This window comes from Pseudomyrmex gracilis, unplaced genomic scaffold, assembly GCF_002006095.1.
Source record: "Pseudomyrmex gracilis isolate BER0280 unplaced genomic scaffold, ASM200609v1 scaffold_43, whole genome shotgun sequence".
Classification (NCBI taxonomy): Eukaryota; Metazoa; Arthropoda; class Insecta; order Hymenoptera; family Formicidae; genus Pseudomyrmex; species Pseudomyrmex gracilis.
In genome coordinates, this window is record NW_018020627.1 from 839,063 (window position 1) to 961,689 (window position 122,627).

The 122,627-nt window shown below is 44.4% G+C and overlaps 10 protein-coding genes across 16 annotated transcripts in view; 5 read left to right on the forward strand and 5 right to left on the reverse strand.

Moving 5' to 3' along the window:
* Positions 1–35,550, reverse strand: part of LOC109853099 (zinc finger protein rotund-like) — a 138,811-nt gene extending 103,261 nt beyond the window's left edge. For both annotated transcript variants that reach the window (XM_020424856.1, XM_020424853.1), the window contains exon 1: positions 35,168–35,550. In XM_020424856.1, coding sequence (XP_020280445.1) covers positions 35,168–35,344 — 177 coding nt within the window. In that variant the 5' untranslated portion in view covers positions 35,345–35,550. The remainder of the gene's footprint in view (positions 1–35,167) is intronic.
* Positions 35,551–52,436: 16,886 nt separating this feature from the next.
* On the reverse strand, positions 52,437–98,630 carry LOC109853081 (ubiquitin carboxyl-terminal hydrolase 48-like). Of its 4 annotated transcripts, none has more exons than XM_020424824.1 (18): positions 98,551–98,630; positions 96,122–96,257; positions 95,823–96,026; positions 95,418–95,744; positions 94,754–94,990; positions 94,414–94,664; positions 93,791–94,305; positions 93,603–93,704; positions 93,112–93,515; positions 92,691–93,036; positions 92,410–92,594; positions 82,674–82,781; positions 80,854–80,960; positions 74,481–74,608; positions 73,856–73,975; positions 71,241–71,366; positions 57,671–57,755; positions 52,437–53,683 (listed from the first exon to the last, which is right to left on the reverse strand). In XM_020424824.1, exons 2-18 carry the CDS (start codon positions 96,253–96,255, stop codon positions 53,661–53,663), a joined length of 3,402 nt encoding a protein of 1,133 aa, XP_020280413.1. In that variant the 5' UTR covers positions 96,256–96,257; positions 98,551–98,630; the 3' UTR covers positions 52,437–53,660. The 4 variants fall into 4 exon arrangements, with proteins under 4 accessions (XP_020280413.1, XP_020280412.1, XP_020280414.1 ...); XM_020424823.1 differs by lacking the exon at positions 98,551–98,630 and adding an exon at positions 96,807–97,039; XM_020424825.1 differs by lacking the exon at positions 98,551–98,630 and adding an exon at positions 96,580–96,596.
* LOC109853083 (gamma-glutamylcyclotransferase-like) lies at positions 97,156–98,911 on the forward strand. Its single transcript, XM_020424827.1, has 4 exons — positions 97,156–97,713; positions 97,921–98,219; positions 98,299–98,403; positions 98,639–98,911. The coding sequence occupies exons 1-4, from the start codon at positions 97,609–97,611 to the stop codon at positions 98,658–98,660; spliced, it is 531 nt and encodes a 176-aa protein (XP_020280416.1). The 5' UTR covers positions 97,156–97,608; the 3' UTR covers positions 98,661–98,911.
* Positions 98,410–102,008, reverse strand: LOC109853082 (probable leucine--tRNA ligase, mitochondrial). The gene is made up of 8 exons (XM_020424826.1): positions 101,811–102,008; positions 101,453–101,657; positions 100,951–101,344; positions 99,998–100,875; positions 99,564–99,917; positions 99,243–99,483; positions 98,930–99,170; positions 98,410–98,796 (listed from the first exon to the last, which is right to left on the reverse strand). The coding sequence occupies exons 1-8, from the start codon at positions 101,922–101,924 to the stop codon at positions 98,551–98,553; spliced, it is 2,673 nt and encodes an 890-aa protein (XP_020280415.1). The 5' UTR covers positions 101,925–102,008; the 3' UTR covers positions 98,410–98,550.
* A 326-nt stretch (positions 102,009–102,334) lies between these two features.
* Positions 102,335–103,852, forward strand: LOC109853094 (60S ribosomal protein L13). Of its 2 annotated transcripts, none has more exons than XM_020424844.1 (4): positions 102,335–102,426; positions 102,891–103,049; positions 103,169–103,418; positions 103,520–103,852. In XM_020424844.1, the coding sequence occupies exons 2-4, from the start codon at positions 102,907–102,909 to the stop codon at positions 103,784–103,786; spliced, it is 660 nt and encodes a 219-aa protein (XP_020280433.1). In that variant the 5' UTR covers positions 102,335–102,426; positions 102,891–102,906; the 3' UTR covers positions 103,787–103,852. The 2 variants fall into 2 exon arrangements, with proteins under 2 accessions (XP_020280433.1, XP_020280434.1); XM_020424845.1 differs by having other exon boundaries at positions 102,396–102,472.
* A 98-nt stretch (positions 103,853–103,950) lies between these two features.
* On the forward strand, positions 103,951–106,815 carry LOC109853091 (ras association domain-containing protein 8). Of its 2 annotated transcripts, none has more exons than XM_020424841.1 (10): positions 103,951–104,343; positions 104,485–104,595; positions 104,683–104,988; positions 105,074–105,194; positions 105,287–105,525; positions 105,603–105,764; positions 105,848–105,964; positions 106,033–106,172; positions 106,237–106,544; positions 106,624–106,815. In XM_020424841.1, the coding sequence occupies exons 1-10, from the start codon at positions 104,272–104,274 to the stop codon at positions 106,722–106,724; spliced, it is 1,677 nt and encodes a 558-aa protein (XP_020280430.1). In that variant the 5' UTR covers positions 103,951–104,271; the 3' UTR covers positions 106,725–106,815. The 2 variants fall into 2 exon arrangements, with proteins under 2 accessions (XP_020280430.1, XP_020280431.1); XM_020424842.1 differs by having other exon boundaries at positions 105,290–105,525.
* Positions 106,816–107,586: 771 nt separating this feature from the next.
* LOC109853093 (replication factor C subunit 3) lies at positions 107,587–109,571 on the forward strand. Its single transcript, XM_020424843.1, has 5 exons — positions 107,587–107,939; positions 108,147–108,284; positions 108,422–108,584; positions 108,689–109,007; positions 109,128–109,571. The coding sequence occupies exons 1-5, from the start codon at positions 107,853–107,855 to the stop codon at positions 109,483–109,485; spliced, it is 1,065 nt and encodes a 354-aa protein (XP_020280432.1). The 5' UTR covers positions 107,587–107,852; the 3' UTR covers positions 109,486–109,571.
* Positions 109,572–109,662: 91 nt separating this feature from the next.
* Positions 109,663–110,789, reverse strand: LOC109853095 (succinate dehydrogenase cytochrome b560 subunit, mitochondrial-like). The gene is made up of 5 exons (XM_020424847.1): positions 110,691–110,789; positions 110,549–110,605; positions 110,228–110,424; positions 109,998–110,140; positions 109,663–109,916 (listed from the first exon to the last, which is right to left on the reverse strand). The coding sequence occupies exons 1-5, from the start codon at positions 110,708–110,710 to the stop codon at positions 109,812–109,814; spliced, it is 522 nt and encodes a 173-aa protein (XP_020280436.1). The 5' UTR covers positions 110,711–110,789; the 3' UTR covers positions 109,663–109,811.
* A 62-nt stretch (positions 110,790–110,851) lies between these two features.
* Positions 110,852–115,613, forward strand: LOC109853101. Its single transcript, XM_020424858.1, has 8 exons — positions 110,852–110,958; positions 111,774–111,890; positions 111,978–112,181; positions 112,279–113,752; positions 113,835–113,915; positions 113,984–114,228; positions 114,345–114,730; positions 114,802–115,613. Exons 4-8 carry the CDS (start codon positions 112,340–112,342, stop codon positions 115,170–115,172), a joined length of 2,496 nt encoding a protein of 831 aa, XP_020280447.1. The 5' UTR covers positions 110,852–110,958; positions 111,774–111,890; positions 111,978–112,181; positions 112,279–112,339; the 3' UTR covers positions 115,173–115,613.
* Positions 115,614–115,653: 40 nt separating this feature from the next.
* On the reverse strand, positions 115,654–119,756 carry LOC109853103 (zinc finger protein 227-like). Its single transcript, XM_020424861.1, has 2 exons — positions 118,517–119,756; positions 115,654–118,407 (listed from the first exon to the last, which is right to left on the reverse strand). Exons 1-2 carry the CDS (start codon positions 119,732–119,734, stop codon positions 118,348–118,350), a joined length of 1,278 nt encoding a protein of 425 aa, XP_020280450.1. The 5' UTR covers positions 119,735–119,756; the 3' UTR covers positions 115,654–118,347.
* Positions 119,757–122,627: the final 2,871 nt, after the last annotated feature.

Sequence of the window (122,627 nt, forward strand, 5' to 3'; positions counted from 1 at the left end):
TGTCCTCAAGCTAAGGCAAAAGGTTGTCTGGGGCGGCGTCTAGCCGTGTCTATCGATTATCTTCCGTCCTTGTCTGTCCCCACCGATCTTACCCCCGGACTCTCCCTTTTCCGCCGCCCCCACCTCGTGTCGCCCGTCGTCTATAGCTGTACATCGTCCTCTCCGCCGTGTCTCCCTCTCGCACACTCCCCTTCCTCTCCCCCCGCCGCCGATTCCCTGCCCCATAGCCACCCACGTCGTGCTCCTGACCTGTCGCAAACTACCTATCCTACGCGCGCGGTACTTGGACCTTTTCTCGCAGCAACACTCGAATTTCCAGCTGTGAGGAACTGACGTGAAACTATCCGAGACTATCTGAGCACTTATTATTGTTAATTTATTTTTCGGACTTAAGACCGGTTTTTCGTTGCGAAAAGTTGCACTTACGATAAGCTCGCGACTCGTTAGTTGAACGGCGTGAAATTAAGACCGTCGTAATTTAAAGAACGCGACGAACAAAGTCACTACTGTTTACTTTTTATATCCTCAAGCGAGCAAGCGAACTTTTTTAAGTATCAGATAGGACCTACGCATATCGCACTCGAAGGTTCGGATATCGCCTATATCTGGCGAGAAATTCTGACAGATTGTCAATATGAGGAATATCGATGAGGCCGTTAAATGGCCGTGCTGTATTATAATATTGGTGAGTTCTACCGGAAAAAGCGTGTGTAAATAATCACAATCGATTCTATCGATTTTGATTGTTGCCGCTTTTATTTTGACGCTGATTGGACGTTTCTAGGATGTGTTTCTCGATTTATGTAGTACGAATCAAAAGAGAGAGAGAGAGAGAGAGAGAGAGAGAGAGAGAGAGAGAGAGGTACTCGCGTCGTTTGAGCGCGACTTCGTTGCGCGTATCTTTAAAAACGTAATTAAAATAAAGTCACGTGACAGTGAGAGAAAGAACACGTGACTAAAGTCATATGACTGTACTTTTAGTCACGTGTTTTTAAAAACGTGACTAAAATAAAGTCACGTGACAAGGAAAAGAAGAAAAATACCACATGACTATAGTCACGTGACTTTAATTATACGTGTTGTTTTTCCACTCCTCTCTCTCTCACTATTTTTTGATTTCGATTTTCGTGCATTATTTCTGACATTTCTCTAATGTGTATTATATGGTTTGTAAAACGAATATACTAGCTGTCATCGCGATGACAGGTTGTGTTTACTGACAGAACACATTAAAATAAATAATACCTAGCGTGCGCATGTGTTGTGCTAGTCAAGTTAAATGTCGATTTCGGTGAGCGATATCAAATTTTTCTGAAAGTGTTCGACGAAAGGAGCGAGCGAGCAAACAAAGTCCACGCCGCGATGAAAATAAAACGCGATATCGCGCGAAATCTTGTAGTAAAAAAAAAAAGAAAGAAACAATCATACATCCCGCAATGGTGATATAACGTTTGTATACGTTGGTATCAGCCATCTCGGAATCGAGCGGTCTAGGGACGAGTCAGCGAGCAACGCCGACCGCTCGGGATTTTATTCGGCGCATAATGTGTCACGAGTCGTTTGCAATGTATCGCAAAAAGCGTCGTGAAACGCGAAAGGCAACGTAAGGAATGAGACGGCACGCAAGACATAAAGCTGGCGTATTTCATGTCTCTCGCTATCAAAGAAATGCAAAGGAAGAGAGAAAGAAAAGACGGCGCGGATGGTGTGTTCTTAATAAAAGTTGAGACGCGCGCGAGACGGAATATCGTAAATCGACAGACTCTTCTCTCGCTGCCCCTCGTCGTCGTCGTTTTTCCGTCGCATTGTCCGACGTATCGTCTCTTAATCTATATCTTTTTAAAAATCCCGCATCCCGAGGCGGCAAATAACGCGATCTCTCGAGTTTGTTTCCTTTAAACGCTAAGTCTCTCTGGCGCCACCCCCGAGCTTTTATTATTATATCGTATATCCTGGGCGAGCTTTTGTTATACAGCATTCGAGTTTTTCCACGGAGAGATAAAGAAGAGACGCAGTTAGATTTTTTTTTCCCCGATAGAAAATACAACGCGCGAATATTCAATACACACACACGCGCGCGTTTTACTCAGCTCGTGACATTTTAGTATGTCACGTAAAACATTAATTATTTGCGGATCCTCTGCGCAAATACGCACTTGTTACTATTCATCAAACATTTTGAATGTAAAAAGCCTACGCGAACGTAAGGAATCACAAGGATCACACGATAATCACGAGGGAGAAAGGCGCGCGTGTTGTCAGGGTTGTCAGCGGGGGTGGTGTTCCAAGTGGCGATTTGTGCGATACACGCGCGCGCGTGTGACAGACAGGTCGTGACCTAGGCCGTCTTGAAGGGCAGACATTTTTTAATCGATAACCAGCCCCCTCCCTCTTCTGCCCTCCCCCGCGACCGACCGACCGACGACCGACACCCCCGAAGGCGGCGGAGGGTGATGAGGTCGCTGACTAAAGGGGAGGCCAAAGGGGGTGAAAGCGGGGAGAAAGAGAGAAAGAGAGACAGAGAGAGAGAAGGGTGAGCGAGACCGCGACGATCGTGGAGGCGTACAGACGCCTGTACTTCGGTGGCTCTCATACCACCAGCCTAAATAAAGGCCCATCCCTTAAAGCGGATCGGCTCGAAAACATTGTTAAAGGGGATGGAGCGCCGAAAGCTTGATCTTGGTCGGGCGGGCGGACGCGGGACGCAAGATTGGCAAGGCTCGCCAGTCGCGTCGATTAGTCACGATAATGGGACGCTGTTAATAATAGCGCCGAGACGGCGAAAGTTTCTCGGCGACGTAAAAAGACGGAGTTTCAGCGAAGCTCGACACCCGCGAAAAGCAAAAGTGAGATCGTGAGAATTTGGGACGCGCGATTATAATTTTGCAAATCCCACCTGTTTGTTTTCTTTCTCCGTCTGAAATAGCAAATTCGATCGCGCCACACCGTACTACAGTGCGTGATAAAGATACTGTTGTACGTCAAAGTATTTAACGATAAATACATGATTGTTTTAACGAATAAAAAATTGAGTTTTATAAGAAATGTTTCTTCGAATTTTTTTACGTTTAACAAAATTTTCAATTGATTCTACAATTTTTATTTCAATTTCGACACCTCGACGTTTGACGCGCGTCGAGTTGCGTCAAGTTACATCAGACTGCGTAATAATAATAAAAAAAAAAAAAAAAAAAAAAANAAAAAAAAGAAGAGGAAAAAGGCAATAAAGGCGAGAGCGGAGAAACTCGGGGCGAAACGGCAAAATATTGTTTTTCCATTCTTCTCGCGGAGGACGATGGCGAGACGAGGTGCAAGCGCTGTTTTCAGAAAAAATACACCGCCCCCGCCCGCGGCGTGTCGATCTGTATTTTTTTCCACCCCTGCTCTTTCCCTCCACCGCCGTCGTTATATCTTGCCTCCTGTGTGGCGCAGAGCTTGCAAATTTCGAAACGAAAACACCGGCCGAAAGTAAAACCAAACTTGTTTTGTGCCTTTTTGCAGTCGCAAAACAGTGCAGGTGTAAAACTACAATAAAAACTGCAGTATATGGAAAATAGCGTTTTTCGCGAATTGTATCACTATTTTTTTGTTTGTTATGTTGCGCTCTGAAAATTGATCACTCCTGAAATTGGAGAACGTCGCTAATTATTATTTTTCGCCGCGATAAATATTCCGCACTATTTTTCAGAAAATTTCACATTTTTTATTACAAATAACTTTATAAAATCATATACATATATCGTACAAATAACAAAACTTTTTGAATGTTTATCTATGCGATCGAGAAAAATATTTAACGAAAAATTCGGAATATTTTAACTGCAAATCTACAACAGTTGAATTTCAATTTTTCGTCGTATTCAGTTTCTTTCAACGAAACGTTTTGGAGAAAAAAAAACAATTCGAGCACCGCGACAGTTAGAGGCTGTAATTTCATTGTTTAATGTTTGATTCAGACGACACGACCGTTACACAACACTGTCAATTTACGACCTCGATTTCTATCGTCTCCGTAAGCAATTAATATCCTCGTTAATGATTCCACATATTGCGAAGGGAGCGAAACGGCGGGCGGACGTGCACGTCCAAAGCTTCGCGCTTCTCGCATTTTACGATCTCGCCGGGATAATTCCTGAAACGTTACACACGGACTATTCTGTATACGCGTCGGCGCGCTCGAAAGACAATTGACAGCCGGGGAGGAGCGGGATATCGAAGCCGCTTGAAAAGCGCGTCGCTATTAATTAAACGAGGACGGCGATGAAAACGGCGGAAAGCGTCAACGTGTCTCGTTAGCGCAGATTTTGTTAATAGCGGCGTGTGCATGGCGGCGCGAGGTTCACCTGTTGCGTAAACATGGTCAACTCTAGATGTTCTGGAATTCTAAAGAGCTACCCTCAAGGGCGCGCGCGCATTAAACTGCGTCACCAAACGCAATATAATTTTCTCCTCTCGTTTTCACATTGTCGCGCGATAGCAAGTTCCCGAATTAAATCGGGAAATAAACAAACGAAAGAAACGTTGCAATTTTCGTTCGATCTCCTGTAAATTATATATTTTTTCACGTTGAGACAAAACAAAGAGAGAAAGAGAGGGAGAGAGAACGGCTGCCGTTTTATAAGATATTTCAATGCTGGACCTGTATCGCATCGATTTGAAATAAATCGCGCGCCCTGTACCTGCCCCGACCGGTCAAACTCGCGCGCGCGAAGGGAGATGCGCGCGTCCGCGAAAACTAATCCAGATGTAACGTAAACAGCCGTTTTTGGCAACGATGGCAGCAGAAACACGAAGTATTTAAAACACGGTCATATATCACAGCCCGGGTGTGTGTTATTTTTATTTTTCGGACGGAAAAAAAATTATCTCTCTGTCATCCTTTGCAACCTGTTGCAGCGCAAACGCTACAAGGGGGAAAACAAGCGTTCGGATTGTCAAATAAAAGTAATTGAGAGAGTGCGTCGAAACGGTTCGCGGATCGCACGGCCAGTCGTTGTTTTTCTGGATAAAAAAAAGAGCGAGCGGGAGAGAGAGAGAGAGAGAAAGAGAGAGAGAGAGAGAGAAAATATTAAACGGTTACCTGTTGCGATCTGTTGACTGTTGTACGAGCGAGCGATCGGAGTTTAATAATGAAACGGTAAACAATACTTTGTGTCTCGTGTTACAGAGCCGTCGAGTGACAGAGCAAAGTCGCTCGGAGCGACAAAAATAAAAGCGTCTTCGCGCTCGCAAGAAAATTTCGCGGAAAGCGCGCGAAAAACGATGTAAAACCGGTCGGTACGCGTGACTTTTCCGTTAGAAATGTATCTCCGCGTGCGGAATTGACAAAAAATTCAACGTTTTCAAAATATTGCTCTTACACACATCTCTTTTTATCGTATTTTTTCGTCCGGGGGTGAGTATTTTTCGCAAAATACAAAGTTCACGTTATATCAATTAAATCGGTTTATTTACCGCGCTCGTGTTTGATTGCCGCTCGATGTGTTTTTCATATATATTGACGTGAGTCAATATTTTTTTCTAAACTGCGCGGAGATAAAAACGTCGGAAAAGCACATATCTCCGTATTACGCGCGACTGTCGGAGGATGCGCAAGATTTCGGCAAGTTCTCTCAATAGTAAAACAGATCCCTCCTTGTGTATCGTCTCGCGCGAAACTCTCTTCATGATAATCGACCAGCCTAACCGACGCACGAAATTCCGTTCCCTCGGACGGTTCGGACGATACTCCAGTTTGGGGTTGCGCATCCCTCGCGTTTAGGGGTTGGTAATTTCGCGGCCGGGTGTCCTCTCCTTTCGCTCGCGCCAGGACCACCCGAAGTTTCCTGTTTTATCCACCGCGGATAAGGGTTGCTTGGCCGCCCAAAATCTCTCGGGGGTAAATTGGAAACTTCCACATCGCGCGGTGGTAAAATTCGGATCGACGAGAGGGAAGGAGCTCGTTATTGTACATGTTGTTGTCGTTTTGCTGCGCGGATAAGCGTTCAATTTTTTTTGCTTCCAAAATTCTCGCTGTTTCATTTTTACCCCTTTGTTGTGCGCGCATTGTTTTAAATAATAATTTGTGATTTATTCAAGTACGTTCACGTGCACAAATTTCGAAAATCTCGCCGATCTCGCTCATTTTTCTCATAATGCGTTTCGCAAAAAGACGAGAGTAATATTATGCGACGTTTTATTGCAACACGTACAGTAGGTTTTTTCAATAAGAAAAAACCTAAATATATTGTAATTCAAAAATTGTATATTTATATAATTCGCGTTATGACGCACACGGTCGTGAAATTAATTAATCGCGATATTAATTTATTAATCTCGCAATATTTTAACATTGTAATAAATTGTCGGAACGCCGCCTCGGTTTTTCCGCAGAAATTCACGCTTGCGCTGCGCAATCTTTTTTACGTCTTTTTTCTGAAAAATGCAACAGACATGTTTTAAAAGGATATTTTATTTAAAGCACGGCGCTTTCAAAAGGTGAAGGTAACCGCAAAAAATCCTGAGTGAGCAGTGATTTAAATAATGTTAATATTAATAACGCTATTTACACGTGCCACGTTTATGCGTCGGCATAAGTAATACACGAATGACACGTATGGTCGCCTAATATCTTAATGCGTTGCGTCAATTAAAAAAAATTTAAAAATTTAAAAAAATAACAGGACGGAATCTTCCTGAGCAAGAAAAAACGAGGAAAGTCGAAAAAACTTGTTCGCTGAAAAAAAGAGTACCGAATAATTTTAAGACAAAATCGGAGAAGCAATCGCGCATCGCGCGAAATCTAGAATTTTTTACGACTTATGCTAAAATCCCGGAATATCAGTCGTGTAGAATTTAATTACCGCTTACCGTGTAAGAGAGAACGTGCTTATTAGAGCGATCAATTTTTTCACATAAGCGCCACACCGAGCGAAAAATCGGCAAAGCCTAAAACGTCTCCAAACAATGTTTCCGCGAGCGCGACGCGCGCGCCTGAATGTTACACCGGCGATATCTTCGGTACATGCGCTCGACCCCGATATCGCGTACACTTAAAAAAAAAAAGACCGAGATGAGCCGCTTTAGCGCATCCTTCTCGATGTTCTTGTTGTGCGGGCGTGTTTGCACAAGCCCGGCGGCTTTGTAAAATCTCAAAATTACAAAGCACTTCCAAGTTTAAACACGTAAGTTGATGTGTTTTATATTTGCCGAAGGTGCGCCTGTGCGCGATATTACGCAGATGTTCTTTTTTCCATCGCATTTGAATATACACGGACATTTATGGAGAGCGGCGACATAATTGCCTACTTTATTCCATCTTTCGCATTCGCGCGATTGAATCGCGCAGAAAGTTACGTGACGTTTTAATTACCGTTTGCAGAGCAATTGTACGCGATTAGTAGCAATGTTTTTTTTTGTTTGTTTTTTTTTTTATTGCAATCGATAGTTAATTTCCGTCGGCAAAAATACACAGAGAAAATAAAGCCGGAAAAAAAGTTTCTTTAATTAAACATCGCACTGATACGTGTTGATTATCATCGTCCGGGTCAGAAGTTCATAGTTGTGCGGAAATTGAATTAACATTTAATAAAACAAAAAGTAAATAAATTACAAACGCCCGTATTTATATCTCTCGCGCTTATCTGTGTCTTGCTTTTTTCTTTCGGTCGAAAGAACGCGCCGCGCGCGATGCAAGCAAATCAAAAATACACTCACAAATAATCGCAAAAGCGCGATTGTGAAAAAAACTCGCGGTTTTCACAGATCGCGGCAAATATAACTACTAATTATCCCGTTTAAAACGAAAAAAAAACTTATAATTAAATGCGTATAAAACGTTGTTTGAGATTCATTGCTATTTCAACCTTCGCGATGACGTTAATGGCATTTATTTTAACGACATTATAAACAGGAAATTGATATTAATTGGAGCGAGTAAAAATATTGCGAGATTTATCACGAATAATTCCAGATGCGGGATTATTAATAGAAAAACGCGCGTTATCGTCGCGATCAATCGCGTCCAATCTCGGATCTGCTTTGCCGCGCGAGATTCCTCCGCGCACGATTTCGAACGGGCACGCGTCTTTAAGTCGCGCCGCGCATCCGGCTTCCGGAAAGAAGTGTCTTCTCTGTTCGCTTCCCCCGCGTGTCCCACCGCTGTCTCTTTCGTTTCTATCCGGGAATCTAGCCGGATGGAGGAGACGCGCTCTCGCGTGTCCCCCGGAGCACGACGATGGGAGATTTAGGGGAGAATCGCACGATTAATGGCCATCCCCCGCGGCATAAACGACTGCGAAGCGCAGCCTCCTTTCCTTCCTCCTTCCTCCCCCCGCTAAATTCGAACAGATCGAACGACTGATAGGATCCTCTCTATCGTGTGTCGTTGCCACTTTGAGCCCTCGGGAGAACCGATTTCTTTTCCCTCGGACGATCGTGCGCGTCGTCAGTGATCGCGACGTCCCGATAAAACATCGCGACACTAATAGCGTGACATTTGCCGATTGCTCATTAACAATACACTCGCCGCGGAGACATTGTCTCCGTGAGAGAGAGAGAGAGAGAGAGAGAGAAAAAAAACATCGGACAAATGTTAAAGTGTGAAGGTTCGCTTGTTTAAAACACTTTCGGTTCGTAAAAAGTCGCCTCTTTTCTTGAGCGGAAACTTCAAGATTTAAATCGCGCGGAGAATGGCGCAATGTGTGTGCGCAGACTATAAGAAATTTAAAAATAAAACGCGCGACTGTGCCTTGAAACTCGTCGTCGCATCTTGCGTGTCGCGAGAACCGACGAGAGTTCCAGGCTCACGGAGGATCGGCTCGTTCGAAGCTGAAACTCGCGGCAGACGCGTAAGTAGCTCCCTCTCTTCCTTCTCAACATATGGAGAGAAAATATTTTTGGTTTTTACAAAGATCGGTCGGACTCTCTCTCTTTCTCTCTCTCTCTCTCTCTCTCTCTCTCTCTCTCTTTCTTCCTTTCCGCCGGCGAATCTTGGATTCCCTTGCGCGCGAATCCCCGTTAAAAGGAGGCTGAAGGAGCCGACGCTCAAAATTCCGCGGCGGTACCTTTTGTCCCCGCGATGTACGCTTCACCTTCTCTCTTTTTGCCAGCGCCGGTAGCCCTTTCTTCTTCGCTCGTTCTCGTCCTACCGTTCTCGCGCGCCATTCCCTCGTCCTCCTGAATTGTCGACGAGTGGACGGAGAGAGGAAAACGCATAATTCCAACTTTTTTTCTCTCTTTCTCTCTCTCTCTGTTCCCCTTCGGTCTTTCGCGCTCATCGCGTCCCGGTCGTGGCTACCGATCTCTCCCCGGTTCTTCTTCCTCTCGTCTCACCGCGAGATAACGGATCGTCGCTCTTCGTCGTCGGTAGCGCGCGCTGATTCGTCTCACAAGAGCGAGCCGCCGCGGGCATCAATCTCTCGTCAAAGCTTCTCGGTTCTAGTCGTAGAAATACCGACGCGAGGGGGACCCGCCGATGACGCGTCAGAGAAGTCCTTTGCGTCGCGTCATTTTTCTTATTTCGCGATTGTACGAAAACCGGGAGAGAGATCGGTGGCTTCTTCTCTTTTCCAAGGACCAAGGAGTATTGTCACGCGCGCAAAAGAAAACTCGCACGAGTTAATAACGCGTGCCCTTCTCCAAATCTTTCTTGCGGAATTGCATTTAAAGCTGCACAGAAATCGAGTTACAACGGAATTAATAAAAAAAAAACAACATCGGTTCAAATGCGTGCGTGTGCGCGCACTACGATAATTCAACAATTTATATCTCTCGTGTGATGCAACGAGAACTCGATTGGCTCCAAAGTACAAAAGCGAGTACTCGTTCTCGAGAGACACGTCTTATTCTCGGCTGAAATGCAGAGTTTGATTCTCTGCACTTTGATACGCGACCTCGGATAAAATACGCGATCGCATGTATTCCAGGTACGACGACGATACATCTCTCTAACACACAAAAACGGAGGAATGTATTTCGTCGCGAGATTACCACGGGGTTACGAAAAATTGAGCGGATTATCACCGTCGTCGTCCGCGCCGAAACGTCGATTATTGCTCGGAATTGCAATTGTTGGAGTAATTATAGTCGCGTTAATTTTTGGCCGCTACAAAGTTCAATAAACACGCGGCGCATTTGCGTCTTTCAAGCAGACAATGTTCGAATTATCGCGCGCGCCGCGTTATATATCGGACCGCAAACTCAATTACCTCGTTAATTGCAATCCCTCTCTCTCTCGATTATTCAAAGAGAATTCCGAATAAAGCCGAGCGTGTTGGCCTAATAGATCGGCGTTCGAAATCGCTGATCACGATTCTGCGACGAGGGCCCTCGTCGTGAGAGAGCGTGTGCGTGCGCGCGGCGCGGCGCTTCGTGTGTGCGTAAAGTCCGCCGTGTAACTCGGCGGGCTAATGATGATGACACTCTTATTTCTCCGAGGAGGACGCGGGTCATTTTTCAAAGGGCAGCGAGGGGGACGAGCGAGCTCGTGAGGAGAGCTCGCTCCTGAACGAGGAGGGAGACGAAACGAGAAGGCCGGCGAGCGAAGGATAAAGAGAAAGAGAAAGACGAAGAAGAAGAAGAAGAAGATGACGACGACGACGACGACGACGATGACGACGAGGCTCCCTCCGCGCGCTAGCGCAGAAGCTAATGTCCGGAACGACTCCTAAACCATTAGACGAGGAGAAAGGAGAGAATGAGAGAGAAAAGGATGTTGCCGGCCGGTGCGCGGATGAGATGTCTGTCTCTCTTCTTCGTCCGATCCGCTCTCTTTCTCTGCTCTTTCATCCGGCCGAGCTACTTTTCTTCAGCAAGCTTTCGCTCTCGGAGGAAAACGAGGAGGAGAGAAAGAGAGAGAGAGCGCGAACAAAGAGACGGCTTAATCGCGGAGAAGATAACGATATCGTTACGCCTCTCGCGTGTCAAAGCGTCGATGAATTATTGGGGAAACGAAATTTCGGAGGTCAACCGACGTCGGCGCGCGGTTAAATTTTTCCTCTTCGATATTTCCGAGACTCGTCTGAAGAGAAATTCCGATTGGAATATTCTTGTTGCTTCGATCGGAGTTCACGCGTGTTTTTTTTTGTGCGAACAAAATGAATGATTTTATATGCAATGTTTTATATAAAATACAAATTTTATTCTTCATCTCTGATTCAATATACAAATTACATTCACGTTTGATATCGTGTTTGAACGGAGAATGGAGCGGAAGGGCGCGGGAGATACAACGTGTGGTTGTTGGAAGAGACTTGTAATTCAACGATCGCGCGCGATAGCATCGTTGATAATGGGAAGGGTCCTCTCTTTTCGCCGGCGAGAGAGAGTTTAAGTAAGCGTCCACCGATTAATTATTCACCATACGTACGCGTTTAATTGGATTCCCCTTTACGAGAAGGACCACGGATCACGGGTCCGTTCGTAAACATTGTCAATTATTTAAATAACCGCCGCGCGCCTGTGTCTTTTCGCCTAATTCGTCACGTTTCTGCGCGCCTTACATTAGCAACGGGAGAGATCGTCGAAACGAGAGCTACGAAGTTATCGGAACGAAATTAAGGCAATGGACGGCGATGGTTTGAAATAAATTCTTTAATAAGTGATCGGATGTGCATCAATGGTCGGATGGATTCTTTATCAAAGAAACAATAAATATGTAAATATTAAACAATTCTCAATGTTTTTTATAAGATTTTCAAAAATATTAAATAAATATTTTGTTTTAATTATTTCTGTAATAAATACGTCCGGTCAAAGTGATCCGGTCATTAAGGAACGCTCGCCTTTCATTGATTCATCATAAAAATTAACGACAACGCGGCTATAAGTTGCGAAGCACACGCGGTAAACGAACTTTTGCCTATCGACAAACGGCATCTTCGTCGACAAGAGCGGAAAAAAAAAAAAAAAGAAGAGTATCGAAATGTGTCGCGATAAGTATCATCGTGGCACCTGTCCCATTGTTGGCAATTCCACGCGGGACAATGTGCTATGCGAACGCTGCTGCTTCTATGCGGCGCGAAAGTATCGCGTCGCGCCGCAGCTGCAGCATCGACCTGCTCGCATCGCGCGCGCTTCTCCTCTATCTCTCTCTTTCTCTCTTATATATAGGTATAATAAATCTCCATTAGCCGCCGAAATTCGGCGGCGTACGCGCGTTTTGCCCAATTACTATGCTCCTGCCTGTTCTTTTTCTGTAAACCGAACACGGTTTTATCGGCGGCCTAATTGAATCGTTCGGCGCGCGCAGGAGGGGAGCGACGCGGTCCCGAGAGTTAATTCATTCAGCACACATCACAACGCTGTGTCCCAGTTTCTCGACAATTAACTGAAAAATTGCACCGGAGACACGGCGTACACCGAGATTTGCATTACACGGAACGCGCGCTCTTATCGCTCGATCCGTTCCCTTCTGAATTAATATCGCCCTTATCTCTCTTTAATTAACACGCGATTGATTGTTGATTTATTCGCCGCAAAAGGATGGGAGAGAAGATTTCATTTAATCGTCGAATTTAAAAAACGAGTCGAGCGAGAGGAAGTTGCAAATATTTTTTCGCGAAAGCAAAGAAAACAAAAAAAAACCAGAGAGAGTTAAGAAATTTACCATTTTTCTCGGAAATACGCCGAAAGGAATGTCTTTGCGTTCCGTTAAGTGATGTCGCGTTCGCGACTTTTTCAGCAGAAAATGAGAGGAGCGTGTACAACAACCGCCGATCTGTGTGTAAAACGCGACTCGACTTCAATGTTTCCATCTTTTTCCGGCAAAGACGATAGTGCCCCAGAAGACGCTCTCTCTCTCTCCCTTCCTCCCCGCTCTAAGACGGAAGCGCGCGATTGAAACGCAGAGACAAGATAGATGTGCGTCACTTCCGGCCGCGACGGAGGGTGGCGTCTGCACGACGGTCGCCCCTGACAGTCAACCTCCTCCCTTTGCGGCCACCACCGAGGGGTCTCGCGTCGCTTTGCAGAATATAATTACTGCCTACGGTGTATATATCTTTTGTGCGCGTGCACGAACACGGACTCGCCGCGCGAAATTTACTGCGTGCGTCGAACTAATCCGTGAGATCAAAGAAAACTACGGAAACGATTCCCTCGCGCAACGTTTGGATCGTCGCAATCGCATCTCAGTTGTTTTCAACAGTTTGTGCCAAATCACATCACATCGTGATGCTAATAATAGAAAAACCACTTTGTTTTTTTTTTTAAATGCACATGTAAATATGCATGTGTGTGTTCTTGATGTATAAGTTTGATTTCATCTCTCGCGGATTATTAATGCGTTTCTCCAATTTGCCACGAGAGCGCGATACCATACGTGCCCTCAGAACCGGCCGCGAGTTGCGAGGTTTTTTTTCTCTCTTTTGTCGCGTTGAACACGCATAAAAATGCACGTGTGATAACGCGAGCCCTTCTATTAGATATTTGCATACGACCCTTCTCGGCTCTTGTGAAGTCGCGCGTTCGCTCTCTCTCTCTCTCTCTCTCTTTCTCTGTGCCTGCTCGAGACGTTGATACATTAAATCGAGGTAACTGACTGACGATCTAACCGGCGGGGGTGTGGTTCTCGTAATTGCGCTCCGTATTCCTCTAATTAAACCGCAAAAAACAAAGAACGCTGGGCGTGGTGCACGTGGGCGTAGCCCGCGGCATTATTCGAGGGGTAAGGTCTGTCGTGCCGGTGGCGCGTGAGGCAATGGCCACCAAGAAACACCCTTGATCCGAGATCGCGATCGCGATATCCGGCGGGAAGGGAGGGGGAGGGGAGAGATCCGCGCGTTTTACCTAACGAGGGAAGTCACTCACCTGCCAGCGGCATGACTAAAAAACGCTTTTGTATATCGATGATTCGCGCACCGAAGGTGTTGTTCCGAAAAAGATAATAATACGGTGCTTCCCCGAATAATTAATTAAAGAGAAATTAAAGTAATTCGGGCGCGCGCAAGCAAAAACTTATCGCGATATTAATTTATTTGAGGAGCAAAACGAATCTTCTCTTTTCGAATTTTTTTTTTTTACACATCTAAAACTCATCTTCTTGTGTGTGATGAGGTGTTCTTCTTTTTTTTTTTTTTTTCTTTGTTTGGTTGAATTGATCTTTTTAATCTCTTCGCTTCTGGCGAGCAAAACGCGCGCGAGCCAACGTTGCTTGCAATGTTACCAGCGCGATTCGATTATCCCCGGGATTTTCTCGGTAACCGGCAGCGTGGAGTCCTCATGGCGACCGCCTCGGGGGATTCGAAACCCGCCCAGAGCGTGCACGCGAGATCCAACTACCGGTCGTTTTCAGCAACGCTTGTTGTCCGGACCGCCACGGTGATCCTCCAACGGTGAAAGTATTAAGTATCCTTTGTGCGGGATGACATCCCTCGTCACGGATGTGGCGAATTAGACGCGCGGCGACAATTTGTACACATTTTGCGTGCGCAATTTTCTCTTGTTTACATACTTGGATAATTACACGGAAAATTTGTTTGAAAATTATTTAAGACGTTTTTGTTCTTGTTTTTTTCATAAATTCCATTAGGTACACACTTCGTGCATTTTAACGTGTCGCGTAATTAATAAATGTCGCGCGCGCGTGCGCGCACACACAGGATGAAGAAGAGATTATCATAATCGTCAAACGAATTCGCTAGATATGATTATGAGAGAAAAAATGGCTGGTTTTATCCTTCGGAGATGCATTATCACCTGTTGCACAAGCCGCGCGCACACACGTCTCGCGTCGTCTTTCGAGAAGCGCGTTCCATAGATAAACTACGCGCGTTTTAACATAAATTAATTATGCATCGCGTCCACTGCCTAATTACGTCTTGGCCGCGACGCATAAATATACATATATCGACCACGAAATCGAGAACATTAGGTATCAGGAAAAATACACCGGCAAGCACGCGGCGTTATTGTGCAATAATAATAATAATGATGATGATGACACACAACACGCACACATATATGATGATCTTTAAATAATACGGGCGGCCGATCTCGATCTCGTTAAGTCGGATGAAACATATACAGGTACGCTCGGCAAATCAACTTAATTGTCGCGCCTCCTATCCGTGCAAACATCGCGGAGCGTGACTCGGCCGAAGGTGGCAAAATCGTGATTCCTCTAATTTGCATAATTACACAGTACACAGGCGCTTACATGCATATGATATTACACGAGAGACAATTTTTCTCAAACGTCGCGCGATATAACCGCGATTTCATTACGAGAGAGAGAGAGAGATGATGATTGAACAATAAATCTAGAACGCGACGTCGTCCGCGATATATTTTCTCGATCTCAAAATATTCTTTTCTATTTTCTTTTCTGTAAAATTTCAAGTTTCTTTTTTGTCCGACTACACACTTCTCCCGCAATACACGTATATCGTGTTTATCGCGATAATAATTTTTAATTGCTGTGCGTAAATGTTTGTGTCGCAACACCGAGCGCATCGCCGTCGTAAACTTAACGTCAATCACAGCGGCGAAGAAATATAAAGTCTCTGAGAGCGGAAGATTAGCCTTCGTGTCGAATTGAAATGGCAAAATATCCGCGGCACTCGAAATTAATCGCGTTTCCGGTGCCCGCAGCCAGGAAATTAGGGAAAGGCAATAAAGACTCTGACACGCTAGTGACATTAAAACCGACTATCGCGATTACCTTCGAGAATTAACGTCCGCTTCTATAATTTTTTGTTTTTACTTCTTTTTTTCCAGTCTCGCAACACGCACAGGCGAAATGCAAGATAATTCGATCAGGAATTTCCTTAATCTGTGCTCGCACACAGACGCTCTTGGCACAATGCGATCGGCGTGCTGTCAATATCGAAAATGTTGTTCCTTCACGATTTCGTTTCCGCACCGGAAGTGAGCGATGAACGTTAATTGATTATCGAGCGCGAGCGGGAGATCGAATGCAAATTTTCCGAACGATTAATGACCCACGGAGCGCTCGCTTCGCGATTACAATTTCCAGTTTTAACGGCGCATTACTTTTCGGCGAACGGAGGTGTTTCCTCTCTCTCCCCTCTTGGCTTTCTTTTTTTTTTTTTTTTTTGTGTGTGCGTTGCATGAAATGCGTTTTACTGCTTTACCGTTGCGCAAAAAGGAGAGAGCCCGGAAGGGAAAGAGGAGAGAGAGGTCGGGTAAATGACGGGAGAGATGATGAAGAAGCGAACGAAGAAGACGTCCCGGCGTGTCTTGTCCGGAGAGTAAGACATAAATGATCTTCGTTACTCGTTTGCTTTTAAACGTCTGTTGCACCCCAGAAATTAGAGCGTCCGTGCGTATAAAAAAACGTGCAAAATCGAAGAGGTGTAACGTATGTTTACGCAACGTACTGACAATATTTATTTCCATTGTGAAAATTTCGAAATCTCGTTCTCGAGAAATGGGAGTTTAAATTGGGAAACGTCACTGATACACCGCGGGAGAGAAAATAAATTGCCACGATAATTTTCTTCAAGGGCTGAGGTTAAAGCCCAAAGGTTACTCGCGATATCATTGATCGCGATAACGTTCGCTCTCTCTCTCTCTCTCTCTCTCTCTCTCTCTGGACGAAAACAGGTTATTCTAAGAATATCACGTAACTCGCTCGCTGAACTTCAATCGAATATTAGATTCTCTCTTCTAGCGTGCGAATAAAAATGCGACATAGCGCTAATAAAAGTCCTGCTTGTGCAAACGCGCGCTTTCTCTCTATCTATCTATCTATCTATCTATCTATCTATCTATCTATCTATCTATCTATCTATCTTAATGAAAATCTAAATTTTCTAAAAACATTTTTTTTTTCTAGCTTCCAATCTTAGACTGATGAAAAACTCCCCATAAAAACTGTGTCCGATAATAAGCAGGTTGATGAAATGTAAATGTATGCAAGAGTTTATTTTTTCTTGTCGAGTCGCATTTGTTTATTGTTTTTACGACTGACGGTTACGCAAGCTATTATGAACCGCAACGACCTCTCCATCGCGCTTATCGCGACAGATAGCCATGTATGTAACTGTGGCCTTCTTCAACAAACGCGCGTGCCAAAGACCAGTTTTTTCTCTCCTTCCAACCCCCCCTTGCGGGAGCAAAGGTCACGAGCTACATAATTTCTTGCAATAAAAATGGTTTCCGTTACTATCGCGCCGCGATTGGCGCTTTTTCTTTTTTGTCGTAGTCTGTCTGAAAAACATCACATTTTTTTCACGTGACTGTATGCGATATTTTTGTTGAACACCGACGCGCTTTGTTTATCTTTTTCTCTTTTTTTTTATCACCGCCGTTCATTTTTCATCTTACTTCGGTATCGAGTTTTTTGCCGACTCTAAAATTAGCGTGGAACGAGAAAACAAAAAGAAACGCCGGAGTTCTTGAATGTCACGCGGAAGTCGGCGAGTAAAAAGTGCGAAAACGCGGCGACAATGTTGACAAAGTCATCGCGCGAATCCGCACGATGAGAGAGAGAGAGAGAGAAAGAGAAAGAGTGAGACCAGAAGAAAGAAAGTCAGAGAGAAATGACCGGGGCGCGGAAAGGTGCACGAGGAGAGGAGGAATAAGAGGGACGCAGAGAGATCGTTGCACGCGCCTGTGGCGAACGTGATGATTGGCTCCCGAAAACAGAACAGGTAGACATTAGGCCGCGGCCTCCAGGTGTGCGGAACGCGCCGAGATAAAGCTCGGGGCTCGATTAACCTTTCGCGCGGGAAGAAAAATGCGGCTGCCGAAATTGCACCTACTGCGCGCCCGCCGCCGAGGATGCAAAAAAGAAACCACGCCGATACCGGAGATTATTGCCGCCGTGCCGTGACAATATTATGGGAGAAGGGATCATTAAACTGTCACGAGTACATTTGCCGGGGCTGGTGTTCCTTCGCGAAAAATTCACGCTGGATCTCTGCGCTTTTAAAATCAACGAGATTAATGACGCTTGAACGTTAGAACAACCAAATCCGTGGACGGATTTGGTTAAAATTACAGAAATGATCGAGATGCTTTCGTCCGAATGTACGTAAAACAAGTGTGAAATATTAGAATTTGCAGGTGGAAGCTTTTTTGCCAATTAATTATTTATAAATATCAAAGAAATTAACAATAACAAATAAAACATTTTTTTTTTTTTTTAATATCCGTCAAACAAATGTGAATGTAGATTTGAGTCTGGTTGTTCTGGTGCTAATCGCGTTATTGTTCTTCTCGTTGCGAGAATCAAAACTCGCGAATAAAAAGTATCTCGCGGAAAAGTATATCCGATACTTCGATATTTTTTACCGCAGGTTTTTTTCGACGCGGTTCAAAATCATCCTTCGCCAAGACGTTGATTAATTACACGCACACTTGACATAGTCGCGCGTATGTTCGATCATGAGACATTGCTTTCGAGCAGCAAGCCTATTAGCCGCCTGTGTGAGGCGTGTCTCGTGAAAAGAATCTTTAGAAAAGGGAGCAGGTGATCGAGATACAAGAATAAAAAGGGGTAGAGAAAAGAGTGCATCGAGAGAGAGGGAGAGAGAGAGAGAAAGAGAGAGAAGAAACGTCGGGCGAGCAACGAGAATTTCAAGCAGCGCGGAGCGCGAACCTTTCTCGTGGGGAGAAACCGGGGGAGAGGATCCATTCACCGTAGGTAATGAGGTCCTCGCCACCAGGAGGCATGAATGAACAACTCTGGGAAGAGGCGACCGCGAAGAAGAGCCCGGCGAAGCGACACGGATAGACGGATAGAGAGAGGGAAAGAATGGAAAACGGGGTGAGAGAAGCGCAATGAGAGGGGAAGAGAACGGGGGGGAGAGAGAGAGAGAGAGAGACGAATCTCACTCCCCTGCAGGATATTGGAAATACTTGAGTGCTGTTGAACACGGGGCCATTTAAGGGCCACGGGGGCCATTATAACCGCCTCCTGACCGGGAGCGTTTCAAATAAGAGCATCAACCGAGAAGGTTGGCTTAGGTAGCCCCCGAGATGCGCTTCCCGAGGACGTCAGGTCGTTGCTGTTGTTTGCTGTTCGACGCGCTGCATCTTCGCGACCGGTAGCGGCGTTGATGGCTGCGTTGTAATTAAAACTCCTCTCTCTCTTTCTTTTTATATGCGCGGAAATTTATTTTCGACAAACAGTGCCCGCGTAATGTTATCGCGACGTTTCTCACGAATGAAATTACCGATGACGCGTGCGACATACATTTTTCAGTAATTGCATTTATACTTCGGAAGAGGTTTTCGCCGATTAACAGTTGCTAGACAACGCGCGCGACAAAAGAGACGTATAACTCCCTCGGTGCCGGATAGTCTGGCTGTTATTTTTTTGCGTCATTTCTCGACGTCATCGGCAGATCCGCCCTAGCCAGACCGTATAGCCGGAATTCGTCTCTCTTTCTCTCTCTCTCTCTCGCAGCTACTGCCAGCTCGCGCGCGCGTTTCCTCTCTCTACGCTCTCCGTCCATTCTTCTTCCACGAACCTCCGCCGTCCACCCCTCGTGGCATCCACCTTCCGCGAGTCGCGAAGAAGAATCACGCTCTGACAGTCCCTGATTAATACAATCCTTAATGCCATCGTCTTGTCAGAGAAAAGGAGCGGAAGGAGAGAAGATCTCGAAGGAACGCGCAAAGAGGTTGCGGCGAAGTTTACTCAAATACGAACAACCCACCGAATCACAATATCTTACCGCGAATATCATTTTCATTTCTTTGTGTATTTCAATCGCGTATATATATATGTTTAATGTGTGCGCAATTTTTGATGCGCATTGTAATTTTTTTTGTAAATTTTATTTTACTGCAAGAACGTCACCGCGCCAGAGGAACAAATCCTCGAATTTTTTCTGATCTTTCTGCGGTTGCAATCAGCGACTGCATCGACAATTTTAAAACTAAATCTCGCGTTATCGCTTAACCTTCTTGTTGATAAATTTGACGCGAGGGATTCACAAACGTGCTTCGCGCGCGCATTCTGTGCGTTTTATTGCTCCATAGACTTCGGATGTTTCTCTTACTCTTGTTTTTTTAACGATGGGATCTTTCTCGGAAAAGATCTTGGAAACAATCAAGTATCGCATCCGCCGGGAGAGATCCGCAGCCTCATTAACGGAACGTAATTAAAATGGAGGGAGGACGTATGTATAATTTACGGCTCTGATATTAAAACGTAATGAGCGCAATAAATCGAGAATGTATAAATAAAATTAAATAAAAGACGGAAGAGAGCTAATACAGATATTTATCGAGATCGCGTATATTCTTATTATACACAACATTTGAAGAAACAATGGCAAATAATTTTGTTGTAATTATTCTTCCTCATCCCTCGGTATCGGAAATAAAAATCTTTTCACGAGAAAACAAACGTCAAGATAAAATTTGTACGTCGCGAGCTCTGAGAGAGAGGAAAAATATCAGAGCGAGAAAAAAACGCAACCTTTCAACTTGAGATAATTCGGCTTAAGTGATTTCGTTCATCGCGATATGCCGCAAGAGCAAACGCAACGTCAAACGATCGAGGAGGCTCTTTCTCGAAGGAGTCTCGCCGTCGGCGTCGCTCGCTGGCCGAGCGATGGGAGGAAGCCCTATCGCATTATGAGGACAGGAGAGAAAGAAAGGGGTGGTTAGTCGAGGGGGTCCATGGCATTAGTATAGCACGCCGGAATAATTGGGTACAGTCTGGCCGGCTACCGTACGTAACGTCGGCTCCTTTCAAGCGAGAGAGCGCCTCCGCCTCATCCTCTCTCATCCTCGTCCGCACTCCTTCCCTCCCTCTCCGTTCTCTCCATTCTCGAGCAGCCCCGGACTTGCCTTCGCGCCGGCAAAAAGACCAGCTCGACACACGGAAAAAGAGACCAGAAGAAGATGACTACCGGACGAAGTGTGCGAGAGAACGCGAGGAAAGGAAGAGACAGAGAGAGGGAAGGTCAAGACGGGGGAAGAGAGCGGGGAAGAGACGGAGATAGGTGAATCGAGAGAAGAGCGAAAAGGAAGGAGGAGCACGCGCACACGGTGAAAACAGGGCCAAGAGACCAGGGAGCGATGTCAGTATCAAGTCCGGTGACTTGGGAAGGAAGAAGGAAGAAGCCGCGGGGGAAAAGACGCGGACGAAGACGATGGGTGTAGAAGAAGAACGCAGAGAAACGATCTCGCCCCGCGTGAGAGGAGAAGAGGAGACGAGCGAACAAGAACAACGCGACGGGCAACACGACGGGAACAAAAGCAACGAGAGGGCCGCGCAAAACAACCGGTGGGTCCGAAGAGAAGGGCGAGGAGTCATAACTGTCTCGGTGCCCAGTGGCGCGGATGTCCTGTAAATAGGAGGCGAACTATACTTCCCCCTCGCCTCCCTACGCTCTTTCTGTCTCTCTCTCTCTCTCTCTTTCTGTCCTTTCTTTTCTCCCTTCCGCGCTCTTTACCCTCCAACGGGCTACTCATCGAATAAGGGTATTTTTAGTGATGGCTCTGCACAACCCTCTCATCAATCTAACGTGTTATCCCTCCCCTCTCCTCCTCGCTTGTTGTCATTTTTCCGTGACTCGAGAGATCTGACATTTTTATAATATCTTACGAGACATACACACACACAACAACGCACTCAGTGAATCCTGCGCGAACATCGAGAGACTTGTTACGGTTTTTCGTGCGTCAGAGTGGCTTTCATCCGTTGCTGGATCAAAGCTATCTTGAAAGATTCTTTTCCCGTGGCGTGGGTTGAAAGGTCGTTTCGTCACGAAATGACAGCCGACGCGCGATATTATTTTCCGCCGCCGTAAACCGCCGAGTAAACATTAAGGAACGAGCAGTTAACTGAATAATCGAGAAAGAGAGAAAGAAAGAGAGAGGTCGGAGAGAAAGGTCTGCGAAAGGTCGCGCCGAGTGCTAATCGTTTAAACCAACTGGGCATCGAGTCGCAATTCCGGCCGCTTTTAACACAGACACATTGTCGATAACTTTCAATCATTGGACCGACATCGAGTGAAAGTATCGGTTCTGGATAATAAGAGGTTTCGAATTTTTATTTCGAATATTTTTTCCTTTCTGTATTTAATATTTTTATCTTATCTAGACAAATGGTGAAACACAAAGACCGTATTTTCCAATTATATCTCAATAAAATTAGTTCCTCGACGAATTTAAAAAAAAAACGATTGAACCGCAAACGGATTTGTTATCCGAACGATTACACCTAATGCAAATAAAAAATCGTGCGTGTAGGCCCCGACGAGAGCCTGATTCGCGGTTGCTACGCCTGTGCATTTTAAACAGCTTGTTTTATGCGGACCGAAATGAACTTAGAAAAAATCGGGCGGGCTTACTTAATGGAGTCGTATAACTTCTGAGATGCTCTCCGGCTACGCGCTAGAAGACGCGAGAGAAGCATTACCGCAAAACGTAACCGCGCGATGCTGCGCGCGAGCCGCGATGCAAGAACGTCTCTCACTCTCTCTTTCTTTCTCTCTCTCTCTTTCTCTCAGTGACGTGCGTCCCGAAGAAAGAGCCTCACTCTTCGGAGCCTCGGTCGGAACAATGCCGCTCACTGTCTCGTATGCGGGAGAGCGACCGGTCCCGCGTCCTCTTCATCTCGCCAGAAGACGCGATCCGCCAAAAATTCGTTTACACAGCCGCGCGCGACCTCTTTTCCGCCGCTTCGCGCGTCGTTCGACTTCGCAATTGAAACGCATTACGAAAAAATATTTGACACTCTTTCTAATTAGAGATAATTGTCCCAATGGCCGGACATTTGTTAAAGAAATAATTGTCAGATGTGCAAATATCAAACAGCAAATCTCAATGTTCTGAATAATTTTTAAGATGTTTTGTATATATTTTGTAAATATTAGTCCCAACTTTGCATGTAGAAATACTTCAATTGAAGAGAAAAAGCAAATTCTTGGGAAAATATAGACAAAGAAAATGTTTTCGATTTAATTTTCACAGATTGGCTGACGACGACCAAAAAAAATGAATGATCGAAATGTCCCAACGTTAAAATTGATGTTTATCACTCACCACTATCGGTGGTTTGTTTTTTAATGAGTGTCAGTGCTTGACCGATCATTATCAGACGGTTACTTTATTAGAGTTTGAGAAAATTTATCTTCGGATGAGGAGATCGTCGATAAAAAAAATCAGAAAGATTTATACTGTTATAAAAAGAGTGATATGACGATTTGTTAGAATGCTAAGGATAGTTAGCAATCACCCAAAAATAGAGATTACTGCATCCACCGAAACACTCGAGATGCAAGAATCCTTGTTTCGAAACGGAAAATATTTCTAAACTGGTTTTTTCGAAACTCGATCTTTTTAATCACCTGACTAAACGAAATCCGAATATAATAGAAATTGTTAACCACCGAATTTTTTCTGCCGTTTAGCCGTCGCTGATGATACTTCGAACGCAGCAATTTATTTATTTGCATCGCGAAACGATATCGACGATCAAGTTCAAGTCACATAAAAAACAAACCAGTTGTAAAATTCGAAAAAATCAACATTTATAATTTAACGTGCGATGCGTATCGCGTCTCGATACACATGTTTCTTACGACTCGAATAAAAAAAAAACCCACAAAATTTTAGATCCGTCTTGCCTTTATACAAGGCGGTTAACCATCGACAATCGCGCACAAAAAGATTTATCTCCGCCGAGTGTTCAACTTCCGAGATAAAGAGATTGAATAATCTCGCCGTGCACGTCGAAATGCCCGGCCGCTGTCGGCGGAGTTCCCGGCTTTAATAAAAAAAAAAAAAAAAAAAAAAAAAAAAGAAAAAAAAAGGAAAAAAAAGAAAAAAAATGAAGAAGAAGAAGGAAGAATACATGTGTTGCATGTGTTGTATGTATGTACGTTGTAACGATGCGCGCCACCGCCTCGCTTATATGCGCGCTCTAAAATTAACATCGCGGCGGCGTGACGACGGTGATATCGGCGATCGATTTTCCGCATAGTTGCATCGACACGGTGAGAAAAAAAGAGAATTTAAAATAAGGGCTGGATAGTTACAAAACAAAAGGCGGGGCACAAAGTGTGCCAAGAAGAAGTGTCGGTGCGACGCGTGCAACGACACTAATCCGACCTTTGGCGCGAGGAAGGACGCGAGCGGTCGCTGTGTTAAAAAAAAATGCAACCGAGGCGACCTATTCCAGCGTGAAACTAATGCAACCTCGACGAGCAGAGAAACTGCCTCTCGCGCGCGCTCCGGCTGGAAAAAGTCAGCGTGACGAGCATCGTCGTCGTCATCGTCGTCATCGCCGCTGCGGTGTATCAATTTTCAGATTACAATGAAACAACCTTCCGCTCGTTCTCTCTTTCTCTTTTTCCCTCTCTCTCTCTCTTGTGTGCTTTTTTCTTTCCCCTCTTTCTTTCCGGAAAAAAACCCGCGCATATCGATCGCGATGCTTTTTAATGCGTTTTTTCAAATGCATTTACACGTTATTTCTCCTGGGTCTCGTTTTGCGCTTTTTCCGCATCCCACGCCTGTGTATGTCGTTCTCTTGTATTTTGTAATTCGTTAGTCGAAGTAAATAAGCGAACAGTTGCCCTTCCTTTGAGTCCATACGTAAAGCGAACGCTCTGCGTCGTTTCCGCTGTAAATTATCGATATCCGCAACGAGAAACAAATTTCCTTTGGGGTGTAGTCAATACTCCAAAGATATCAATGTTGAGTACTTGAAAGAAAATCGAAAAAAAAAAAAAAAAAAAAGAGAAGCGCGAGAAATTGTCTCACACCGACAGGCTTCTTCTACTTGAGTGGAAGCGACTTCGCGTGTGTATGTGCGAGAGCGCACGTGTTTTCTGCCTCGAACACGCAGCGCTACGGACACGCGTTTATATCGGCGCGCTTACTACGACTAGCGCCACGCTGCGACGAAACCGAGAACCGTTTTGACGTTTTCTCGAAGCGCAGAAGCTTGGATGGTACAAACGAATCTCCCGCTGATCGCGAACAACATCCGTTCCTCTGCGCCTTCTGACGCGCTTGTAAAATTGCGCTATCGTTGAAAAATCGCATTACAATGCGCACGAGATTCGATTCACGTGAGCGCAAACACAGTGAAAAATAATTTTTTGAATTTTCAGTAAATTGCTAGCCGACTGTTTGCGCTTTTTCCGCTAATTGTCGAAAAAAAATCAAAACGACGCGCAAACCAACCGAATTGTTTGCGAAATTTTCCACCTGAATGTAATTTACTTCCCTTCATCGACTTTGTTTCCGCGTGTACGTGGCAATTGACCGTCGACTTTAATCAGTCGCGTAAATGTCGCGAACTTTTCGACGCGAGTTGTGACGAGCCACGATCGAAATGCAGTCACGGAAGAATCACGTTCTTCTTTTTCCCCAACGAGATTCCTTCGCAACCTTGAAAGCGAGCCGCTGTGGTCACGACGTGGAAAACTCTGAGGCATCCGAGACGAAGGAGAAGCGCGCGAGCAATCTCCGAAAACATTCGCGGTATTCGCGGGGAACACACACAGAGAAGAAAGAAAAATTACAAATAAGCGGAATCTCAAACAAGTATCGCATTTGCACGCCGCGCACACAATCTCTCTCTCATCTTCCGTTCCGCGTGTGTTTGTCGGAAAGAAACAAAAATTCAAGTGTTCTCCTAGTTCAGAGAAAAGAGACCACACGTCGTGTCGCGAGCGAAATAAACGCGCGTCCGCGTTTAACAAGCGGTATGCATGCTCGCTTATCAGGACGATATCGGTAGGAGCGGAGGGGTATATCTGCTGGATCTCGCACGCTTATCTGCAATCTCGACAACTCGCTCGCGGCTCGAGCCGCCCCGGTCTCAGCCGCCGGTCGGTTTACCTGAACCGTCGAGAGAGCCTCGGAGAGGCCTCGTTACGCGTATGCACGTATGTAGATAAGGCAGATGCGAAGCGATTACGCCCGGGCGGACATTGCTGACACGTAACAGGGTCCAATTAAAGGCCATTACACGATTAATTGTCTAATTAATTTATATCTGGCCGCGCGCGGAAATTATATCCTCGCCGAATCGATCGGAACTGGTTCCGTTGCGCGCACAAAAAAACGAAATGTAAGATCTTCACGTACACACACACACACACACACACACACACACACCGCGAAGATATTTGTAACAAAAATTACGATTTTTACAAATCTGATGTCAGAAAAATAAAATCCTAAAAAAACTGTCACTGCAAGTTCTGACGTTTGTCGGATATAAAAAGATCGGCATTTAATTCTGACGTTATCTCTAATGTGCGCTCGAGACTTTATTTTCCTTATGTGCAACGTTCAAAACAAAACAAAAAAAAAATTTATATACATATCAGTCGCGCCGCGTGAAAAATCCTACGTCGCTCGATAGCAATTCGCGACAGGTCGTAATCGCATTTCACGACGGATTTTCGCGTTGAGTGACGGCGCGATTGCCGTACAAACGTTCTGATCTTTATTCATGGGGACTCCCGCGGTCGCTGTTTCGCCATTGTTCGCGCGTTCGCGGATCGCACGATATGTCGGCCGTGTAACGCGTACCTACCTATACCGCTCATGTGTGTGTGTGTGTATGTGTGTGTGTCTTTTCGTTTCTCGCAAAAGAAACGGCCGTGAGAGACCGGGGGATCACGGAACTCGCTATTACACACGTCGTAGCGTTGCGGATAGAAGCCGCAATTATCAAACCATCCGTAGTAGACAGACGCGCGATGAGTTCTGATAATTTGAAAATTACACCTTCCGGGGAGGGTTCGGATTCAAGAAACGCTGCCGCCGCCGTGCGCGATCTTCGCACGGGCGTTTTATGCAGTTGCCCGGACTTTTTTTTATTCGCGCGTGAATTAAAATAAAAACACCGCGTTTTGTTTACCAAGCATCTATTTCGTCCGGATTATTTATGGTTAAAATTTTTCCACAGCTTTTTCTCGTCAATCGTATCATTATAACGATTATATTAATCATCGGTTATTTGCTCGGAGACGTCTGTTTTTTTATTATTTTGTTGCTATATCGAGAATAACAGATTAGCATGTGTAATGATCAATGTTGAATACTTGCGTTTTAACTATTTGCATAGAGCACGTGCGAATGTCTTCGCGTATTTGTTTGACGTGCACTTTATATATCGCGTTTTATCTTGACGCGCGCTGCTTTCCTCCTCGTGTTGGTAAAACATTCGCATTCGATTCGCTCGATTCATTTATTTCCTGTGAATCTAAATTATACTCAGCTGTCAAAAATTCCGTCCTAATGGATGATATTCGTGAAGATTTATGTGGAGATTACGGACCGAAAGTACGAGCAATCGGGAATTAACCCTGCGCGAGAAAACGAAAAAAAAAAAAAAAACACACAGAGTTAATTTAACGGAGCGAATAAAAATTTCAAAGATCGCTAATTTCCGCCACGATTCCGAGTTGAAATTATTAATATCACTCGAATGTCACATTACGCATGGAATATTTCACATATTCGCGTTACATAAAATGTTTACTCTGGTTTTTCTTTTTCCCACTTCGTTTGCATATTCGTGTTATTCTAAATTTAACTTTCTATTAGTGTACATATTTACATGTCGACGTGGAAAATAATTTATCTGACGCAGTATACATAAGTGTCAAAACATATCAAACGCGCATACATTAATCACGTCGATTGGATTAAATGTGTACTATTTTTATGTCGAACACGTTAAGAAACGTTTTTCCGCTGTTTTTTGTTTTAATTTCTTCCGCAACGATACAACTCAATTGCGAAGGAGATCAACGAATAATTGTTTTGTCACATTGGTTTCTTTTTTTGTTTATGAAAAAGAGAAACCAATTATTTTTCAAAAAATTTTGTAAAAATAGAAATTATTGAAATAGAAATTCCGTGTGAGACGAGTTGCTCCGTTAAATCATAATATCTCGAGAGAAGAGCGCCAAACTTTTATTGGACTTTAATCCTCCCTCCCCCATCGGCTGAGAAGTCACGGGGGTTGCGGGTGCATCCCCCTTCGCCACGGGTACCAGGTAGCATGGCGGCGTCTAGTTTCGCGGTGGTGGGTTTCGCGGTAAGTGCACGTATAGGTAACACGTATAGACGGCGAAGTGCGCGAGTGTGTTTGCGTGCAAAAGGCAGTAACCCTCAAGGTAAGGCGAAATGCCACCTGGCAGGTTTTTGCGACGTTGCGCGCGAGATGCGATATTGTTTTTGCCCTCGCACGGCCGAGCGGAGGAGCTCTGCCTTCAACCTCCTCCCCCCCTTCATTCCTACCCTCTTTCCTCCTCCGACGCCCCACTTCCGGTGTGGGTAGGGCCCGGTGGCCAATAGGAGGTGGGCACCACGCCTCCCCCACCCACGCGCACCTGCGTCCACGCCCGCCAATCGGAGGACGAACTACCTGGAGAACCGAGTCACCGCGACGCGAGTGAGAGAGAGAGAGAAAGACACACAGAAAAAGAGATGCAGAAAGAGCGAGAGAGAAAGAGCGAGAGAGGGAGAAGGAAGAGAGAAAGAGAGAGTGAGAGAGACGGACGGAATGGCGGATGTGCGAGTGAGAGGAAGAGAAAGATGTGGAAAGGAGAGAGAAAGAGAGAGAGAGGAAGATGCACGGTCCTCCTCGCGTCACTCGGACGCGCACGCTCCGATCGCACCTTCCTCTCTTCTTTTCTTCCTTCCCTCCCCTTTCCGCCCTACGACCCCGCTATTGCTCGGTGCATTCTCCTTCTTGTTGTTCTTCTTCTTCTTCTTCTTCTCCTCCCGCAGCCGCCCTCCGTCACTCCTCGTTTCCCTTCTTTCGCCTCTTTGTGCCGAGGACTTCTTCGATAGGCCACGTAGGTGTGCGCGCGCGTTTCGTTTCTTCCCTTTTGCCGTTAATTTTCTTTGCGCGCGCCCGCGTTTTTTGCCCGGTCGCTCCATTACAACTGAATTCTTCTTTCGGCGATATTTCGAGCTGTTTATCGGCCGTAATGGCCGCGACCTCGAGCGTCGCGCGCTTCTCTCTTTTGGCGCGATTGAACCTTTTCATTTTCTCTTCGTCACGTCACGCGCGCGCGAAGAAAGAGAGAGAGAGAGAGAGAACTTTTCCGCTCTTTATCTGAGCCCCCGATTCGGACTTTTGACCGTAACTAATCCCTGCCAAATACGTCCGACGATGTGCCACACGGCGAGGTAATTAAGTCGGCGAGTCGCGTCGATTAAAAAACAAATCGGATCCAGGGGAAGTCATTTGTTGAACATCGGACAGATGCGTGTTGTCTGTGCCGACGTTTTCTACCGTCAATTGTTCGTACGCAACACGAAATTAATAATCAAGGCTGCTTTATAGTTTCATCGGACGATAATTAGAAATATCGCTGCTCCTCTCGCTCAAGTGTCATTTGCCTTGAACTTAAACGAAGTAGGAGAGGAGTGCGAGTCACGCACCGTCCGAACCATTTTTGCAACGGATCGCGCTAAAGGGTCCTTGGACCCGCCAAGTTTGGAAAGCCGCCCGGACCCAGAAGCGACCTTTTACGGACGTCTAGCCCTGACGGCCAATGGCCGCCTTCAACTTGAAAATCTCACGCGCGCGCTATATAACACGACAAGTCGACGTTGTCTGCGACGTCGCGCGTACGTACAAAACTTGACGTTTTATTTTCATATCAGCAATCAATCATTTTTGAAATAAGTAAACGACGAGAAAGGACAACGAGCTGCGGAGTTGAAGTCTATTTTTACGAAATGTATCTCGTTCGAGGTAAAAAAAAAATGATTGAAGTATTTTTAGAAGAAACGGTTCGCGAGAAATTTTCAACAATTCGTCCCCGCGGAACAGAATTAACGATCGTCACAACAATCATACATGTTATAACAAACATTAAAAAGGGTATCAATGTAACGCGCGCACATGTTTGTCCTTAAATCCAGATAAAACAAATTTCGCCCAATTCTCGTGCGAGGGAGAATTTTCTTCCGCGCGTTTTCGACAATGTTTTTCTTAGGCGAACGAGCCTCCCCCTCGTAACGGCGCGTTCCCCAAGCGGAAAAATCAACACGGCCGGTTAATTTCATTCCGAATTATGGGAATCGGACCCGACGATCCTGATTACTTCCTTCTCCGCCCTTTCCCGATCCCGCTCTCGTATTCGGCGGCAACCTGAAATAATAATTATCAAAACGAAAGGTAATCGCGCGACAGTTTGTCGACGTTTAAGCGATTGTGCGCGATAATGTCGCCGGTTCCGCTCGGTCTTATACAAAGAACGGACCGCGGATACTTATGGTCGTTACGTGGAAAAGTGGTGAGACAGGACGAAGGGGAAATCGGTTGGCGCGTTACACTTTCAGGACGTTTTTGCCCAGACTCGAGAGAGGAGCCGATGAAGTTCTCTTTCGTTCGGTCTTTATGGAACCATCTCCGTTTTCCACGTTCGCGAGCCGCCGCCGACAAGAAGCACAAACCGCCGTTCGCTAACACCGAACACACTGTCGCGGAGCGACAGTTTTTCCGCGACACTTTATACCATTTTAGCGTTCATTCGAAATAAGACAATTCCGCCAAAGCGTCCAATCGAAGCGTGAACATTGCGAATCCGGGGAAAAAGCTTTGCGGCATTGACAGAAGCGAAGAAGTTGATTGTGGCGTTTTGTCTTCGATAAAAGAAGCTTCGAGAAAAGATGGGTTTGAAAAGGAGATAATTCAATTTTGCAACAGTCACTTTTCAACGAAGAGAAGGCGACAATCGTGATACAAAATACATTTAAGAAACATTTAATTAAAACCGTGATCTTCAAACGTAATGAAAATTATTTCCCTTCAAATCACCTCACTCACTCACTCACTCTTGTCTGTGTAACCGTCGTAGCTACTCAATATTTTTTGTAATTACTTTGTTTAACAGCACAGAAATTTCGCGATACGGTCTTTTTTGCCAATCTTATATACGTGCGGACAATGCGCGCAGCTAAAAATTTTAATACCGAGATGGTATATAGCGAGCGGAGAAGCTAGGCGCGAGAAGACAAGTGGGGAAGATAGATTAACGTTACTTGGCCGTGTACCGTGAGGGAACGGGGAAAGGGGGAGGGGGGGCAGAAGCACGGAACACGTAAATCTACGTCACCGGCATGCAAAGTGTAAGAATTGCCGGCTTTTCTTGCCTCGCGCGTTTCCCAATGGACGAAAAAACACGCTCGCCGCGAGTTCAAGTCGCGCAGTGAAGGGATCGCGAACGAAGCGGCGGCGTTTCCAGAGAACGAAAGAGACGGAGAGGAAATAATAGAGAGAGATAGGACGCGCAACGACGCGAACAGAAGGACGCTTAGATATCGATGGAGCGGGTTATTATCATAAATACGTGAGAAACCCGAATTCCCCTTCGCCGCGGGAGCGGCAATTAGTCACGGCCCCGTGGCTCTCTCTCTCTCTCTCTCTCTCTCTCTCTCTCTCTCTCTCTCTCTCTCTCTCTCTCTCTCTCTCTCTGGCGTACGTAATTATTTTTCTAATCAGCTGTCGTCGCGCTTTCCCGGTAATAATCTGTTCGCGCATCTCTCTCCGCGCATCCAGCCGCGACAAGTTATTTGCGGGGAAAATTTGTTAAAAAGGCCGCGAAAAGTCAACGAAGAGAGTCGCGAGCGGGACGTGTAATTAAAACAAACGCCTGTGTGTAATCGTCGCGGGTTGTGGCAATTACGCGCGGCAAGCAGAAAGAGAAATGTTAATTTTCGCGCCCGGTCTGATAATTTGCCCGATCGACGTATCGGCAGAAAAATCTATTGCGCACACGGGGCGCGCTGAAACGAAAGTCTGCTGACCCGCGGCAGCGAGCGGGTAATATAACATCGACCCGCGGCGAAAAAAAAACCACAGCTCGATGGTCCGATAATTGTTGGTAACAACGTTATAGGATGTGGTTCGTTAAATCGCGGAATGAAATCTCTCTCCTTCTGCGAGTTTCCTCCTGATTACGGCGGATAAATGCGCTATAAATTATCCGCACGCGCTTGCACGCTCCTCGAGATCTATCGAGAAATTCGACTCCCGCTTGTGTGTTACAGTTTAGCAACGTGTATATGATTCAATAATTCAAATTGCGCGCGCGCGCAGTTTCTTACATCTCGAGTTACAACAGGAAAAACTCATAAAAAAAAAAAAAAAATACTCTTGTAACACAAAAGAATGATGAAACATGACACGAGTAATGCGCGCAAGAAAAGTGCGCTAATGAGGCAAAGAGCAGCGTGAAAAATATAAATAATGTCCACATGTTACATCAACCGGGGACGCAAGTTACGATCTGACGAGTCGCTGTTATGATCGATTCTAGATTTTAATCACTCGTTAATGGACACCCGGCCGTCAACACTTCGTTTAATTGCCGTCGTTAACTATTAATGGCGTCCATAGGTGGTTATTAAACGATTATCATTGCGTGTAACGACAGGAAAACAAAAACCTCGGATACCGAACACAGAATGAAAATAGAATCGGAATCGTCGTGTCAAATGGTCGAATAACCTGTGCTCGGACATTTTTTTCTCCGCCGCCTGTGATTTGTGTGTAAACACAAGCGTCACTTATTACGCGAGAAAGTGACAATTGCGGACGTATAACCGGAGCGCTGTATTTTTACCGCGATTTTACGAGAGAGAGGTGTGCAATTCAGATGAAAGATAAAATCACGTAAACCACATATCGCGCGAAAGATAATCGGCGACCGTCACCTGCGAGAAATCACCAGGTTGGAGAGCCAGCGTGTTGTCAAACCTGCAGGGGCATTTTGATCGCGGCACGTTTCGTCCGTGTTTGAAAAGAATGCGCGACAGAAAAAAACAAATCGCTTGCAGATATTTGAGGCACCAATTTTTTTCACGTGTTTTGGTTGTTTTCCGGACGGCCGCGCCGCGCGACAGTTGAGCGTCGTATAATTTTTTGCGCGAGAAAATCCTCGGAAACGGACGAATTTTTTCGTCCAAATTTTTCTACCGTCAACGGTACTTTGTGTTGTACCATTTCCTAGACCGCACTCGGACAATACTCGCGTCCCGACGGCGTTTTTACGGGCAAATCATTTTCACAGGTTGTCACGCCGGATTACCTTCTTGTCGATTTAGTCGCGGCACGGGTTCGTCAGTCTTTCTTGCTCGCCATTCCGCGGACGCGTTCGCAAGAAAGTACACGAAGCAAATCGAAAGATTAGCGCGATAATTCATTACGGTCGTAACTCTGAATGAATATCGCGCGCGCGCGCGCGCGGAAAACAGGGCGCGTCGATAAGCAAATCGAAGAACAAACGAATTTTGAAATAATATACACGACGGTTGAAAAATTTCGATAAATTTGAAGATTCCACTTTGTACGAGAACCGATTTACCGCGCCGGTCAGATTTCGTCTGGTGTCACATTTTTGCACCGATACACGATCTTCCCAATCTCGGGTCGCGATTTTGCTCACTTGCCGTCGGTAAATACAAGACCGCAATCTTGCGAACGAAAATACGTGGAGTTCGAAGTCGCGTATTTTTTTCGCGCCACACAACAGCGACTTGAAAAGTCACAGTGATCGCATTATAATTAAACAATATTAACAGTAATTAAACAAAAAACCTAAAATACTCGGTGCAAAAAACGTTATTTAAAATAGCCTTCGCGCCCGAGGACATCAACGTTTCAAAGGACGATAATAATGTGCTCGTTCACGCGAGTCTCATAGAGTAAATAATATAGGTGGAAATGTATACAACTAACGCGACACACACACACACATAAGCACGATATATAATTTTCCCTCGCGATATCAAGTTCATTGCCACCGAGCGATTACCCAGGTATTAATCTTCATCCGCGAGCAATTGCGACGGTTGTTATTGCACCGATCGCGAGTGTAATCAATGACAAAAAACAAACAAACAAAAACAAACGAGCCAGACGTTACTTATTCGCGGTTTTTGCGGCCGAGGTGACAATATATGGTACAAAAGTGCGGGAAAAAAAAAAAAAAAAAACAAAAAAAAAACGGAGTTCGCTACATCGCGTAATTGACCGGTCGGTTAATATGTTTGTTTCGTATCGAAACGAAAGCGAGTATGTGAACGCCGCGCGCGCGGCTCATTAGAGAACAAATTACTCGTCGAATCGGCTACGTCAAACGCGACCGATCTGTCACACGCAATTATCATTGATCTCCTTAACTAGCGTTCACACAGGTGCATCTCCTTTTCTTGCGCCTGTTTGCCGGTTAATGTTGTTTTTCTGTGTATTGTCTTTTTTCTCAGTCCCGATGAGTCGATTTAATGGATCGAAATGAGATATTAGCATGTGAGCGATGATGCGCGCCGCTTCATCATCATGCAAACGTGAACGCGTGAGCCGCGCGAGATGAATAGCGACAGATATAATATCTAACAGGTCAAACGTGACATTTAGTGTGTAATAACTTTTTTTTTCCGGAATGTCTACTTTGACCTTTTTATTGTTCTTTTTAAACGTGTCTCTTGAAATTTCACGTGAATATTGCGTACCGCAAATCTACTTAGACGCCGAATCTCGTTTCCAAAAATTAGAATGTAAATAATTTTTAGAAGAATTCTGATAATCTTTTTGCGTATTCTTTGAGTAAATTATTGATCGTATTTAAGAACTGTGTTTTCGCTACAAATTTCTCTTGTACACCATGTAACACATGCGAGATGATATTTCGAAGTTTGCGTACAGAATTCCAGAAACTTACGATAATTACCGCGGAAACTTGTACGTGTGTATTGTAAGCAAGCGACCAGTTTATTAATAAGCTATCCGATAGAGAATCGAAAGGATTCCTCTCTCGTTTACATACCGTTCTCTCAAGACAGATAGTAATATTGTGCCCCGACGTCGTAATAAATATCCGAAAGAAGAGAATTATAGCGGCGATAACTTTGCGAGCCGAACAACAAACCGAGCGGAAAATACTGCGAGACGCAATAACGTCCGTAAATTATCTTTTTGCGACGCAACAATTATTTAACTTAAAAAGCAAATCAGGAAAGTCTGAAGAATTCATTCTAAACGCTCGGGAATTTCAAAAGTCACTTGAACATTTTTTCACGCATTCGACTTTTCCACCAAACGCCAAAGTTCAATTATTAAATTTCTAAGCTCTCGGAATTTGTTTAAATCTAAATTACAGTCCGGACTGATGTATCGATTTCATTCAAGAATTCAAACACAATGTCATCGTGACACACACAGAGAGAGAACCGGATTTAAATTACGGTTCCCCATAATAAAATTTGCAGCACTCACCTTACTCTGGACGTAGTCGAGGGCGAGCATGCAGTCGGAGTATCCACTTTCAGTCTTGATCGTGGTCCCACCCTGGCCAGGTCCGGTGCCGCAGAATCCGGAGCCCACAACACCAACTGGTCCACCAAGGCCAGCAGCCGCTGCGGCCGCTACACTGTCTCGGTACCAAGGATACATGGATGTAAACTTGCGGTAATCACTGCGACAGAAACTTCGCGAGATTCGCCGAAACTCGATGTCTAACCCGGAGTTTACTCGAAAGACACGCACTCAGCGAATCACGGTCGCGTTTTCTCTTCACGTCTGTCTCTTTCAAATTTTCTTTTCTATTTTTCTTAAGCTACGATTACAACACGACGACTTACGTCGACGCACCTCGCCGAGGCGATGATATCACTGCACCGCGTGCGGCGCGATATCGCGCGCCGCGCTCGCGCACTACGTTCCGCGTCAAGTCCCGGTAGAAGAATCCGGAGAGAATCGCAGGAATTCGTACGTACGACGATCATTCGTGGATTTTCACGCGGACGATAACACGAGCGTAGTCGCGAGTTGTGGACAATGCGCGCGGAAGTCGCGCGTGCCGCCGCGTTCCTTTTCCTTCTCGGTGCCGAGAGTGACGTCCGACCCGCGCGACACGGTCATCGAACGAGCGCTCTGCTCTGCTTTTGCTTAACTCTCGCGTTAACTCTGCTCGCCCGAGCGTGAAACACACCGCTGCGCGACCGACCAGCGTCTTCGCGCACCGAGAGCGTACCCCGACGATATTAAACACCGTAAACACGGCTCCGAAGTCCGCGCACGACCTTGCTCCGTTATCGAAAACTCGCGCGCCGTGTGTGTGCGCGCGCGCTTGTTGTCTCGTCTCACTTGTGTTGTTTCCTTCTAGCGCGCGCGGCTCTACTTCTCGGCCGAGTATGTGCGTGTTTACGTTTTTTTTCTTTCGACGATTCCGCGTAGAGCGCCCAGGTCGGGCTTGCGACGACGAAACTGGCAAAATACGCTTTTAGTAAAACTCCGTTGACTAGATTCCTTCTCTCGCTTCCTCCTCCTCCTCCCCCTTCTCCCACGATTTGGTATTCGCGCGAGTTTCACGACGAAGAACGCGCGTTGTTTTTTCGTACGAGATCGCCACGAGACCGCGCGCAGCGGGGCGCGTGTCGCGCACCCGCTCGCACTACTCCAACTACCGTTTCTCCGAACTGTCGAAAAAGTCGCACTCGACCTACCTTCGCGTATCCTCATGTACTCGCTCGCAAATCACTTCTCTCCTTGACTCGCGCACCGTCGTTCGTGACACCGGCCGGCTTCTGTCTCTCTCTCTCTCTCTCTTCTTCTCTCAGCGCCCTGAAATTATGCGCTGTCAATAGATGACGCGACTACGTAACTCGAATGTGTCATTCTCTTCGCTCTCGTTTCTTCGCGTCCTTCTCCGATCGACCGACGATTTATCGCGCGGGTAAACGGCGAGTCGCGTTGTTGCAGCTCATGATCATGAGTATCACCGAGATCGCGCGCACACGAGAGAGAGAAAGAGAAAAATACTCACTCGAGGGAAACACCCGTGTGTCTAGTGCCGACGTGCGCGACCGCGTTCCGAATACCGCGGCGCGATTCGAGCGCTCGCGGAACGCGCCATAATCGCGACAACGATGCAGCGAGGAGTCACTCGATTGCACAAGACGCAAACTTCTCGCGAAGCACGCGAAAAACGCGTTTCTTCTTCCCGTCACTCCGGTCTTTTCGTCGCTCTATTTCTCCCCTTCTTCCACTCCCTTTTTCGCGCTCTCACTCTCTCTCTCTCTCTCTCACTCTCTCTCTCTCTGTCTCTCTCTCTCTCTCTCTCTCTACCGCGTCGTTGACGAAAACGAAGACACTCTCTGTCGTGTGGTGAGACGTCGAGATCGCAGAGGCTTCTTCCCCGTTACGCCGACGACGATCCTGCCGAAAGCGCGCCAACCCTCGATGTTGGTTTGTTTTTTTTTTTTTTTGTTTTCGCGCACGGTCGCTCTTTCGCCGGCCGGGATGCACAAAAAATGCAACCGCGGTAAAGCCGAGATATCGTGAACCGTGAACCGCGGACGCGGTTTCAGCACTGACGCGGGAGCCGCGATTCGAACGACCGTTCGGCCGTGCTCGGCCGTTTTCGCCGGGCCTCGTGTCTGCCCCTCACGGGGCCGCCGCAACTTGCTCGTGCCGTGCAGTCGTTTCCCGAGCGGGGGAAGACGCGGCCCGGTTGCGGAAGGGTGCAACCGGGGGACGGGAAGGGGCAAGGTGCCTCAGTCCTTCTCTCTTTCTCGTTTGATTAATCTTCCTGTCCTTCTTCGGCTTATTGCGGGGCACCACCGAGGTGGGAGAGCAACAGCTTCTCCCGGTTGAACGCCACGCTCTAACGATACCCAGGCTCTCAACGCCATTCGGAGTAAAGCCGAGGAAAAATTCGCGATTTTCCACGGGAAAATATGCTGCTCTTGAAAACGATTGAATTTAGCGACAGAGCGATTGGTCTGACAACAAAAATCGGATGTCTTCGATCTTTTAATTTAAAGGTCGAATTTTACTCTTCTCAAGCAAGAGTTCACTTTCAAGAAGAAGAAAAAAAATTAACAATTAAACAGCAATAAAATAGAAAAGGAAAAAAAATAGAAGAAAATCTTTCCGTTAACCTTGTTGCTCTTGCTATAAAATTTGTAATTAAACAATATTTTGTAAGAAAATTATCAAAGGCATAAGTAACACGCACAGTGGATAATCTTGTGCATTACGCATCGTGCGTTAAGAAAATATGTTGTAACTCGCGCGTTGTAATGACACGTCGCGGTGTCGTAATTACGCGGATGGTTTTTCCACCGCGCGTGGAAAGGTTGTGCGCGATGCAACCGTCCAATTTTCTCCGAGAGACGAAAACGATCGGCGCGAATCGAAACTCCTCGAATTCGCGAGTACTACGCAAAAACCGTGGCTGAATCACCGCGCGTCGGCCTTGACGGCTAAAAATCGTCCCGGACGACGGACACGCGGAAGAACGTAAGCGCGCGGTTCTGACCTCCTGCGACCTAATTCCACGGCGACGTCCTCGGCGCGGAGAGAAGCTTGGGAAAGGTCGCGAACGCTGTGAAACATCATGCAAAAACCCGCCCCTGAAATGGTTCACGAAATTCCTGGGGAATTTCTTCGGCAGACGCGGAAGCGCGAAAAAACGGTCCTAGGATAAAAAGTCATCCGTTGCGAAGGGGTCGGTGAACTTCGCGCGCGAATACATTTTAACGGGCTAATGTCCTCTCGTCTTCATTCGCGCGGGTGAGGAGGTTTTGCACATAAATCGCGACTGTTCGGGACGAGCACCGGGAAGCGAACACGTTGACGTCAGAGACGTTTCTTGAATCTAACGCGAAGTCTGTGAGACTTGGAGATTGGTTTGTGTTGACGTGAAATGCAACATCCTGCAGATTTAATGGATATTGTGTAACTTGAGAGAAGATGAAAACAAGGCCTTTCGAAGCCTGTTACTCTATCTTATCGACCTTGAACGTACATTCGTTCCGCTAGCTTCTGATAAAAAGAAGAAAAAGAGAGAGAGAGAGGAGATGTATGAGAAGCGATGTCGCCAACCCCCGTGGCGCGTAGACCACAGTAAGGAGCTATAACCACAAATCTTATCGCCGGAGACGACGGAGAAAAGACTAGAATGGGGCTGATGGTCATGGTTAGGGGTCACGGAACTCTCGGTGCTCCACTTTCTTAAATGCTTCGATATTATATCTTCGTCAGGTCAGTGAAACGGGGCGCGATCTCTTTCCCGAAGACAATTCGCACGAATTTCGACATTGACGCATCGGTAGATAAAAAATTCCCGATTCGCGTTTTAATTTGTTTGTACAATTGACGAGCGTTTTTCATTCGGCAAATTTGTCTGTGTGTGTGATGAAAATTTGCAGATCCCCAAAGAAATAAATAAATAAATAATATTGATGCTACTGTAAATTTATATCGCGTCGCGCGTAATAAAATCGCTAGCACTTGTGTCGTGAAAACAAACAAAGTGACACGAGAAGACGCCGTCGATGTCGCAAAATGTGTCAAGTTTTAAGTGTGTCAACGCTAGAAAGAACCAACAAACTACACCCCGACAATGTAATTATGAGATCATTCACTGGGCCATTTAATAGGTGCTTTGGTCCTCCCCCTTTTCCTTGAGGAAAAGATCCACGAACGTTGTCGACCCCCGCGGAGAGCGCTCCAAAAACAAGCTATAACCACAAATCTTATCGCCGAAGGGGAAGGCAAAGAAGAAGACCTCAAGGGGGGTTGCCGGTTAGGTTAAAGGGGGAGGGGAGTTCGTTCCACCTTCCCGAGCTACCTAACAAGTAGCTTGTAAGAAGAGCCGTTTCGCCCGGTGATTCGTGCTCGTAGAGCTGCCGCCGCTGCCCCGAGGAAAAACTGCGACACGGTTTTTCGGCCAATGGGGTTCTCCCTCGAAGTTCAAGGCCATTCTCAAAGATAGCTATGGCGCAAGGGGCGAGGCAGGGGAGGAGGCTTTTTTGTTTTTCACCGCTCTGGCACTGCTATGAGGGCGACCGACAGACCGACAGACCGACCCCGCTGTTGCTGCCCGGCTTCAGCGTCTTCTCATCCGTTTCTCACTGGCGCCAGACCCGCTTTTTGATCATCCCCCCGATCCTCCTCGGTGACATCGATACACCGACGTTTTTGTTTTTGTTTTTTTTTTTTCGTAGAATGTTTGTCCGATTACAGAGTCAATTATTAAGACCCCACGAGAGATCGCGAGTCGTTCAAATGATTTACGGCGAGATTCATGAATGTATTCGGTTCTGATTGTCGGAAGGGCAGCCAGAAAAATAATAACAAAAAATTGTTAACGTTGAAGCTGAATAATGTGATGAATATTGTGCGTACGCAACATTGTTAACTAAAAAGTCTTGATCGAGTTAAAAACGGAAACCAATATTTTTCTCGCCAGTCAGCGTTTTTTCCTTCCAAATGTCGCGATTCAATAAAATTTGCGTAAAAATTATTTCTCACTGTTTTCATAATTATTTCATCTCTTTTTAAATAAAATTGTCTGCCGCGTTCGATGTTCTCTGCCAAAAAAGTGTCACGTGAACACACTGATTTCATTATTTTTGCGATATTTTTACGAACAGGGGACGTATCGAACGTTTTGATATTCAAGACGCAGAAGTGTATCGAGTCGCGAGTGACGGGAATTTTTAAATATCCGCTCGACTAAGCAACGAAAAAGCGCAAATCGCGAAAAATCTGTAAAAATTCTCCGACAACTCGCTCAATGGCGCCCGGTCGATCGGCCGGCCATGTTGTCTTAAACGAGCAAGGCGAAAAGGGACACGGGGGACGGTCCGAAGCAATGTAGCAAGAAATCATGAAACGAAGTAAAAGGATGGGGACAGAGATTAATGAGAAACGAATCTAGCAGAGGAAAAGGACGGCGGAGGAAGGTCGACCTGAGTCGAAGATCAGCGGCAAACGTGGATAAACTTATAGTCGTCGTCGTCGTCGTCGTCCGGTGGATGTGCAATATATGTAGCGTTCGAACAGAATATAAAGTGGTTTATTACGGATTATCTCCTATCAAATCTGAAAAAAATATCCAATTCTGTTTCGAGCGATGAAAAAAAAAAACGGCGTTAACGATCGCAACAATTTTCGTCGCAATTTTTCCGTTTTTCACCGCGCGAATATATATATTGATTATAAAAACGCAATGGCGCGCGCGCGCGCGCGCGAACGCCACCGACAATCGCCGACAGACGCCTGGACGATTCGACCATTTTCACATGGGTTAACGATAACCGCCGACCTGTGTTTCGGTTGTGCATCGAGCCTCATGCATAATTAATTAAATGGATATGCGCTTTCGATTGCAGCCCCGGGGGCTACTACAAACGTACACACGAAACCGGCCAAGCCTTCCACTCCTCCCAGGGGGTTGGCTCGCTTCATTTAGAAAATGAAATTGCGGAGTTCGCGAGGGGGCGTGCTCCCTCCGCGCGGAGCGAACATGCGCACCTCGCTCACCTCATCCCTCACCTAGTAGGTGAGCGCCGGAGAGGACCACAGCAAAAGGGCTCTCTTCGATCCTCTCGCGCGCGCTCGCGAGAAGGACTTCCTCGCGATTCCACGTATTACGGGGGAAAATGGTGGCGGTTTTTGCGCGCCGTATCGCGTCGACGCGATTCGCTCCGCGCTTTAAAGCGGACCTACTTTGTTTACCGCTGTTAATCGCGTTCATGCGGTCGGGTTTTTAACCCGGACCTCGACTCGCGAAAACGATAGAAGTCCGACGTCTTTTCTTGGAAATGCACTGGCTCGCGACGACATCTTTTTTCGCGTCCCATAAAAGATGCTATTCGCGGGATGATTGCGCAGATTCGATGCCGCCGCGGTTCAAAAGAATGTGTGCGAGGATTTTAATTTCAAATCGCGCGGCCTTCCATCCGAGGAGAATTTTAAAAACACGCACGTGCATTGTTCCCGTCCGCAACGAGGATTTATTCCGCGCGCGTGCAGGAATGGGAGAAATTTTGAAAAAGTCTCGACTTTTCTTGATTGAGATCGATACAAGGGGGAGCGAGAGGTGGTTGCAACACATCCTGCAAGAGTTTGCATTCTTCTCGCCGAGAGTAGGGGGTTGGTGCAACCCGACGGGGCACCACCGGAGGAGATGCGGAGGATGCGAACGAAAGGCAGCCATGCGCGTCCGACTGCCATCGCGGTATCCTGCCCCTTCCTAACTGCCACAGTGAGGAAGATAGGTCAGAGGTCGATCTCGGGCGAGAAAACACTGACCACACCTGTTTCTGAGATCCGCGCAAAAATTTACAAAACCCTTCAAGGTTTTTTATCTACAAACGAATGAAAGAAGAATCACTTTGACCGCGAGAATTTCGCGCGAATATTGCTAAAAAATGCGCGAAACTCGTAGACGCGCGCGCCAGGTTCGCTTTAAGACGATTTCGCGCTTTTTTTCGAACATTCGGTGAAAAAGAAACGTTGAGCGCGAAATTACGGAAACCGTGTCTCGGCCGAGGCGCGATTCCTCGCGAGGAGACAAGGACACGAGAGCAACCCCGGAGCTCGTGGACCAAATACGTAGATCGTCCGTGAGAAAGACACTCGGTCGCGCAGAGGAACGCGCGCGGGAAACGCGGAATGAGAAAGAGAAAGAGTATCATCCGTGTAGGCGACTGTGAACGAGAACGGAGAAAACGGCGAGAGGGAGACGGAGAATCGTCTGGAGAACTCGAGAGAGAAATTAATGAAAAATATCAAGATACGGAGGAGGAAAGAAGCGCGCCGGGAGCTGAAACGTGAACGCGAGGGCACGTGAAGCGGGAGGAGGATGCGGCTCGTGGCTGAACGGAGAGAGGGAGAACGCAGTGAGGAAAGAGCAAGCGAGGCGGTGAGGGACCGAGAGAAAGAGAGAGAGAGAGAGAGGGAAAGAGAGGGATAGCTCCGGATGAGTAGTCGATGAGGAAGGCCGCCACTGTCGGAACACTCTGGCAGAGGCGGTACCGCGACCGCGCTCCTCATTGGTCGGGCGCAGACCGGTCGGGTTGCCACCCATCGCAGGCGCAAGCAGAAAAAATCCGGTCCCCTCCAGAAGGAGGAAAGCGCGCGAGCGAAGGAACCCAAGAGGTGGCTGATAGAGACGGGTTCATAGACACGATACAAGAGAAAAAGAGAGAGAGATAGAGTGTGTGTATGTATGTGTGTTTGTGTGTGTGTGAGGACGTGAAGAAGGAGGTGGAGGAAGAGAAGAGAACGACGAAGCCGGACAGGAGCTGGTTCCGAGGCACTACACAGGACGGCGAGTCCTGTATGCGTTTGGCAACCCCGCCCGAGGGTTGACTCCCGGGTACCATCGGCCCTTGGTGCCGCCATCACGGCATCCAAGGAATCCCCTTTTACCCTCCTTCTCCGCGACCGCCACCTCCCGTTCTTCTCCGCAACCCTCCAGCTCTGTCCTCTGAGAGGACTCGCGAGAACCCTGGCCCTGGTTTTTGAAACGAGGCCCCTTGAAAAATCGAACCGCATCCGAAAAATCTTTAACGCACAAATTCTTTCCACATACTCGATATGTTCTTCTCTTTGTTAAAAATCTAATACTTATTTTTGCTAATTTTTTTTTTAATATTACGATCGAGATGTGTTTGGGGCGTATTGGCCATCTTTGTTTTCGGAGCTGCTTTCGGAATGTTCTCGTCTCTTTTCGATCGAAATCGTTGACCTGTTCTTTCTGGTTGCTCGTGTTGCGATCGCAGGTAGCGCGTGTGCGCGGTAAAAAAAAAAAATTCAGAATTTTAGTTGCAACCCCAGCAAGTCGCCAAAAAAAGTAGCAGGAATGTGTTTACCAAAAGTTGCTTCTCTCTACGAACGAACCAGAGGAATGCGGCCACATTGGTATTCTAAAAGCTTATTTTTCGACGTTTTACGCGCGCTCTCAACCGTTCGATATCGATCGCGCACGTCGATTCTTGAAAATCCCCCTCGCGGAACAAACGGAAGAACAACACATTATTCAGTCCCGCATTCCACGACATCGTAGCTCCTCAAGTAATCGCCGGGAATAATCGCCATTGCGTTCGCGTATAAGCACCGCCGCAACGCACGTCTTCTCCCACGTACATGGTGGTATCGGCAATTACGGCATCGCGACGCAACCGTTTCCTTAAACGCGAGTGTGGAATTTTCTGCAAACTCGCGGCGCGACTTTTCCCGCAACCGCGCGGAAAAGGGCGTCGACAATGTCAATGACACGACCGCGTCGTAGGAAGCGCAGCGGAACATCGCGCCGTCTCATCGCCACGACAGGTTGGACGAATCCGAAACGGATTGGAGAGAGGTCGCGACTTTTTGTTCGGCAACCCGTCAAGTTCGTCAAATTGGAGATCTCCGTCGAGAGATCCACAATCCGAGATCTCCGCCGTCGTGTTGCTGTAACGCTTTCTATCGATTATCAAGCGCGTGCCAACGCGCTTCCACAATGGTTTTCACAGCCGAACGGACGGTGCAGCGCGACGATTTTCTGCACTATTTCGCGAACGAGCGTCGGTGTTCGCGCACCGGTGCTTGCGAACTATGTAACTCGGCCCTTTACAAAGAAGACCGAGGTGTGTCGCAAAAACGGATCATCGCGGCTACAAAGACAAACCAATCCCAATTGTCATCATTAATTGACGTGGCTAGAGGATCCGTATTTTTTTTTTTTTTTTTTTTTTTTTTAGATTCTTATAGATACCAATGTAACGGTATCCCGAGAGATCTCCACAACGCACGAGTTGTAGATTTCAAAGTTGGTCGTCAGTTTCTTGCCCCCGATATCGCGCCATTCCAAAAGAAGACACAGGACGATTTCCTTCTATCTCGCTACATTGCTCTTTTTTAATCGGCGTTTTCAAAGCCCGTGACGAAAAGGCGGCCACTGATGTTACGAATCCAATTTTCACGCCGAAGTCATATAGTTTATCGTCTCTCTCTCTCTCTCTCTCGCGCGCGCGGCGATTCGAGATCTGGGTAAATCGAGAGAACCCGACTCGGCCGAGCAAATTAACTGTCACCCTCTTCAGGTCTAACTGGACTGCGGCTAATAAACGAGAGAGATCGACCGCGCGACTATATCGATAATTAACTTCCGCGAATCTTTCTATAAGAGAACGAATAGTTTAACTTACAGGAGATACCAATTCGAGCGTAACACATGGGGATGCCGGGGAGAAAGGGGAAAATTAAGCACAGTCATATTCGCAATTAGAACGCAAGTCCAAGTTTTCCCTCGTTTGCGGATTCTGCCGCGTAATCTCTCGAACCCCTTCCCCTTAGAGGGGGTGTTGCACGGTTGCGTGTCCTTCCTCCCTTTTTCCCGTGACTTGCGATTTTTCTCGAGATGATCGTTAAACGGAATAATCCGCCTTATCATACGTTTTCGGCGAAATTTCCGCGTCTTGTCAGCGAGACAAGAGTGTTGTTCAATCCGCGACTTCTTGCTGTTGTCGAATTTCATTTCATGAAATATTTTCCGGCTGATGTTTTATTGTATTGCGCGCGCGTCGACATCGAGCGTCCTAAATTTGTGAGAGCGATTAAAAATATAAGTGTCCACGTCCTCTTTAAGGGCAGAAATAATCGAGCGAAGATAATATTAACGAAGGTCGTGAATTAAATTTCGTGCGCGGTCGGCGGATTACACTCGAATCTTTGAAAAAGAGAATTGGGAATCAAGCGGCGTGACGGCAAAAACCCTTTTCTCTAATCCCGGGGATGAAATTCGCAAATTATACTCGCAAGTTGAAGGGAAAACTTACGCGCAATTATCGCACATTTCTCGCGTTATCTCTCCCATCGCGAGCGGGAAACAATGTAATAATTCAGAAAAAAAATTGGTCCGATATCAGATTAATAATCACCTGCAAATAAATAAATGAATAATAATTAATTACAAGATAGAGAAACGATCCCGCAGCAATTTTTCCAAGAGCAAATATATAACATCGCGATTTAAAATTCCGGTGGCCCCGGCGACGCCGAGAAAGAGAGAAAGACGAGCAAAGAGAAATGAAAGAAGGAAAGAGAACGGAATCGTTTTGTAGCGACGAACAGTAGCAGTATCCTTTCAACCGAAGGATACGCCCCCTCCCGCAGTCTCTCCCCCGCGCGATCCTTTTTTTTTGTCAGCGCGCCCGGGTTGCGCGCCTCGTTTCTTTTCGTCTCTCCTTAAATTCATCCTTACCTTAGGTAGTAGGCGCGGCAGTAAAAGCGCGCGCACAACGGTTGCCTTTACGAGTGTGAATAGACGGTCGTCCAATTATGCGGCTTAATTTAAATGGGATAATTGCGTTCAGGACGCTCACGGTTCGGACGGGCGTCCTGCATTATGTTCGCGTGGATATATATCCGCGCAGGTGTGCGTGAGGGGGTGTGTTTTGCGCTTTGGTATGCGCGCGTACGTGTAATTGGATCGCTTACGGAATATTCTTTCGGCTCTGTAGCAGCTTCCGTAACGCGACGATCGCGATAAACGCCGGCGCGTTGCTCGTAATCGCGGCGCCGAGACAATGAGACGGTTACGTAACACACGTTAACTGTTTTGTCTGTGTAAAAATATGAATAGATCCCAGACTCTGCGGAATAAATTAAATTATAAAATAAGTTAAATTATAAATTATAAAATAAAAAATAAAATGTGAAACTCTTCAAAATATGCAAATATATCAAATATAAATTTTATAAATGTAAAACTTTTTTTTATCGCATCGAGAAAGGATCTGTGCAGGAAATCTTCCGATTTTCGATGTACAGGCGCGCATCGTGGAATGTCAGGATCGCCACGATCGTCGCGATCCTCGATGGTATGTCTGGACAGTTCGTCGTCGAAACAAGAGGCTCCTGCATTTTTCAGGATCCAGAAGGGCGGATACCTTTCGGCATCATCTGCAAAGGGCTTCCTGGAAAGTCAACGGCGAGGACACCGCGCGTTCCACGGAAGATGAACTTTACTATCGCGAAAAAGACGAGTGCGCGAAACGATTATGTGACTTGGACAAGAGTTCGCTAATTAATTATATAATTGCAAAAAAACATAGAAACCAAACACACACTCGATGTACGTCACATAAGTAAAAAAACTTTATATTGTCTTAATTTAAATTTATATCAATTACATTAAAAAAAAAAAAAAACAATTATTACGACAAAACTGCTTTTTCCTTTATTTCGTTAAATATGTCAATGAGCAATAATTATTTTCGGTCAGCGTGTCACTCGGCATTTAGTACCAGTATCTCGTCTACATTGTTCGACGATGATTCCACGTGTAGGGCCAATTACCAATTGCAGCGACTTAATGCAATCAGTAAATTGGCGCCAATGTCGCGGTCGAGCGCTTTCCCACAAAGTTTCAAGCGGTAGATCGACCCAATTACGCATTAAAGCGATAATTGCTAAATTTATCGCCGGCGCGAGCTCCCGTCCGCGCGGTCAAGCGATCTCCTCCATTGGCCTGAGACGAGCTATTAATTGTCTAATTATCGTTAATGCTGACCCTCCGGCAAATCACCCTCCGCCTCTTCGTCCCATAATTCGCGATTCTTCTGCGGTGCGTGCGGTGCTTTGTATATGTATCAGCTATATATTTTGCGCATTTTTTTATTGACACTTTTATTACACCCGGCGTGCAATAAGACACTTTTACGATACGATCTTCGTATAAATAGGGTTTCGAACGATATGTGTAATTAAGTAACAATTAGAGAAATACATTTTTTAATATGTAAAATTTGTGCAAACGTTCATGTGTAAACGAAACATTCGATTCTGTGAAAACAGTAACATAATTACTTTTAATTAACTTGAAACATACGAGATGAATGAACGAAACGCTTCGAGCGAGGAATCGATTGCAAAGCCGCCGGAATATCCCCTTGCGACTGACAATCGGACTCCCGTCGCGCTATTAATTCGAGTTAGGTGAATTAGAAATGCTAATTCCCGTTCGGAGGTAAGATGATTAGTTTTTGCACTCTCTGCGGGACCCGCGTCTCTCTCCTCAGAACTGCTCCTCGCACTCGTTTCAAATTAGTCGTCCGCTGCGCATGAAAGTCCGCGGACGAAAGCGAATATCCGATAGGAGAAAGAGAGAGAGAGAAAGAGAAAGGAGGCGTAGGAGAGAGCGGGTCCCGAATGAGAGGAGAATCGCAAGGAGGAGAGACAAGGAGGAAGAAACATCTCTGAGAGATGCGCGGTCTCTGCGAACATCACAAAGCAACTCCGAGACCACCCTTTTGTTCCTTTATTTCACTTCGTTTTTAATTCCTCCCAATTCCGCTACCGCCGAGAGAGTCTCGCGCACGAAAAACGCGGAGAGACACGTCGCAGGATACGCGCTCTCCTGTGACTCCTCCTTCGCTGCCTGCGTTAATTTACCTCGAAAAGGAAAATCGCGTCATTTTTTTCGCGCGCGACATTCGACAAAAACAGACGACGATTTGCATAATGCAATCGTATTGAGAAAAACCAACGGGGGCATCAAAATTAATTACCGAATACATAAATCTAAAAACTTTTTTTCTAGATCGACCGATCTAGCCGCCTTTCCCGGAGAAGAATATGATAGAAAGTAGCCATAATGAGAAGTATAAATCTTTATTAATCGGAGCGGATTTTAGAAGAACGCGGCCGATCTCTCAAATGTCTATATGAGGAGAAGCCGTCTCGATTAATCTAACGAAATGATATCCTTTTACGTCGGAAGCTATTATTGGTCGCTCGCACAATTCTGTGCATAAACTTTCTCCGCGGGCTGTTAAATCGCGCTCGGTTTTTCGGTACAAGTTACGCGATAGAACATTTATTTCTGATAGAAACAAAACCATCACTGAACAGTGCTTTTAACCCTCGAAATAAGCACTTGGCCACAGGTGTAGTGTATATACAATTTCTATAAGGGCGGAACCGACCGGCAACGAAAACGAGAAATCGCGCGCGCGTCCCGTAGACGTAGTGCTAATGTCATTATAATAGCCCGTCAGTCCGTGGCAGTCATTTGTCTCAAAATTACCAAAAATAAAAAGATGTTCGTATCCACGAACGCGCGCGGCATTCTATCAGCTCGAAATTCCACGCTTTTCGCGTAATGTCCCGAATCCACGAGAAATTACGGGACACGCGAGACGGAGAGAGAGAGAAAGAGAGAGAGAAAAAAAAGAATCACGCGATAAGACGGCGATACGTTGTTGCGGGCATTAACACTCGGCAACCACGTGGCGAGCGTGATAGTTTTCGAAACGCGCAACGTGCGAGGGATCGTGATGCAGCCATTAATGAGATTTTAATGTGTCCGCATTTTTCTAACTCACTTTTGTCGGTGTGTTATTTTTGAAATATATACTGGCATTTTTTTTTATTTTTTTTTATAATCGTAATAATCGAAAACGTCGATAGCAGGTTCGCGTGTCGTCGAAGCGAGAGAGAGAGAAAAGAACAGCCGGAGACGCGAAACGAGTTCGCATTCCTCGCGACAAACAAGACGAACCCGCGCGGAAATTTACATTTTGTATACGGGGTATAACCTGCCGCCTGTTCGCGACAGCTGTTATCGATGCGCGCTGATCGACGCTAAATCCGGCGACAACCATACGTTCCGCCGATCGAAACGCATCGGGTCCCCGCTTATTGGGCCACCAAAAAGTTCATCGGTGAACATATCTCTCCTGCCCGCTGTTCCTTCCCGTGTTTCTCTCTTTCTCTCTTTCTACGTATGTCTCTTTGTTTCTCTCTGGCCGTTTGCCGTTCGTGGAACGACGTTTCCAATTCGCGTCGCGGTGATTTTTTGTAATTAATCTTCAGACCTCGCAAGGGAGGAACGCGAAGTCGAAGAAGGAAAAGGAGAAGAGACCAGGGAGATCCAGTGAGACACGATGCCTGGAATAAACGAACGGGTAAATAAAAGTAAAGAAGTGGAAAAGAGAGAGAGAAAGAACGAGAAAGAGAGAGAAAAGGATTGGCACGACAGAGAGCGAGAGGACAAACGAAGAAGAGGGAAGAGGGAAAGATCGTGAGCGCGCGAGGGTGAGAGGGCAGGACGAAGAGACGGGAGCACGGAGACCAGTCTGCCGCGGTGTATCCGCTTTTTGCGGGCGTCAGATGACAGTCGCTTATTTACCGGGGCCCGCGGCCATCTTGCTGCGATCCGAGTTAAGGAGGAGGCCCTACGCGCGTAAAGAAAAAAAAAAGAGGAGAAAAAAAAAGAAGAGACGTATGGAGGTTTAAAGCGAGGCGATGAATACGAACTCGGTTAGAATTAATCGATCGCTCATCAATGTCCGCGAGCATCCCGAACAAGGAGTAATGATAAAGATGGCGGCCGGTGGGAGGATGAAAAACGAAGGGAAGCCCTTCACGCACGCACCAAAAAAAAAAGATAATGTTATTTTGACGAACTACTTCGAACGAAACGTCATATAAAATACAAAAAATCAAATCAACTAGAATTAGAGAAAAAAAAACCCCGTAGATTCGCGTCGAATCTTCTCAGTATAGTTTCGTCCGATAGAATAGTCGGTTACGTGATACACGAGGAGCACGGATTTCCGGGCGCGTCCAGGTCGCCCCCGTGTACGATCCGCTTAATGAGATATACTCGCCGCTACTCGCGCTCATTAACCGCCCGCGCGAGGAGGGCCCCCAAGGTTATTCAATTAACGAGCCGCAAACGCGAATAAATTAATTATGCCGGCGCGTCCCGAGATAGATTAGAGCGCGCGATGTGTCTATGAAGGGGAGGTATTGCGTAGCGCGCGTATACACGAGACGGGAGGAGGAAAAGGCGATAATACCCGGTGAGAGCCTCCCCCCTTTGGCTTAATTACAACGTCTCTCGCTAACATGTTTCTACTTCTCGCACAGTCAGTAATACCGTTTACCACTTCAAAAGGCTCGCGTACATTTAAAGGAGCTTCATTATTATGTTCTCGTACTCGTTTTCTTTTTTTTTTCCATCGCATTTGTTCCGCGGACTCCGCCTCGCTTTATTCCCCCCCTCCCCTCCCTCCCTCCTTCTCGGACCGAGATATAAATTTCTCGAAGGCACGCGAGAGAACACAGGGAAGCATGCGGTTTTCTATCGCCATATACGGCTCGTATTTACGTGCAATTAAAACGCAACTCTGTGTGCGCGCGCGCGCGATAGACTAACAGTGTGTAAATATATAAGCGTTTTAAATTAACTTCTTAATTAACTTCTTCGACAACACGTGCTATGAAAACAACGAAATAAACAACTTTTCTGTCGTGACGTGTAAATTTTCTTTGCACGCGATTTATAAAGAGATAACAAAAATTATAAAATTACATTCGAATACTGAAATATTTAAACGAAATTTTTGTTCTGCCAAAAAGCGTCAACAAAACTGTGTTAATTAGATGCGAGCGAACGAAGAGAGAAGAAAATGGGACACCCCAAGCGACGTGTTCGGGATACATCCTGTCATTTGTCATCTCGTGCTTGCGCTTGACTTGTCAGATTCTCTCCCCATTGTCTACGCCACGGAGATAGTTTTGTCCCCGAGGAGAAGCGTATCATGAAATCGCGACGCAGAGAGTAGCGGAAAGATCGTATCGCCGACTGACTTTCACGAACCTCGCGCGGAATTCGAAATTGCGACAAAATTGCAAATTTCAGAAGAAACGTTTTTTTTTTTTTTAGACTGAGAGAAGAGCAATTCTGTAGAATGTTTTTTTTTTTTTTACACACAGCTGTTCTTTTGATCGTACGCTCGAAACAATAAAACGATGCTAGCGAACGCGTTTTGTCAACGCGTTTGTTAATAATAACGGCAATGTTTAACAAGCGCTTCCGTAAACGAAACCGCGAGCCGTTTCCGCTCTCTGTCAAGATTAACGTTCGCATGCGGGTCTCGGTCGCGATACGAATTAGGGAAAAAAACTTGATGACCCTGACATTTGTAAGGATTAGAAAGAAAATAAGTAAAAACGACAAGCTTAACCCTCGACGTCGGTCGTATGGGTGAAAATCTGGCGCAACCCTAATAATCCGGGTGCGATTTCTCAAAAGGCGATCTCTCGCGCGCGTTCTTTTTGCGCTCAAAATTCGCCTCGAACTGCAAAACCCGTCGCGTCCTTCCGCGCGCGCGCGCGCGCTGTCAAAATTCTTCGAGGCGCGCGCAAAAGTTACGCGGAGTAAATTAAATTCGCACTCGTGAAATCTCACGAGAGGAATCTCGTTCGTGCTTTTTTTTTTTTTTTTTAATTCGCGAGTAATATCAAAATCACCGAAATCCGACTGGAAGCTGCGTAAATCCTGTTACCTTTCGACCGGTTTACAACGAAGTTTAATTACGCGGTGCCAAGTTTGATATAGTTAGGCCCATTGAACTGCCGGCAAGATTGTTTTACGAAGTAAATGAGGCAATGATGACTCGAGGCTTCGGGACCACCTAGCAGCCCTGACGAAGTCCTTCCAGGCTTGCCTTTAAACTCCTTGCAAACTAATTAACGCGCGACCAACACACGTACCCAACACAGATACGGTATATATATACGTACCTCGTGTCTTCTCTTCTCTTCTTGCACGCTCGCGCGCGCGCCATCGTAGACTTCTGGAAAAATATTCCGCCGCTCTCTTGCAATGTAATAACTGAGTGGAATAAAATTAGACGTTGCGTTTCTTGTTCGTTTTTTTGATTTTATGTAAATTCACATTTTTGTGGTTTATATACACAGATGTTCGCCAGACGAAAAAAAATGGATCAACATATAACTGAGAGCTCCTTTCTGCGTAGAGAATTTTTTTTTTTTTATTGTAAATGTTAAAAGAGAAATCACAGACAATAGGAAATAAGAATGTTTCATTCATTCGTGTTTTCTTAACGAGCTTAATTCAGAAAATCAATATTGTGCATACGTGACATGTAAATTTGTTTAAATACGTACAATCATCGTTTTTTTTTTTTTTTTTGCGCTCAATTTTTCGCACACACAATCTGTCTTCTCTCAAGGCAAGAATATCGCTATTTAGCTCTAAATGTATGTATACGTTAACGACAGACTTCCTTAAAATAAGATCAAAAAAGAACAAGAATAATAAACACGAGTTTTCTCGGAGAAAAATAACAAAAATAAATATATTTCATTTCCAAATGACATATCAAACAAAGTAAATGTGTATCGTGCAAAAAAAATTGCGATATTTCTTCTCGTAATAATTTTCTCACTTACATGCGTAATGGGTTTCAATCGATAAAAACAGTTTTGTCGTGTTGCATACAGATATAACGTGGATAAAAAAACAAAAAAAAAAACAAAAAAAAAAAAAAAAAAACAAAAAAAAAAAAAACATAAATAAATAAAAAAACCAAAAAAATGCCTGTTCAAATTGAACTCTGCGAAAAAGTTTACAATTCGATAAAGACACTCTGCGGAATAATAAAAGAGAGAGAGAGAGAAAGAGAGAGAGAGACAAAGATAGATATAAGATAAAATTGAAAACTAGATCAAGTCAAACTGCTCGTGTGTGTGATGTGCTGTTAATCTAATTTTTTAATAGCTACTTGTTTCTTTTACGTGTGTTTTACTGCTTCTTCCGTTTTTGTTTTTGTTTCTTTTTTTTTTTACTAGCCTTTCCTTAACAAATAGATCATATAGCATATAATACTATATATATATAACTCATAATATAATTTGTAGACGCAAAAACTTTCTCGTGTACATAAATCCCCCTGTGAAACACGGCATAGAATAAATCTGTATGTGACACACTTTGTATCAGTAACGCGGGGGGAAGGGGGGCGGAAGGAGGGGACGTGTACAGGGACCGGACTTATGTACATATACTTATGTATGTATATAGATCGTGTATAAAAATATTTTATAATAAATCAACTATCGTTATTACACGGTAAACAAAATTGGCTACGTAGTTACATCAGGCTCATTCAGATCAGCTCAGCACCAGCTCGGTCCCTGAAACAGAAAAACAAAAACTCAAGCACAGACAACACATCTCTCCCAGTCGGTTGAACGCCAGAAAATTTGCACAGCGAAGCGATACACTGCATAATTTATTTAAAAAAAACAATATTTACGCAGTATTTATTTTGCGTTACATGCACAATATATCAAATACATTTTTAACCAAGATGTCACGAAACAAAGACCTACTCTCGGTGTCTCGAGCAAATTGCGCGGCCGCTTTTTTGCCCATCTCTCCGCGTCGTTTTTCTTTCTTTATGTATTTCTGTTTTCTCCCGCGCGAATTTTCTTTCATCCCGAAGGGAATTTTCTTTATAGAAAATAAGCCAAGCGAGTCGATCTAGCTCTCGCTCTGTTGTTTCGTAGAGAGAGGGTGGGATTCCATCAGGATTTGTATGTGTCTTGCGGACGTGTGTACGTCCGTATACACGTTTCGGACTGCATCTTGACACAATGTGCGCGGAGAGGAGAGGGAGGAAAGGAGACGAAACACGCCTCACGCACGACTGATTCCGCTGAAACATTTTTCTACCGGAGAAATAAAGTTTTACCCTTTCGCGTCTACTTCCCTTCTTATCTATCCCAACGAATGACTTTCTCAGAACAGGAAACGGGAGAGAAAGCCGCGCTCTCTTTGACTGACGCGTGATTACGCAATCCCACATATTTCCAGAAAAATAATGCGCGTAACGATAGATAAAACAAAAAAAGAATATTTCCCCAAGCAACCACGGAAATTCACTGGTCGATGGCGTTGCTCTCATGGCGCTCCTTAAAATCACATTAAGGATGAAACGACGCCGAAAATAAACGAGAGGTCGAAAAGGATGAAAAAAAAAAAAAAAAAGGACAAGAGGGAGCTGCATAAGAATGTCAAGAACGTGCTGTACTGAAATACAATATTTGCTTATTGCTAGAATAACCAAAGTTGAATCTATCGATTTAAAAAAAGTATTTTTTTGTTATTATAATTTTTAATTTCTCCATGATATTTAAACAATTAATAAATACGTTTTCAGCTACAAAAACTTGTAATATTTTGCATTTTTGCAATCTGTCATCTTGACGGATCTGATTGTTCCAGTGTTAAATATTTAATTCGACAATTTTTTAATGTAAAATAGAACTAAAATCTGCAAATGTATCATTGACAAATGTATATGTGTATATATATGTATATGAGGAAAAAAATGGAAAAACAGTGAAGAAAGAAAAAATAAAGATACAGAAAATTAATTGTACTGCGATCAATGAGAATCTCCTGAAAGAGTCTAAGAAGAGAAAGAGAGAGAGAGAGAGAGAGAGAGAGAGAGAGAGAGAGAAAGAGAGAGAGAGAGAAAGAGAAATAGAAAGGATCTTCCCTCGACCCTTATCCCGTCACATCTTCTTCCGTCTGTCTCTCGTCGTAGCTGACTGTGACAAATAATTACCGAGGCTTAACATAAGCCAGAGGCGGTATACTTAGCTAATAGCAAAAAAGAGCGCGGCAATGGCCTCGTCACTCTACGTGCGAGGCGCATTCGCATCGTGACTGGTCCATGCGGAATGGATTTCCGCGATTCCGAGAGACACCCGAACGCCGGCGTTCCGTTTCTCTCTTTCGGCGATGCACGCGCCGCTCAAGAACCTGAGACAGTGTCGAATACGCGCGAGTGTGTGTCGTCGATATAATTTTCTCGGGAAAAATCGCGCGACGCAATTGCGAAGAAGTAAACGAATTATCCGTCTCGAATCGGTGCAAGTTACATCGGTCCCTCTCTTTTCAGATGGCACGACGCTCGGGGCCCGTTTTAAACGACATAATAGGGTACACCGAAGACGTACCTCCCCTTCCTTTCCGCCGGCTTCTCTCGTTCTCGCGATAATCCCGCTTTCGGCCTAACTTATACTTATTATTGCATTACCTCGTGTTCTAGCGTAATTTCCAGCCTCGCAGAGAGCTAGCGGGGGGAAGATGATGAGAGGAGTTCTCTTTCGAGAGAGAGAAAAAAGTCGGGGTAGACGATGCCTTCTCTTCGTGGTTTCTTTATTACATAATTTCGAAGCATAATCCACGCCTGCGGGGTTGCGCGCGCGCGCGCGCACACAGTTGAGAGCGCGCATTGGTGACAGGTGCATCGTCCTTTTCTTCTTGCTCCTCGCTAACGCAAGCCACGGACACGTTAATGTCTTCATTACGACTTCATTCATCAAACCAGCGCGCCGCCGTTTTTCCCTCAATATCCGTTTTCATGCCGGCAATTCCGCGTATCTTTCCCCGCATCGCGCGGAGCACCGGCTCCCGTCGCGAAAAAGACTTTTAACGCGACGACCGCTTTAGAGACTCTACACGACGTAACTCGAAATATTCGAAACGTTAACTGTAGACACTTGTAAAACAAAGAGACGAGCGTCGAAAGATTCTGTTCGCGTTTTCTTTGGTTTTGTTTCCTTTTTTGTCCCGTATTTCGGAACACAAGGTAGCTGCTGAAGTGAAGATGACGATGTTTTTTTTTCGAATTTACAGAAGAAACAAACCAAAAAAAAAAAAAAAAAAAAAGAGAACGCGACGATAATATATGCCGCTAATTTGGTGCACGAGTGTCCCCTCCCCCCGTTCGACACTTCGCGCGCGCACTCACCCCCTCATCCGTGAGTGAGAAGTGGTGGAAGGGGTGGCGGCGCTCTCTCATGAATGTGGAGTTTCGTGAGCTCCTTAATGAACCTAGTTCGCGAAAACCATTAATAACGGAAAGGACGACTCGAGGAGCGAGGAGTTCTCTCGAACGGGAAAAGAGAAGCCGATATTCTCGGGCGAGGGCCCCCGAAACCGCAGATCTTCCGTGAGAAACTCCTTGGGAACGTCGGCTGTTTTACGCTTCCATTATTATTATTATTATTATTTTTTTTTTAAAGAGCACCGACTGCACCGTCTTGTCGGAAACGTAAGCGGAAAAATCATGAAGCTGAAAAAAACCGAAAAGAGAGAGGGATTAACGCGTTCCGCAAAAATAGGTCAGATCATCGCGACGATCCGCTCGCAAAAGATAGAAAGAACGTTATAACGAAAGGCACTTTCTTTACTCGCAAGAGAAAACGAAGAAAGTACCGGAAACAAGGGAGGAGATAGTTCTCAGTTTCAGGAAAGGGCGTCGGCTAACCCTAATGCGACGTATCAATATACGTGGATGGCGGTGATGGGCCAATATCGCATAAGTGGCTCGATTCGCAGTCATTTGTTACATTTTGTTCGGTCTAAGTAATTTAAGAGTCACCACCGCTCGCCCTCCTCCGTCGTCCTTTTCGTCGCCTCGTCGGGGAGAAAAGACCGAGTGACGAAGGGAGATCCTTCGCGGGAGAAGCGAAAGCTAAGAGAAAGAGAGAATAAGAAAGGGGAAAGGGTAAAGGGTGGGTTTAGATCCCCGCGTGGAAGTTACCGCGCGCGCGGAGGGAACGAGGGAGAGAGGATGGTGCACTTCGCCTTCCATTCTTCGGCAAATCGCGGCATATTTGTCAGATTTTTGTTCGCGAACAAAACCTTCGCCGAGAGAGAGAGAGAGACTCACCCCTTGGCAGCGAGTAAAAAGGGTGGACGAGAGAAGGAGGAGGAGGAGGAGGAGAAGAGATGCGGCGCCTTAAGTGGATTGGTTTCGCTCGTGTGTATGGTGTGTGTATCTACGACGAATGCCTTAATTTCAGCCTTTTGCTCGGGGATTCGCCGCTCCTTCGATCTCTCTCCGGCGGCGAGAGAAATCTCCGCTCGTTCGCGAAATTACAGCGGCGTTGATGACGCGCGTCGTCCGCGAATCGTTAACGTAACGATCATCCCGTCCGCGGATTCGCGCGCTCGCAGTTCCGCACGTAACGAGCGCGCAGCAATCACGATCGCGAGAGACTTAAAATCCGATTTTACGCGTACACGCGCGTGCGGCACAACGGTGTGCATTTTTATTAATCTCATGACGAAAATTACGGAACGAAAAGTTTTTTGTCACTCACCCTTGAAGCCCTTCTCCGGCGACGTGGACTCGAAATTCTGAAAATCGGACTCGACATCGATTTCGTTCTCTATCGGCGCGTCGATCTGAAACAAAAAACAAACAAATTCGAAACACATTAGCAACAATAAAATAATTAGTGATAATTTTTAATTAAGAACGGCCGGCACACAATAACGATCTGTATTGTTTTATTCGGAATTGGGGGGATTTGGAGGAGGCGCGAGAGATGATCCACATTAAATTCGAGCAGCACGTCAGAGAGACACGTGTGAACAGCTGCCAACGGCTATAACAGCATCTTCCCACGCGTCTTCTCGAACCACACATGTGATCCACCAATCTACGCGCCCTTCCACGTAATTACGCGACTGTGCACAAACGCACTTAATGACTGCAGTCGCAAGCGCGTGGTGAATAATAAAAAAAAAAAAACCTTGATCGGTAAATAAATCTGTAATTATATTCTCTATAAGATAAAAAGTAGGTCAGCTCTGCTCCTGATAAATTACTTTAACTAGATGTCACATGCCCCACGAGACCGATCCCTAACACATCGACGACAAAAAAACCACAAGATTTTTTTCTAGAAAAAAAAAAAAGATATTCGTCAAGATACAATCGAAACGTAATTTCTAATTGGTCGCAGAGAGAGAGAGAGAGAGAGGGAGAGGGAGAGAGAAAGTCGACATGAGAATTCGAGACGTAAGTAAGCGCGTGTAGGTGTGATTATGTCTCTCTTCTTGAAATCCCCTTTTTCCCATAGAACTAAATATAGCGAGTGTCGTCCGATGTAGCTTGAACACACGTGGCGACACAGCCATTCACATCTGGTCGGTGTTTCCTGCTGGACGGCCGCAGCCCGTCTTATGCACAATGTGATTTATTTTCAAGTATAGGCTCCCAGAGATTCGCCACGCGATGAGAAATCATATCGCGCGCGGCCGAAGCGGATAGTCAAAGGCGACGCGAGCACAGTAACGTGATAGGAAAATAAAGCAACGCGCGATAGACAGAATCGTAGCGTGAAATTACGGCGTGTACTATATATACACAGTAAAAAATAATAGACCTCTCGCTTGTGCACATAAACCATATCACGAGCATTTTCCGACGGAACATGGAACGTGAACGCCATCACCAGCTGTGTGCGAGCTTTCGAGCTGAATCTTAAGTACGTAAAAAAAATTCAAATTATCCAATTGCGACAGTTTGAAAATATTAAATTATATAAAAATCACCGCCAAATCGAGCGACCAAACCCGACCGATAATTTTCTTCTCAAATTAACGCTTCGATGGACATTACAAAACCACTGGTTTTAACGTCATCAGTGACGTCGGTTCGCGGTCGCTGGCATCGTCGGCGCGCAGTTTCACGATACGGATTCCCCGAAGTTCCTTTCATCGCCAAACATTTATTCCCGGACCTCCTGTCCTTCTCGTCTCTCTTTCTCTCTCTCTCTCTTTCTCGCCGATCACGGCGAGAGCGCGTAAAGAGAGAAGACGAAGGAAGGGAAACCAGGTAAAGAGCGTTCCTCTCTCTACACGGGTATAAGGCGAGTTTTGAAATGCTCGGCAATATAGTGAGTTCGTTATGAGGCTCGCCCGGACGTGGTATGGCTCATAATTGTAGACTCGGGGTTCGAACCGCGCACCTCCGGGCACCGCGTTCTCTTCGACTGACACCTATTGTCCGCCAGGAAGCGCCGCGAGTCCGTTCGAAAACCGTCTCGATCGCGTACCGATTGGCAAAACAAAAAATCGTCCAATAGTCGCGCGAGTCCGATTTTCGCGAGCGGCTGCGACACGGATCGGGCGCGCGCGGTCACTCGCCGGCCGCGAATCGCGCGGAAAACGAGCGAGACGAAACGGCGGACAAAACATTTCACGGCCGGGCATGAAAATTATTAGCCCGAGAATGTCTTAATCCCCGGCCGAGCGAGAGAGCGAGGAGAGTCTCGCGGAGTCTTCGGCTTAACATAAACTTTTTTCCCGCCCGAGACTCGGGAGAGAAACGACGCCACGGACGCGAGCTGACGGTCTTTTCGCGAAGACGCGAAGGCGGTCTAAGTGCCGGAACGCGGCCGCACTTGGCCGCATAATGTATGTGCAACGTCGAACGGCACCCCGTTTATTTCCAGGCTAATGCACGGTTTAAGGTACGGCGGCCGCAATGCGCGCGGCTTTTTCCTGACCGCCGCCGTATCGAGGCGCGCACGCTTTATGTTTCTATCGTCACTTTGAAGAGCGAAATATCTGCGCGATTTTTCGCCGCGAAACGACCGGAGAAAAACAGAATCTACGAAATACCAAAAATCGTCGATACATAGAAAGAAAAAAACGTGTACGTCACAAAATATTTTACAATTATATTAAAATAAATTTTCAACCAAGAGACATATTTCAAATATCTCTTCATAAATCATTCATTAATACTGAGCAGACGTACCAGACGCAATTATTCACAAAATTTGCGTTTTAAGTCGTTAAATTCAACTCATAAAAATACAATATTAATTTTTTTCTTTTTTTTTTTTTAGCGCGTGTCATCACTGCGCAACGTAATCCTACAATATACGCAACTTCGCGAGAGATACGCATATTAAGACGCCTACGTAGACGCGCGCGTCTCGCGCATTTTTAATCGAGTACTCGCTCGCACCGCGAATGAGAGGGCGAGCACATCTCTCTTTTGGAGATTTACTCGGAGAGACATCATTACGGCCGGAGTCTTAAGTTATTCTCAGGCTGTCCCGAGTTATTTATCTGTCTGCACACACAAGGAGGGTGGAATCTTACATCCTCCGCCTCGACCACGTCTTAATAGTACGAGCCGCAGAGTTAATAAACCGACACGACGGCAATTCTCTCGGAGCATCACGTTCTCTCTGACCGACGGATTAATTCAAATCTCGTGTTTGTTTCTTGCGAACGAAGAAAATTGCAGAAAAACGTGTTTTTTTTTTTCAAACGTCGAGTAATTTCGAATCGAAATTTGAAACGTACGTCCGAGCGATTGAGATACAATTCTGTTTTACATTTCGTTTCGATCTCTGTTTTTTTCGCGAGAAATTCAGACGGGGGTCGAAAACTGCGAGAAGACTCGATACGCGAGCTAGGCAGCAGAGCGGCGCGAGGACCGCAGAGTGTATAAATTCAAAGTAGATTAATATTGTCTCCGCGTGGCTGTCGCGGCGCCAAACTTATGGCGCTAATTCGGCGGAGGAATTATTACCGGGGGCTGTTGTGTGCGAGTCATCCCCGCTGGCACTCGCCAGTGTTTTGCGAAAAGGGGGGTAGTATCCTTGTCTTTAATAGAAGCCGTGCGTACGTGCTTCACGGGATTCCGAGAGAACGCGCAACGCGCGTCCATTAAATATATCCGCGCCGCGAAATATTCTCCTCTCGCCGAGAATCGTCCCGGTTTAACAAACAAACACATTTCCGCTCCGCGGAAATTCGACACGTCGGTTCGGATATTTGATGCGCGATTACAAAAACGCGGAGGAGAGAGGAAAAAAAGAGAGCGTCATCGATGAAGACACGGCTTTCTCGGGGTCTTTAAGCAAATTGAGGGTACTTCGTATTGTCTTTCGTCCCGCAGAAAGCCCGAAAAAAAGAAGACGACAGTCTACAGCTGTTTAGCATCCCCGATGAAAAACTCGTTGGTAATTATTCAAATTATTTTCAAGGGCCGCGCTTCTCGGCAGACAGAAGCCACTGCGCGTCGTTCGCATCGTTTCTCTCTTCCTCTACACTGGCTAGAAAAAAAAAAACAATGTTTCCGCCGATATTTATAAATTTTAAATAATTATACAAAAAACACTTGAATCGTCTCATAAATTACATTCGACAGCAATATAATTTTTTTTTATGTCTGTGCAAAAAAAACTTTAATAAATATTAAAATTAATATAATCATATTCAGTTTTTCTTTCACGCGCGTTGCGTGAAACATCCGCGATCTTTGTGAAACAACGCGCAAATGCGACTCTGGAATATCTATCATCGCCGCGCGATAGCGCGAACGTGACATCGACACAAACGCGAGGAACATAAAAGGAAGAGAAGGAAAGCGAAGGCGAGACTATGGACGATAGAAAAGGAAGTGAAGATTAGGCGGGGAGAGAAGGCGCTTTTTAGACGGTCACTGACATCGCGCGGAGGTGTTGTGTGTGAGAGAAGTGACTGATGAGTTTTCCGCTCGATTGGATAACGGGCTGGCCCGACACACTCGCCCGTTTCTGGATTTTTTCCAACCCCTTCCCTCCTCGCGCGCGCGCGATGACGTTTGACCTAAATTCCAACTAGATCTGACACAACTATAAATGCGCTCCGTCTCTCATCGATGTGGAGAATATTTTCGCTGAACGTGAAAGATTCTAACGATGTAATGCGCCACCACGTTCGCGTAATGTAATTAACTTTTTTAATTCCAGAATTTTTTCTCGATTTATTGAAAAATTGAATTCAAACGCGTACAAATTCTCCGTTGAATTTGCGATTTAGAGGTGAAGCGCAACGGTGTGAAAAAGGAAAAGAAATTTGCAGTTCTCGATAACTTGGTTTTGGGCACGGCGTGTAATGCGAATGCCTAGAGCGCAGAAACACACGGGAGGAGATATGCCGTTCGAACCGTCGTCGCGGCACTTTAGGGCCACATCGTCCATAAAGAACGGACCATGCTTCCGCCGGGGACAAAGGCCGCCTTCATCTCGGGGGCACGGCGTTCGTTGCGCGTTCCCCGTCGCGACGACGATATAGACGAAATTGAGCAACGCGCGAGAGACCTCGAACGAAATGTCAAACACGCGCGTCGAGAGGAAAAAAAATCCTCGCATGTACGAGACGAATAAAATCTCAAAGTCCGCGTTTTATTTCGAAAAATTATTGCGAATGACATCATCAGGAGCAGTTGAAACGCGGAGACTTCCAGTCATAATTCTCGTAATTCATACAATTTCATTCGGATAACAAAAAAAACAAAAAAAAATTTATTAACGTGATCTGCAAAAAAAACTAATTTTTTACTCTCGTGCATTAACCTCTCAAAAGGTCTGAATTTTTTCACAAGATTACGGAAATGCGTGTATTTTCTATTTGTGCATCGATCGCGGTAACGGCAGGTTCGCTACACTACGACGGTGTGTCCCTCGTTTTCGTGGCGACGTAGAAGGGGAGGAGAAACTGGCAAATTGCAGAGCGTTAGAGATCGCGAGCGCGATTTAGTCCCGTGGCCACGAGAGAGCGGGAGACGAAAGGCGCGGCGACGGCGGAATCACCCCTCGAGGAAACGCTCGGATAGTCCAGGGTGGTCTTAGCGTGTCGCTTAGCACCCTATCTGCAGGGATCTTCTCTCGGGCCAACCCCTACGGAGCGTTCTCCTCGCTTCTCCCTTTCTCTCTTCGTTTCTCTCTCCCGCTTACGTCAGCCTCTCTTTTCCGTCGTCGTGTCGTGCCTAGACCTCATGGGGGGCTGCGTTTGTCGTGAGCATTACTCACTTTCTAGACGCCTACTACTTGCGAACCCCACCGAGAGAGAGTCGCCCGAGAGTCGTCCCCGAGGCTCAGTTGACTACATTAGGGAACAAATCTTCCTTCTCTCGGAGCACTCATCCGCGACTCGAAGAGCTCCCGACACACACGCTGTGGTGGGAACGGCTTGTCCGGTCGCATTGAGACCGGCCACTTTTCGCATCATCTGGCGGAACGTTTTTCGCGAGCGATTTGTCTGCTGATTCGATCACGCCACACTGCTCTCTTTCGAGTCTAAATCTAAAGTTATCTTTCCTTTCGGTCCGCGTTATTCGTCGTCGTATCATTTTCCCTCACGCGTCACCTCCGTGAAAACTCGCGGAAAAGAGTTGCGGCGGCGAAGATTTAACGAGACGTGTGTATGTGTGCGTGTGTGCGATTCCGGTTCTATTATCGGCACGCACCCACTTGTTTCGAAGTGGCAACCTGTAGAGGCTGGCTGCGTAATAACCGCGTGCGGCAATAAGGGAACGGCGAAAATTCAGGGTTAAGCGGCCAAACATAGAATCCCGTGGCTGCTCGGGAGAACACGTGTAACGCGTCCGTAAATAAATCTCTCCGCGAAACTTCCACGCTCTGAATGCGACGAAAGAAAGTTTTTCCACACGGGAGTTCGGGTAACTAGGTCTTGTTTCTCCATCATCTCGATCCGACCGGATTGGCATCGTGGGTGATTGCGATCTCGCGGTCTCTCTAACGAACGTTCGTTCGACTATTGTATTAACAAATGAAAAAAACCCAAGACTGAGCTTCAAACGGATTCAATATTGTTTTTTAATTAATTTTCTCTAAAAAGCATGTTTGCTCTCTTCTGTACGTTTTCATGTTTAATTAATAAAACGCACCGAGTTGGAGACGTGAGGAATTTGCGAGACGTCGAGAGCGAAATACTTTAAGGCCGACGTAATAAAGTGCGCTCTCTTTCTGCGGCAGCCCCCTCGCTTCAGGAGCCACCACATGTCCCTCCGCGAAAAGAGTAGCTCTTCCTCGCGTCATCTGCCAAGACGGGACGGGACGGAACGGGACGGGGCGAGACGAGAAGCCCGAGGGGAGTAGAGGGGAAGCGAGGGGGAGAAGAGCCGCCGCATCGGATGGCTGACGAAGAGAAGCAGAAGAGGCCACACCGAGCAAGCCGAAAGCCGTACCCGCCGACGCGCGACGGTGGGTTGGGCCTCTCGGCTTCTCGGCGCGCAGTTAGTATCAACAAACAGAAGCTTAGTTGTTACCGCTGCGAGAGAGCGAAAAGATTAAGTGGACAGTACGCGCGCACGACACGGAAATCGGTCTCCCGGCAAGGCTCTGACACTTCGCCGCTGACTTGTCGCGTTCGAAAACTCGGTTATATTTTATCGGAACGAGCGCGATCGAGTTGAATTTCCCTCCCCGGTTCTTTCTCTCCGTAAAACGTAAGAGGATTTTCCGTTTCGACGAGATGTACTCAACAATCTCGATTCGCAAAACGGCGGAAAAGGGCGCGCGTGATACACACACACACACTTTGCGAAATAAGAATGCAGCGCGAATGAACCCACCCTCTTTCTCGCTGCAAACCATAACTTATTCAGCGTTTAAGGGAGCCTCGTGTCGATATATATATATATGTATATGTATACGCGTCGTAGAAAAGAGAGATCGCGAAGAGGGAGATCGAGGGGAGGGACTCGTAAATCATGGCATTTTCAGATTTCCTTTTATCAGTGGCTCTCTAACGCGCGTACTGGCGCGTTCGCGGCCGCCACCGTTGACCCGGCGCGCCATAAATATCCCCATTAATATTAACTTAGGCTTGCCTAGGCGAGTGGCGAGAATCGCGGAGTGACCGAAACGGGCGCGCGGTCGCAAAAAATGTGCGGCCTGGGGGAGAGAACGGGGACGGATGAGAGAGAGAAAAAAAAATCTCGTATGCCAGGGACGAATCTCATATAGGACGCAGCTGGGAATTCGGCGAGCGATGGGTCCCGAAAAATTCATGGTGGAGAGCCCGAGAGTTCCAGGGAAGTCCCCGAGAATCCGTTGCACTCTCTCGTCTCCTCTCTCTCTCTCTCTCTCTTCGCCGAGAGATATGAATTGATTACCACGCGCGCGCTGGGAAGATTTCCAGCAGGCTTGGCTATCCGGCGCGGTCACGTTCCGACACACTTCGTCGCGGTTTAACTTGAAGATAATAACGACAGCGCGTTACTAAAACTTCTGCCGTCGTTCCATTTACTTTGCCTCGTCGAAAAACAAAAAAGAGTATATATAAAATTATATGCAATAATTAATAACAATGCGCGAACAGTGTTCGCGCGCGCGCGCAGTATCTAACGGTGGACGATAATGAAGAAGCCAATACCTTAAGGCTTCTTGCGCCGTTTCATTCTTCAACGTCTCTTAAGTCGCGCTTTCTTGCCGGTGTGTCACGGCATGTATCACCTGTCGTCGAATGACGCGCGATTCGCGCTATATCTCGCCTCTCTCTGTCTCTCTCGCCCGGGATTGTCGCAAGAAACAACAGCGCGCGATAGAACTTGCGATATGTAAACGCGATTATAGAGCGAGATGTGTGAAGTCTACGTTGATATTATATATATATATATATACATTATAATAACGCACATATACATATCCCGCGGTTTTTTTCCACGAATAACGTCACGTAATTCTTCTCTCGGGCGAAATCGCGTGTAGCGTGAAATAGCACCGGGCGCAAATGAAGCGCGATTCGCTATAATTATCGTAACTAATAGCCCCGCGCCGTTCAGTGCGCGATGTGTAACGACTAACCGTCATCGCTCGTTCTCCGTTAGGAGAGTATCTCTCTCCTCTCTCTCTCTCTCTCTCTCTCTCTCTCTCTCTCTCTCTCTCTCTCTCTCTCGCCGAGACGAGAGTGCACACATCGGCTCGGAATTCCGTCTCGAACATAGTCCGCCTCGATTATTTTCAACGCATTCAGGAGCGAAATCGATGACGATGACGATGCCTTTTAAGCCTGCATCGGCTTAATTGATTTATTTCTGAGAGAGGGTCCACCGCTCACCGGACGCCGCGCGGTCGCCCCATTGGCCGACGCGAAAAAGGGGGGCAGCAGCCGAGAGAAGAGAGTCCTTTCCAAGGACTCTTTCACAACTCGTCCGAGCCCTTTCTTCGATCTTATCTCTTCGGAGGCATCGATAATTAGGGGCGATAATTACGGTGTTCCGGCTACTGACCTCTAGCTACCGGTCTTTCGAAGAGAGAAAGAGGGGGCAGAGAAAAAAGTAGATGCCGACGATAATTGTCGCTAATGTAACGTTGTAATATCTCGGTGTCCTTGCCGATGTCATCGCGAGGATCGAGCGTCGTCCTGTCGTCGTCCTAATCGCGGCAGCTTCTTTCCAATCGTCGCTCGCTGCGATTACGTTCGAAAAAAATTCACGTTTATAAATCCGACGCCGATTCCCGAGATTTAATCCGAGAAAGATCGCGAGTCATATAAAGTTTTACAAGTCCAAGGTGAATAATTAAAAGCCCATTAGCTCCACTACTTGTACACGTTGTTATTAGCGCGCGGATATACGTGCTACACACGGAAAGGTCGAATGTCAATAGCGTGTTATTAAAAACTTTTAACGACGCTCGTTTCTCGCCTCTCTTCGATGACTTCGCAGCACGCGTGCGTTGTTTTTTTCTTCGTAGATACAAAAAAAAGAGTGTTTATGTTAATTTTACGTTCAGAAGAAGTGAGAAAAAAAAACGCGTTAAGACGGTCGTAAATACATAAATACTAATCGTATTAGTGGGACAAGGTTAATACTTTTCGCGCCGAGATTGATCGATGAAAGATTTACACGTGTCTCTTTCTCGACAAGCTCCGTTGCGACAGGAAGTTGAAGGTTTTCGGCCGGTTAGGCCCCGGTTAGGTTGTGATTTGATTTTAATGCCGAGTTCATCGGCGCGGATAATTGTCGCGCCATTACCTGCACGAGAGAACAACTCTGCCGTTTACTGTCGCTCATCGCGCGGCACGCGGGATTATCTCTGCCTCCCGTGTAAACGGAATCCTCGTTGTCGGCAGGATGTAGCGGACAGAAGGAAGGTGGAAAGAGAGAGAAAAAAAAGCGCGAGAATAACACACTCGTCTCGTTCGGTGGAATGAGCACCGGAAGAAATCGCGAGCAGAAGAAGCGTTCGGGAGAGAAAAATCGATTTTTGAAGTTCGCGAGAAAATTAATTGAAAACCGCGAGCAAAATCGTCGGGAGAAGCGCGAAGTGGGTCGAGAAGATAGAAAATCGCGAGATCTGCGAACTCCGCAATAGAGAGCCGGGCTCCGCGTGACTGTTCCGCGTAGATCCACGACGGATCGGCATATTTTGCGGGGCCGGTTCCGAGGCGGCGAGGCGCGCGGAGCTGGCGGCACGTACCTTTTTATCGGTGGCCGGTAGCGACCCTATCGGATGTTTCCAATTTTCTGTTGGCGCTCTCCTGAAGTGAGGGAGAGAGAGAGAGAGAGAGAGAAAGAGAGAGAGAAAGATCGAGAAAGAGGACTCGAAGTCTTCGTCATACGAGATTCTCTCTTGTACGAGAAAGCGGGATGAGCCGCGACCGGAGGATCGCAGAACAGAAACGGGAGAGAGGAAAGGAGAACGAAACGGGGCACGAGAAAGAAAGAGGAGCATAGAAAACGGGGAGGAAGAGAGGAACGGAGTCGGGCGGGTGGTGGCAGGGGGAGGAGAGGAGGGAAGGCAAGCGCGTCCAACGCGGACATTCGTCACACGACATCAAACGCGGGTTGCCGCCCGTTGGAGACTCGACCGACCGACTCTAAAGACCCCGGTCGATCAGCCATGAAGAGCAGTCCGAGGAGGAATTGCAAAAAAATGGGGAAAAATTAAGGGTGGATCAAAAACCGCCCAGTCGTCCGACATTGTGCGCAAACGCCAGTTGCTTCTCCTTGCCCGTCCTTGTCCTCGATTCACGTTCGATTATGACGTTAATTTCGAGAGAAGCGGTTTTCTTTGATTTCGCGACGGAAATAAAATTTCCGAATTCGATCGAAAGTTTGCGAAAACGCACGCCGCGCAAAATCAAAAGAGTACGAAATAGCCCAAATGTGACCAGGTTTGAAAGGAGAGCCATTTGCGAGGAAGAAAGATCGATTAATCATGACGTGTAACATGCTCATAAAAGCGCACAAACAAACCGGGAACGGTTTGGAAAGGGAACGGTAGGGAGCGAAAGTGACATAAAGGAAAAGAGAAAGACGATCGACCTCGCGCGCGCGACGTAATGTCGTTGATCTCCTTCGGTCGACCGGATCGCGGGCCGGAAAGAAAAAAATAGGATATATAGTGATATAATGTAGATATGTAGCAAAAGATATATTAACTTTGTACTTTGGCGACCTTGAATTATTGCACGGACGATGACGGAGCGGTAGCTGATATCGCTCGCGAGACACTCGATCACCGGATCTACGTCGCAAGTCATCATCCCGATCATTGTGCGTGCCACGATACTCCGGGGACCGGTAGCAAAATCAAGGACTAACCTTGCCTGAAACGCTTTAAGGCCCATTTATACATGACCGTTTTCTGTGCCGACGCCCGAGCGTTCCGGACGTTGAATTCGTATAACGAAACTGACGTGTGTGTTCGAGAAAATTAGACAGTATTAGTTAAGAGTCTGGCACCCGCAATTTTCTAAACGAAAAGATTGACTACAATAGCAATTTGATGAAGAGAATGTAGAAAAAAAAAAGAAAATTAGAGCGTTCGCATCCAGTTTTGCAAAATCTCTATTATCTTGCACCAATAACCGATACTGCGATTCCGTTCCGCAGATCTCCCGAGAGAGATCGGGAGGGGAAAAAAAATATCGGAAGCGCTAGGAATCGACAGCCGCGAGGCACGAACGGGCACGTCACGACGCGGAGACGCGATAATGTATATAAATTGATACGTTTAAAAACACGGTAACAAATTTTTTTGTCGCTCGGAATACGGCACGAATACACGGAACGGCTGCGTGTAAACACACAGGCCGTTTTTAATCCACGTCGCGGATAGAGAAACACACACATCGCGACGAGTTCCGAACGATATCGCGAGTTCGAAAAAAAACGAGCCGCAAATATTTCACTCTATTTTCGCTCTACTTTTCGCGCGATTCTCCGGAAAAATTTCTCGAGAGTATAAATAAAAAAATAAAAAAAAATAAATAAATTTACATTCTTGAGATATTTCAAACTTCACGAGTTCGAAACGTAGCAATCTTCCAAGTGATTGCTTTTTGCGAGCGATACCGATTTAACTGGGCGATCGGTTTATTTTACGCGATTATATATTACACGCTTTTGAGTTTCGCATTAAGTTTCGTCGTCCGGCGAACGAGCGGATTTTACGACGGAAGATTTCGCGAAACAATCTCGTTCCGGAGAAGAGAGAGAGGCTTCTTGCACATTGGGAGTCTCGGGGTCCATAGTTGTTCGCATAACCGCAAATAATTACTCGCCCGTTATGTACTTTTCAGTCGCGTTATGGTTACGATAGTTAAAAGCAACTAGACGTGCCTGAAAAGGATTTATCACCGACGTTAATATTTCCGAGATGCTCGCCGCGAGCAGCTTCTTCCTCGATCGTCTCGCGATCTCGCGTATATAAAATTCCGGACCGAGGCGTTCTGTGTGCAGCTGCACGCGCGAGATCGACGTTAAATAATTAAGTGTTACATCGTTTAAACGAGTAGCGTCCGCATCAGTTTCGCGGTGCTATTGCGTGATCGACGATGACGAGTCGCGTTTGTTCGACGGAAAAATCCGTCGACGGCGATCAACGCGTATATATACGAATGAGATGCAGGAAGAAATTTTTCTAGAAACCGCAAAACTCACCGGAGCGTTTCAATCGGTGGAAACGTTGCCAGGTGGACTAAACTGGATTCTCTCTCTTTCTCCGCGAGAGGCAAGATAGCAATTAGAATTCGCAGCTAGTGCAACCGCAAGCAATGAACCAGTCCGGAGCGCGCGAGGCCGCGTCTCTTTCTCTTCCTCTCTCTCTCTCTCTTTCTCTTTCTCTTTTTCTCTCTCCGTTTCCTTTCTCTCTTTGTTCTTCCCGAACGAATAGGACAGGCACGACTCGGGTTAACGGTTTTGAGACTGTCTCTGGCGCGGACTGGCTTAGCTTCGCGCCGGTCGCTTTCATAAAATCAGTCGACTGTGAACCGAGAGAGGTATGTGTTGGAATCCTGAAATTATTCCGCCGAACGAGAGAGAGAGCACCGGACAGAATTTTTCTCCACGACGCCCCGTACAGACGGCCCCGGCAAAAACTCCTCGCAAGAGGGTTGGACGACGTTCTCCGCACGAGAAGTGTAAAAATAAAACGCGAATAAAAGTATGGATGTGCGGTATCATCACTTCTCGCATTAAGCTCGAATGCTCCGCATTGATTGGCACTAAAACGATAGATAATTACAACTGGTTCGAGATTATAAAAAATAAATCAATTGTTGTTTGCAACTTTTGCAAATTTTTTTTTTTTATATTCAATTATTTGAATATAATTGATCGCGCGCTCGCAACAATCGTCTGCCGCGAATTTTATCAGAGGAAATTAGCAGCGAGCAAATTTGCACCGAGATATAAACCTTTCGTCTCGAGGAAATCTCAATTCTACTCCCGGCTGGGAGGAGAGGGTACAATTAAGACGTGTAATCTCGAATAAGACATTTTCGGGCTAATCCCGGGTGTGAAAACGCCGGTATCTTGGCGCTGTTATCCGAAGGGGGAAGGGGGAACCCATTGCCGGGTCCGGTTACTTATCCATTGTCTCGAACTTAAGGGAAACAGAGGCTAGATCTTAAATCTAAATTGCATCTGTTTGTCACTGTCCGCTGCTCGGGCGGAACAAACGTGAAAACATTGTCGTAATGACGATTAGAATAAACGACGTCGGAAAAAAAAAAAAAAATAGATATCGACGGAATTTCAAGTGTTTTTTCAAGATTCTCACGTTTGTACGTGTATTTTTTCTCAGATACGCAGATATCTCAGATAACAAACTCGTCATTACTCACCTTTAACGTCAGAAGTGCCCCGGGAAATACTCCGAGCGACGCCAGGCTTTGACTGTGATCGGTGAGCTCGTGTTCCCCTAGCATCAGGTGTTGGTCGTACGGTCCGGCGCCGCAGATCTGCATCGTCTGAAAGAATTTTGACGGCATGTCTGTGTGCTTATCTTCCGTCCAATGAGATTTCGAAGGAAAACGATAACGTCTTGTCGCATTCCCGAGAAAAACGAAATATGGAAAAGAAGATGACTGGCTGTTTGAGATTCCGAAAGCAAGTACGCGCGCGCGCGAGAGAGAGAGAGAGAGAGAGAGACGAGCGTACCCCGGGTAATTACTTAATTTGTGGAAGCCGCGTAATGTTGTGCGGAGGGATAGCTTTTGCGCGGCTGCCTCTCTTGCGTAGCTCGGTTTCTGTTTTACGATCGTCGAACCGGACCGGGAGAGAGCCGCGAATCCAGGAAGAACGGGAGGAAAGGCATCGCGAGGGGCGCCAGAGAGCGCGGCACAAATAAACGACGAACATAAAACGATTATTGCGAATATACATACGAGCGTAATTGCGCACGTCTCGTTTCGAAACACGCTGCGAGCAATGCGCGACAAAAATATTTTGTCAAATTATTACGTTTGTTTGTAGCTGAAAATAATGTTACGAGTCGCAACTGATGGCGAGACTTCTCGAGTGAATGAAGTTGTTCGCATCTTTGTTTCGCGATTGCGATAGTTCGAGTCACATTCGAACAATTCTCGCACACCGCGAATGTTTGCAGAAGTTCATACGAGCGGCAGCAAACGACGAACGGGAAAAGAGCAAGAAGAAGAAGAAGAAGAAGAAGAAGGTGGTCAGGGTCAAAGAACCTCGAGGCTTCCTCGTTAAAGGAAGGCGCCCAACGAGCGCGATAAATAGAGGTGGGTTTAACAAGGTTGCGAAGCGGCGGCAGGAGGCCAAATTGCCTCCGGGGGTTGAGAAACTTTTGATCTTTACGAATTCTGACAGCCGCCTGCAACACACCTCGTCACGTTGCGACACACCCGATCGTCGCATCCTGATGACACAATTTTTTTCTATTCTTTCTTTTTTTTTTTTTATCAAACCTCCACTTCAATGAGTTCTACGATTTACTTTCCAATTTATCTGTGAAAAATCCGGCGCGCTCGTTCGTTGGCGCGTTTTTGCCGGCCGTAATTTCCCCGTGAACGAGCTATCCGCGTGGACGGTCGTTTTTTCGCCGATTGCCCATTGCGTCCGCGCTACGAGAGAGTAAGAACGATCGAGCGGTATATATATATATATATATATATATATATACACGCGAGGGAGGGAGGAAAAAAATGGGGGACCGGTGACACGGAATGTGCTAGAAAGTAATATTTACCAGGCGTTGTGAGCGAGCGCGCTGAGTTACACACCGCGCGCGATTACGTAAAATTGGCGCGCCGCGGCGAAGATCAGCCATTGTCCCGATTCGCGCTCGCTTATGCCCCGCTATAAGCTCGCGACATAACTGCATTCGACCATGAAATTCAAACATTTTTACCGGCCGATCTTTTTGCGCGACGGCAAAAAGCGACGAGCGCGCACTCGGCGTGACTCGGCCCGCATTTTTCGTCAAACGCGCGCGCGAGAGAGATCCAATCCATGAACGCAGCTCAGTGACACCCTTGAATCGTGACGCGAGATTTTTCCGCGGAACGGAAATACGCCTCTCTCGGCGAGAATTGCGCGTTGTTAAGTTTATATATTTCAATTCAATAAAACCCAAGCCGATATTTCCGCGCGATCATCAAATAGAAATCAGAACGGAAAACATTAGAACCTTGAGAAAAAAACAAGTGAACACAGAGTGAATGAGAAGAGACGGGAGTCTATTTCCATTGACGCCGACAAGCTTCACCCGCGGGTATTAAAAAGGGACATGGACAAAGATCCGGATCCGAAGGAGAGAGAGAGAGAAAAAGAGAGCTCGGTATGAACGAACGGAGAAAGAGGAGACACGCGCGAGAGAGAAAAATCCGAAGAGAGACGGAGACGGGAGAAAGAGTCAAATGGAAGGTTGAGTGGAGCGAGTGAAGTGGAGTGGAGAAGTTGGAGACCTGTTATTAGCGCGAGGTTTATGCTCTTTCGAGTTTTTGCTAGTGGCCCTGGTCGAGGAAGGAGTGAGAGAGAGAGAAAGAGAGAGATAGAGAGATAGAGAGACGGAAGAGAAGCCAAAGGGAGAAGGATGGGGTTACGGCCTCGCAATATAAATACGCTTAATAGTTTAAGCACACCGCCGGAGCCCGAGCATATGCTAACCAGCCATAACTACGCTTTACTACTCTTTCGAGTCCACCCGAGAGAAACGAACGGCCGAACCGAGAGGAGAAGATACCCGGAGCCGAAGGGATAAGCCGGCAGCTCCGGGCGCAGCTCCTTTCCCATTTCAGTCGCAATAATAAGAGCACGTCGTAAAATATTGCACTTGCAACGCAAATTGATTGATTATACACCGCCTGGTTTCGGTGAAAAAACGAGCGCAAACACAAAATTAAGCTATCGAAAGATTTTTTTTCCGATTCTCTCGAAGTCTTTTCTTCGATTATTTTTTTTAAACGCGGGTTTAACGGAGAGAAACGCTTACCATTACTTTGAGCTCCTTCAAGGTGATCTCGGACGACACTTTGAGCTTGTGCGATCCTTTTAATTTTCTCCTAGTTCGCGACGGCCGTTCCTCCTCGATCCTCGGTTTCTTTGCTGCTACCTGCAACAAAAATTTATATCAAAAAATTTTTTTATCTATCAAATAAATATCACATATATGTAAAGTCGTGAGTTTTTCACGCGTGAAAAATATATTAAAAGAGAGTAGAATTTAGATAAGCGCGATTGCACCAAATTACTTCTAAATCGGCATAAATTAAAAGCGAGCCACGTTTTAAAAGGAAGTAGATGTATGTCTTTAAAGTCACTTCGGGAGCGGGAACGTAATAATACTCATTAAATTGTAAAACGCGTGAGATGGCATCAATTCGCCGCGTTATCAGATAGAGTTGATCTGGAAAGACGACCGTTTCCAAGACGCTCGATGACTCGGCACGTCGGCCCATTAATAAAATTTCGTCTGAACGAGCCAATATAACTCAAGCGCACACACAACGCGTAAATTTTTCGAAACAGAAAAAATATTTTTTCACGAAAAATACGCAATTAATTTTTTTATTGCTTCGATTTATTAAACAAACACGTGTGATTGAAAACATATTTACCTCATCGTTTTTTATCTTAGACTCCTCGTTCTCGTCGATACACTTAATGTAGATTGTCGCTCTATCGTACTTCAAACTTTCCAGACGTTCCTGTTCGACCCTCGCTAACATGCACGCCGCACACGGAGCTGGAACAATACAAAACACTCTACCGTAACGCTCGATGTCCTTGATGTTGCATTTTTTTTTTTTTTTTTTTAAATAACAATTTTATTCGGAACGCATCGCGTAACGAACTTTTTTCAGAAAATTCCTCTGGAAATTTTAATCACCGCGCAATATCTTTTGCAAAACAAAAACATTTTTGCGAAATAGCAATTTATCAAGAAAACGTTGGCGCGCGATCTTTGTAACAATGCGGAAACTTGACGCGGATCGGCAGAAGGAGGGGAGACGCCACTATTAACACCCTCGGGGGTCAGATTTCGTCGAGCCCTTGTCGAGAGTGGACCGGGACGGCAGTTAGAAAGTCGAGTTCGAGAGGGTGTGAAGAGAGGATGAAGGGGGGGGAAGGCGAGAGTGGGTGGTGCGGCGATGTCGGTGGTAGCTCTTATCCCATGTATAATAGATTGCTTACGGCCGGTGAGATTAATACAGTAATTAATAATATACGGTGACCAGGGCCGGTGTAAGAAGCGGCCATTGTTGCTGGCCGGACAGCACAAAAAGCGCCTCGGTCGGTCCCGGAGCCGAAGCTCGTATGCGAGCGACTCCCGGAGAGTGTTACGTCATGTTCAGACAGTTTTCCCGCGGGCGGGGAAACGCGAGAGGCGATCGCGAGACTCCGCTCGAATTCGCTAATTACCGACTCGTAGGAACCCCAATAGGAGGATGTAAGAAACCGCGTGCCCGCTAACGAGTTGAAGAGATTAGCGCGAAGATATTACCACTCTCGCTCGCGATTGTATTTTTTTTCTCGCGATAGTTTTTCCCGCGAACGAGAAGAATAAAAATAATCTCGGGAAGAAACAAGATGGGGAGGAATCGACGAACAACGCTCGCGAACTAAATTTCTCGTGACCGGTATTTAACGAAGAACAGGTACGGAAGGAGATCCGCACGCCAAATGAATTCGAAGGTCCTCCCTTCGAATTCCTAATTACTCGCCGCGCGACCGGGGAAGGGATGTCCGTGCGAGCGATAGAATCTCGTTTGCTATCGAGTTTAATCGGAAATACGAGAAGCTTAAGCTAATGAGAGATTCGTGGGGTCGCGAATGCAAATCTCTCGTCTCCGACGTACTACAAACAGTCGGAAATATGCCGGTCGCATTTTTTTGTGATCGAATAAAATCGTCAATCATATTCCGTTTCGTGTTTATTATTATATTGTTGTTGTGCGGAATCGAAGACGAACAGAGCGAGCGAATCGACTTCGTCGGCAAACAAAATCGCGACAGAAGTCGGACGATTTTTTTTTTTTTTCGCGCGAGACTAAAGGGCGATGCGAGAGTTTTCGTGTATTTCCCTAAAGTGCCATCGAAGGGCAATCAAACGATAAAACGAAAACCGAGCGTCGAGAAACTTGAGCGACGGGAGAAGTTTTGGAGACGTGAGGAGAGAGCGAGTCGGAATCTCTCTCTTTCGGATTTTATTTAGACCGTTTAAACGATCCGATCTCCTGGGATCGCGACGCGAAACTTTCGACGCTATTATCATTCTCCCCGAAATTGACTTTGTTCTCGCGATCGTCGAAAACCGCCGCGAGCGGAACGCTAATCAATTAGACACGGTTAATTGAGACGTCCGGGAAGGAGACTTTCTTCCGCGTCTGACGAGCCGAGCGAAGTGTCCCGCTCCGCGTTAATCACACTTTGACCGATTGACAATCATCGATCAGGGAGAAGTAATTACACGCCGATTGCGGATCACGTCTCGAATCGGCGGTATGATGTCACCTTGAGCGAGTAGTCCGACGGTAATGGAAGGAAGAGAGTCGTAAAGGAATAACATTTGGTTAATTCGAAACGAGACGTCGATATATCACGAGTATCGCATTGTCCCGCGAGAGGACTTTTTTTCGTTCGAGTTCTCTCGAGAGGGGAGGATTCTCTAATCGCTTTGCCTGAAAACATCTGAAACAAAGCGAAAACGAAGTTACTCGCGTCGATCCCCGGAATCTCCCGGAGACTGAGCAAAAGGCTCTTCGATCAATATCGAAAGCGCGTTAAGCGAGAAAGACACCAGGGTTGTTCGCTATTATATTAAAAAGGCGGAACGAACCTTTCATTCATAACTCCCCGAGTTCACCCCGTGAATGAAAGATTGATGTTCCCCGCCGAGCAACTCGCCCTTCTCCCAAATATGTTTCGAATTCTTCGGAGTTTCCGGGAGAGAAAAATAACCGTTTCGACCTTCCCCGAGTAAATAATGACTTTTTATTTCGCGACAACTGCATTAAACCGATTAAATCCGAAGATAAATAACGTTACGGCTTGTAACGGCACACACGTCTGTTTAATCGCGCTGCTTTTAATCAATTTGCAACCGAAGCACGGTAATTGGCAACTGATGGAATTAACGTGTCTCTCAAACGCGACTCGAGATAAACGCCTCTTCCGGTATGCGACGTCGCAGAAAGATCGGCGCGGTAATAATGATTTCGCTAACGAACGTCTTCGAGAGAGCCACAACAAAGTCGAAAACTAATCCTCTTACGAGGATGCCGTTTCTCCGGCAATCCGCAAAACGCGATCGTCACTCCGGAAATCGGCGGGTGTCTCGCGACAACATTCGAGTGCCTCGCGATCTCATCGAGTTCGTTAATTAAACGACGCAACCCATTTTGCAATTGTCGAATTCGCGCAACAAAATATCTGCCGCGTTGCAAACTCCGCGTTTTATTCAAAGCAAAGACTTCCGTTTCTTATTTGTGCCAAAAAAAAAAAAAAAAAAAAAAAAAAAACAGTTTCTTCGGTTGAAAAATAAATAATTTCGCGATGTTAAGTTGGAATCGTTGAAAGAAGAAGAGAACAAAACTGGGTTTTAAACCAAGCGATATAGACGATTAGACACCTCGAGATAATCGAGGGTCTCCTTCTGACGGGATCAGAAGATGCGTCCCGGTGTCGTTGGCAAAGAGGGATCCGAGCGAGCTTTATCCTTGTTTTATCTTGTTTTCCACCCAATCCCCCGCGATTCTCCCCGTTCCTCGCCGCTACTCGCACACTAGCGGAGAGAACGAGCATCGGTCATCTAGGCGCTCCATTTAATCCTGGTGGAAAAGGACCCCCCGTAGCTTCACGGACAAGTGGGGGATCTTCTTCGGGATAACGCGAGAGAAGCAGCAAGGGAGACTCCGGACAGGATGCGCTAATTCGTCCCTGCGAAATTTGTCCCGCCCGACGACGTTGTGCTCGTTTCCTGCGCGATTACGCGAGAACGTTTGTTTTTTCCGTTCGCCGCACGCTAATGTCTGTCTTTCTCTCTCTTGCTTGAGCCTCCTCTTTCATTTTCTTTATCTCCCTTGTATTGGCCGCGTTGCGAAAAAACATACGCGCTATCGTCGCGGTTGACCAGAAACGAATTTCCGGTCCTCGTTCGGTATCAATTTTTCCCCTCAAAACAATCGAAACGTTGGGGGCGAGCGGACTTAATTGAGACGACAATAAAAGGAAAGAGAGAAATAAACTCTAAAGTAAACGGCAGGATCGACCCTTTTTTTTTTTTTTCATCACCGATGTTTCGAGAGTTTTTGAGCGAAGAAGTTGAAAGAGGGCGGGAAAGTTGGTATCCATTACGTCGCGTTTACGAAGTTCGACCGCACGACAGCGCGGCTCATAAGGGCATGTTCATTGGTCAGCGGATGTATATATTAAGACGTGTCCGGCGCACTTGTCGCAGGGTGGGGACAGAGGGCTAACAAATGTCTCTCCTGAATCGTTTGACCCCTGGTAAGTTCAACCCCCTCAGGAAACTAAATCTCGAGTCCAGGTCCGTCCCTTCCCTTCCTCCCCCGGGCCGCTGTAGCCGCACGTTTATGGAAGGACGGTCGAGCGCGCTGCAACGTATAGGCGACCGCATTCTCAGGGAGAGAACTAATCAGCAAATTCGTGTTCTAAATCTAAATCGCCGTCCGAATATTAATTCGAGGTTTCCTCTCCTCTCGCTCTCCTGTGTCCCGCGCCGTCTGTCTGTCTCTCGCGCCCACGAGAGGTGGTTTTCTTGGTCTCGCTCGCTCATCGGTTTTGCGATACAGCCAGTGCCGTACCACGCCTGATTTGTGACGCAGCCTGGCGCCTAAGCGATATTTACGAGCGACGTTCGTGGAAACGAAACACAGAGAGAGAGAGAGAAAGAGAGAACGGAGCGGCAACTCGTCGCGCCCGTTACACAGTAGCAGAGCGAACCGGCTCTTTTCTCCGAGATAGATAATCGCGCGCCGCACGACTTAATCGCCGATGCACTTCCGTTTCTTAAGTAGATCTTATGTTAGTCATGAAGGGAGTTTGTTCTTCAAATCGTGTGCGTTCGTGAAACTCCAGAGATCGTCGTCGCTGATTCGATCCTTGGAACTCTCGTAACGATCGCGCGTTAAGCGTCGAAGAGAGAGCCGTCGCCTCGCCTTGAGGTATTAACCGCGTCACAAGAGAGAGAGAGAGAGAAAGAGAGAGGCAACCGTTTCTTTCTCTCCGCCTCCGGTTTTCCAGCGCCGTCTTCGTCATCGGAGGAAGCGACGGAGAAGCGCGGAGGGTGGTATTCAATCGCGTCACCTCCGGTTCTGTCAACCTCGGCGAACGAAGCGGCAGTCTGCGACGGGAAGGGTGAGGTAGCCCCCCGGTGATTGATACGAGGTTGGACGGTGCCTAATGTGCCCGCGCGAGAGAGACGGCGGACAGAAGGGAGAGAAAGAGAGCGAGAAAAGGGGGAGATTCTTGGAGGCTTTAAGAGTAGCACGATCGTCCGGCTAGGACTCGTTAGTCAGGGCCGTATCAGTCACCGAAAGCAACCCCCTATTTTTTGCGCCCGCCAATCCGTCCCTTTCTCCCCTTCCTCGACGACGTCCGCCGCCCTTTGTACCCGCAAAACGCGCCCTCAAAATAAGCTAAATCGTCTGTTTGTCCGTAATTCCGCTGCTCTTCGCTTCCTCAAGGTATCGTCGATGTGTCACCGAAGATCGCAACGAGATCATTGGAGAAAAAGTGCGAAATTTGTTTACGAACTTGTTTATTTTTCCCACTGCTGTTATTATCTCGCGGCGTTTGCACGATCATGTTAAAAAAAATCGTGTCTCTAATCCCAAACGTCTCCATTTATAGCCTCCGGATCGCGCTACCGGCCGTTTCGATTCGCCATCGACGACGAGAGATCTTTTTGCAATTCAGATGTCGTCGTCGGCAACGACCTCGTCGTAGGCTCCGCCGTCGTCGTTCTACGAGAGAAATCGGAGGAGCCTTGACAAATGCCTCGATAAAAAAAAAGACGGTGCGACCGTCGGAGACGGACAAGACAATGGGATGTTTAGAGATCGCGATCCTCGGCGCGCACACGATCAACGCCGCGCGACCAGCACGAGGCAGAACGTGAACATTGTTCCCCCGTTCTCGGGACCTCTCCCCCCGTCTTTTCCCCCTCGGTGTTACCGTCGGGACCCAATTTGCCTGCCGGACGGTCGACAAGGATCGCTCGTCTTAAAGAAGCGCCGCGACACGTGCCTGAACTTGAACGAATCTTAATCGCTCTTCTCGCGCGCGCGCGCGCTTGATTTTTCATTTCCGCCCTTCTCTCGAGTTCGAACAATTTTCATTTCTTGGAGTCAATTCGAAAATAATAATTCGTTCGAAAAAAAAAAAGTATTATCGTAGTCGTCTTCGCAATTGCGCGATCGGAAAAAAAGTGAATGAGAATCGATGGCGCGGAACTGTAAACAGCGCGAGGAGGACGACGGCGTGAAACAGGGGCGAGAAACTTTCGAGGAAGGCCATTTGCGGCCGCCTCACCCGCCGCTGCTTTTTCTGCCAGTTAATTTTCAGGATACTTCTTAATTATAATGAGACACTTTGGGGCCCGGAGAGGAGAGAGAGAGAGAGAGAGAGATAGATAGAAGCCAACTGAGAAGATGGAACGACGGAGAAGAGGGGCGCGGACGGAAGGTGGATTTATGTAAATCAGCGGCTAATGTCTTCTGGCATTATTCCTCGGGTTGGGGGAGGGAGGCGGAGTGGGAAGCTCGCGCGCGCGAGGGGATATTTACACGACGCACGTTCTCTTTCTGTATAAGACAGATAGTGTGTCGAGAGAGACCGTGTTGAAAAATGCTGCTCGACGCGAAGCTTCCGTGTTCGAATTTGATTTTTAACATCACGCAATTGTAAAATCGCAAGATAATTCGCAATACTTGTTTCACGAGAACACACGTCTGTGTGTTTACTCACCGGGCTCCGTTTGATAATCGCTATCAGTCTTCTTTATAACAATGGGATAGTCGACTTCGTAGTATTGCGTCAGCTTCGACCATTCCTCTGCGGTTACTATACTGTACCTGCAACACACACACGGAATTCGAGTTTTCACTTGAATTCTGGCAAAGCGAGCAAGTTTACGCACGCGAGCTTTATAGCGAGATATATATATATATATATATATTTATTTATTTATAAACAAAATACAGAGACTCAGGAAAGAGAGAAACGCGCGATTGGACGGGAGACGTATTTGCAAGATGGAATTTGCGATTTTCCGACAACGCCGTAGAATCCGTGAATGCTTTTTGCATCGTCTCCCTTAATTATACCGCAAATTAGAAATTTCTTGCTGTGCCACGGCTCCAGCTTTTTGCCCTTGCAATTGTTCGCTCGATCCTGGCATGGTTCCTGAACCTCGTATCGCGAGGGAATCTCGCGTTAGAGAGAGCGTGCAATCAATAATATTTCGCGAACTACCGTGTTATTAATGCGCGCGTATGTAATTTCGAAAATTTATTTATATCCGCGGAATAATATCGGTTGCAACGCGCGTTGAAATTAATCGAGCGGAAGATGCTTTGTCGCAGATACAAAATTTTTGCAAAAAAAAAATAAAAAATAAACAACGCGCGATCACTTCTCGCACAGTTCGGATTAACGACGTGCATTTACATGTCACGGGAAAGCGTTTTCGCGGAAGACGACGACAAAAAAAAAATTTATATAATCCCGACGATCGATCAATCAAGCTCGATTGAGAGACAGTAGCACATCGGCGATAATTGACGCGATCGTACTACGACTGCGCGTTAACGAAAGAGCGAACCGACGCCACGAAACGATGATGACTCGACCGATAATTAGTTGCGCGACATTAATTTCGATTCAGCGCAATATGCCGCGCGGTCTCATTTGAATTTTCACGGGGCAAAAACGCGCGGACGAGCTTGTCGTCTCTCCTGTGTATTTGCCTAACGCCCGAATAATGATGGGTGCATCGAAGAGAAACGATGAAAGGAGAAAGAGGGAAAGAGGGGGGGGAGAAATCGCAGCTGAAAAAAATATATACTAGCCCGGGCTACGCGATATTTCGACGAATTTCTCTCTTCCTGCGCATTTTTGCTTTGCCGCCCCCCTCACAAATCTATTTTTATGTTAAAAAAATATGTTCTAAATATTATTAAATATAAAAAATACAGAACTCGAAAGTTCGACGCACCATAAGAATATAATAACCAACACGAAAAAAAAAAGAAAAAGACAGTAAATGTTCAAGATGTTCGCGACAAATGCGAGAAATCGCCGCGTGGAGGGAAGAGCAAAGAAGGTAAAAATGATTTTTTAACGGACTCTTCGCCGAGATGGAGGAAAACCAGACGACTTAAGCCGCCGGCTATCTTAGGCAGATAGTGGACAATGGTTTAGCATAATGGTCGGGGGATGTTGGATGGCGTGTTGGCCCCGGGGGCGTGCGAGTGACATTTTCGCGTATCCATCACGTCACCGGGAACCGAGGGAGCGGGGACGCGGGAAGAAGAAGAGAAAGGCGTGCCAGGAGGTCACGCACTTTCGCTTTATAATATAGTGTCCTTCGAGAAATTCCTGCCAAGGAAAAATCCCCGTCCGAAACCTCGATAAGAGCCACTCCGTGTGTCCCTCAAGCGCGATCAACTTTACTCTTCCCCGGAAATACAATTCCCTTCTATGAAGTTTCGTATAGTATATCGCGCGCGAGTATTATTTTCTTCACGCGCGGAAGCAAATGTGTTTGTTCATGTGAGAGAACTTACAGTTCAACGTTAATCCGAGGCGCGTACAGGAATCCTTTGTGCGCCTCGCAGAGTAGCGACGCGTTCTGGATGCCTGCGGGTGACGTTCTCGAGAAGATCTCCGCGTATCTGAAATCACAAAACACACAAACATGTACATTTTTAAATTATCGAATATAATCTTCATAAATATTGGTTCATTTTATTTTTGCCACGTACACACGTCCTTGCATTCGGAAATTTTGAAATATTTTTCAAACAGCGGGCGAGTTAAAATGTTCCCGATAATGTGATACACGATCTTCACAGATTACAAACCAGAAAGACGATAACGAGAATGACGACGACGATGATGACGACGACGACGACGACGACGGTGAACATTTCCTTCGGGACTTTTCCGGAGGTGATGTTTAGGGGACGAGGTTGTGCATCATTTTTCACATACCACGAGGGGGCGTACGGTTTTTGCCATCCCTCTAGCCCGACGACCATCCAGATAATGCTCTTAAAGACAGATATCTCTCGTGAAACGAGCCAGGTACGCACTGTCATGTGACAGTCCACCGCGGGAGTAGATCGGAATCTCTTCGAATTCCGTACGCCACGATACGTGAACTGAAGTTTACATTAAAAAACATTTTTTTAATAAAAATATTACGAGTACTGTAAAAATACAAATATACTGTCGTGCTCGAGAAAAAATAACTTGACGGTTTTAATCATGTTTACATGTTGATCTTTCGCTAATCTATTTTGATTTTTTTCACGCATGAAGATCGAATTTAAGATCGAAACAAATTCAGAGTTTCTTAAAGAGAAAATTTTTTTTTATATCCTGTAACTTGGCCTTAACTTGAATTAATTTAAAAATACAAAATTTAATTTAAATTTTCAATAAGAAATAATAGTTTCCTTTTTATCAGGCAAGAGGATTTTCCAATAGACTCTGTAGCAGAGACGTGCTTTAAAACGCGAGACACCGTCGCGGTCGCAAATATCAGAGAAATATCGGCCTTTCCACAGAGGAAACCCGCTTTGCTCGGGAAGGCGACTATCCGTGGCCGTAGTTTAAAAATGTCTCCTTCCCCGTCTCCGCACCCCGGGCGCGCGCGTTTTCCAGAAGCGAATGCGCGTATTAATTATGAGCCTTGTTCAAACAGAAGAACAGAGGAACGCCGCCGCGCGGCAGGAGCGAAACGGAGCCGCGGAGGGCGGTTGGTCACCCTTATTACGGTCGAATCCGGGACCCCCTTCCTTCCCCCTTCACGGTTTCTGTGTCCCTCTGTGTTACTACTCTCTCTTCCGCGTCCTCGCGTCGTCCCCCTTTTTTATTTCTGCTTCGAGGCTTTGTTTAACTTCTGTCGCGAAATTTTTCCGCCCCGCAACGATTATTGCTCCCCGGAGATCGCGGAGAGACGGAGGAGGAAAACAGAATTCGGTTTGCGGCTCTGCCTTCGCCGGGGATGCAACGTATCTACACACACACGTGAGCGCGCGCGCGCGCGCCCGCGCGTCGAGGAGCGATCCGGGAAAAATCATCTTCGTCGGCGCGGTTTGAGTGACGTTTCTCTGCCGAAGCTTCGGGAGAAGAGAAACCATATATCTTTAGTTTCGCGAAGAAAAACCGCGAGAACCGCGAACTATACGCGCGCGGATGAAAAACGTGCGAGTTTCGCGAGTACAGGAATGTCGGTTATACTTGAGCGATTATACGAGCTGCGCCCGACACACGAGGCGAACGGTCTCTCTCTCATGGTGAGTTATTAGTCGGCGGTGAGCGAGAAAGAATTAAACGAAGGCGTTGATACAACACGGCGGCGAAGGTCCGAACAAGTTACGGATCTGTTCGGAAAAACAGCTCGCGGTAGCCGAGTCATTGTGGTCGACGACTTATTGTCCGATACCGGTGCATAATATCCTGTTCTATGCACGAACGAACTTAGTGACAGCATCATTGTGGATGGCCTTAATCAACCGAGACGCCCCGAGACCGTATCTAGCGGACTGGCCCCTTGTAGAAGAAAATGAAGCATTACACGGGCACACAGCCCGAGAGAGAGAGAGAGAGAGAAAGAGAAAGAGAACCGGACTTGCGATAACTGCAATCACTTTACATAGAAAGAAAGCGCCGAAAGAGGATCGAATGAAACCGATGAATTTTGGTGATGAATCGTTAATGTAATTGAATATTGATCCAATGAACGTTTCATAAAAACATAAATATTGAAGAAAAAACCGAATTACAAGTAATATATTATTTTTTTTCTCTGCTTCTTGTGAGATTGTAATATTCAAAGCACTTTCGATAAGAAGCGTGATTATTCGTTCGTAGCCTGCGTTCAATGCAACTTTCTCTTGGCAGGAGAGAAAGAGAGAGAAAGAATTTTTCGCCTTTGTCTTCCTACTCGCATGCGGGCCAAAAAAAATTCGTTTCGATGATTCGCCTCTTTCTCTCGTCCTTTCGCCGCTTGCGTTCGATGAACGAACCGCCTTTATATCCTTCTCGCGAGGCGCATTCCTCTCCGGCAGAAATAAATCTTATGTTTTCGCGTATAAGCGGCCTTTTAATATCACCACCCTTGATTTACCGACCGCAGACCCGTGCGTCTACGCGCAAGAGAGACCGAGAGAGATAGAGATAGAGAGAAAGAAAGAGAGAGAGAGAGAGAGAGAGCGCATCTCTCTCTTCCGCGCGTGTTCCGCTGACATTTGTCTTCCGGGCAACCCCGAGACCCAAACGACACGAGTGTCCCTATTACGCTTTCCCTGATTTAACGCTTCTCCCGTCAGTATTTGACTAGATGATTCCCGATCTCTCCGGAGAGATTACCGCTCTTGTCAACGAATTATTGCCCGTGCTCGGGAGAGGCGATCTAATGGATCGAGACAACCGCTTATAAATTTCCGCCGCTTACAACGGCGAAAGGATCAGCTGTTTGTATCTCCGTCGAATACGTTTTATCGAATACGAGCAAATAATTGATAGAAAAAATAAATACATTTGAGCTATTGCACAATGATAAAAAATATTTCGATTTTAAAGAAAAAATAATTAGAATTTTTATAATTGCATCATCGAGAACGAAATGTCGGGCGAACGGATGCTGCAAAGACGCGCATCCTACGCCGCACCGGTTATGCAGCTCCGGACGCCGAGTGCATCGGAGCGTTGCGGTCATTATAAGAGAGGCCCCTACGTGTCTGTGGTAAAAGGTCCTCGGTGTGTCCGGGTATTAAAAAAGGAATCTCAAAAAGCCCAGTCGTCAGATAGATGGCGAAAGAGCGGCGAGAGAGGAGGAGAAGGGAAAGGACGGGAGCAAAAGAGAAAAACAATATTGCTGCCGGTTACCGCGGGACACTCGGGGAAAAATAAGAGAACAACGCGCGCGCGTGCACGTGTGTATGTCCGCGCCGATCACGAGAAAGCGACGCGACGGGATACGAACGCGATGTACGGACATCGATGTGCGGACTTTCCCGTCCCGAATATCCTGCGGCGAACTTCCGGCGTTCTCTTCCGACGTTCGCACTCCGCACGCGGAGTGGGTGTCGATTCGGAGCGCGCGAGAGAAAATAATGAGTCACACGAAAACACAAGCAAACCAGACTTCAGAAACTGAAGAGGCAAGAATCTCTCTCTCTCTCTCTCTCTCTTTCTCTCTCTCTTTCTCTCGAACTAAAAACAAAAAAAAATAAAAATAAGCACGAAACAATAAAGCTTAGATCCCGCGCGCGTCTCTTCCTCCTTCGCAATTCCGAGAAGGAGGAAAGTGTATTATCATCAGCCCGCGATTCCGGGCTGTCCAATCATCGAGGAGATCGGCCTCGGACCTTTGTCAGACGATCTCGCTCGGCGAAGACGCGCTGAAATCGGCCGGAAGACCGAAAAGAGGCGAGAGACGCGGAGGAAGCTGCGCGGGGCGGATAATACCGCGAAGAGCGAGAATGGGCGAGAGGGAGAGAAGGAGCGCGAGGCGAGACAATAGCGCCGGTCGAAGGAGAAGGATCGCGTATAATGCGGCGAGGATGCCCGTTCCTTCTCTCTTCGATCGTCGTTGTCAGCAGGCGGAAGCCGCGCGCGACGTGGTCTCTTCTCGGCTTCGGCTCGGCGGTGCGCGCTAGAATAACGAAAGCTAATTATGCGCTCGGCTCGAAAAAGGGGAATCACGGCAAAAACCGTCGATAATCGACATCCTGCCGCAGTCCGTCGGTCAACAGGACTACCGCCGGTGTGTAACTTCAGACCGTCCTCCGCCTTCCTTCTCCTCCTTCTCGCCGTGTATATCTTCCTCTCCCCCTTGAGGACTATCCCGCGCGACCGAAGATCCTCTCTCTCTCTCTCTCTCCCCCCTCCGCCTCTGAGCAAACAAGAAGACCGACCGATGGCTTTCGCCAATGTAATAAAAAGGGGAGTCCGTGGAGGATGCTCCGCTTCTGACCGCTCGCGGTCGAGACTCCTCTCCGAGCGGACGCGGCACCGCCGAGAGGCGCATAAGATACGCAATGCGCTCGATTGCTGATAACCAAGCGCGAGCTGGAAAACTAGCGCGCAACGAAGTGTCTTCTCGGTTGCAAATAAACGACCAACATCTCTCTCACGGAGTGTGAACATTCTAATCGATCGCACGTTACCGCGCGAAAATTGAAATAAGAAAAAAACAGACTCGATGCAACCATTTTTAGCAAAGATACGAGAATTTTCGCGCGAACGCGAATTTGATAAAAATCTAAACGGAATTTTTTCTCTCACCGCCCAAGCAAATCCGTTGATAACGCCGGGTCGGTTGTTATAAGGACCGTAAAGGAAGGATCACGACGATAATGGCGTTGTAACATGTCTGGTCGAACATATAATGCTTGCGGAGCAACTGCTTGTTGCAAGGCGGATCGTTGCGCCAGCTAAGCCCCGGCGTTTTTTTGCGGGACCTCTCAATACCGATCAAGCGTTCCCCGGGATCGGGAGAGAGCAACACGCGTAGGTAGCTCGCCAGGCGTGACCACTGGGCTACCGCGATACACCACGAAAAACGCAGCCACCCGCCATGCTTGGTCGCTCCCGTCTATTTACATTGGCACCGTTGCGGAGAGAGAGAGGGAGAGCACAATCGGCCCGCGCGTATGAACGTGCCTCGAGTCCTCGGGGGTGCCTCTCTTTCCCCTCCTTCCCGTATAAAATAAAATCACGATCGCGACAGCTAAAGCTTGACAATTCTGATAAGTCGGTGCGGCGGAGAAAATATTATTCTGCGTGTATTATCGCGGTTCAAAACGTACACCACAACAAAGAAACAAAAAAATATAGACATTCGAGAAAATAAAAGCGTATCGAGTTGACAAAATCGTCCTCGCTGTATAAACTCCACCGTTAGCCTACCTTCGTAGAAAAGCGGGCGGAGATCTACGCGGAATAGCGACACGTAGACCTTAGATGAAGAGAATATGGCGTAGGAAAGAGGAAGAGAAAGAGACAGAGAGAAGCGGGCGAAACGTTCAGCTCGCTTTACCGAGCACTGATGATAGTTTTTGCTCGGTAAGATTTTTTGCTTCAACCCCCGCGGCCACCCCCAAGGGTGGATGATATATGACCGCCCCCGAGACACTGGCCACCCCCGGGAGAATGAGGAATAGAGGCGAAGAGAGGGAGGGACAAGGAGAAAGAAAGAGAAAGAGAGAGAGAAAGAGGGAGGACACATCCTGATTCCAAAAGAATTCCTTCCACGCGCAGGACGTGCGCATTTGTACATGTGCGAATCCAATTATCGACGACGAGAGAATACCAGAGATCGATTAACAGAACTCTCTTCGTTCACGTCGTTCACGGAAATTAGGACAAACGTATCAATCGAGAATATTCGCGCGAAATTGACGAAGAGTTCGACAGCGGCGGCCTATCGAAGAAATCGAACGTGCATAACGCGACGATCGGTCGATTTCCCGACACGCTAGACTTCCCTTTCCGGGGAAGGAGGATTTGCGTGTGGCAGGGAACTCCATTTCTCGAGAATTAGCAAAATATCATCGGACAAGAGGGAGACTGAGGCTCGAGTTTATGGTGGCAACGCGGAGTTGGTCTCCTCGCAATGAATCAATTTATTTAAGGGTAGTTGGATTTCGCGAGTCGATGCACGACGACTACGAGCCACCCTTCCTCCAATACCAAGGCTCACCCCTCTCTTTTTCTAACGTGGCTCGTTTCGTCGAATGATTTATAGTTTTCCTTCCGCGAACGCGCCCGTTCACCCACCCCGTCGTTCTCTCTTCCTCTTTCCCTCTCTCTCTCTCTCTCTCTCTCTCTTTTACTCTTTACCGCGTTCTTCGCCTCTCGGCAGAAACACCCTCCTGCCAAATGTACGCAAAATAGTCGGAATTTCTTCGGCGTTTCACCCCTCGCCGACGAAGGAAACCTAACGTCGAACTGTGCAACTCGAATTATCAAAACGACAGACGCTCTTCCGTAACAGCGAATGAACTGATCGCGGAAACGTTGGAATGAATGAATGAATGAATGAATGAATGCAGCGTCCGTTATTCGGGAATCAACCACTCCGAGCGAAACGAACGCGAAATAGCCACCGGACTTGACCCGGGCGAGGAGAGCGACGAGAATAATTAGTCATTTATGAGGCCGTAAGTGGGGCCGCAAATCGGTCCTTCGCGGAGGGACAACGACGATGTTAGGGACTCGGTGCAGGGACGACGGCGTTATCTTGAAATTATTAATCATATCGTAACGCGCGCGAGGAGACAGTCGAAGAGGGAAGCGCGCGGGGAGGAGAAGAGCAGACGAGAGACACAAGCTACCGGGCTCCATGGACTTATCTGGCACCTTAATCAATTCCGAGTTATTAATTATGGCCCCTGCCCTTCTCTCGTTTCCTCCTCGACCTCCTCCTCTTCTCTTCGCCTTTCTACGTTGTGCGCGCGCGCGCGCGCATTTCCGAGAGACCCACGATGACGACGGCACCATTGTCCGCGGTGTTATACAATGCGGTGTCAACAAGATCGCGGTCACATTTTCCCCGAGTATGATCATTAATAATTATTTACCAAAGTGCGGAAGTCAGCGCGAAACGCAGAAACTCGCGCTCGGGCGCGATATAAAATTAATAAATAAATTCAATTTCGCAAAAAAAAAAAAACGTAAATAAACCGATCAATATATCTTGAAATAACTTTTAATTCATAAAATCGGCAATTTTTTTGTTTAACAAAAATACGAAATTCTTTCTAAATCACCGATGTCGCGGAATATATCCACGGCAAAAGAAAAGACGAGCGGTTTCGCTTCCAGACGGAAGTTGAATGATCGTTTATGCAAATCCTAATCCTTTCGAAAATCCATCCGAGCGACGTTGACGGATTGGCGGGGAGACTTTGTTTGAAGCTAGTTTAAACGGATTGCAATCCTCGCGCGACACCATTTGTTCTCCTCGCGAAGAAGGTTCACCGTCACGTCTGATTAGCGAGTCTTAGTTAATTATCGATAAGAGGTTACAGGGCGAAAAACGATTGCTTATTGAAAAAGCGAACACACACCCCTCCCGATAACGTCCGATGAAGAGGGGGGCGGAGGTAACACGAAGGCGTTTTATACGTAGCTTTTGAGCGCGATACATGTGGAAAATATTTAATATAAAAGAGAGAGTAATAAAGAGAGCAATTTTATATTCCGAGTACTGCAAAAAGACTACGCGCGCACCATGTATATGTACCGTATAATATAACTATGTGGGTAATGGAAGCAACGAACTATGGGGTTTTGTTCGAAAAATACAAAGAACGATTACTGGCAGTGGCGGCGCAAAAAAGGGCGGCATGCCCGACCTGCTGAAAAATTAATCACCGACGTCACAAAGGAGTCGGTCGAAGACAATGCCAGCGGTCCGGAAAAATATTTTTCACATTTTCTCTCCCCGCGGTTAATAGCAAATTCTCGATAACGACGGTTCCCGCGAACATCGTCGCGGTCTTCAAGAAACGGAGCGGCGAATCGTTGTTTTTCTTTTTTGTTTCTTTCCGCGCGTATGTTTCGGAAACGCGAGCGGTTTTGTTTATTTTACGCGCGACGTACGCGCGTTTTGGACTCGACTTAATTAAACCACGTGGAAAACGTGTGTGTGTGTGTGTGTGTGTGTGTGTGACGTTTATTCGCGTCCGAATCGCATCACTCAGAGAGGAGAAAATATCCTCTCGGTATTCCCCCCTCCCGCCGCGTGACTGCTCGTTTAATGCGGGAAACCGACCACTTATTTCGAGGTTTTCATATACCTCCCCTCCCCCCCTACGTACGTACTCCCCGAAATCGCGCGTGACACGACAAACGTGTAATCCGCGAGAAGGGTTGATCCCGGTTTAGCTCACACGTACGTGTGCACGCCGTTCCGGATCTCCACGAGATTTAAGCCCCCCGGCAAATTTGAATCTGTCAATCCGAAGTGTCCAAGCGGGCGTGTCGCGCGCGCTGCGCGAGAGAATGTATAATAAGGGAAACGTTTCGAGATAATGCCATCCCGGATGTTAAAAGACTTTTTTTCGACGCTGTTGTAAGACCATGCTCGCATTCGCCCGAGCGCAAAACGTCGCTACTAATCTACGATACAACATTCGGAAGAGAGAAATTTTTTTGCGCAAAACCGAAATTCAAGCGACACACGATCGTTAAAATATCGTCGTCATTTTTTGCGCGTTGTTTTCGTGTATTTCTTACATATTTACTAAATAATTTTCACATTAAATCGATTTGGAGCTCCCGTTCGATAAGCGCTAGCAAAGCATCTATTTTTAGACGGCCGGTCGTGTTCAGGTTTTTTTATGTGAAACACTTGGCGGAGCCGAAATTGTTGCCATTACTCGCGGCGATGTGTTGCAAGATTTTTTCTTTTCGACAAAGTGAGGCGAATAAACGTCGGAAAAGTGGAAACTCGAAGAAGATCGAGCGGAAGCTCCCAATTGCATTTACGATCTTGACCGTGGAAGGAAGCGAAGCGATATTAAGACACCGGCCCTTCCCGTTCGGGAGGGGGTCGATGTATCATTTGCCGGGCGGGTCGTTAAGCGGTTTCAATTAGTTTTCCCGTGCAGGATCCCCGTCCGCACCGGGAAAACCTACCCGGGCTTAATCGCGCGGTCCGGTTTTTTCTCATAATTAGGAAAAGCTCGTTAATACATCCCGGATATCCACCCCTCCGCGTACATCATTCCCCTGGCGCGCGTTTCACCACCGGTCGTGGACGCTCTCGCGTAATTCCGTTTCGATCGAAACAATTTTGTTTTTTCGCGATTGTTGTTGACAACGCGTCGCGGCAAATGGAAAATGGCGGCAAACCGCGTTCGAAATCGACTCCGAAAAATTGCGCGAAATTTGCTCAATTTCAACCGCAATCGAACTCGTCAGATCGAACACTTTTGCTTCTCCTTGCTCCCACAAATCGCGCGATCACGAATTGAGAGAAAAATCCCGTACTTACATGCGGAAACAGATGGAAAAGTAACGCTGCTGCTCGTCACGGAAAATCGCGCGCGAAGTAAAACTGCACCGTAATGGCTGCGGAACAACTAGCGTCATCTGTAGGATCGCGTAAGAACGCGATCGGTAAAAAACCGAACTTATTTACCGACAGTTGATTAATCGACTCTGATCGACCGTAAACTCTTTGGAACAAATATTTCTTTCACGCCGAAAAATGCGATAGCGATATCTTTTCGTCGTTGTGAAAACTTAATTATTATTATTATTTGATTGCGGTAAGCTCACCGAATGAAGGACCGCCAACTGTCCAAAAAGCTCTTCTCGACGATGTAGAACGGCTTCTCCGGATCGTTGCACTTGGAGATTTCGTTCCTGTTTCTCCCGTAGTACAGATCCGTCAGCTCGTCCTTCTGCTGCCTCGCCTTTATCTTGTCGTCTTTCTTCGCCTTTTCTGCGTTCTCCATCTTTTTCTGAACACATAAAAAAAAATGTATTGTATAGCAAACGAAAGATACGTTTGAAACTGTTTTAGCTTTGTACGTCGCGAGAAAATAATATAAATTCACCTCGCAGATTGAGCACGACGGCGATCCGATAGAATATTCCTTCGAATCCGGGAAATACTTTCGAAGAATCGACCACGCTTCCTGTGGTATCACTCTTCTACTGGAATCCGCGGTCTTGAGGGAGTTGTGTTCGCAGAGCAGATCCTCGTTGAAGTTTATAACACCCTCGTTCTCCTCGTTCTCTTCCATCTCCTTCGGGCACTCGTTGCTAACGTCCTTATCCGCGTTTCTGCTCTCCTCCCGACATTCGTTGGTCTCGTGTTCCATGCCCTCCTGAAACGACTCCATGGCCAGTCTCCGCCACGATCGCAACGAATCCGTACCGATGATGTAGCTCGTTTCGGAACTGAAACGAGAGCAACGTGCCCGTGAAACGTCAGTATTTCATCAGTCTCAAAACTCTAGGAAAAAAAGTTCTTACGGTTCTTTGAACGTGCGCACTAGTTCGCTGACTTCTTTGTGATCTCGTTCAAGCGCCTGCTTGAAGCGTAACAATTTGCATCGTCTCCTCACGCAAACCTCGCACAACGACGCTTGATCCAATCGCGGACCTCCTCGATACTTCTCGTAGAGTATCTCGGCCGCCGCCGCTGGCATGCACTTCACGCGATTGACTTTCAGCGGATCAAGTCGATGATGCGAGCACATCAGATTGGAATTGTCAATCGGCGGGATACCGTCCGTGGTCGAATGCGTACTCAACCATTTCGTCAACCAATCGTTCGGTATCCAGTAATATCTGTTCCAATCAGACGTTGATTGAATCATATTGTATATATCCACTACAAACTGTCGCTTGGAATTCTGATCTTCTATCACCTTTTGCTGAAAAGAAAAAAGCAACAGTCGATAATAATAACATGAAAAACTTTGATACGTTCAAAACAGTTCGTATAAGTAGCGTTTCCTAACCTTTTCTTGTTGTTCGGCCAACAAACTCAACTCATGCTTGACGTTTTCTTGCCTAACTAGCTCACGCATCGTGCTACTAACTTGCCAATTCTCGAATTCCATCTGTAAAAAATAAAACCAAATTTGTTTTCGCCAAAAATACAACAAACAAACTATAAAAACTAAGCGTCTACATAACAAATTCTTACCTCTTCATAAAAATCTCGTTCTCCGCAACTCATAGCTCTGTGTGCAGCACCGTTTAACTGTTTGTAATTAAGTTTAACAAGTTTGACCACAGACTCCTTGATTTGAGGTAAATTTCGTTCCTGCGGAGAATTACATTTGTCTTCGCTTGCGTCACTAATAGTTTCTGAGATTTTATCTTTGATCGCGGAATCAGCATCACTTTCGGATATGTCCATTTTCGTCTCAATTCCCGAATTCAATTCTGACATCTTCTCAGAATGCTCTTGCTGATTCAACGACGTCTCTCCCGTGTCACTCTTCGGTTTCGTTTCGTCCGGAGAATCGATTTTATCTTTGACCGTAACTTTCTCCAAATCATCGAAGTTCGTCTCAGCTTCGTGTTTCTTCATCTTCATTTTCTTTATCGCTACTGCTCGTGAATCCGCTGTTAATTTTTTGTACACCAACATGTACGCCGTGTTCGACGACAGAAATCCTTTCGGAACACGTCCACGTTTCATGGGTTTCACATTATCTATAAAAAAAAAAAAAAAAAAAAAAAAGAAAAAAAAATCTGACTCTTCTCGCGCGAGAAAACACTGTGTGAAAACGCTGTTATTAAATGCAAAGTGTGTTTAATTACCATTGACCCCGTCTTCGATTCGCTTGTTCTGCATTTTTTCGACTTTATCGTCGCTAAACTGGTACCATTCGCCGCTCGAGTTGCATATATTCGCTATGTAATGGCCCGAGTACGCGGACGGACCTTTGTGACTCAACACCGCAACGAGACTGTACAAATGAGTCTGAGGTTGGCATCTGACGTATTCCGACATATCGAGATCTTCAGGAAACTGGATGTACGAATTCAATTTCCTTTTCTGCCCCGAATCTCTGTCACGTAAAATTCTGCTGTTACTTCGAGCAAGTAGAGTTACTTTGAGTCGCAAAATTAATACATAAAGTGCACTAAAACAACTTACCTATGGAACACAAAACGCATCAGTTGAATGTTCAGGGTGTCCGGAAGCGATTCTATCCGTATGAATCGCCTGGCGTCCTTTTTGTCACTGCACGTGGCACAATGATACTGATTCGCGCCTGTCAACTCTTCCTCTGAAAGATATTTATCTATCGCTTCCTTCAAGGTCGCCGCCAGTTGTAGATCTAACTCGTAGAAGGTGGTGGACGTGGGGTACTCTGTACCGCACGTCGAACAACTGTACAGAAATGTGAAATTCTTCAATTATTCATTAAATTAACGTTATTCTTCTCGATCAGTTGGTCGCGCCAGTCACCGTAGCAAATGTCTCCCATTCTTAGAATAAATATACTGGAAGGGGCATGACTAAGCTAAACAATGTTACAGATCCGCGACAAGGATAAACATTTATCCAATATTCGCGGATATTCTATTTATCCTTGTATGTTTGTGATTTTAGAGCAAGAAAGGAAGAGAGAAAAAAGAAAAGAAGTAAACTTATGGGAAATTTCTTGATATATGACGACAGATGTAAATAAAGAAAAGCCATACCACTTCCAGTATACATGTTCTAAGATCCTACCATGTTTTTCATCGTCAAGATCGGCATCATCATCGGATTTTAGGACAATTTTCTCATTTGCTTTCCACTTCAGAAAACCCACCAATTGATATAGCTGTATCTTCCCTGGCTCAGCCTCTGCAGCATCTGCTTCAGTTCTGAAGTTTGCTGCAGCTTTCCTTCAATGTGGCACAGCAGCAGCTTGGAGAATTCCTGAGCATCCTGTTGCGTTCTGGTGTCCAAGGATAAGGCGACAGCAAGATTCGTCGGATCAAGAAGGTTCTGATTTCCAAACTGCATCATTGCGAAGATATATTGCAACTGGCCCACTGCAGTTGTAGGATGATAAGGCAGACCTGTTTTCTTTGCCTGGTCCAGTGCTTCCCTCTCCTCCGGATCTTCCGTAATATCCCATTTGTATATTATTCTCCTATCATCGTTAAATTTGTTTTAAAAAATATATTTAAGATATGACAGAACTAACATAAAGAATTAATACAGCACGCACCTCATGTCCTCATTGTGAAACCACATTTGAATTAAGCTATTGACATAACAAGTAGCGCCTAGATTTTTTAAACCAACATACTGAGTTGGATCTCGTAGTTCAGACAGAGAACTTTCCAGAGACATTACTTCAGCTGGCTGAGATTTCAAATACTTTTCTTCTCCTAAGCCTGTTAAACATTGTGGATTATTGGTGCAGTTACGCCTGAAACATGTATCTCAAGTAGAATCTATTTGTAACAAATGTTGTTAGTATTCACAAAAGTTTGTTCTTACATCTTAGAATTATTAGAAACTTACTTGCAATTTACACAACTCTTCAATCCAATCCTATATGCAGTCTCTAAGTGTATTTTTTCAATTTGTTCAGGGCTGACAACTTCTACCCAAGCCCAAGCCAACTTATCAAAATCAGTTTTTTTAGTCGGTGGCATATCTATAGATATAAAACAGAGATATAACATATATCATTATTATTATTGAGAAAACAAATAGAACAGTCACTATGTTACATATAAAAAACATTATAATTAAATGTTTTTTTGTTTTTTTAAACATAAGGTATATAAAAGTTGACATATGGAAACAATTATTTGCTCACATACACATAAACACACGCACACACACATGCACACTCTCAATTGTATAATAAAATCTTTATACATCTGTATGATTTAAATTATTTTACATATAAATTTTTACATACATACAAATTTTTTGCTAACTATTAAATAATATTTTGCTTTGCAAAATTATACTTATCAGTCTGGCAGAAATTTCGTTATCAAGAAAAACTCGTCTTATTATTAAAAAAAACAAAAAGTATTGTAGCAATCGCAAACAATTCAGACAGAATGAAAATAAAGAAAAAAAAGAAACTGATGATCCAATCACGCGAGACTCGTACTGTCACATGAGTGTTCGAGAAAACAGAAACAACAAACAACCAAAGTGCACAAAATACGTTTTAATGCCAAGTGCATACTTGTCTCCGACTTTTCTCGGCACTGTCGAGAGGTTATGGACACGGCACCGCTGTTACTCCCGCGTCATTATCTCGCGATTCATTGAAATCGCGCTTCTCACGTTATCAGTCGCCACGATTCCGCCGATCCGATACCACAAACGCACTCAACATCCACCGTGCTCGTTAGAAAAATACGAAAAAACCTTTGCGAAAACGGGCAACTGTATCGTTCGCGATCCGCCGCCATATGCAATCAGCGCTTCCCGCGCTTGCGCGTACCGTTCGACGCGCCACACACAAAGCGTTCCGAAATCCCATTTGTCGGGAGTTTTGGAACGCTTGGAACATACAAGAACGCCATATTGATTTGAAGTATCGTTCATCGGTATTTTACAGCATTTATTCTCCCATTTGTGTCTCTCATCGCGTTCTCCAAAAACAATTTAATTTGTTTGAGCAAAGTTTTGAATTTTTTTAAGTGAAAATTTAAAAAACGTTATTCGTCGAACACACAAAGTTATCGAACTCATTTGTAAAATAATAAACATCTCTAAACAATAAATTTCTAGACAGTTACACATTTTACATTTTTCATTTCGTCCTAATCCTTGATATTGTGCGTCTTTCGAAAAACAGAAGACGTAAGATCTGTACAAACATTTAATTTGAATCAGATAAGCGTAGGTAGATATCGCTGTTTTTTCTGGGTGTGATTTAATTGGTGAACAACCGGCACCGGTGCGGTATCGAACGATAATCAAAATTTCGCGAGAGTGTTGCACAATTTTCAAACCGATTAAACGCCAAGATCGCGTGAAAAATGTCTAACAAGTTTCTGTATTTCGCATTCGGTAGTAATTTACACGCCAAAAGAATACGGCGAAACAATCCGACTGCGGTGAAGAGAGACATCGGTTACATAAAGGTAATTAAGGAGAGGAAAGATAACGGAGGACGTAAGATACTGTATACTGTTTTATACAATATCTTGTGTATACATACAATGACTAGCGAATTTAAAACAAAAGAGATAAAAGAAATACGTGGAAGTAAAATTCTGAGACCAAAACTAATATGAAAAAAAAAGTTGCACACTTCTTGATATTTTTTTAATACGTTTATTGCGAAACAGAATTTTAGACTAGATTTTAACACGTATTCCGAACTGTGGCGCGGAGCGGCAGCGACGATCGTGGAAACCGATGATTCGGTTGTATGGGGTGTGATCTGGGAGATAGACAATTGCGACTTGTCCGCTCTGGATCGTCAAGAAGGTGTTTCAAATCAAATATATCGTCCATTGTTTGTGGATGTTGAAACTCCCGACGGTACGATCCACAATTGCCGAGTGTATCAACAATGCGACAATCCGAAGGAACACGTGAAACCGGCGGATCTTCCGACGAACAGAAGACCCTCGCCACTTTACATGTATTATATCACTTATACGCAAACTTGATCATTTTATTTTTCAACTCACGTATATTAAAGTACTCGCTTCGTTACGTAGAAACTTGATAGTAAAAGGTGCGGAAGCGAACCAACTTCCTGCTGATTACGTAAAATTCTTGAAAAGCGTTCCCCACAACGGATACGAGGGAGAATACGGTATCAGGTAAGCTTAAGGTTGAGTAATTACATTTGTACATCCTCAGAAAATTTGATTTTTATAACAAACAGTTGCGTATAATCTTAGAAATTTTTTTTTCGTCATTTTCCCATACATTAAAAATTACAGTAACAAAAGTATTACTGTACGTACTTATCTTTTGTCTGTAACGACACTCTGTGACGATGCAACGGTGTCCTCTGTTCTCTTTTCCATGGTAATGTACAACGACGCGTCATAGCCTTTCTCTGAATCAAGATTGACGTCTATGATGGTTTTGTTATGCGCATTCTTTTGGTAATACGGATCGAGAATCACATGTTCCAGCGCGGTCTGAGCCGTCATTTCGTCTAGTTTGCGTCGGGGGATCTTCAGTTTCAAATACTGTCTCTTGTTCATCTGATGATCAACGTGTACGCATTTATGGAAAAAAACGTAAAACATGTGTCGTTTTGATACAAACGTAACATTTTTTGTATGTAAATAAGTTGAAAATAAAAAAATATTTACAATATCTCCGCGTTTTACTCACATAGACATTCAGTTCGAGTTTATAATCCAGATCGATCTCTGGCCAGCTTTGCTCGAGCACGTCTTTCTCCAAGTTTACTTCGTTGCTGTCTATCAGATGATGCTTCGCCGCGCAGAAATTGGCCCACAATTCGGATGCGAAATGCGGTGTAAATGGAGCGAGCATAATAATTTGAACAGCCAGCGCTCGTTCGAACTGGCGACTTTTTCTCGAGCACTCGGTGTTCTTAACTTTTCGCAAGCTGCACAATCACAAAATCGATTCGAAATCTTATCCGCTATGCGTGGTGCTGTAACGCCAGAGTGTTGTTTACCTGTTCGTGAGACCCTGCATTCTGGATATCGCTATACTAAACTGCTGCGACTCCACTATGTTATATGTCACCTTCTTCAGAAAATAATTCCGACTGTCGAACAAGTACGCGTCATACTCGGCAAATTCGGGATCGGTAGGCTCACTCTTAAGTTCCTCCAGCGACATGTTGTCGCGTTCGCTTCGAAATTGTCTAACGGTAATCCATAAACGATTCATCCAGTTTTTTATACCGGGAACAGCTGTAAAAACAAACAGAAATAAATAGAAACAAATGTTCTGACAAACTGTCGTCGTTTAAGAAAGTCGGTGTCTAACGTACTGTCTTCTGACCAATTTCTCGTGGACGTTGGCGCGACATCAGCCAATATCAGCAATCTAGTTGTATCCACGCCGTATTTGTTCAACAGATTAAGGGGATCAATCCCGTTGTGTTTCGATTTCGACATCTTTTCCCAGGACACAACAACGGATTCACCGTGCTTGGTCGTGCATTTATCTTCCTCTTGCACTACCTCGCTTTCCGGCACATATTTACCGGTGCTTTGAACTTTATATGTTTTACCCATCACCACTCCCTGCACGAGAAGCTGTCTGAACGGTTCTGGACAAGGTAAGAGACCCTCCGAGTGTAGAAAGTAGTTCATAAACCTTGCGTAGTACAAATGAAGCACACCTGAAAGATAAAACGGAAAACGCTGATTTGGAAACTTGAATGAGAGCGACTCAGCGATTGAGAGAACGTGATTGTCTCACCATGTTCCTTTCCACCTATGTAAAGATCCACGGGAAAGTTTTTTCGGACCTTTTCCACCGAGAACATCTCCTCGGTATTATCGGGATCTATGAACCGCAGAAAGTACCAACTGCTATCCACGAACGTGTCCATCGTGTCGGCCTCCCTCATTGCCTTTTTCCCACACGTAGGGCACGCCGTTTTCAACCAGCTATTAGCTTTGTGAAGCGAAAAGTTCTTGGTCGACGCGTACCTCGTCGGCAACATCACAGGAAGATCGGCGCGAGGCACCGGTTGAACGCCGCATTTTTCGCAATGAACAACGGGTATAGGCGTGCCCCAGTACCTCTGTCTGGAGATTAGCCAGTCCTGCAGTCTGGAACTCACCGGGTAACCGCCTATTCCCCACTTCCTCGCTTTCTCGAGCACCTCGGCCAATTTTTGCTGTTGCTGCTCGTAGCTGCGTATCGAGTGCCGGATGAACGGTATCCCGACCAACTCGGAAAATCGCATATCGTCCATCGACGCCGACGGTACGCCCAACCGGGTGTCTCTCCACGGCGGGTAAACGACTTTGTCCGTGACGAAAACCGGCAACTCTTCGCCAGAAAACGGATTCACCACTTTCGCATTCAAACGCTTTATGTCAGCATCTACGTCGTGTGTGTGTTCTTTACGATGTAATATGCTGTCAGGAGATACGGCTACGAACTTCGCGTACTCGATAAACTCTGGCGCGTCCGTCCACAAGTTTATCGTTCTGGGAAAGTCTGGGATCTCGGACACCAATTGAAAATCGATACTGACGCCAGTGCATTTGCCTATCCAGTGTTCCTGCATCTTTGTGATATCTTTCCATTTCTTCAGAGTCGGATCCTGTAAACCTTCCCATAAATCTCTGTGAAACGCAAGCGAGCAATTAACTTGGAACAAATTGGACTACTTTACAGACTACAGCGTAAGAAAATCCTACTTTGCAAAAGCTGTCGTTCTGATGAACCACTGCTTCAGCAATTTTTTCTCCACTCGCGCGCCGGATCTCCAGGATCGCTGATTCAAGTCCACCTGTTCTTCAGCTAACACAGTTTGATCGACAGGATCCCAGTTGACATAGGCTTCTTTCTGATAAGCCAAGCCTCTTTCATACAACCTGAGAAACAACTCTTGCGTCCACTTGTAATAATCCGGATTGCAAGTGGCGAATTCTCTGTCCCAATCGAAGGAATAATTCATCAATCTCATTTGATCCTGCATCGTCATTATGTTCCGATTCGTCCAAATGGCGGGATCGATGTTCCTCTCGACAGCAGCGTTTTCCGCCGGCAACCCAAACGCATCCCAACCCATGGGATGAATTACTCTCTTGCCTGATAAAAATTTTCCACGTTCGTTAATTTTCGTTGATAGTGTTTTACTCTCTTGATATTCTATGAACATTTTTGGAATATAAAAAATGAATGTTTTCTAAAGCTCACCTTTCAGTCTATAGAATCGAGCTACTGTGTCGCTTATTGTGTAAACTCTGACATGACCCATGTGCAAAGTGCCAGATGGATATGGAAACATAGACAGAACATAGAACTTATCCGCATCATCTTTGGGAGTATAACTGTAAGAATTGACTTTATCTTTCCAATAATTTTCAATGTCTTTCTTTACTGACACGGAGCACTCTGAAATCTGAAAGAAGTTCCATTTTCTTATTAACATTGAAGAGTTCTCAAAATTTATTTTAATCAAACACATGTTTATATACAAATTTTTTTTGTACAAACAAAGATCAATTAAACTCTTTACGTGAAAGCAACAATAAAAATTAAAGAATTTAAATACCGATAGCATATCCACAGCGGTCGCCACTTGCCGGCGAAAATCGCAAGATCTGAAAAATCTCTGTGTTTTGCATCGTGACAACACTTTGAGGGAGTAAAAAATACTCTGCACCATTTTGTATAAATTTCTATTAGTTTAAATAAAATATATATGATCGCTGTTTTTGTCTTATGTTTGAAGTGTAAATTATTGCAGCATGCACGCTGCCATCTTGTATACAACTCGAGTCAAACGAGCGTTTATAAATTAAATTATTTTATTTGTTTTGTCACCTTTGAATGTTAAATATTATTGCTCTTGAATGTCACTAATAATTATTCTTTCTGAGAAAACATTTGTTTTTGGACAGACCCATAAAAGAATGTGTAACAGCAAAGAGAAGAATGAAAAATCTCAAAAATCTCTTCTTCTCTCTGCTCCAGTCTTCTCTTTGATTTGGAGCAGATCTCAGTTCGATCGCATTGGTCTGTTCAGCTCGTTGATCGACGTGATTGGTCAACTCGACGAATTGGTGCGAACGCAACCGTGACGAGCGATCATTGTAGACAGTGCCTAAAAGTAGCTGTTTCCGGTTTTCCCATGTTCTTTTTCCGGTGTTCGTCGCGTGAGCAAGTTGGTGAGTGAATGTCACGCGATTTAGATCTTTCGGAAGTTCTGACATCGTACGTCTTATGTATTTTGCAGCAATAAAAACGCAATGCGTTTTGTATTTTGTATCCTATTTACCTCGCATGTGTCAATCGTAAAATAATTTTATTTTTTCGTTAGTTTACATCATCAGACAAAGGTTAGAATCTGAGGCAGCGCTTCGGAGTTTTGTTTTTGTTGTTGTAAAAATTTTTTTCGACCTTTTGTCGGCACGAGAAGTCAGTGAAATTTACGTAACAACATTTGAAATGTGCGTCTAAACAAGGATTAAATTACTTGTAATTAATTGATTGCACAAACTACAGATTCTAACCTCTCGTTTCAATTAATGAAGTTTTATCGGTGACATAGAAACAATTCGTTTTAACATAAAAACAATTTAAAATCTAATTACAACGTTTGTTAAGTATTAACGTGATCAACATTGTGCAGATAATAAATATCAACCATGGGCAAGGGAAATAATATGATCCCTAATGGCCATTTCCATAAGGATTGGCAAAGATACGTTAAGACTTGGTTCAATCAGCCGGCGAGGAAAATCCGCCGTAAAGTGAAACGCATCAAGAAAGCCAGATCTGTTGCACCTAGGTATGTACATAAAAAATACTTGTTTATACTTTGATGTTGGTTTTTCTGTATGTTAAGTTTTATAAACATACTTGGTTCAAATGTCTTCATTATCTGCAGTCAATTGTTCTTTTTTTTAGACCCGTGAATCTTCTAAGACCAGTTGTGCATTGCCCAACATTCCGCTATCACACCAAGGTTCGCGCCGGCAGGGGTTTCACACTGGCTGAACTGAAGGCGAGCGGTTTGAACAAGAAATTCGCCAGGTCTATCGGGGTCGCAGTCGATCCTCGTCGTCGCAATAAGTCAATCGAGTCTCTGCAAACAAATGCTCAACGTTTAAAGGAGTACAGGGCTAAATTGATTCTCTTCCCGATAAACGAGAAGCATGTGTGTAATTTTTTGTGACGTCTTGATTACAAACTGGTGCTGAAAAGTTCTTTTTTTTTTTCGTGACAATCGTGTGTAAATGTTTCTTTTTTCTCTTGCAGCCTCAGAAGGGTGACGCGACCGAGGAAGAAAGAAAACTCGCGGTTCAAGTCAAGGGTGATCCTATGCCCATCAAACATCAGGCGGCCGCCAAGTTGAAGACCCGTCCCGTTACCGAGGATGAGGCCAAGTTCTCAGCGTACGTGACTCTTCGCAAAGCGAGAGCGGACGAACGTTTGGTCGGTGTTCGCGCGAAACGCGCCAAGGACGCTTCCGAGAATCCCGATGATGTGACAAAGGTTGCTAAGGACAAGAAACCGAAAAAGTAATAGCTCTATGACATATTTTCCTTGTGTAAATAAAACAAAATAAAATCTTTCTTTGAGGGAAAGTAATTCTGTATCTTTTTTTCCGTGAACCATCTCGCTTATTTATCGCGTTTGACGTTACCGATCACGGGCACGTGAGGTTCTTGTTTACCCAAACGGTCGCACGTGCGTTGTGTCGCCACGATAGTTCGTCTGTCATGTATGTTTCGATAATTTGTTATATATATTGCAAGTTGGAGAGAAATTTAAACCTGTTAGAGCGACGAAGGAATATTGGATTATCGTGAGCTTTGCCGTCGTCGATGTTAATCGACGAACTGTGTCAAAACGGGGATTAAATTTAGCCTCGTTTAAAGCTAAATCCTCGAGGAATACGACGTTTTATAGGTTATAGCAGCAATGCGAGGAGAGACGATGTTTCTCGAGAAAAACTGATTCTGTGATTCGGAGAATTAAGTTTACTTAATTCCGAATTACTAGACGTGATGGAGTTGAAGGTGTGGGTGGAAGATATACAGCGTATCGTGTGCGGCGTTACCGAGAACACTACCTGTCAGGTAACGTGTCAAGCGTGTATTGTTTTATTTTTATTTCACACTGCGTCTCCTCTCCGTTGTTTTTTTCTCTTTATGTTCTTTTAAAAATACAATTGGTCATTTTTTCATAAAAGATACTACTGATAACGACGTTATTTTCAGGACGTGGTGTACGCTCTCGCTCACGCCACAGCCCAAACAGGTAGATTCACCTTGGTCGAGCGATGGCGAAACAACGAACGTCTGCTAGCCCCATACGAGAATCCTCTTAAGGTCAGGCAATTTTCTGATGTTTGAAGTGTGATAAAATAATTTGTAATTTATACGTAATAAAACTGTATGTATTAATTTTTGGAGTAGATCTTGATGAAATGGGGCGAATATGCTTCGGAAGTTCAACTGATTTTGAGACGCTCCACGCCAGAAAATAACAAAACAAATGCATTACCATCTCGAGCACATACTTCACGAACAAACGGGTTGCCAGTTTCGTTATCTGAACAAGGAACGGGTAACAATAATACGCAAGATGACAACAAAAACATGTCCGGTAGTCAGAGCTCGGAATTTGACGAAGTGCAAGGAGGATTGGAAAGGAACAGAGACACCAGGAAATCGCTCACATTCAGCGGATTTCATGGAGGTATCACAGAAGGCGGTACAGAAGTGAGTCCAATCTTAATGAGAAACAATGTATATATATATATCTAAATTTAAATTGCAAGCATACAAAACAAAAATGTTACTTTAGATTCAAATGGAAAATGTGGCTGTAGTTCAGCCGACACCGCATTTAAAGAGCAAGGACTTAAATATTCGAAAAAACGTTCAAAAACCTGCTCAATCGCCAACAAGAGGAAGCAATAATGAAAGTAAATTACTTATTCTATGCAAAAAAATTTATATTATCCGTATCGAGACATTTATTTATCTTACGATTTTATAATCAACCGGACTGTTTTAGTAGCTACGCACTTGTCGCAGAAGAAGGTGCGCGAGGTTCCACCTTACAGAGAACCGCCGGGTCCAGCCTCGCCGCCGTTGCGAACTTTGCCTCCGTACCGAGACCCGCCGCCTCCGAACTTAAACAGCCCCGGAAGATCGCAGTTCGCGCCGGGCACCAACAGCGGAAGTCCGCACATGCACAAAGACGATCAACCGTCTTCTAGCAGTTCCGTGAAACTTAAACGAAATCTCATCCAGGTCTTTTGTCTATTAAACAAACGTGTTTGACATAAAATATGTAAAATTGCATCTAACGTGCGCGCGTTGTTTCACAGGAATTCCAAGACACAAAATTACCTACTCAATCCGTCAATCCACTCCCCGCTACAGCACAGACCATGACAACTGTCGCCTATACTCAAAGATACGTCGAACTGATAAGACTAGTCAATAAACAGAGAGACACTATTAATGCTCAGCAAGCTGATCTTACGAAGGTGAATAAAAAAGTAAATATATCTGTTTTCTTTAACAATTGATATGACAAAAAAAATATTTTCGATATTTTGCTTGCCTGCAGTTCGATGCGGAAATATTGTACTGGGAAACGAAGAACAGAGAGCAGATGCATCAAATGGATTATATTTCGCAGGAAATGAATCGCATCGAATCCACCGGCCGTATCATTGAAGAACAAGTATGATGTCTTTTGTATTGTTTAACTGTGCTATCGTTGCAATTACGATTGTTGTTTGTTTTGATCAGCTCAAGGAATTAGCTCACGTGGAAGAAGAGAGCGAAATAGTTCGACAGCAAGAGAAAACGCTAAAATCGGAGATAACATTGCTCAGATCGAAGCTCGCCAATTGCGAAACGGAACTGCTGCAATGTAAAAACAAAATCAGGTAAGATTTGTGCGTTGAAATGCAAAATTGTGAAGACATCTCTGACGGGCGTAAACGATCACAGGCTAGTCATGGAGGAGCTCGCGATAGAACAGCACAACATAAATCGCGAAACGGATGAGCGACAAGTGATGGAGCGAAAGATAATCGGCGAGGTGGAACACTTGCAAAGTGAGGTGGAACAGGTCAAACGCGCGACCGAGTTGGCCTCGCAGCACGCGGAATCTCTCAAGTTAGAAGTGGTGAATTTGGAGTCGACCATCGTCGAGAAGAAGTTACAGGTGGAAAGATTGGTGGCCGACATGAAAGAGGCGAATCTGCAGAGCTTGGCTGCTGCGTGTTCGGACGAGCAAGTCAAATCTTTGTTAGAAGGTATTTGTGCTTCACGAAGTTCTTGCAAGTTTAATTTTCTCTCTTGTGGTTGAAACAAATCCTTACCTGTTACATTCAGGCGCCCACAAACCCGGGAGCACTCGTAAGATGATAGGATCGCCGAGACAACTGGAAACTGCGGTGCCTACAAGCAAAAATCCACATGGCGTCTGGGTGTAAATAAAGAGAACCGGTATACCTGATCTGTTGTTTCATGTGAGAAGTATATCAAAGAGTACACATATCGAAATATATATATATATATATACAATAGAAATATATAGAAAACAAAAAAAATATATATATATATTTCTATGTTTATTTTAGTAAATATTTAAAAGTATTTAAAAGCGATCGTTTCATTTTTTTTTTCATCATTTTTATCGCGGAGTAATTGATATTGTTGTTACACATGCCATTGGCTAGATATAATTTATTGTTCGTCTCTCGAGAAATTATTCGATGTTATACGCGTTATCGATCTTGTTTCACACTTGACTCTCTCGAATTACACAGCGTGTCACTTATTTACAAAATATTTGTAAGCTGTTACATAAATCGCATATTTTCATAAATACTTAGCATATCCTACATGCAGTTATTATAGAAAAGAGATAGCAAGAAGTGTTTTTCTAGTGTTCTCGTGCGTAGATGATGATTGAAAATCAAAATTACTAATACAATATCACATCAAGAATTACACTTATTATCAAGAAATCTTTTTTTGCCATAATAGACTTATTTATAGCAGTTTTATAGTTAAGCTAGATTCTCTCTCTTTAAGTTAATAATGTGTCTCCATACACAAATATGCTGCACGAAGTATTTTTACTATTTTCTCTGTGTATGTTTGTATGCTGTGCGTCACACAAGAGTAGAAGTTTTTTTTTATATAAGTGTACTACGTGTTTATACAATATATTTCTGTTAACATTTAAGATTTTTTTATACAGTTTTACCACGTGAGAGATAATATGTACATCTTGTGTAGTCAAATTGCAAAATATATTATAATTAAATATTTCAACAAAAATCTATGTTGAGAAAAATTAATTTCCCATTCTGAAAAAAAAGCGGATCAACATTTTTGGTGAATTTTTCCTGATCATATCCAGTCCTATGTGTTTGTTTTTCAAAACTCATTGCCACACAGTACCGAAAATCCATAGTTCACGTTACGTAAGTATAGATTGTCAGTGCTGACGGTGAAGTTTGACAGGGGGATTTGTTTTGTTTCGCGGTAACCGGCGCGTGGCGGTACTTTGAAGTAAGTCTCGGCAGCTGTAATTGTCAATTTGCTTAGACGAGATGAGTTTGTGGGTCGACAGATATCGTCCAACGACACTTGACAAGTTGGATTATCATCTCCAACAAGCGGAGGATCTGAAAAACATGGTAATTATTTTATATTCGACGCGTGTACGCGTTGCGAGAGAATAAGGTTATAGTTGATTTTGGCGCGCGTTTTCCAAAAGTCAAAATTTTGACTTTTGGAAAACGCAAACATAAATAAAGTGACATGACATTTCAAAAAAACATGATTGGAAAAGCAAACAACAAGATCCAAAAGTGTTTATTTATTTCTTTTTTTTCAAACTACAGGTACAAAAACGAGATTTTCCACATTTGTTAATACACGGTCCTCCCGGTGCGGGAAAGAAAACACGAATACTGTGTATTCTAAAGGAGCTTTACGGGAACGCGGCTGAGAGATTGAAAGTGGAAAACATGCAATTTGAGGTGCGACTCATTATTTCTCATTGTAGTTATAAACCAGAGTTGAGGATTAGATTTTCTGTCAATTGTAACACCTTTGATACTCGAACTGTCTGAGTTAATGCAAAAAAGTAATTAAAAAACACATAATTTTTTTCTAGACAGCATCTAAAAAGAAGTTAGAAATAATGACAATCTGTAGTAATTATCACACAGAAGTAAATCCCAGTGATGCGGGGATACATGATAGAATTGTTGTTATGGAGTTGATAAAAGCCACTGCTCAGACGCATCACATAGATGTCGGTCAAAAGAACTTCAAAGGTATGAAAAATATACCTTGAAACATTCTTCTAACACAGCGTTCTAATATAGTGCAAACAATTTCTATAAAGATCAAAATATCAATGCTCTTTACGCATAAATAGTGGTGGTGCTGTCGAACGTCGATCAGCTCACGAGAGATGCGCAGCACGCGCTTCGTAGAACAATGGAGAAGTACATCAATTCCTGCCGATTGATCCTTTGCGCGAATTCGACGTCGAGAGTGTTGCCCGCGATTCGATCGCGATGCGTGCGAATCCGAGTTCCCGCGCCAACCGCCAGCGAGATAAAAGCTATCTTACAATCGATTTCAAAACGCGAGGGGCTCACTCTGCCCGATGAATTAGCCAGTCGTATAATCGAGGCCAGCAACAGGAATCTGAGACGAGCGATACTAATGCTGGAAGCTTGTAAAGTCGAGCAGTAAGTAACTACCACAAATAATCACACGATCAGATGTTGACTTTTGAAGTGAATCACTTTCAGAAATAAATGACTTTCATTATTTACTTTGCACAATTTCAACAATCGTTTCTCTTCCAGATATCCGTTCACTGCCGATCAAAAAGTGACGGAACCCGATTGGCAAGTGTACATACGAAACACGGCCGTAATGATGATCTCGGAGCAATCCGCCAAGGTACTTCTGAATGCGCGCAATCGGTTCTACGATCTGCTCACGCGATCGATACCGTGCGACGTGATATTCCGGGGTTTGGTGCAGGAATGCATAAAAAATTGCGACGATCAGTTGAAGAGAGAAATTATCGACGTTGCGTCCGAGTATCAGCACAGAATGATACGCGGCTCGAAACCTATTTTTCACTTAGAGGCTTTCGCCGCGCGATACATGGTGATTTGTAAGAAGTATCTCGAATCGTCCTTGGAAGGTTTCATATGAAACAAGAGCATTTAATTTAATTGTATTTACACATATTATTTCTTATATTTTTAAACAACGATACAGTGATTGTAATAAATTAAGTACACGCTATAATAAAACAAGATAAACCCTTCAACCTCTTCTAAATAATTTATAAATATGCTATGAAATAAGAAAGGATTTATGGAACAGGCGTTAATCAAGTAAATTTTATTCTTGTAATTATATATCTCACTCATATACAATAATACTCTTGAAACTAACCTGAACTTATTTGATCAGAATGTGATCCGGCAGTACAGCTAATTTTAGAAAAATTTCCTGATTTGGTTTATAACATATGCTTACAGTGAAGCAAGTATAAGGGCAGAAATGACTCCCAGAGCAGATACCACATATCCAGTGCTATAGACTTCCTTAATTGACAGAAACATTCCAAAATCCCAAGCCTGTGTGCAAATGTAAGAAAATTACAGATAACATTATACTAAAATGCACATCTACCATACAATTATTTAATTGTCTCGTACCATATGACGAAGACCATTGAATGTGTGGTAAGTTAGAGGTAGCGCGAGCAAAGTCTTGCCAACAAACAGCACAGGCAGAGGTAAACACAAGTTGTCCACCATTTCTATGAAGCACGGTATTCCGCCTGGTATAAACAAAGTGCCTGCAACGTACAAGTTACATATTTTGTACCAAATACAATTGCAACTTATATTGTTTTAAGAATGTTTTAAAAAGAGGATTATTGTACCTAAACCAAGAAACATCGAGTAACTGGCCAGTGCTATGCCCGTGGCACGATGCGTTACCGACAACAACGTCGTTAATTGAACTTGATAAATAGATAAATGTGGTGACAGCGGTCTCTTCAGACGCATGTTCTTCTCATCGTGAGACTCGCAAACTTGTTGCTCGCGCGAGGGATTCGAGACCGCGACGCCGAGAGGACTGAAACATTTTCGATATTCCGTGTCGTGGCATAACAAATTGTAACAAAAGTATTTATTTTTCATCGTTTGTCACATAAGTGACAGTTATGTAAATGTAAGGTTATTGTTATGTAAGGTCTCACCTGCACGTGTACAGACCTCGGAAATATCGAAGATCGACATTGCGCCGGCAGAGAAGTCTAAAAGGAGACGAGATATCACTTTAATACAATCGCGGAAATCGTTTAAATAAAAATTAATTCACATTTTTCGCGACACATATACCTTGTGTAGACCAGAGCCATGTTCGTGTACACGCTGTATTTTCGACGAAGGATAAAAACAAGCAAACGTCAGAAGCTCGAGAACGCCGCGATGTCCACGTGTCGCGCGCCTGAGCCAAACAAAGCAATCGCGGGCGGCCGTGCCGCTGTGGCCGCTCTTGCTTCTCTCGCTCAGTTTATGCCCGGAGGTACGTACATGTATGCAAGGATGTGTTACGTATTGTACCGCATTGGGGTTAACTGTGATTCCGCTTAGCATTGTTATCAAGGTACACCATGACATTAATCTGGCGAGATTTTGTTTAACACAACAACAAAAAGATTACGATTGCGGAAAAAGGACCTTGACATTGTCAGACGATCTTTGAGAATTGCTGTTTTTCGTTTCCTCGACAGCTTCGTGAAAACCGTTTGACCTATAAAAAGCACGATGTCAAGGAACACTCGTTTTTTCGCAATTCTCTCGTTCTTCCCAATGGAATGCGAATTTGTTTCTTAAAACCGTCAACATTCAACTAGGCGTGTTCCGATAAAATTTTATTGCGTAATGAACTCGGACTGTAAGGTCATATGTTTCAAATGTAATATTATGTGTGACAAAGTGGGCGAGAGAGCGAAAGAGAGAGAGAGAGAGAAAGAGAGACACAGTTATTTGTATTTTACACATTAAAATAAGTGTTCGCAGAAATTTTAGACGATTCGGACTAATTATGACCGGTTCAAACTGTTCGAATAATTTGCTCCGCGCGCCGTGCAATTAAAATCAAATTAAAAATTGTTTAAATTCGAATTCGGTCTTTGACGCTACTTTATAATACAATTTATTCATATTTACTGTAGCAAATTGCGCTAGAAACCTTTTTAGTGTTTCTAAGCTTTGCTTTATGTAATCCTATTGTGATAACCAAAGTCTGCGCAGTGTGTTTTTTCAGTGCTAGATTGCACGAGAGCATCCAAATTGACCAGTCGTGATTTGGAAATCATGAACAAATTGTCAAATTGTGATGTCTGCGTGCAATTCAGCACAAAGAAAAAACATTGTGCGTGCCACAGGTTTAATGTATTCTGTCATTTTGACTCACAGGAGAGAACGGAGGAGAAGGGAGATCTTATAATGCACAATTTCTAAAGGGCTCAGAGAGAAGTAACAATGACTGAAAGCAAACTGTAAATTAGTGATATGTATATATAAGGCTAAGAGGTAAGTTTTTATTATATTTAATAAGAGTATTTAAGCAGTAAACAAGAGCACTAATGTATAATATGAAACATTTGAAATATTTTCTAGATCTGCCTTTTCCTCCATTATGCTGGCTATGTTTAGTTTAATTGAAAATCATTCAATCTCAACAAATATCACATCTTCGAACGAACGAATCTACAACAACAAACAAATTCTCAATGTATTTTTTTTTTAAGGCATAACTACAAACACTATGGTGATAGCTTAGTAATGTGCCTTTATCTTCGATATTTCAAGTTTACTATGACAGTGAGTATATATAAAATATTGCAAGAGATTTTATTTGGAAAAAATAACAATTTTTCTTGGAAACCCATGATAAAAGTGATTGTTTTGTATTTTCAAGGATACGTCTTGACACATTTTAAAGAAATTGTGGTACGTTTCTCAACGATATAACCATAAAAATGGATAGCTCAGAATACGAAATGGTGAGAAACATGACTCTCCTCTTTTTCTTTGAACGACTGATGGATAAGGGTGGCCCGCGCACACTGCACGATCTGAGTTGCCAGTTTGGGGCTAAAGGATTTACAAAGGAAATGCGTCAAATAGCAGGCGGATCGCAAAGTGGCCTTAAAAAATTTCTAGCTCAATATCCAGCACTGTTCCTGATCGATGGCGATTACGTGTCTGTCAATACGTTTCAGCCAGTTGTTGAGGAGGATAGCGGAAGTAAAGTGGGCAAACGCGACTACGCTCGTGAGGCGGTGGAATACTTTACAAATAAACTGTTGCAATATGGGGTGGGCACTGAGGTGCCTATCAAGAGTCTTCTGGGTCATCGATCGCAAGCTTCACCGGAAGTCAGACACATATCCGGTCAACACTACAAGGAATTTCGTGATTTTCTGTTAAGGTACCCCGATGCATTTTTAGTCACTGAAGATAATGTAATACTGAAGCAATATGAAGGCATGAAACCGGAACCTTTTCACGAGCTAGAACCGGACATCCCGATAGATCCGGATGTTACAGCAAAACTGCTAGACTTCTTCTGCGCCTGTATCGAGCAGAAAGGACCAATTCTTATAGATAAGTTATTCAATACAGTCAATGAGAAATTCTCCCATGAGAATTGGACGAGTATATTTAAGACGCCACAGGATCTATCTACTTTTATAAAGATGTTTCCAGATGCTTTTCACGTGCAAACAAATCTGGTAACATTGATAGGACGACCAAAATCTTCAGTTACAGAATCTGTAACCGCAAAACCGAAGACCACAGGCGGCAATCAACGCAATCAAAGCAATAGTGCGCTTCACACAAATAATGCGATATCGGTCGTTTCACCGAGTAAAATTCAATTTTCTCAGTTGCCTCTAAATCAGTCGGAGACTGTTTGCAACAATACCGCATCTCAACACAATTCACTGCAAAATGCACACACCAGCGTGGAAAGCAATAATAATTCGCCACCTGTTAGTTTGCAACAACAGACTCTCAAGCAGAGATTCAACACAATCGTTATGAGAACTCTGGCTGATAATACGGAACGAGATCGCAGTCTACAAGCCGCTCAAATGGGTGACGCGTGGAAACTAAAAGTGTTACAGCAGACGAGAGTGATAGCGACGTCGCGAGAGAGTCTTCAAATTATAGAAGATATAATAAACCCTCGGAAGTCTCCACCTGATGGCAAAGTGGTCGTTTCTTTCGATTGTGAGGGTATAAATCTTGGTGTTAAGGGACAATTGACTCTTGTACAAATTGGTACAATGAGTGGTCAAGCATATGTGTTTGACTTGTTTACATGTCCGAGTATTGTTCAAGCTGGAGGTCTTCAGAAACTATTGGAACATCCACAAGTTATCAAAGTAATTAAAGTGTTATTGTTATTAAAACACTTTTGTACAATTATTTCAGTTACATTATAAAACTGTCACTTTGTTTTTATAGGTGATTCATGACTGTAGAAATGACAGTGTCAATCTGTACAATCAGTTCATGATTACATTGACAAACGTGTTTGATACACAGGTGATTAATATACTTTGCATGTTCTTTTATGTCTTATTCGAATAAATAATCATAACATCTTGTGTTAGGCTGCGCACGCGGTTCTTCAGTTTCAAGAAACGGGAAAACCTGTGTATAAAGTTAAAAATGTTAATCTCAATACTCTGTGCGACCTCTACGGTGCTCCATGTAATCCGCTTAAAGAACAATTGAAGAATATTTATCGCAAAGATCAACGCTATTGGTCTCGACGACCTATGACTCGCGACATGTTGATTTACGCGAGCAGTGACGTTTTGAGTCTTGTTCCTCAAGTTTACAGCGCCATGTCTAGGTATAATATACACATTAATTTTTCTCTTATGAATAATAAACAGTTCCGTAATATAAAGTTTTAAAAATGTGTAATTTTTCTATATAATAATAATAATCTTTGTGTATTATTGACAGACTTATAAAGCCGGAAGTACAAGGTCTTTTTGCAGAGTTGTGCGAAGAACAGATTCAAATGCACATAAGACCAGCGGATGTGAAAGCACGCAAGAAGCAGCGAAAAGTTGAGACCGAAGTGGCAGATTTGAAAAAGAGAATGGAAGAAGCTACGAGTAAAAATATCGTACTGAGCAATCGCGAAATTCGGCTTCTACGTTACTTGGATCTTACCGAAGAAGAAAAAGAAAAGCTCAAAGGGAGTTATAAAGTTGCACGAAAACTGGAAAAGTTAGAGAACATGGGTCAGGATAAAGGTGATAGCAGTGATGATGACGACGAGGATAAAACGGACGATCACGAGTATCAGAGTTTGGAGAGTTATACATCAGACAATTCTCATTCCGGTAAGATTTATGTTCAATTTCACAAATTTGTGTAAAACAAATATGAACATTAATGAAAAATCTACTTCCAGGCGGTATATTGTCGCCACGTAACGCTGACACTCCAAGCTTGACTGAGTCAATGCAAATGGTAGATGAGATACTCTCGGACGGTCGGATGGATAAGCTGGAAAAAATTGAGAAACTGGAAGCCATACTATCAGCTGTTACGAGCTGTGCGACTGATCAGTTTTCCAGCAACAGTGCAGACGCATCGCCTAGCAAAACATGCACGTGCATGTGCGAGAGCGACAAGACCGATAGTTCGCGGACAGATCGCCAGGTTGCCAGGACTAGTGTGGCCTGCCAAACGCTTAGCACTGGTGATATAGTAATTACTAGAATCTTTACCAACGAGGAAGAAAAAGAGAGAGTAAGATTACTGAATTCGCCAAAAAAGTAGGTATTACAGCTGCTATGAAAGTAGTACAAGAGTTGCCATTTATAGATTTTTTTAAAAGGGAACGAATTCACATGAAAAGAATTAAGTAGGTGAAATTTCTCTATTTTATGTAATATAACAATATTCACACCGAGCAGAACTGGCGATAGTCATAGTGTTATGCTTTCTGACGTCTCTGCTCCTTTAAAAGTGTCTTAAACAAATAGGCCTTGTTATGCTCGCCTTTTCAAATCTGACAGTGTAATAATCAGATTTCTGAAAAAAGGTTTATTAATTTTTATATGAAGATGTATCGTATACATATTCGTTATTTGTGTGAAGATCATCTTTCTTTTACATGTATTTAAGAAAGACCGAATCGTCTTACATGGAAAATAGAAAAAGTCAACTTTTAATAGATGTAATTTTATTCTTGACAAATTGCAGTTTGTAATATTTTACATTTTTGACTTAAAATTAAATTGAAAACGAAAACAAAAAAACATGCTGATCTTTTAAACAAAATATATACAAATATTGTAAGGAGAATTCTTATACTCTTAACATATAAATAATGTGCTTTGACTAACGAGTTTTAACGCTTTTAACACATTGACTGTAGCGCAAAATGTATCACTTGCCTCGTGTCGTCGCATTTAATTCTAATTTAGTTTTAATTTTTCTGATTATCGAAATGCATTTTCGACAAACTATTATTGATCACACTCTGTTTGCAATGATACGTCAGAATAAAATCGCAAACAATCGCATTATCGTAATATTGTAAAACAAAAACGTTTGTTTGCAAAGAAGAACATTCAACAATTTTCGAGTCAAAGTGTTAATAGCGTTAAGAAATTAAAAGGATGCATATCACGCTTGCGAAACAACAAAAAAAATCTTTTATGTGAAGTACTGCATTAAAATCGCTGCACTGGTTCGAGCCAGTAACTCTACGGCCTATATATATATTTTACTTCACGTCACTTTCGTCAAAAGAGACGAAATCATCGGCAGTAATAAGATGCTAACTATCTAACAAACAAATGCTTTTTCACGCAGAATTTGTGCATATACAAAAGTAAAGCCCAGATTCTCTCTCCCTCTCCTCCGTACATCCGTTACAAATATAGTTAATTTTATTTTCTTACCTATAGCTATATACAAGTGCCAAGTTAATATATGTACAATAAAACAGATGAACAAGTAAATATTTGTGAAAGAATTACGCTAGAACTTCCAATATATATATATATATATATATATATATATACATGCTTTATAAATCTAATAGTGTTAAATAAAATCTCAACACATCACTTATTTATTGTTATATATATATATTATATGTATATGTAAAACAACGTTCTCACATTTACACTAGCACGTCATTAATTAATATAAACTGCCATTGTCTAGAAGTGGCTATTTCAAAAGATCTAAGTAATTTTATTATGTTACGAGAAAAGAGTGTTTTTAGTGCAATACTTTACACACAAACAAATAACACTGAGGAACAAATTCGAAACACTTTTGTTCGCCAGCTTAATGAAAAACAGGTGATTCTTACGGATTCTGATACGCATCAAGAATCTATAAGAAACACCTTCAATCTTTAACAGAGGAGAATTTCATGTTCACCAGTGTAATATGTGGTTAGTATCAATCGCATGATCTTTTACAAAAAAAATATCTAAAAATATTTAAAAAACTATATATAAAACAGATAAACAACGTAAATCACACATTGACATATATTCTCCTTAACTTAGTATCAATCGAAAAAGAGTTTTAAGGCTCAATTAGTATTAAATTGTTCAACTTTGTCTCGTATAATGTTTATAAAACAGTATGCCAGAAATTTGCTACAGTAAATCTGGACAATCTATGAAGCTAACATATAACTTGTTTTGATATAATCAAAACATCGTGTGCGTGTATGTATGTATGTATGTATGTGTATGTGTGTGTAATAGCAATATTTTTTAAAAAATTAAAGATTTTGATAAGTACATTTTTGAGCGTTTTTAGCATTTGACTATTATATTTCATTAGAGAAGAAAATATTAAGACTATAATTTAATCGTGGGGTTTTTATTTAAAAGAAAATAAAAAACGCTAGTTTATTATTTTAATTTAATTTATTGCGTGTAAAACAGTATGCATATATAGTAGTACTTTCGGCAGCTATTTATACACATACGTCTTAACGAATCTTACTTTACGTAAGATTCACGATACAAGTATATTTTTGAAAGTATTTGTGAAAATAATTTTGGTTGGCTCGTGAGTCGAGATCACAATTATTGGGTTTGGCTGTGTAATTCAAAATATTTGTATAGTTCTTTAACAACATTAATTACACATATGAATCACAAAATGTTTCGTATATCAATAATGTCGTCTTTATTTTTATTCTTATCATATATATTGACTTTTTAATCAAGTTGATTACATGTTGACTTAAACTTAAATTATACGTCGCTTCTCTCTATTTGTAAGAATTATTGATTTTATGTGTTACAGAGAAGGAAAAATATATTTTGTGTATATAAATATATGTCTGCAAAATTCAAAATACTTGTAGTAATGCGAAATACTGATTTATATCCAGTTATTAACAATAATTAATTTCCTGATGTATGAAGTAAAGTTTAAAATTACAAAATGTACGTAATAAATAATATAAAAAAATTAAGTGCTATTTATACATCCTCAAATTGCAAATAATCTTTGCAAATTACTGATGTAATTTTTAATGTTAATTCGAAACATTATCGCGGAGTTACAGATCATAAATGGAAGCGACGCGCAGATATACAAGGCCATTTTTAACACATTTCTCGAAACCACATTTTTCGAATTATTTGATATGATACATTTAACATTTACACATGAATACACTTACACATTTATACATTTCGTTCTATTTATACATCACATTTATACTTGATGAATAAATTTTCTTATAAGATATCCAAAAATCGTGAATTGGAAAATAGATTACAATTCTGAAAATAAATTGTACTTTAACATTCGTTTGTATAAATTTTATTTTTAGTATGTTCTTTCATATCAGATTCGTGCTTGTCAGATCGATTGCAATAGTCACAGACACGAATGTTCATCCACTTTATATTTGCTGTATGAAATTTTTTTCCACAAATGTTGGATTTTATATGAATACTAAAGTACGTCACACTTTCTCCTCGATTAACCGAGCAATCGTTGTAGGATATACAAACGGTTTACTTCTCTAAAAAATAATTGAACAAGATTTAGATTTATTTTTGTATATTTTTGTGTCTCATACTAGAAAAGCGCGGAGTTTCGTAATATTTGAAAAATTTATTCAAGAAACTTACTATGCAATAATAAATTTCATTTTCGGCGGTTTTATCATTTTGATTATCTTTGCATTTACAATCTCCTTTACACTTGTTGCACTTATCTATTTTCGAAGCTAAGTGAGTTCTCGTGTGTAGTTGCAGACTGCAATATCTTTTAAAAGTTCTCCCACATTTGTCGCATATATGCGGTTTTAAAGAAGAATGACTTACTGAATGCTGTTGCAATTGGTACGCGGTTACAAAACTTTTCTCACATTTGTCACATTTATGTGGCTTCGAAAGTAAATGTTTTCTCTCATGCATCAGTAAGCCCATTTTGGTCCTGCAATTTTTTCCACATATTTCACAATGATAAACCTTTGTTAAATGACTTTTTTCATGATTTTTCAGAGCTTGCTCGATTCTAAACATTTTAACGCATATTCGACATTTGTACGTTCTCGGCGACGAGTGCCAAAATACTAAATGGTTTCGCAAGCGTTTTTTCGTCACAAAACAGTCTTTACATTCGTCGCAGGTGTACAAGTTTGCGAGCGGATGAACTCTTTTGTGCAGTCGCAATTCGTCCTTGGTCCTGCATCCTTTTCCACATTTGTTGCAGACGTATGTGCTCGAAGGTAAATGACTTCTTTCGTGCATTTGTAAACCAGTCTTGTTCTTGCACTCTTTTCCACATTTGTCACAGACATACGAGGATAAGTGAGTTCTCTCATGTACTTGCAAATCGTGCTTTGTTTTGCAACCTTTTCCGCACACTTTACATTTATACGGTCTCAAAACCGAATGATGATATAAAAAATGCCGTTTTAGATTGTACTTGGTCATGAAACCTTTTTTACATTTGTCGCAATTGTACATTTTTGAAAACGAATGATACTTTCCATGCACTTGCAAGTCGACTTTGGTCTTGAAAGTTTTTTCGCATTTTTTACATTTATACGGCCTCAATGACGAATGATACAAGATATGCTGTTGCAAGCGTTGTTTGATCACAAAACCCTTTCCACATATGTCACAGTAATACGACTTTTGAACGAAATGAAGTTTTTCGTGCACTTTCAAGTCGTTCTTGACCTTGAAACCTCTTCCACATTCTTTACATTTATGTGGCCTCGAAGGTGAATGATATAAAAAATGTCGTTGCAGATTGTACCTGGTCATAAAACCTTTTCCACATGTGTTACAATTATACGGTTTCGAAGACGATGATTGAGATGTTCGATGGTAACTCATGGCAAAACATGATGTAAAAAACTGTTCAGATATCTTGAAAAAAATATAATACATTTAAGGGTTTATTAATTCTTTTATTATATATTTGTTATTTGATATTATTTTATTTTATTAAATATTTATTATCTGATATATCTCAAGAGTTTCTTTTCAGTTTATTTATAATAAGCAAGAAAATAAGAAATTGCTAAAATAGTTGTATTTTATTTTCGAAATTATTTTATCTCAATAACTTCAAATTCTGATAATAATCAGATTCGAGTTTAGCGCTTCAAAATTGACAAAAACTACTTTTCTTCATTAAAAAACAAAATTGTTTATAGTATACTTGGCATACATTAAACAGACACAAAATAAAAGTGAAGAAAACAAGATGCATTATTTTGAAACAATATTACAAGAACAATTTTACAATTACATAAATAAACACAAAAGTTTTTGTATACATAAGTAAAGAAACCTGCAAAAAATATTGTTGGCGAAATACATAATAATATATACAAAAGCAAGATGCACGGGAAGTGCGGTGTTGCCGTATAAATCAAGTTAGAAAATTACAAATAAATCAAATATATTGCGCCATATTGATTCCTATCCTGCATGTGTAGCGTTCTTTTCTTTCTATCTATACTCTTGCACTTACATAGTTGTATGTCGTTCTTACTAGCTTGCACTATGATTCTAGTGCAATTTCGATGGACAAGAAATGAACGAACCTTTGAATAACTAGACGAGAAAACTTGTTTCTCTTGGACGAATTGCACGTAATAAAACCCCTGCTAATATACTTCTTGCGAACCATATGGCTCAAAGGGTTGCCGGGTTTCCCGTCTTACAAACATTAGTCTTTACTTATTCAAGCACGTTTCCATAGACACTTTCACGTGTCGATAATAATGGTCACACTTTAAGCCCGTTCTACATTGATCGCAAGCGCAAACTCAAGGTATAGATCTCGTAGACTTGACCAATCACGCTAGACAATTGACTAATTTGATCAATACGATTAGTCAATTCTACCAGATATGTTCTTTGCATTTGCGTTTGCGCTTGCGATCAATGTAGAACAGGCTTAATAGCTTTTCTACCCTGTAAGTCAACGCAATGTCCACAAGTGGTGCACATTGGCAACTACGTAGCCATATCCACGAACGACTTGTCGGTGCGTACACTATGTCCAAACATTGACATGGTTCTATTCCGTGCTATGTGCACGAGTCCAAGTGTCAAATCGACACCTGACCCTAGCCGCTCTCCGCATTCTTCTCTGCTAAAATACAAAATCATAAAACTAAAAAAAACGTAAACACGAAAAGATATAGATAATATAATAAACACGAAAAGAAAATAGATAACATAATAAATATAAAAAAATAGATAATATACTAAACACGAAAAAAAGATAATATAATATAATATAATAAACACTAAAGATAATAAACAAAGTTAAGGTCTATTATCTTTCGAAAATAATGACGATATTCTAACGCTTTGCAATTTCTAGCGCAATTCAAGCGTCAATTTTGACGCACAAAGGGTAAACAAAACTGTCGCTTTAATGGAATTTGAAACATCCAAAACAAGTGACTTTCACAAACTAACTAATACGCGTTAGGCACAATCATTTTTTATCGATATACCATAATGTTCACAAATTTAATTTTACAAGCACCAAACATAATAACTTTCCTATTTCTTTTTTACTTTTCAATGAAAACTTTGAGACTAACTGTTATAAAATCTTATTGTAAAAAAAACATTTATATTACTTTACCTTGCATTTCCAGTGTGTGTATCTTTATTACATATATATCACTATCTTTTAACCCACGAAATTTATTAAACTTGTATGCTCGATATTTCAAAATTGGTAAAATCGACCGTTACAAAAAAAGCGAACAGACAAAACTTATCATCATGACTATGTGACTGATATGTCACGTAACATATCCGATCTATAAAACCTAAGTAACCTGCTCTTAAATTAGATACTTCTTTTACGCACACAATAAAACGAATGCGCAAATATACATGAGCGTACATATATGTACTACATATGCACGCAAGCGAATAATGCACGACCAAATGAAACCTACTGCATCCAACACAATCGTGCATAAAAATGCATGCACGTATTGCACATATGCTTATGCAACACAAATACTTATACAGCCTTTACAAGTACCTACAACACGCGCAATTTTTTTTTTTTTTTTTACGAGGAAAAATGCCCGCGCACACCCTGATCCCTTCTGAGGGATTTCCATATCCCAGAGAAAGGATCAGGGTAGTGTGGGACTCGAACCCACTAAAAAACCTCGGGGAATCGCTCGCAAATAGGAATCGCACGCAAGTGGGAATCGCACGCAAGTGGGAATCGCACGCAAAAAAGAATCAAACGCAAAAGGGAATCGGATGCAAAGGGAAATCGCACGCAAGTGGGAATCACACGCAAAAGAGAATCGGACGCACAGAAAAATCGCACGCAAGTGAAAATCGCACGCAAAAGGGAATCGGACGCAAAAGGAAATCGCACGCAAAAGAAAATCGCACGCAAAAAAAAATCGCACGCAAAAGGAAATCGGACGCAAAGGGAAATCGCACGCATATGGAAATCGCACGCAAGTAAGAATCGCACGCAAGTAAGAATCGCACGCAAAAAGAAATCACTCGCAAAAAGGAATCGCACGCAAATGGGAATCGCACGCATAGAATAATTGCTCGCAAAAAGGAATCGCACGCAAGTAGGAATCGCTCGCATATGGGAATCGCACGCAAGTAGGAATCGCTCGCAAAAGGGAATCGCTCGCAAAAGGGAATCGCACGCTTAGAAAAATCGCTCGCATATGGGAATCGCACGCAAATAAAAAACGCACGCAAATAAGAGTCGCAC

Excerpts from the sequence above, each read along its gene's own strand:
- LOC109853081 (XM_020424822.1), bottom strand. Across the intron at positions 93,516-93,602 it reads TGGCCGAACAACAAGAAAAG|CAAAAGGTGATAGAAGATCA; the intron begins GTTAGGAAACGC and ends TTTTCTTTTCAG. Across the intron at positions 53,684-57,670 it reads GCCGGAGAAGGGCTTCAAGG|GGACCGAGCTGGTGCTGAGC; the intron begins GTGAGTGACAAA and ends TTTCTGTTTCAG.
- LOC109853083 (XM_020424827.1), top strand. The coding sequence starts at position 97,609 with ATGTCTAACAAGTTTCTGTATTTCGCATTCGGTAGTAATTTACACGCC. Across the intron at positions 97,714-97,920 it reads GAGACATCGGTTACATAAAG|AATTTTAGACTAGATTTTAA; the intron begins GTAATTAAGGAG and ends ATTGCGAAACAG. Across the intron at positions 98,404-98,638 it reads GAGGGAGAATACGGTATCAG|CCTTTCTCTGAATCAAGATT; the intron begins GTAAGCTTAAGG and ends GACGCGTCATAG.
- LOC109853082 (XM_020424826.1), bottom strand. The coding sequence starts at position 101,924 with ATGGTGCAGAGTATTTTTTACTCCCTCAAAGTGTTGTCACGATGCAAA. Across the intron at positions 101,658-101,810 it reads CCGCTGTGGATATGCTATCG|ATTTCAGAGTGCTCCGTGTC; the intron begins GTATTTAAATTC and ends AACTTCTTTCAG. Across the intron at positions 98,797-98,929 it reads AACTCGAACTGAATGTCTAT|ATGAACAAGAGACAGTATTT; the intron begins GTGAGTAAAACG and ends GTTGATCATCAG.
- LOC109853094 (XM_020424844.1), top strand. The coding sequence starts at position 102,907 with ATGGGCAAGGGAAATAATATGATCCCTAATGGCCATTTCCATAAGGAT. Across the intron at positions 103,050-103,168 it reads GCCAGATCTGTTGCACCTAG|ACCCGTGAATCTTCTAAGAC; the intron begins GTATGTACATAA and ends TCTTTTTTTTAG. Across the intron at positions 103,419-103,519 it reads TCCCGATAAACGAGAAGCAT|CCTCAGAAGGGTGACGCGAC; the intron begins GTGTGTAATTTT and ends TTTCTCTTGCAG.
- LOC109853091 (XM_020424841.1), top strand. The coding sequence starts at position 104,272 with ATGGAGTTGAAGGTGTGGGTGGAAGATATACAGCGTATCGTGTGCGGC. Across the intron at positions 104,344-104,484 it reads CCGAGAACACTACCTGTCAG|GACGTGGTGTACGCTCTCGC; the intron begins GTAACGTGTCAA and ends CGTTATTTTCAG. Across the intron at positions 106,173-106,236 it reads CAATGTAAAAACAAAATCAG|GCTAGTCATGGAGGAGCTCG; the intron begins GTAAGATTTGTG and ends AAACGATCACAG.
- LOC109853093 (XM_020424843.1), top strand. The coding sequence starts at position 107,853 with ATGAGTTTGTGGGTCGACAGATATCGTCCAACGACACTTGACAAGTTG. Across the intron at positions 107,940-108,146 it reads CGGAGGATCTGAAAAACATG|GTACAAAAACGAGATTTTCC; the intron begins GTAATTATTTTA and ends TTCAAACTACAG. Across the intron at positions 108,585-108,688 it reads CGGTCAAAAGAACTTCAAAG|TGGTGGTGCTGTCGAACGTC; the intron begins GTATGAAAAATA and ends ACGCATAAATAG.
- LOC109853095 (XM_020424847.1), bottom strand. The coding sequence starts at position 110,710 with ATGGCTCTGGTCTACACAAG. Across the intron at positions 110,141-110,227 it reads CTCGATGTTTCTTGGTTTAG|GCACTTTGTTTATACCAGGC; the intron begins GTACAATAATCC and ends TGTACGTTGCAG. Across the intron at positions 109,917-109,997 it reads TCAATGGTCTTCGTCATATG|GCTTGGGATTTTGGAATGTT; the intron begins GTACGAGACAAT and ends ATTTGCACACAG.
- LOC109853101 (XM_020424858.1), top strand. The coding sequence starts at position 112,340 with ATGGATAGCTCAGAATACGAAATGGTGAGAAACATGACTCTCCTCTTT. Across the intron at positions 113,753-113,834 it reads AACATCCACAAGTTATCAAA|GTGATTCATGACTGTAGAAA; the intron begins GTAATTAAAGTG and ends TTGTTTTTATAG. Across the intron at positions 114,229-114,344 it reads GTTTACAGCGCCATGTCTAG|ACTTATAAAGCCGGAAGTAC; the intron begins GTATAATATACA and ends TATTATTGACAG.
- LOC109853103 (XM_020424861.1), bottom strand. The coding sequence starts at position 119,734 with ATGAGTTACCATCGAACATCTCAATCATCGTCTTCGAAACCGTATAAT. Across the intron at positions 118,408-118,516 it reads ATGAAATTTATTATTGCATA|AGAAGTAAACCGTTTGTATA; the intron begins GTAAGTTTCTTG and ends ATTATTTTTTAG.